The 132,318-nt window shown below is 46.6% G+C and overlaps 3 protein-coding genes and 1 long non-coding RNA gene across 6 annotated transcripts in view; 2 read left to right on the top strand and 2 right to left on the bottom strand.

The window, feature by feature from the left end:
• The window catches only part of LOC149355566 (uncharacterized), a 1,104-nt gene extending 144 nt beyond the window's left edge, over positions 1 to 960 (top strand). The window contains exons 1-2 of the long non-coding RNA XR_016289726.1: positions 1 to 199; positions 819 to 960. The exon at positions 1 to 199 is cut by the window's left edge and continues 144 nt beyond it. This is a non-coding gene — a long non-coding RNA (uncharacterized LOC149355566). The remainder of the gene's footprint in view (positions 200 to 818) is intronic.
• A 16,474-nt stretch (positions 961 to 17,434) lies between these two features.
• On the bottom strand, positions 17,435 to 31,865 carry LOC149355567 (large ribosomal subunit protein uL29-like). The gene is made up of 3 exons (XM_089583898.1): positions 31,797 to 31,865; positions 31,267 to 31,403; positions 17,435 to 17,733 (listed from the first exon to the last, which is right to left on the bottom strand). The coding sequence occupies exons 1-3, from the start codon at positions 31,797 to 31,799 to the stop codon at positions 17,502 to 17,504; spliced, it is 372 nt and encodes a 123-aa protein (XP_089440024.1). The 5' UTR covers positions 31,800 to 31,865; the 3' UTR covers positions 17,435 to 17,501.
• A 173-nt stretch (positions 31,866 to 32,038) lies between these two features.
• On the top strand, positions 32,039 to 34,900 carry Arpc5 (Actin-related protein 2/3 complex, subunit 5). Its single transcript, XM_089583899.1, has 4 exons — positions 32,039 to 32,308; positions 32,868 to 32,940; positions 33,857 to 34,033; positions 34,642 to 34,900. The coding sequence occupies exons 1-4, from the start codon at positions 32,163 to 32,165 to the stop codon at positions 34,702 to 34,704; spliced, it is 459 nt and encodes a 152-aa protein (XP_089440025.1). The 5' UTR covers positions 32,039 to 32,162; the 3' UTR covers positions 34,705 to 34,900.
• A 9,670-nt stretch (positions 34,901 to 44,570) lies between these two features.
• On the bottom strand, positions 44,571 to 121,123 carry LOC149355569 (golgin subfamily A member 1-like). Of its 3 annotated transcripts, none has more exons than XM_089583900.1 (19): positions 120,743 to 121,121; positions 120,466 to 120,612; positions 114,794 to 114,873; positions 111,704 to 111,737; positions 111,515 to 111,609; positions 107,504 to 107,632; positions 103,261 to 103,464; positions 97,601 to 97,696; positions 95,672 to 95,800; positions 88,827 to 88,922; positions 82,122 to 82,280; positions 79,142 to 79,294; positions 71,318 to 71,413; positions 67,802 to 67,891; positions 67,420 to 67,522; positions 63,749 to 63,909; positions 61,145 to 61,255; positions 57,569 to 57,898; positions 44,571 to 52,809 (listed from the first exon to the last, which is right to left on the bottom strand). In XM_089583900.1, the coding sequence occupies exons 2-19, from the start codon at positions 120,572 to 120,574 to the stop codon at positions 52,591 to 52,593; spliced, it is 2,394 nt and encodes a 797-aa protein (XP_089440026.1). In that variant the 5' UTR covers positions 120,575 to 120,612; positions 120,743 to 121,121; the 3' UTR covers positions 44,571 to 52,590. The 3 variants fall into 3 exon arrangements, with proteins under 3 accessions (XP_089440026.1, XP_089440027.1, XP_089440028.1); XM_089583902.1 differs by having other exon boundaries at positions 52,700 to 52,829; positions 120,743 to 121,123; XM_089583901.1 differs by lacking the exon at positions 71,318 to 71,413 and having other exon boundaries at positions 120,743 to 121,119.
• Between the last annotated feature and the right edge of the window lie 11,195 nt (positions 121,124 to 132,318).

A 132,318-nucleotide genomic window follows, 5' to 3' on the forward strand; every position in this document is an offset into this window, starting at 1 on the left:
CGTAGTGTTGTCGCGCAGATCTTTATAGCTCTGTTATTATAAAATGTGGCTTTGTTCGGTCTGTGGACGAAAGTTGCATGTAACTTAAGCAATTCGAAAGATACGGGAAGCGCCTGAAGCTCTTCTGGAACAGCGGAATCCCGTACTGCGTCGACCTTGGTGTTAAGAAGGCTTAGTGCGCATGTGATTGCCTACGAAGGTATGTATCCAGTACACTTCTTGGAACTTTGCTTCTAGGACAATGCAGCATGCTCATATAACATTCGTTCACAGGACAGTGGGAGCAGTAAGCGCTAGGAGATGGCTTCCCCAAGTGTGTGCTGTTCTCACACTTTCGGGAGCCTACATCACACAGCTGCGGGAGCCCTCAACTCGCGCGACTAATTCCCACTCCTCTTCGAAGTTGCGGGACGGAGTGTTTTCGCATCTTGTTAATTTTTAAGGCATCGCTATGTTCACTGTGCCTATATAAAGAGTGACAACGCGCGAAAGGCAGACCATAGGAAGCACGTGAGGTCGCAGTGGTTCGCAACGGAAGCTTTGCGGCTTTCTGTGCACAGTCGCGTACAGTGCTGCGCAGGTTAGTGCCCTAAGGCCCATGAAAATAAATAAAGAACAGATACATTGTCAAATATGGTGTGGAAAAGTGAGAGCTGTTATTGCCTTATATTTATTGAGGTGTTTGTTAAAGTGCATTGTCTGTTATACTTGCAGCATTAAACACTTCTATTAATTGGTTCCAATGTTTTTACTTGGGCTACTGCATTGTGCCATTTGTTTCACATGACTGATGTTTGCCGCGTTCTTTTTTATTTCAGAAATCCTGTGGGTGGGAAGATTACGGATGTGTGTCCCAAGCTTGCCACATTTGAAGAGTCAGATTTAAGAAATTTTCCGAATGTAACCCATTGCTCTGCTGATGTATCATCAACCACAATAAAATATGCGTGCTGCATCAAATTGTTTTTAGTTTTATTGCATTGCGCGGAGTGAAAAAAGCACGCATGCACCATATATGCGAATATTCGAGAAAGATCCGCCAATGGACGTACTCAACTGGACGTCCGTCGGCGGGCGAGCCGTATACACCTTTGGCCACCTTTCGGACGGCCGACGGACGTCTACCGGCTGTTTCCGGATGTTCAGCGGACGTACAGAACATCCGAAATAGACCTCTGTCGGCCGTCCGAAGGATATCGGTGGTTGCTTGGGTACCTACAAAAATTGCAGTAGCAACCGATGCCTCTTAGTGCAACGAAAAGGCAGGGGTGGGAATTTTCTGTCCGAGTTTAGACTGGTCCTTTTCGCTGCGCCTTCCGGATTTCACCCCTATTTTTCAAGCTGAGTTTCTGGCAGTAGTTCTTGCTCTGCGCAAGATTGATCCTTCTATTTCTGCAGTGGCAGTCATTACCGATTCTTTATCTTTGTGTTCGTCCCTCGCATCGCAATTTGAGCCTTGTTCACTTGGTATGGGTACCCGGCCACAGCAGCGTGACTGTTAATGAGATCGCGGATAACCTTGCAAAGCTTCCCTAGGCGGCCCTGTGTTGCCCTTCATCCCGCCTACAGCGTATATCACAGCATCTAGGTTCCGGCGACGAGCGTTATTAAGCGCGCAAAACACAGCACTTTTAACATCGGCGGAATATCAGCATCTGAAATATTCCTGGAGCAGGAAAATTTGTCCATCTCGGCAGCTAGAAGTATCTCTGACGAGGTTGCGCTGCCGCATCCCTCCTCTAAATTTCTATCTGCACAGATCTGGTTTGGCGTTATCTCCCCTCTGTGCATTTTGCCGTGAGCCTGAATCTATCGATCATTTTTGGCTCCATTGTCGTCGTTTCACCTCTTTGAGAAGAAGACTGCTGGAGTTGCCCTTACAGCAACTTTGCCTTAGTTTGAGCAGCCCACACTTGCTATCATTTGGTGACACCACGCTTGGGTTCAGCCACAGGTCTGTTTGTGACGCTGTTCAAAATTTCTTGCTGGAATCTCGACTACCTTGCTAAAGCTTTCAGTATTTTCTTTTTATGCTTCATTATTTTTCGAATTATTCTCTCTTTTCTCTCTTTCACTCTCTCCAATCCAAACTCCTTTATATATGTAATTATTATTTATAATTATTATTATTATTATTTGTTTTGTTTTCTTTTTAATTTTTATTTTTTCATCCTCTCCGTGCCCTTCTTGTGGTAGACTGCCCCGGTGTTCCTCTCCCGTGTGCTTTCCTTTTGCCTTTACTACGTACAGGTGAATACCAACCTTTACCTACCGATTCTTGGCCGATCCCCCAGAGTGGGAATGTGCCATTCTGTCATAGGCTACAACAACAACAACAACATCTTCTTTGTTTCACCGCTGGAATGACAGCAGCGAAAGACCAGAGAGCGGCGCTTTCAGTACTACGAAGCATCAGAGCAAACAATAAAAAGGATACGAAGATGACGTACTGAGGGCGCAATTTTTTTGTGAGGGAAATAAAGGCGCAGTAACCCGCATTTTCCGTGACCTACTCTGGTGTAGGCGCTGGGTAAAGATCCTTGCATATATCTCGTACTTCTTCGGATACCCTGGGCTCCAGTCCTTCGCTAGTCGACACCCCTGTGCACCGTGCTAGCCGGAGAAGCCAAGGCCTACCTCCCGAGCACGGGCCTTTAGAGTTTGCCAGGGCACCCACTCATCGACCTGTCATGCAAGTTGCGGCCTACTACACCTTACAGAATCCGCGACTGCCCAAACCATTCCAGGGCAGCTAGGTCGAAGACTGGCTTGTCGAGTCAGAAGGGGTAGCCCCGTTCAACCAGTGGGACGACGCCGCCAAACTTTGAAATATCTTCTTTAGTCTGGAGGATGGTGCACGCACCTTGTCCGAGAACCGTGAAGACGCCTTAACTTTATGGCGCGAGGCGTACATGACATAGATGACACCGATGCCAAAATGTCATAGATGCCAAATTAATCAGATGTAATGAAACCATGCAGTGAGCGAAAGAAAGCCAGCTGGAATGAAGAGGAAGCTGTTGCTCGTGGCTTCGACCATTCACGATGTCTGGCCGCATGTTGCGTCAGTAGTACTTGGTAAAACCGTGCGGCGGCGACTTCAAGTGTGAACAAACAGTACCAAGATCCGTGCCAGTATGCAGGGCATTCATAAAGAATGTGGGCTATCGCCATGGGCGTCCGGAGGGGGGGGGGGGGGGGGGGGCAAGGGGGGGCGGCTGCACCCCCCTGGAAAATCACTCCCTCGAACCGTGAGTGATGGCCGCACGCCAGGGGCCGTGGTGGGCTCAACCAAAAGGGTAAAAGCAGCTCCGCTTCCACGCTTTGGGTCACATCTGCGAAATGCCGCGTCCGGGCACGCGTCTTTATGCCGTTTTCAAACCACGCCATCGTTAGCTCTGTTGAAGGCCGACCTGTTGCAGACATACAGCGGCACCGGCGAGCATGTGTTTCAAGCCGTCTTGAAATGGGTGCCTGTTTCTTTGATCTCTAGACAGATAGCGACACGGAGGCAGACAGTGCACAGTGCATCTTGTTTTCGCCTTCGTTATGCCGGCCACCGATGAATTCTTCAGGAGGGAAAGACAAATCAGCCGTGTCCACCCCCGCTTTGTCGGGCTGCTCATGGGCAAGCGGGCGATCAGTTGGCGCCGCCGCCGCTCGCTGTGCCTCCGATCCACGGGAGAGCGCAGTGCGGTAGAAGCGCCGCTATCAGAATCTTCGGCAAAGGAGATTAGCATCTTTTGTTCACGGCGACGCAGTCTCCAGAGGCGCCCCCACACCAGCGTCCCTTGCGTCTTCTCCGAAAACCAGCGCCTTTGGTCAACGCAGCCCGATGGCGCCTGCCTGGCTCGCCTGTCACCTCTGGCTGGGCCTCAAATGACAACAGCGCCCGTGTACTGTGCGAGGTCAGTGCCCGGTAAAGAGACCCAGGTGGTCGACATTATCCGGAGCTCTGTACTACTCCGTTCCTCATAACCTGAGTCGTTTTGGGGCTCTGAACCCCATAAAAACACACAAAATAAATTTTCCTACCGGAGTGGCGAGTGTCCCTTCCCCTTGGAAGTCGCACGGAAGTAAGCCCTTGCACGTGTGCGCGCCTCTGTATTTGTGCTTCGGTGTTTTTAGTGGCCGTTTGTCAACGAGGCTGAGAACAACCAAGACAGTGGACGAGAAAACTACGAGCGGCGAGCAGTGTGCGTGCGGTTGCTCGACTGTGCGGATGCGCGAGCAAGATGGAGCGAGGTGTATGAAGCTGCGAGCGTGCATTTATCTTGTAAATAAGTTTTCGTTGTATGTATAGACATCTTTTGTTTTCAACGTGCGCGTTCAACCGTTTTTCCAATCAATGTGTGTGACGAGTGTGCACCGAGAGCGTGTAATGAAGCACAGAAATGAATTTATCACCCGTGTAATCACGCAATTCGCCCAGAAAAATCCGTGGAGTCTACAGTTGCTGTTCAAGGAAGACTGACTGAGTGACTGTAGTTGCGTGTTTGTGACCATATTGTGCTGTGTGCTGGTCATCAATCCGGGTGAGTCGAGAACCCGTATGCAGCAATACTGAGCACTCTTCTCCACGAAGTGACAGTATATTTTGGATTTTTTATTAATTTTAATTGTTTCTTCGTTGATAAACTGCAATGTATCTCTCCCAGCCACACTTTAATTTGCTGTTTGTAATTTTTATTTCATGTGTGTATTTCACTTATTTTTTATTTATATATAAATAAATAAATTCATACCGCAAATAGTGCCTTTTTGCTACGAACATGCCCCCCCCCCCCTCCGGCGCCAACAACCAATGGGCCCCCCCCCTGCAAAAAATTCTGCGGACGCCCTTGGCTATCGCCTCGTTGGACACGGAGTTGGCACATGAGGGGTCACTAGTAGGTGTTAATGGTTGTGTTAGTTCGGGGCGTCGGAGCCCCGCATGCGAGGAACCTCTCAACACAGTCGAAAACCATTCTTTCGGCTTGCCCATTAGTGGCTGGATGATAGGGCGCACTCGTAATGTGCGTCACTCCGTTCTTCTTTAGGAAATTTTCCATTTCCGTAGAAACGAAGGACGGGCCGTTGTCCGTTACCAGCCTTTCGGGAAGGCCGAACGTCGCGAACAGGTTTCGTAGTTCCTCGATCAAAGTCGGTGACTGTATGTTTCGCATGCAGCGCACTTCGAGCCACTTGCTGCGCGCGTCGACAACAATTAGTAGCAACCTTCCCTCCACGGGGCCCGCGAAGTCAGCGTGGATTGTGTGCCATGGTGCTGTCGCGCGCTTCCAATCGGGAGGTGATGCCTTGGGTGGCGCTCTTTGATGCTGGCAGCAAGCCGCACACCTTCTGACCAGGTTCTCGATGTCTTTGTCGACACGGGGCCACCAGAAATAGCTTCGAGCGCATGCCTTCATAGCAACTATGCCCCTGTGACCACAGTGTGCAGCGCCGAGCACGTCTTTCCTCGCTTTCGCCGGAACGACCAGTCTGATACCTCTAAGAAGGCAACCTTCTTGTAGCGAAAGCTCAGGTCCAAGCTTAGTGAACGCCGAAAATTCGTGTCTTGGCAACCTGTGCAGCTCTCCAATAGCGACAGCTCTCACTACGCGGGTTAGTAACGGGTCTTCCTGGGTCATTTCCGCGAGTTGACGTGGGGACAATTCGAAGCTTGGCGTGGAAGCCAGCATGAGTACATCCCCAGGTGGGCATGGTTCATCTACCTGGGCGGGCAGAGGCAGCCTGCTGAGTGCGTCAGCATTTTGGTGCAGGCGTCCAGGCCTGTACACCAAATCGTAGTCGTACGTGGCTAGCTTTAAACACCATCGGGTCATCCTAGGTGAGAGCACCTGAGGTAACTGTTTCTTTTCTCCCATGATGCCAAGAAGCGGTTGGTGATTCGTTAATACGGTCACGTGCCGGCCAGCGATATACTGGTGAAAGTGGCTCACTCCATAAACCACCGCGAGACCCTCCTTGTCCAGCTGGGAGTAGTTTTTCTCTGCGCTTCCCAAAGTTCTCGACGCGAAAGCAATGGGAGCCTCTCTGCCGGACGCATCTTTCTGAGCGAGAATTGCGCCGACGCCATATGGTGACGCATCCACGGACAGAAGGAGAGGCTTTGTCTCGTCATAATGCGCAAGCACTGTTGAAGATCGGATCAACCTCTTAAGCGCATCGAACGTAGCCTGGTGCTTTTTCTCCCACGCCCAGGGCCTGTTCTTCTCGAGGATCTTGTATAGATCTGCGGCAACCGTAGCTCTGTTCTCTAAAAACCGATCATAAAATGCTAGGAGCCCTAGGAAGGCCTGCAGCGAGGTCTTGTCAGTCGGTTTCGGCGCGTGAAGGATTGCCTGGACCTTTTCCTCGGTCGTGTGGACACCCTTAGCGTCAATCTTGTGTCCTAGAAACTCGACTGAGCTTATGCCGAAGCGGCATTTCTCTTGCTTGAGGCGCAACCCTTTCTCGCTTAGCCTCGACAGGACTTGGTCCAGACGTTGCGCATGCTCTGTAGTGTCTTTCCCACTGACAATAATATCGTCGAGGTAAACACTCACCCCTGGAATTCCTGCTAGTGCTGTCTCCATCATACGCTGGAAGATGGCTGGCGCAGCAGATATTCCGAAAGGCAGCCGGTTCACCCTGAACAATCCCTTGGTGGTGTTGGCGGTGAGCAACGTGGCTGTCTCGTCGTCGATCTTTAGCTGCTTATAGGCCTGGTAGAGGTCAAGCGTTGAGAATATAGTGCCGCCACGCAACTTTGCGAATACCTCTGCGGTTGTCGGTAGCGGGTACGCCGTCTTCTTGACCACTGCGTTTACCGTGCTCCTGTAGTCGCCGCAAACGCAAAATGTGCCGTCCCTTTTGCGCACCCACACTAAAGGTGTGGCCATCACGGCATGTTGCGTCGGCTCCAGGATGCCTTGCTTTTGCAGACGGTCGAGCTCTTCCTCCATTGGCTCTTGGTAGGCTAGAGGTACTGGACGTGCCTTACAGAACTTCGGCTTTGCGCCTTCTTCCAAGTCCAAATGAACCAAAGGTCCCACGTAGCCATCGATGTCTTGCTTGAATACATCAGGATGGCATGCGAGAACCTCCCGGAGCTCTTGACTTGGCTCAGCTACCTGGTTAATTCCCTGCACGCAGATGTGCAGCGCCGAAAACCAGTCACGTCCTAGTAAGTTGCAGCCAGTTCCTTTCATCACCAGCAGGGGTAGCACACATTCCTTTGATTTAAATCGCACACGAACTTGTGCGGATCCGAGGGTAAGAAGTTCCTCTCCCGACCAAGTGCGTAAGTCAAGGGGTTCTCTCGAAAGCTTCGGGGCGTTCGTTGGCCATGTTTGGTGGTAAGCAGCCTCGCTGATCAGAGAACATGATGCACCCGTGTCGACTTCGAACGTTAGGTGCCTTCCCTCGACTTCAACGACAACAAGGTATTTGGGGCAGGGTTTTCGCCCACTTACTACGTGAAGCTCGTAGCATGGATCGCTGTGCGTAGTGTCGTTGCTCGTGGACTGAGCGTTCACACTGTGCGTTCCTTGCCTGGTGTTGGACTTGTCTCCCTTGCTTTTTTTCTTCCGAGTGATGCAAGCGCTCTCGATGTGACCCTTCTTGGAACAAAAGCGGCATTGCGCCGTCCTGAACTTGCAGGTAGCAGCCTCGTGCCAGCCGTCACATCGATAGCAATGCCGTTGCTGCGCTGCGTTTTTGCATTCATTTGTGGGTGAGAAGTCTTGTGCACTTCTGCGGAGCTCGTCGCTCCCTAGAGTCCTCGCTGCTGCCTTGACGCACTTTCTGATGACAGTGCCAGGTCCAAAGCACGTTGAAACGTCAAATCTTTCTCCGCGAACAGTCTCTGTTGGAGGTGCTCGTCGCGGATCCCACACACGAACCTGTCGCGAAGCATGACGTCCTGGGGCAGCATGGTAGGGTTCGTTACGACGGCTGTATGGCTTTCTGTCGGAGGCGTCGATGTTGCAGACGTTGTCGTTAGCACCCCAAAGTTGCAATCGGCTGTCAAACCTCTGAGGGCTGCGACGTAGCTGCTGATCGATTCCTCCGGCAGTTGGTCACGTCGCTGGAAAACGTACCGGCTGTACAGCTCAGATGGTCTGGGATCGAAGTGCTTCTGGAGAAGTGTGACCAGATCTTCATAGCTGACTTCTCCAGGAGTCTTCGGTGCGACCAGCGCGCAGGCAGTCTCGAAGGTGTCGGCTCCGCATAGCGTCAGGAGGAGCGCGCGCTTCTTTGCTTCGGCGGAGGCGTCATTTGCCACGAAGTAGAAGGTGAGGCGCTGTATCCACGATGACCAATTCTTGCCGTTAAAGGTGCCCTGCGACGTAGATAAAGCATGGGGTCTTTATTCTTTGTATGCAGAGTAAGGGACATTGTGAGTCTTGAACGCGCAATGAGATCACCGAAATCATAATATTTGATATTTTAATCTTCGCTAGAAATGCTTGTTTCGAGCCGATGGTGTCGCAACGCGGCGGCCATTTGCGGCAGCGGAAATCAGGTGGCATCTAGATAGGGCGCTGCCTTTCTCATTGGTTGGGCGTCCAGTTTGCATATTGTTCCTTCATACTTGTGAAATGGATCCAAAATATTATGTCTCTGAGTACTGAAAGCTTTTCGAATACCACAAAAACTGGAAAAAAGCAGGAAAAGCGAACGAAAACTAACAAGAATACAGCTAGGGGCGACACTTTCCATTCCGCTTCAAACCTTCGTGGCGGCCAGCGCTGTTCAAAAAACGTTGGCTCAAACCAGAAAGCGCGCGCGTCGAGACCGGCCGTGACCTTACCAGGACGACAGCGAAAAAAAAAGCCACTCGAAACACCTTGCCCAAAATTGTGAAGAGAAAGGCCGGACAGGAGGGAGTCGAGTTTGGGGAGGACGGGGGCTACTGCCGACAGCCTTCCAGTCCGACTAAAAAAGAAACTTCGGGGAGCTTCCTTTGTTATTAGTCACCCCTGCCCTGACTACTGCGCCGCGTACACGGGGGGAAGACGCCGCCAAAATGCGCGGCTGTCTACAGCCCCGACAAAGCAACAACTGCATGCACGCTTCCGCTGCGTGTGCGCTAGGCGGGGTTCTGATTGGTAGCGCCCAATCTCAGTACTGGGTGAGTGAAATGGGCGAGTGAAATGCGTTTTCGCCTGAGCTTTTCATTTTGAATTTTCAGAGTGGAATAACTTTCGCTTGCGTGCTCCGATTTCAATAATTCTTTTTGCTCTGGTCTCTGGAAAGCATGGCGAATCTATTTAATGATATTAACTGGTACCGAGGAAATCATCGCGGTGCCCCTTTAAAAGGCTCGATGCCACCGTGTAGTCCTCCAGTAGCCATCGGTGAGACTTCGAATACTGCGTGCGTTCTAAATCCTGCTTCTCGTCGCCAGTGTTAATGGTTGTGTTAGTTCGGGGCGTAGGAGCCCCGCATGCGAGGAACCTCTCAACACAGTTGCTGGGTGGAGACTGGAGGTTTATTGCAGCAGAGGGAGAGAGAGAGAGAGGGCGAGTGTACAAGAAAACACTTCCGCTGCTGTGGGAGCGCGGATGGTCACAGCATGGTGCCAGTCAGGGGGATCAGATCAGTCAGGGGGCTGTAGGGATCAGATGTCGTCGGGGAAGACGCCTGCTAGCTTTTGTGGGAGCGGCCGGCCCGCGCTTGTTTCTTGGAAGCGGGCGGCGAGTATGCGCGGAGGAGGCAAGGGCTGCTAGAGCGGCCTTGCGTCGCTTGGTCGACGAATACGACAGTAGGGGCGTGCGAATATCAGATTTTTCGAATACGAATCGAATACTTCGAATATCGAAACAGAATATCGAACAATCAAGGACAGATCCATTTAACCACTACAAAACATTTACTTGTGCGTCCAAGGATATCAGTGTTAAACTATCAATGACTGGGTGTGGCAGCACAGAAAGTAAGAAAGTCTAGAGTATTATTCTTAGAAGAATGGAATTATCACAGAAAATGGCTAGTACACAGCATTGATTAAGGCTAGCTTGCGGTAAGCACAAAAGCGCGTTGCACAAAAGGTTGTCGTGTAGGAAAACCAGCTGCTCCGCATGGTCAGGCAGAAGTCGTTCCCTTCTAGCTGAAACGACTTCTCTGCCCACAGAAAATGCCCCCTCACTTTGCACTGAAGTGGTAGGCATTGCGAGGTACTGCGTGCACAGCTTCGACAGACTAGGGCATCTGAAAGAACCCACGGTCCGCCACCAGCCGCATGGGTGACTGTCTCGTTTCAACAATGCTTCCTCTGAGTAAGCAGTAAACGCCCATTCTGCAGCAGAAACTGCTTCAATTTCCACAGCATTCCTCACTAAACTGTCAAATGCATTCCAGACATTAGAAGACTGCTGTGCACAGAGTTCTCTGCTCTGCTTCTTAGCTTCTGGGTCAGGAGCGCACAGGGACAGCTGTTGAAGCACTAAATTTTTTAGCCGCATCATCTTTTCTTTCTCGGCTCTGGAAATGGTGGATTTGAAGCGTGAGTCCAAAAACATCGCCAAGCATGCCTCCTTGTCATCTGCATACAGGGTGAACCTTGATTTGACCGAGCATTGCAGGGCTGTATGAAATCCAGTAGTGCCAGTAAAGTTGACAAGGTAATGCAGCATTCCAAAAATGAGTGGTATTTGAGCTGAAAGTGATGGATATGTTTCTGTACTAGCGATAACAGTTGCTTCAAAAAATGGCTTGAGCGTTTCTACATATTCACAAGCTGCTTTCTATTCCTGTGAACTCAGTCCATCAATGCTGTTGCCCGAAGTGGCAAGGTCCACAGTGACTGCCTCCTCTAGTTCCAAGAGACAAGACAGCATTAGGTACTGGCTGTTCCATCTGGTTTCTACATCCTGCGCCAGACGGAGAGGATCTTTGACGGTTTTTTTATATTCCTCAAGTTTTCTTGTGCTTATGAACTGCGCTTATAATGACCAAAATTTTTTCTGGCCTTCTTGCACAGACGATCAATGGTCGACGTACGAGATCTCGCGTTGTTAAGGGCTAGCAGCAGGGTTTGGGCGAAACACGATCGCTCAGTCTACGGGAGCCTCCTGACAGCGGCACGGATGTTGCGCCCATTATCTGTCAAGATGTACAGTCTTTGTCAAAAGTAACCAGGCTGCATGGTTTGCTTCTAGCTCGTACAGTGGAACCCTTTACAGCTTCCCTGAGGCTGAAATGGGCGTTAAAGGTAAGGACTGGGGTACTTCTCACCTTCCAACAACTTTTGATGTTTAGGAAAGCCACAAGGGCTCCACTGTACTAGCTGGAAGCAAACCATGCAGCCTGGTTACTTTTGACAAAGACGGTACTTTTCAGTTGTCGGGTATCCCCCACTCGCTGCACATCTCGTCCAGCATAGCTGCGATGTTTTCAGAACGGTGACTCTAAGCATGAACCGCTGTATTTGAAAATTAGGATTTAGGAGATGGCAAGTGAAGCTCATGTAGCTTTCGTTCGCTCGCGATGTGCACATGTCGCTGGTAGAGGCAACAGCTGCACTTCCGCCTTCAAAAGCATTGCTGAGCTACATTTCCACCTTTTTCCGCGTATCGTCAAACATGTAACTTGGCTCGAACTTGACTTGCGCTGGTCTCAAGACAGCTTCACCATGTGCCATAAACCTCACTCGGGCGGCGCCCTTCAAAGCGGGACCCCTTGCTTCAGACAGATGTTGTCATTGTTACCGTCTTTTCAGTCCGTTCACTAGCCATAAATGAAGAACAGCGTCTTTCGCTTCGTCTATAAGAAAACGTATATGATTAATAAATTTGCTTATTTGATCACTTACAGTGACGATTCCGCCGCTTACTTTTCTAGGCTTAAGACGTGCATGCGTCACACTTTGCACCAAAAGGTGCAAAGTATGATTGTCACCCCGTACAGTTTGTGATCGTTACAGTTGCACTCTTCCCGGTTGATTCACAGTTTCGTAGGTTTTGATGGCTTTAAAAAACGCTGGTCATTTTTTGCACTCTTTAAAGGCTCTGCGCAAGAGTTAAGGCATCCTCAACAATAATTACGATGCCGAGATGTATCTTTCATGTCATATCTTTCATGTTTGCTGTGGAGACATTGTGATCACTGCACGATGTTCAGGGCGTGATTTTTGAATATATTAAAAAAAAAAAGCTCCCTAAGGGAGGTCAACCTTCAGCAAACCTGCTCGTACAGTAACACGTTGCTAGTCTGTGCCACGTACGTATTTGTACCAAAGTGACGTATGTCACTTTCATCGACCTGCCATGCAAGCTGCGGCCTACTACGCCTTACAGAATCCGCGACTGCCAAACTATTCCATGGCAGCTAGCTCGAAGACTGGCTTATCGAGTTAGAAGGTATGGGGTTTAAAAGGGGGAGATAAACACGTTCTCCCCGTTTAACCGCGGCTGACTCAGTTCAAAACCGCGCGGACCCCACCCCGTGGTCGCGTACGCTACTGAGCGCACGCCGACCACGGCGGGCCGTGCTCTACGGGAACAAAGGAACGACACACTGGCTGACACAAACAAGGCATTTATTGCTATAGCAACAATAACGCCAGCTAGCAACAAAATACACTGAGGAATCTAGGATGTCCGACTCACCAGCACGGCTACGAGCGAACGTCCGCCCACGGTAGGGCAAAGGGATAAACTTCGAGGTCGAGCGGGACGGGCTTGGCGGGAGTAAGTTCCGGCCAAGAGGCGCCCGTCGACGAAGAGCGAAGCCGCGAGCGAAACGTCCGCTTGCTTCCCGGTGCCGAGGGAGAAGAGACCCCGTCGCTCCCCGCGAGCGCGCAGCAAAACGCCATCCGTGGCGCTGGTGTCGCTGCGACGCGAGCGCCCTCCCTTGTTAGTTACAGTAACCGAACCGAGAGGAGTGCTTTTCGGGGGGGCAGCTAACAACAGTGGGGTGCGTTGAGGGAAAGCGAACGCAGGGGACGAAGGCGTCCCCACATCCCCCCAACCTTAAATAGACCCACGCGCCTGCAAGTTACATGCTATGGAGGAGTCTCCTGGTCTTCATGCACTTGAGGCAGGTCGTGCAGCGGAGGTCACGCCGACAGGGTGCACGCAGTCTTCCGCGGTATTCCGAAGGCGGCGTGAAGGTCTCCGCTGGGACGACTCGCATGGCCCGCGGGCCCGCGAAGAGGAGGGCCGGTTGACCACTGCAGGCCAAGATTCCGCAGTAGTCGCCAGGGCAGCAGCAGCCGGAGGTGGCTGCTGTCTGGTCTCGCCACGGCTGCCCCGGATGGATGCGGCGAACAGGATACAGGCCGCTCCGTCGCAGCAGGCGGCGGCGAGACGATGTGCACAGGACAGCAAGCCGCAGTGGCTCCAGATCTGTAAAATTTCCGAAACACACTCCGCATGCCTTTAACGTAGGTCACGGGAGGGGGAACGGCGTACACAAGGGCCTCGTGGCTCAAATGCTCAACTCGCTAGCAAAACGTGTCGGGCGGCTGTGCAATGCAAAGTTCGAGTGAACAAAGACCTTTCTTGAGTTGAACGAGAATGCTCGGTTCATGCGAGGTTAAAAAAAACGGGTGGCCAGCAAAGTGCGCCCCCTCTCAATACCACGGTCCGGTGGTCGTGTCACTTTTGACAAGGTGCAGGCGGCTATGAATAGCCTTAGGCCTCACTGCCACAGTGAAGGTCGACGACCCCCAACAAAAGAAAGACCCGAAACGGGTTTCGTGCGCGCAGCCGCGAGGAGACATCAGCGTTGTGGGGTGGTCCTCCCCGCTCACTGCACAAAGCAGCTTATGAGCGATCGGCGCCCACCGTATCGGACGGTGTCGGAACGCCCGGTGCCGAGCTGCAATACCAGCGAGCTCGTAATGGCACCCGTGGCCCCAGGCCACCCGGCTCCCAGAGCCGCGACTCCCAGAGTCGAAAAAGAGACAGCGAGAAAATATATACAGAAAACTCGGACCACCCACGCGGCTTCCGTACTCACTCGCTTCGGGCTCGGCAACTCCGCGGGCGCTAGGCCTCGCGCTCCCTCGATGCGGACCAAGTGGTTCTTGAAGAAACTCCAGGAAGAAAACTTCACAAAAAAAAAACATGCTGAGCATGTCGAAAAGTTCAAACATGCTGCAGCGCAATACACCTCGCACTCAAGAAAGCATGCCGCAGGTCCTAGCGATCAAAATTCACTCTAGGCCTAGCACTTGTCAAGTCCGGACAAAGAGCGTTCCTCGAACCGAACAGACTGTCGTCCAATGTTCCAAGAGCAGGCCCCACGTTGGGCGCCAGATATGGGGTTTAAAACTGGGGAGATAAACACGTATTCCCCGTTTAAGCGCGGCTGACTCAGTTCAAAACCGCGCTGACCCCACCCCGTGGTCGCGTACGCTACTGAGCGCACGCCGACCACGGCGGGCCTTGCTCTGCGGGAACAAAGGAACGACACACTGGCTGACACAAACAAGGCATTTATTGCTATAGCAACAATAACGCCAGCTAGCAACAAAATACACTGAGGAATCTAGGATGTCCGACTCACCAGCACGGCTACGAGCGAACGTCCGCCCACGGTAGGGCAAAGGGATAAACTTCGAGGTCGAGCGGGACGGGCTTGGCGGGAGTAAGTTCCGGCCAAGAGGCGCCCGTCGACGAAGAGCGAAGCCGCGAGCGAAACGTCCGCTTGCTTCCCGGTGCCGAGGGAGAAGAGACCCCGTCGCTCCCCGCGAGCGCGCAGCAAAACGCCATCCGTGGCGCTGGTGTCGCTGCGACGCGAGCGCCCTCCCTTGTTAGTTACAGTAACCGAACCGAGAGGAGTGCTTTTCGGGGGGGCAGCTAACAACAGTGGGGTGCGTTGAGGGAAAGCGAACGCAGGGGACGAAGGCGTCCCCACAAAGGCGTACTTAAAAGACAAGAGTTCAACACAAAAGACACCACTGCAGCGAGCAATACTTACTAGCCCATAACGCGCACACTTTCTCCATCTTTATATATGCCTTTCAAGCGAGCCGCTGTTTGACGTCAGTGATGCTTAGCACTTCAGCTAGAATATTTGTTAATTTCCACATTATGGGGACGTAAATCGGTCATAGCTGTATGCACGAAAGCTGCAGGTACAGTTGAATGGAATGCTCGAATAACTCGCAGCATTTTAAAAACACACTTGATCGAAGTACTCTAAAGTTGTTCAAAAACGTCAAAGAACACCCGTACTCCCTTACGCACCCGAAGGAGCTGCAACACCCTTGCACCTTTGAAGGGTGCATAAAAGGTGCTAACGTGCTCAGCTCACCCTTAAAGAAAAAACAAGAAAAAATGATTTGAAAAGGGTGCAGTCATTAGTGTTATGCCTTTAAGTGTGCAATTTTTTTTCCTGTGGCATGCCTTGGTCGATTTCTTCCTTTCATCGCGAGCGGTGCTGACTCGCCACCAGTCTTTGTGTGTGCTCCGAAACTGTTCATTACCTATTCTGTGTGTATTTTTATTTCTGTACCCATATATCCAGGGCACAGCTGATCATACTGGTGTTCAAAATAAAATTAAACTGACTACAAGGCGAGTTAGGATTTCACAAGTTCCTTGCAGCGCTACGGAAGCTGTAGACCTCCTCAGCCTATCAGGAAAGTGTGTCAAACGTGTTCCTCCGCTACTTGCTGTTCAACACAAAAGACGCCACTGCTGCAAGCAATACTTGTTCATAACATGCAGCGTCGGAACGTCGCTCGTGCCTGATCGGAGCTTATGGGGGTTTAACGTCCCAAAGCGACTCAGGCTACGAGGGATGCCGTAGTGAAGGGCTCTGGAAATTTCGACCACCTGGGGTTCATTAACGTGCATCAACATCGCACGGTACATGGGCCTGAATTTTGACAGCCGCGGCCGGGATCAAAGCCGTGTCTTTCGGGTCAGCAGTCGAGCGCCATATTCAGAGCCACTGCTGCGGCGGTTTCTGTAAAGTATAGTATTTATTCACGAACCGGTTATGCAGTGTATCCCACTATAGATTCAAGTAATATTGCATTAGAATGTGCTTGAATCCAGCCTGGTAGTAGATGTGCCCTTTCATTCAGAAAATGCTCCCCAATCTGGTCTTCAGGCAAGCCGCATATGAGCATTAGGATCCATAACGTAGTCATAGCGTAGCGGGCCCGGGTCGAGTCTGTGCTTCGATCCCGCCCGCGGCTGTCGAATTTCGATAGAGGCGAAATTCAGGCCCATGTACTGTGCGATGTCGGTGCACGTTAATGAACCCCAGGTGGTCTAAATTTCTGGAGACCTTCACTATGGCATCCCTCATAGCCAGAGTTGCTTTGGGACGTTAAACCCCCATAAACAATAAAATTAACTGAGGAAGTCAGGATAATCAGATTTCTGCTTCTCCACGAGAAGAAATACTATGTGCCCAACAGATGTGCACTTTTCAAAGTGACACAGAAACGATTCCAGCGTAAATTGATGGGCTGCCATCTGATCACAAAATCACCACACTGCAGAGAAATTGTCAATTACTTTTTGCATACGCATTTCTATACACCAATAGCCAGAACTCTCCTTTTACCTCTCTTCAGTTACCACGTTCAGTCATGTAATGCGCGCACCCCTACTTTGTTACCAGAGTTTGTAAAAGAAAGTTTTACTGGCTCATTTTACGCTGCATGCAGGTGCACACAGGGCAGGCTTGGGAAGATCGGCGCCGCTGTGAAAGGTGCGAGTGGAGAGGGGATGCCACCAGACAGATGTCACTGCCAACGCCAAGCCACAGTGGAGTCGGGCATCAATGCAAGGGACGAGCACGACCAGCATTTTTGGGAGTGTGTGACTAGGGTGCCAGAACCAGCTTGCCTTGATAACCCCTTCCCCACACACAATATAGTACATATAGAAATGAGTCAGCACCAGCTACCTAAATAGCCACAGAGAAGACAATATAATAGAAAGTAATACTAGCAGCAACTGGTGCACCGATCCTTCCCCGACTACGGAACAATTTGCTGCTTGTCAGCCAGGCTGCAAATGAGGGTGACCTTTCATCTGTAATTGCCTACGACTGCTGGCTTTGCGATTGTATTTTTGAGAGTTTATAGCTTTCAGCTGCACGTCACTATGCCATCCTGCGTGGCAGTGCGGGAGGGCTTATACTTGAAGTCAACTTTTTTTTGCCCAGCAAGGAGCGAGAGTTGAACAACGGGCGACAACACATGGTGTATATAATATGCATATCATGACCTTTGCAGTTTTTGAGGACATGTTTGCGAAATCTATGAGCAATCTGTGCACCCACTTTTTGAAGCCCCAAAGAAAAAGTGTGTTATACAAGTAAATGCATTTCACCCTGCACAATCTTGGTATTTTTTTCCTTTGCCACTGCATTCCGTAAGAACACTCTTGAAGGTGCAGCAGTCAAGACAGGCATCCTTGCCTGCCTTTACAAATATCAGCACTGTGCAACTCTGCAAAGGCAATAATCACATCCCACATACAGCTGGATGGGACGATGACCCCTTTTATTTCCTGTGTTGGTTGTCACTGTACATTGGGCAGCATTCACAGCTTGAGGGCAAATTTGCGGGGTGGGTAGGCAGCCTGCTTGCGGGTCAGCTTGCGTGTGCGCAGCCGCTTCTCATGAGGGGTCAGCTCACGGCGCTTGGCACGGGTCAGCTTAGGCCGCAGGTCCCTGGGCTTGTACTTCTTGCCCCGGTAAAACTTCCGCAGGTTCTCCTTTTGCGTTTGATGGATGACTGTCAGCACCCGTGCAATTGACTTTCGCACCACCCGGCTGCAATAGATCAGGCACACGATCAACCACATTACATACACAAGGCCTCTCATTTAATCGAGATGTGTTTCTCTCTTAAACCAAGCAAGAAATATAAAGTGCAAAGGCTTCAATGGCGACCAAGAACGAAACTGCTTGACAAATGAGAAGCCATTCAGTAAACTGTCAATCATTTTAAGCAGTTTTGTTATATGCTCTGTACCAGAAAGATGCTACACTTAAAAGGTCAACAAAAAAAAAAAATCCCTCGCCAACACTGCCTTAGTGTTTGACTTAAATCGTTAGCTACAGGAGCTTCAAGTATTTACATCGGTGTGCTCAGCAAACGTGAAGAAGACCAAATCTAAAATTCGCGGATGTTCCCTTTCCAGAAACATCCCTTCTAGACACAAGCAGCATCATCTACCTCATGGATTTTGCACTATTGCAATTTACAGCCACCTTCACTATATCCAGTATATTTCCTCACTATATCAATTGGGGGCGGAAAGGACTCAGTTGCAAATCCCCACACATATTTTGGGCTTCACCTCCATTACCGATTTTATCCAGGAACACGCCAAGTGATTTGAAACCACTTGGAACATGCTGTGTGAAACGGGTGGCCCCCAAATTTTATGCAAATAGTGGTCCCAGGGGGGGGGCCCACTTCGATAGCCGCTATACTGACACATATAAGTACCGATTCAGGCGCTACATGCTCACTGTTCCTAGTGATATAGTAGTGTGGTCACGTGGTTACTGTTTTAGTCAATTTGACCTTCATTGTAGGGAGACACATCCTTGAACGAAATATACAGCTAACGCTCCTGAGCATAACGCCACATGCAAAGGTAAAGCCCTGAGGAGCGGCGATAATCAGATTAGACATGGGCACAGCCTTTCCCCCTACCTGGGCCATGTGCGAGCATCACGGAACAGAAGTGGAACGTTATGTGATGCCTGGTCTGCAAGCAAACTGCCTGTTGTGTCGATCGGCCTTTACCCACATGAACATATGCCCACTGCAGTACTTCAACAGAAAATTTTCGAACGACTAATATTGAAGCACTCCACCAAGAGGGTGGCAGTCAACACAGCAAGTCCCAAAGCTGCAGTTTGAAGCCCTAATACAAGACCAGCGATACCTATCACAAATACAGCAACTGCACTTTGCCAGTATTGTGTGCCAGACCCCAGTAGCAGTGTTATGTATGCCCTTTCAAACCATTTTAAGCAACAAACAAGAAAACATAACTAATTAAACCTATGAGACACTGTGACTAACTGCACAAAAAGGCCCTGAAAATTTATTCCAACAAAACTCTATAAAAGTGACTGTAGACCAGAACATTTCGCATCCCTCGTTTCCAAAACGTTTCGTAACATCCGCAACTCACTTGTGTGAACGCACAAAGCACTTTGATGCGAGGAGCCACATTGTTTAATGAACTCAAATTAATCAGTCCCATATGAGCAGGTTATCCAAATCAATTATATCTCACCACCATTTATGTGCACATGACTATTTAAAAATTTGTCCTGAAGTGGCTAGTGCTGTTTTTCCGATGTCAGCGATGCCAGCTACGTTTGAAACCCCTACAGGTCAGAATGGCACGGCCATTTCGTGTAGAAAAAAAAGGACATCGCAAAGTTCTACGGGGCACTTCTCTCTGGTACTGTCACTTTCTTCGATGTGGTGGAATGTTTTACTCAAAAACACTATGCTTCATCTCACAAATAGTTTGCAGAGGCCGCCAAGCTATTTTAATACTACCCAATCATCGGAGCGCATCCAAAAAAATGCCGCCATGCATGAACTACATCTAAAACAATTTGGTTTGTCTAATTACAAGCCAGATGACGCAGCATGCTGTAAGCAACGCGGAAGGCTCCTAAATCAATGGTTTGGTTTATCGGGTTTAACGTCCCAAAGCGACTAAGGCTATGGCTCCGGAAATTTCCACCACCTGGGGTTCCTTAGCGTGCACTGACATCGCACAGCACACGGGCCTCTAGAATTTCTCCTCCAAAGAAATTCAACCGCAGCGGCCGGGATCGAACCCGCGTCTTTCGGGTCAGCAGCCGAGCACCATAACCACTGAGCCACCGCGGCGGCGCTCCTAAATCGAGTAGCGAAGTCGTTAGTAGGCAATGAGTCTACAGTGTCTCTGGAGCGTGTTAAACAATGCGGGAAAAAAAGAAAACTACACCAGAAAAGAAACTTGTTCTTTGACTACAAGCTGGACAAGCAGAGCAGCCGTAAGCAATGCGGAAGGTTCCAATATTGGAGTGCGAAGTCATTGTTTGCAGGCTAACAATGCTCAATGGACGTGGTAAGGAAATGGTGAGACAGTCAAACCTCGATATAACGAACACAGATATTACGAATTATTGGCTATATCGAACTTTTCGTAAATATCTTTGACAAACACGGTTGGCCTTAAAACCCCCCAGCGCCAAACGGTGCTCGTTCAGATGACAGGCGGCAGGCTTCGCCACATGACACGTGCAGGGGTGGAAGCAGGCTCCAGCTTTTTGGAGCAGGCATGGGAGCAGCAAAAGTCTTATTTTGGAGCAGCTTTGGAGCAGCAAAGGTCCCATTTTGGAGCAGGTTTGGAGCAATTTGTAGGCTATTTCGGAGCAGTTTTGAGCAGATTGGCGACATTTAAATGCGACCGAGAGCAATTTTGTTTGCAACTAGTCCAAAAACAGCATAAATATTGATCACGGATCCCACAGGCCAGAATTAATTAAAAGCACTGCAACTGTTCTGAAGATGTTTGCTAGAGTTCATAAAAAGAAATAGACATGTGGCAGCTACTACAAACAGTAGTTGCAGTACATTAGCTGCTATTAATTTCAGTTCAGAAAAAAAGGAAACAACATAATGGGGACAGCTCATCAAAACTGTCAAAAGAGTGCAGCAGAATCTCGAATATACTATGTCAGGACTGAAAAAAAAATCAATACCCGCCAACCGGTGGATTTTGAAAATACGGAATATTACCACAGCCAAACCAACAAGGAGGTACTCGCATAATTTGCGCCCTCGAGTAAATTTGTACCCAGAATTTATTACCCAAGCATATATGAAAAAAAAAATGCACCACTGTGCACGCGGGTGCATGCAAGGCAGGCTGTGGAAGATTGGCGCAAACATGTTGCGGTGTACGGCTGTGAAAGGTGAGAGTAGCGAGGGGACGCCGGCCGCATCACTGTGAAGATGTAACCACGTAACTGGCCAGGCCAAGCCAAAGCAATGTCAACGGCGTGCGAGGTGCTAGCACGACAGGTAGTTAGTCCGGTGTCCATTCCCTGGCAGCTCCACGTATACGAGGTCTGTTAGAAAAGTATCCGACCTTTGCCCGAAGAAAAAAAACTGGCATAACTGGAGCGTTAAAAACCTAATAACCTTCAAAGTAGTCTCCTTGGGGCTCCATATACATCTCCCAGCGGTGCTGCCATTGTTGGAAGTATTCCGAAAAAGCCCTTTTCGGAATGGAATTTAGCTCTGCTGTCGTTGCAGCCATAATGTCCATTCTTTTCTGAAATCGCGCTCCTTTCAATGGCATATTGATTTTAGGAAACAGCCAGAAGTCGTAGGGGGACATATCAGGAGAGTAAGGAGCCTGTTGAACTACAGGAGTCAGGTTTTTCGTCATAAAAGTCTGAATCAAATGCAAGGAATGTGCAGGAGCAATGCCGCGAGGGATGCGCCAATTTTTTGTTGACCTCAATTCCGGTCTCTTGCGCCGCACAGCACCACGTAGGCAATGGAGCACATTCCTGTAGTACTCTTTAGTCATTCTTTGACCCTGTGGGGTGCGTACTCGTGGTGTGCCACACAGAGGGAGTCAAAAAAGCAGTCAGCATCACTTTGACATTGCTGCGCACTTGGCGGGCCTTCTTTGGTCTTGGTGACGTGGAATGCGTCCTCTGTGACTGGGATTTGGTTTCCGGGTCGTACCCGGACACCCAAGACTCGTCACTAGTGATTACGGCGTCGGTAAAGTCAAGGTAACTGTTTGTGGAATCCAGCATCTCCTGTGAGACTTCAACACGAAGCTGCTTTTTCTCCACCGTCAGCAGCTTCGGCACGAACTTCGCCGCAACTCTCTCCATGGCCAAATCTTCGGTGATAATGGAATGTGCAGAAAAATTGCTGATGTCCACCTCTTCCGCAATTTCTCGGATAGTCACACAACAGTCCCGCATCACCACAGCGTTCACTTCGGCAATTACCTGGTAATTTGGGCATGTTATTGGCCGACCGGAGCATGGCTCTCTCCACGGATGTGCGGCCGTCTTTAAACCAGTTGCACCACTGCTTAATCTGTGTGCTGCTCATAGCATCATCACCGAAAGCCGCCTGAACATTTCGAATGGTTTCCACTTGGCTATCGCCAAGTTTCTGGCCAAATTTGAGGTAGTAGCGCTGCTCCTCTCGCGCCGCCATTTTCCTTGCAACAAAAAACCGACGAGAGCACTGCGCATTGCCTCACTCAAACGCTGCTTCCCAGCGAGTGACGCTATCGGCAGGCGGGAAAAAATTCGTGCATGCGCACGAGGGTTCAAGGTCGGCTGCTGTAAGCGCGCTTGTTTCATATCCATCAGGTGTTCGCAAAAAAAATAAAGTCGGATACTTTTCTAACAGACCTCGTAAGACGTTCATAATTCGTTTGTTAAATTAGCTCTGGTAAAGAAAATTATATTCGCGCGCTGTTTACCTGGCCCAGAGCCGTGTATTACGGCTCTGACCCGCCCACTCGCGCTGGTGGCTGTTTTCCACGACAAGGTGTCCGAAATCCTTAACAACAGCGGTTCGGTTTACAGTTCGTCAGCTGGGCCCATCGCGAGGACGCCGTTTTAGCGTCGTTTATCGCCACTGGCTCCTGACTCTGATTGTATCATTGCGCATTTATTGCTTAGAGCTGCGCACGCGGCATCATGTCATCCCGCGGGGACAGAGGTTGGGGTGCAACTGGGGGGTCGACGTACACGCGATAATGTAGGGCATATATGCACGTTATGACCTTTGTAGAGTTTTTTTAGAACGTGTTTCGCGAAATCTCCACATCTCTTTTAGCAGCCCTAAATTATTGAAAAAAGTGCACAAATTATGCGAGTGAACCTGGTACCTCGTCCGCACAATAATTACAGCTTGCTATGTGAGGTCATTTCACAATACCGGCCGCACTAGTGTTATATTACCGATAATAGTTAACAGTACTTTTACTCATGCTTGCACAAGCCTTTGGTGAAAGCCGCGCCGACCGCCACGAGCAGGGACCACACCACGAGCGAACCCAACTGTCGATGCGAATACGGTTGCGTCCATTTCGTCACGAGCACCCAGTGTTGTCCAGCCGACAATAACACTTGGCTAACTTTGACTCTGTATACTTGCAATGGGAGTAAATTGCAGTTTGGGCGCAGCTTGGCGCAGGAGATCAAATTGGCACAGCATGGCGCAATTGGCACAGCACTTCCACCCCTGCACGTGTCTGGTGGCAATGCGGCAAGTGTTGCATCACTGCATTGCATTGTAAAACATTTATTTCCCCGTTTAGAGAAGGTTGCAGTAGATATGTACTAGATGGCCGCCAGGCAGCGACCTCATTAACTCGTTCGATCACCGGTACTTGAATCTTCGGGTCTGAGCTGACCAGCACGGCATCCTACCGCTCAGGAGCTGTATTAATTCCGTCGGGGGCACATCTTTTGCGCAGTTCCAGAGAATGCGGTCAAATGTGGCTCTTTCGCCACATTTACTGCTGTTAGTAATGTATTGGATGGGGTACAGGAGGGCAAGCACTGTCGGATTCAGAAGGGAGCGTCCATCCCTCGCTATATTCGGAACGTAGGGCAAGCTCACGGCTCGGTTGACGAAACCTCGGGCTTGCGCATGAGCCACCTTGGAAGAGGGCCGGGTGTTCTAGAGGATACAGAGGGAGGTAGACGTGATGCGGCCCCCCTCATAAAATTGCAAACGGCCATTTTGGAATCGTTGAATATAATATGAGCAGGCATGTTTGCTATAGCTACAAGTAAGCCTTTATCTTCCACTTGTCAACGGCGGCGTGGCAGTCAGAACGTGTTCACGCTTCTGATATCCGTCGACAGCGCATTGAAAGCAGCAGCACAAGCGGTTGTAAGCTAGCAGTGACAACCCTGCGCTCATGTCAGCGGTCGTGGAGGTAGTGAAAACAGCGACAGTTTTCGCTCTGGCATACTGCCCTCCACGCGACACAACTGTGATGCAGGGAAGCCACCACAGCTGGTGCTTAAAGGGCCACGGACCACCCCAGCTCAGCAGACACTCTCTACCTCTCTTTCAGCGAGCCTCCTCTCCTTCCATTCCCTCCTCGAAATTCTTCTCTCCCGCTCCTCGTCGAGTAGGCTCGGCAAGGCAAAATCACCCCTTCCTTCTCCGACGTAAGCCGGAGGCGTGGTGTCTGTGGAGTGCTTCACGGGGCTACGTCATGGCCCCGCCTTCAATAGAATTCTTTTCTTGGTTTTTGCTGCTGGGGCTGAAACAGCGTCGTCGCATTTTCTCCGCACACTGAACGATCGAGAGGCGCGATCGGCTCGACCACCTAGACTTGTTAGCGAGCGCACCCTTTCATACATCTGTTTGTCATTCCCAGTTAGCGAGCCACCTTTTCATTTTTTTTTTTAGGCCTCCCCACCGTTTCACGAGCGGATGGGCGGAAGTCGTTTCTGTTCGAAACACACGGCGAAGTGCGGACCCGGCAACCGCCCGTTTGCTTTTCTTCATGTGTGTTTGTGTTCTGTGTGTTTGTGTCTTTTCTCCGCTCCGAAGCCCATGTCGTTCATTGGAGTCAGGGCGTACGCAAGATGCATGGAGGATAAGCGGTGTCTATGCGGAGCGCTCAAGTGGACGAGCGAGGGAAAGGCTCTGCTGCACTACTAATTAAAACCTTGTTTTGGGGGGCTCGCATAGAAGAAAAGAAACTGAGAAGGGAGCGCGCACGCAGAGCTTCTCGTGACGTGATCACGGCGGGGGGGGAGGGGGGGGGGGCGAACCAACTCCCTCAGTTTTACTATTTTTTACTTTTTATGGCAAGGGTTCAAGGCTGTCGCCGCACGCTCCCTCCGCAGTTTTTTTTTTTTTTTCCTTCATGCGGGTTTGGAGGCATGAGCCAGAACAGAAGGCGCTGCGGAAAGCCTTGTGCAGACGACGCGACGCCAAGGCTACGCCCAACCTTCTCCCGTCAGTCAGAACGATGCACCAATGGAGTGCCTTTAGCGAAAGTAGCCACCCTTGACGTCAGCGGGGTGCAGAGTAGTGGGCGGGGCCCGTTTTTGAAGGAAGGAAAGAACGAACGGGCTTTGATTTGAATTTTCGCAGCTTTTCGGGGCGCGCATGGCTCTAATATTTTGCAGAGGTTATCTTCGATGCCTCATCTATGCAGTGGGCTTGTTTTTCAAAAATGTCCGGACCCTGGTCAGTGGCCCTTTAATCTGCACTTGCAGTGCTGTGCGGGAAAGCGAACCTAATGCGCTCGGTTTTTTGCGGACTCCAGAATTACTGCGTCTCCAAAACGCCGCTGAAACCTGTGATAACGTCTTTCTCTAGCAAGGATCACCTGAATTGCCATCCCTTCACCAACTGAATTTTGCCGCTAGTGCGTGCATTTCTGGCAAAATTTTATATTACAAATTTCCGCTACCTGTTCACTATAACAAGGTCTCGCCATATTCAGCATTATGGCTATATGACAAAGCAAAAATGCTTGCAATCAAAAGGTAACTATCAAGAACAAATTGCACCAACCTGCATCACATTTTCAACAGCTGCCACCAGTGTTAAGTGAAACAAGACATAGGAGACAAGCACAGCATCAGCACACATATGCAATACACCTGTCAAGTGCACAAGCCAAAAGCACTTAGAGGGTATGTGACTTGCCATAAGTGCACTGTGGCAAAGCTAAACAGCGTAGGTGGAGTGTCATGCACAGTCCCACAGAAGACTGGTGTCCAGCTGGAGTTTGCTCACGGAACACATTTTTCTGAATGGGTGCGTCGACTTCAAAGGCACAAAAAGTAAATGTATGAAAAGCACCTACAGCTTTATTTAACTTAGGATTTTTGCTATCGCAACAAGCAAAACACAACAAAAGAGCGAGATTACATGCAACTTCTCTTTGCGCTACCATCTTGTTTGCTGTCAAAATTATGGATAGGCTAGAAACTTTTTGTCTGGTCTTGGCTTTTTATTATTTTTTTTTCAGCTAGAAAGTCGTTTTATTTGCACTATTGCATCAAACAATCAATTTTTAGAAGTTTCTGCTTTTCTATCTACTTTCCTGAAAATTCCGCTCACTGTGTCGCCATATTTGTTACGAGTGACACTCAGCTGCCCCATTCAGCACTGCGTAGTGTCACTCAAGATGCCGGAATGCACTCTCCCCTATGTGCACTTGAGCGCTTGACAGGGGTACTACAAGCCGAACAAACACCATGCACCAGACATAACCACAGCACACATTACCACTGAATAATTACTTCCGTTACTTCATGGAGACCATGGCATATAAGCATGGTCTTTTTTCCAATGGAGTCAGTACCGTTTCGGGTGCTGACATTTTAAGAGGCAATATGCAAACATGACGTCGCATTGTGACATTTCTTGTAGTGCCAGATTGGCAGATAGGGTTCGTAATGTGTCACACCCCATCAAACACACACAGAGCAGAGGTGTGCATGCGAGCCTTGTTTGGAGCCCTGCCACACAATGAACAATCTTTTCCCAGCCTATGCCATCAGTGCACCTTTCTGGTCTGCAGGGCAAAACACAAGGTGAACCAAGGATCGCCAGTGACAAGCAAAACCCACTCACAAAAACAGAGGATAATTCTGCCCATCTGGACACGCCTCTTCTATGGCACGCTTTTTGCGCTACGGAGGGGTCCTTGACCAAACTAGTTATTCAACCTCCCCAGTCAGTTGACCGTGGTGAATATGCCTTATAGTTAAAACTGAAGGCACAGCGCACGAAGGACAGGACTAAGGTAGGGACAAACAAAGCGCTGTGTTTGTCCCTACCTTAGTCCTGTCCTTCCGTGCGCTGTGCCTTCAGTTTTAACAATGTACCGACTAGCCCAAACTAACACCTTAATGCCTTATAGGATTACAGACGCCAAATTTTCTATTGCATTTCCTTAGGAACGGCAGGTAGGATGTTAGTATAGGTAGTATGCACTGGTACACAGCTGTGCCATGGAGGGCGTGCCATGGCGCTGTGGTGCAATGGTGCAGTCCGCCATGCTTGAAGTGCACGCAGAAGACCAACTCCTGCTCCACAGGCATATTTTCATCGCATGTCACACACTTGGAATCCGCGCACATCAGGCTCGGCCGGTAGTCGCCGGGCGAAATAACTGCACGAAACTACTTCGTAAATAAATACCACTTTTACTGGACAACTGCGCATGTTAGCGCTGCTCAAGAGAGCCAAGAAAACAGGCACAGTGATGAAAGTTCGGTCATAGGTTTGGTTCCTCCTCTCGATTCTGGGATTGAAGCTTGGATAGGGGTCAATGACAGCAGCTCTTCCATGAACCAAGAGAGCCACATGTAGTTCACACACATTTGTGGGGGAGTGATCAGTGATCCGGCATCTATGGTGCATGAGCACACTGGATAAATCTCAGAGAATAGGTGCCGATTCTGTCTTGTGTGGGACTGCTCTGCACACAACGCATACACATGACCAGACTTGGGAAGCCTTGTTACAACATTGGAGCAGTTTTTTTTTTTGCACAAAGGTGGTCAGATTGTCACAACGGTCACTCGTAAAACAGCAAACTGGGCTATGGGTAGTTCACTTTTGCACTGTGCGCGCAAAGTTGACGAACCTTGACACGAGAGCACATGGTAGCTGACACTTGATAGTCTACGCTGTGTAGTGTCGTGTTTCTCTTTCGTCTCAGCTTCTGACAACAGTGCATGCTGTAGAAATCGGTGTGCTGTTTTGGTAGGAATCGAGGTTGCCGAGCCAGCTCACAAGCCATGCAGTATCACCCTGACATAAGCGCAGATTTCACATTAGGGAGTTTTAGAATAGGGGGCCCCAAGCTTTGGGGGCCCCAAGAAGTTTGGGACGTCGAAGTGCGCATGCGCAGAACGCAAGCCCCGCCCTGCGTCTTGGGTTAACGTTAGCGGAGAACGCTATTTCGGCAAAATAGCGTGCGCCCCAACGCTGCTCTACGTTCAGGCAACATGGCGGCGCCCGCCGAAGCGGAGTCTCTCACTGCACCACAGATTCGGTGTTGTCGCTGCGCTGTGCCCCACGTTCATGGCAAACGAAAGGCACACGAAGCTATCGCTTTGTATGATAATGCCCCCACCACAAAGTTTTAGCGATAAAACAGCCCAGATTTTCAGATTGCTTCTGTGTTTACATTGCTGCTAGGCTTAGCGAGTATGCGTCGTTTGACGTCAGAGAGCGCGCGAGGTTCAAACGGGCGTGAGCCCCAACGCCGCTCTACGTACAGGCAACATGGCGGCGCCCGTCGAAGCGGGGCCTCCCGCTTCACGACCGATTCATTGTCGCCGCTACTCTGTGTATTAAGTTAACGGCAAACAAAAGGCACACGAAGCTATCGCTTTGTCTGATGATGCCCTCACCACAAAATTTTAGCGATAAAACGCCCTATATTTTCAGATTGCTTCTGTTTACAAAGCTGCTAGGCTAAGCGAGTACGCATCGTTTGGTTGCCGTAGAGATGACTTGGTGGGACGTTCGAATGGAGTTTCTCGACTCAGTAAAAACACACACTTATAATTTTTACTCTTAAATCGTATGTCTGCACTAATAACAGTTTCTGACGATGAAATGAACGCATATTTTAAAATCTTTTTTAAGAGTATCTTTTTGGTTTGCCGTAGTGGCGCTGCAGTCGATAAACGCAAGCCTGGCTCTGCTGCGTAGGGGAGACCCCTATTCTAAAGCTGACCGGCGCACTCGTACGTAGCGCTGGGGCCCGCTATTTCCTTGGTTCCCCCAAGCGTTGGGGCCCCCTATTATAAAACTCCCTATTGTCCACGACAAAAAGACGCTGCACAGGTAGCCACGACTCCACTGGAAAACGAAGCGCATGCCCCGAGCATCCATCTCAAGATCCAAGAAAGCACGAGGCCACATCCTTTCATCCTACTTTTAAGCAAACTTTAGTGACCGTCCTGCCCTTGTTTAGGATGCACTTGGTCCAAATATTTTGCACGTCAACCTAAGGATTGAAATCTGAAGCATATCAAAGTTAGATATGTAGTAGAGCTAGAAAATCAAGGACTCTGTGCAGAAACGCAGTTCACAGTTATGCAAGGAGCATCGTAGCTTTTGAGTTGTGCCGGGTCACCAATCTCTTCTACACGAATGTGCCTGAGCTACATGCGGCTCTCCGGATTCATGGAAGTGGTGCTGCTGTCATTGACCACTACGCGAGCTTCAATCCCAGAATCGAGGGGAACCAAATCCGCGACCAACTTTTGTTGCTGCGCCTGTTTTCTTGCCTAATAAGCTCGAACAGCGCTAACAAGCGCAGCTGCCAAATGGAAGCGGTGTTTATGACGTAGCTTCGTCAGTTATCGTGCCCAGCCGAATCTCTGATACACGCTGATTCCAAGTGGCACTGCGACACGCGATGAAAACATGCCTGTCGAGCAGGAGTTTGTCTTCTACGTGCACCCCAAGCATGGCAGCTGGTGGCGGCGCACCACAGTACGGTTGTGCATACCGCCAATACAGAGAATACCCTATGGAATCCGCCTACACCAGGTACATGAAACATAACTGAATGTCTTCGCACAAGAAGTTAACAGCTGTAATAACTGACGTTCAAATTAGACCAGGTCAAGTAAGGCATAAAAATAACTGCAATACTAAACACCCACTTTTTTTATATATACTTCTAGTTTGTGAGGTTGGCTGGCACAGAATTTGAATGAAAACACTGAAATAGAGATGTTTTCTTTTCACACCTTACATGACCTCAACTCCATTTTACATCATGGCCACAGTTAAATTAGCGTGTGGTGATCCCAGTTTACAGTCTTGTGCAGCATTTCAAGGAACCCATAACAATAATTTGGTTTCTGCGAGACTTTAATAGCTACAGTATTCTACATCTTTCACCTCTGCTTTAACTGATGGCTACTGGACAATGACTGCAGCAGAAACTATGCAAGAGGCGCAAGCTCGAATATGTAGCACTTGTATTCCTGAAGGCCTCACGACGACACATGGAAGGTTAAAAATAAGTGTAAAATATTGCAATATATTGGTACCTAACACAGCAACTGCACAACTTGCTTTTAGGTTAAAACAAGCTCAATTATTGCCTGGCTTAATGCAGCAGTTGAGTTTACTCCAAACCAGTGGCACACTTTGCAATGAGTTCAAACAGCCAGTACGCTCAGGCATAGCTACCTGAGTATGGTAGTATGGCATCCCCTCACGCACGCAAGGTGCTTCTGTGAATGAAGGCCACGCCATGTATTCGAACCTCACTGCCAGCAGAAACCAGAGTTCTTTTGTCCACGCCTGAGTGCTTCAATTTCCATTACATGAAAATCCTAAAAAATGCGCCGCGATCTCGGGGACCAAAGCAATCAGCATGAGTGGCATGGTGCTTGCCATACAAAGAGTAGAATGAGCAAGAAAAAACTGCCCAGCCCGCACTACATACAGCAAGACAGCACTCTTCAGTCTTCCAAAGAGCTTAGACAAGCATTAACTCAGAACTTTGCTCACAGACGCTTCCCTCGCAGTCATTTTGTGCCGCATAAGCGCCAAATCCAATCGAAGCAGCCTACAGATGCCTAGCACTGACATCACAGTGGCTTCGGTGTTCGACCGCCGCGGCCACGTGGGAGGGCAACGAGTACTTTGTGCACCTGCCAAATCTACTCGGCACGTAGACATTGAAAGCTTGGCGAGAACGGCCACCTACTCTTAGCACGAACGGTAAGCTGACATTCTTAAACAGTAGCATGGCTCATCAAAAGCATTTCTGCTTAGGCATAACTTTGGAGCTGCATGAAATAGCATGCTTTCTGGGACCACTGCACTCGCGAAACGCAAAACTTGCACACGTGTTGGGCATGTTCGAGACGATTGCAAAGATAACATTAAAATCACCGGGCAGCTCCGCGAACGCATCGAATAAATTCTACATTCGTACAGCAGCATGCGACATTCGATGCCCAGTGCTACCTGACACTTAAAAACGCTCCAAATGGGCGCTCACTGCAACGCTACCATCCCTTATACTGGAAAGCACCGTAGACAACACGCACTATTAACCTCTGCCCTACAAAGTGAGGCCTAGGAAGAGCGATTGGTCCCACGAAGCAGAATCGCGATACGCTCACTCGGGATGTGCATCAATCACCAACTCAGCTGCATGCACAGAGCAAAGAAACACTGCAGCGCCGTCGAAGCGTGGCCTGGGCCAGACTCGAGCCACGCTACGAGGCACAGCAACAGCGTTCCCCTCCTGCTGCCAACGAACGCCCGCTTACATTTTAGACAGCTTGGACGCGGCCCCGCCGGTGACTTTGGCGACTCGCAGAGCGGCCAGCTCCTGCTTGAGGTCCTCCAGCTGCTTCACCAGCTCCTCCTTCTTCTTCCCCCGCAACTCGCGTGCTTTTACTTTAGCCTGCGAAATCACCCATTCACGTCACTCGGCAGCAAGCGCCATGCGGCTCGACGACAGCCATCACACAGCACGAGACTGCAGTCTTCCAAGACGGCAATCTCGCGAGCACAAATTTATACGCGGCGGTTAAAAGAAGTGCAAAAACTCTTGTCACTCAAACATCTCAAAACTACACTGTTAGCCACGTTAAACCACTGATCGAGACAACGAAGCTGCTTCTATGCGGCACCCGGCCGGTCGCCAAACAGGCGCTAACATAACTTACACAAGGCACACCGAGTAGTAATAACACATTAAATGAGTAAATAAGGAATTGAATTCATGTCTAAAATATGTTACCATTAATACGATTGCTCAGTTATTATGATTACTTCAGATTCCTGCAGCACTCACCATCACGGTGTCTGCGACTCTCAGCGACTCGAAAAGAGGAGGAAAACCTGGAAAAGGTGGAGCAGAATAATCCCCGAGACCTTTCCACTTTGCTGTTTTGAAAATAAAATATTAAAATGAACACTTAAAGTTAAAAATAATATATTTACTAGCTTTAATGTATTTTTTTATGTGTAAATTTTGACTAAAACTAAAATATTTATTTTATGTGTTATCTTGGTCACTTCAGGTTCTCGGTTTACTTGTCCGTTTTGCGGCGATCGTAGGTTCGTGGGTGTGTGATGTGAGGTGCCAATTGCCGCTATTTTTCGTTCGTCTAGCTTGTTTGTGCGTTCTTTTGTTCGGCTGCTGTGATCTCCTCTAGCGATGTCCAAGAACACGGAGAGCTCGGCTTTTCGCAAAATAGACATCGATCAGTACAACGAGGACAACTACAAGGAGGAAGAAGGCTTGGACGCACAGTCACCGCCGGCGGGGCCGGACGAGCAAGAAGTGAATCATCTGCTCAATCAATATCCTTTCTTCGTTAGTTTCGCCGATATTTTCCCGCAGGAGCTGCCCGTTTCGAGGAGTGCCCCGGCGAAACCTTTCTGAGTAGCGCGGACAGGAAGCCGGTCAACCGTAGCCCACCGTTTGTCGGTTCATGATTCCTTAACCGCGACTCAGCAGTTTCACCGCTTCTCACGCATGACTGAGCTGTAAAGTGGGCTTTCGCGATGAGCTGAGGCGCTGTGCTTTGCCTCGATTCTAGTGTTGGTCTTGGTCTGCTCAAATTCGCGCATGTAAGTACGAATGGAATACCGCAGGAGAGTACAGGGCGGGACTCGCGAACCAGAGGAAACGGTACTAGTGGGGCGCCCGTCACGAGTGACTTTGTCTGTCGTCGCGCGTGGTACTGATTTGGTCCCGCGTGCCGTCATATGCTGACCGATAACACAGGGGAATTGCATAAACGCGGTTAGGGGCTGGTAGGAAGCTGTTCACTTTGGTCAGAGGGTTGCTGCTGACGGGTGCAGAGCAAACTGTATCGCTTTCATCCTTCCAAAGGCCACCGCCCTTAACTTATGTCACGGGAAAAACCGTGGACGCCCTGAAGATCATTCTGAAGACGGCGCCTATTGGCTCGAAGTGCCAAAATGTAAAGGTGAGTGGAGCTTGTCCTGCGTTGTTAAACGTTCCAACCGCCAAGCTTGTGTTTCGTTTCATCGGAGGCAGGGCTTCCATCATTGCCCACTGTGTTATTAAAAAGGACATCAAAGAATTATTGTCTGTTCAGAATTGTTAATTGTGTTAAATATCCAAGTGTAACTTTATTTGCTAGGATTTCCTGTACGGTGGCTTGGGATTCGATACCAATGAGGTAGGCGTGGAGCATGTGTGCAGATCTGTTGACAGGCTCTCAAAGCTATGGAGGGCATGTTTCGATCTGCTACCGCGAACCATTGCATATATCGCAGCGGCATATATCTTAGCACTGGCTGATTCCAAGGTCGCGTGGTCTATCCCGTCCGCGGCGGTCGTATATCTATAGAGGCGAAATACAAAAACGCCCGTGTTCTGGCGCTGCACAGCACACATTAAAGAACCCCCAAGTGATCTAAAAGCCTGCCACTATGACGTCCTCATGGCCCATTAGCCGCTTCGGGATAATAAACCCCACAATTTACAATTCTTGTTATGACAAAACAGCATGATTGCATGTGTGCATTCAGTTTGGCATTGTGCTGCCGGCAGCTGTATTAAGTTTGCAAAAACTGAAATTCCCTTGTGCAGAAAATATTCAGTGTTTGTGTTGTTTTTTTTGTTTTTTTCCTGGGTATTCATAATGGGCAGTTGTGTCAGGAGCAGAAAGTGGCACACGCGAGCTTCATCGCAGTGTCTTGTTTTTGGTAACAGAAGCGTGACAAATCGAAAAGTGTAAATTGACATGCCTGCAGAGAGAAAAGGGTCCCCCCTTTCAGCTGTCTCAACACCAAGTGCAGTTATGGCAGCCGCCACTTGACTGCCTTTGTGAAGCTGTGTGTATCCCAGTGCATTTCAGGGGTTCACCTCTGCTCCAGGATGCCGCCAGTGCCCTGGCCATGCGTGTGCTGCTGGCGGTAAAGGCCAGCGAGATGGAGCAGGCGGTCGGCAGCCTGGACCGTGAATCAGTGGACGTGCTCATGAAGTACATCTACCGTGGCTTTGAGAGCCCCTCAGAGGGCAGCTCAGGCCACTTACTGGCTTGGCACGAGAAGGTGGGCATCCTGTGCCTTGGCTGATGCCATCCATTTGGCACTCGCCAATAAACCGCAACTTAGTTACGTCACTGAACCTTATTGACTCTCATCTTGTTAGGCATCCTTTTGTATTGTGAGTTTTGTTTCTGAGTAGTTAGAAGGTGACCAAGGTATTTTTTATTGCACAAAATTTCGCACTGTGAAAGTATGCTCAGTCAAGGGTGCTAGTCTGAGCTTCAGTGTCATAACATCAGTTATGGGCTTTCCAGTGATGTCGTCACTGTCCTCATTCAAAGTCGAGCAGATCTTTAAATCAGGAGGTACACTATTTCATTTGTGGTAGTACTAACCACTGGAAGCGGTTCAGTACCTAAAAAGCACTTGTGGCAACATAAAGGGAAACCTAGAAGGTGCACAACATGGGAGCAGTGACAGCACTGAAATTGTGTTAATGTTTTGGTATAGAGTACTGTGGTCTTCCAACTTGGCTCTAGGGGCCACTCATTGCATTGAAGAATTCCTGTGTTACAGAAAAAGTGAAACATGATCGTCACTTTTCAGAAAGGAAACATGGCATTTCAGGAGGTGTTGAAGATAGCTCCTGATTTCGTGTGTTGTATTTGCAGGCCTATGCTGCTGGTGGCATCGGATCCATAGTGCGTGTCATGACTGACCGCAAGAGAGTATGAAGACCTCTCCGCACAGCGCCCTGCTGCTAATAGCGTTGAACCTGCTGGGGTCACCGGTGCCAACCTCTTGCTTTTCCATTGGGTTCTGGGAGCACACAAGGACCAACCACATGACGAGTGCTGTACATAGGCATGGCTGTTGCAGCATAAGTGATACGCATAAACACGGGATTAGTAAACATCTGTTTCAGTCTTATTTGGCCGTCCTTTTTTTTAATTGGGCAAACGGGCGCCGTGAAATGCACATCTCTTGCGACCTGCTGCCCTGTTCTTAAGATCATTTGCAAGCACAGCTGGTGAAGCTCCTGTGTCAGCGGCTGTGTGGTGCACTAGAAATCATGTGGTTTGTAGAGCCTCATTACATGCAACTGGAAGGGACCCTGAAACCTTACTTTAAGCGAAAGCACACTGTGAAAGCACATGTGAAAGCACACTGCCCCACCAGATCACATGGCAGTCTGTTTCCACCTGTGACCAAATGTGAAAAACAACAGAGGCACATCTTAGGATTAATGCACGAAATCAATAGACATTACAGGTATCTTGTCCCATCCTCTGCGCTCTTTAAGAGTTTATTTCAGAAATAGCTCAACTTCACATACTTGGGCAATCGCACAAATGGGAGTGCCTTTCATCTGGGCTAAAACTGGGACTATTGGTTAATCATCTTGAATATACACACTACTTAAGTTACAGAATACAAGGAAAGAAAAGAACAGACAACACAAGGCAAGCCCCAGTACTTGTAAGCACGTATGCATGACATTTGCCCTGTGATCATGATGGGTAACGAGTGCAGAAAAGTCCTCTCGAAATGGTTGAAATGAAATGTTTGCAAGTCAAATAAGCCTTGTGTTGTCTGTTGCTCTTTTCTGTCCTTAAGTTTTGCAATTATGAGTAGCGCGTATGTTCGAGATTTCATCTGACCATTCTTTTTTGAGGCTTGGGAATCGCATAGACTTGAAAAGGCAATGATTTTGTGAGTTGCCCCGTGTGTTGCTTGCAGAGAAGCCACCCTCTTGTCTCTCATTAGCTGCGCTGGTTGCAGCACAAGGGCCCATTCTGCTTGTCCGTGTGGGACTAGTATCATGTTTGAGGCAAGGGTATTATGCCTGAGATAGTCAAAAAGGAACAGTGATCACAAAGAAACGGCCCCTTGTGGCAAAGGTTGCGCTTCCATTTTCACTGGAGCCTGAATTACAAGCCAATGTCATGGAAGGAACATTCTTGAGACTAGGGCCACAGTTGCATGATGAAGTGGTTAAGTGGAGCACCAAAGAGATTTTTGCAGTTATATTAACATTCAAAGCCATAGAATAGCACTCTTCATGATCCTTAAACAACACATTTTTGTTCATATTTATTCATATCCCTAGATATATTTTGCCCTGAAAGCATTATTGAAAAGTGGTACGTTGCAGAAATAAGAGTGGCAGGTGAACAAAACATTAAGTAGGAAAAGAAAAAAAAAAGGGAGTGGCAATTTTTGAACAGAAGCAACAAAAGCTAATACAAAAATTGGAGGGGACACTTAACCTCCACCTTGAAGGGCAACTGCAGCACTTTTTTGAGAATTTCGCGATATTCGAGCATTCAAATCTGTATAGGCCGTAGGTAAAGCATGCCAAGTGTTTTTACACTGGCATAAAAATAGTGACGTAATCAATGATTGAATTTTGCGCTTCTCCTCAATGCACCGGAGGAGTGCAGGGAAACTCAACGTGATGTCGCAGAAGGTATGATTTCAAATTAGCGCTGTCATCAGCCACACCCTGCCCTGACTCGTTAGACGCTGCAAAACAACTCTCGGCAGGGTTTGCCTTCGGTGACGTTGGTTTTTTTCCTTCAAAGCAGGCGTTTGTGTGTTGGAAATGTACCGATACCTTTGATGCACTGCGGAGAAGCTTGAAGGGTGTCCAGATTTTAATACGCGATTACTTCGCTATTTCAAGTGCTAGCCCAAAAAGACTTTGCATGCTTTACCTGCAAGTTTCACACATTTGACCCTCTTAAGCTCGTTGATTTCTAAAACCTATGCAGTTTCCCTTTAAGGATATGACGCGATAGTGTAATGGGTTAATGCCCATATATGCGGAATTGGTCATTCTCAGCTTTACATTCACAGACTCCTGGAAGTCCTTATGCAACTCCTTGGGCAATGGCGCAATGGTTAAGGGATGCACCCCTGCCCTGCGATGGCAGGTGCTGCCATCGGTGGGTCTTGTGCGACCCAAGTTGCTCTTCCTGAGCAGCGTCTCGCAATCAACCATTAATTTAACTGCCACCTGCCAGGATGATTAGTTTGCTCACGATCTGGCGGGTTGGTTGTGATGACCCCACAAGGTCACGTGACATAGGTGGCTCCTCCGGAGGTGGAATGTCACCGCGTTAAGATTGACTTCAGTTGTTGCATTGTGCTTCACTAGAACTGCAGTAGTGCCATCAATGGCTGAAACATTTTTAGCCGGCCTGTTCCACTGGCTTGTTGCATAAGGATGACTGGAATTTAGATGTGCAGGGAGGAATTTTGCGCATTTTGCAACTATGGTCTTTCTTAGTGGAAATAAACTTGGGCTGCTTTAGGTAAAAATCCTGATCAGCAAAAATCTGCCCATCCGTTATTTGCTTCAACAATGTTAGCCTAGGTAAGGAGGAGCAGATCTAAAGGGGCTGCCATGTTATTTTCATCGCAGTCGCACTGGTGTTGCATGTGTACGCAGACGTGAATGCAGAGCATACAGCAGTTTGCCCGGTGTGACACCTTTACAAAAAGGAAGTGGTGGCTGGGACCACATTCCACCACCCATTCTTTGCTTTGTGGCCGCTCCTCTTTGATGTTATGCTAAGTGGCTGCACTTCCTTTTAGCCAATGCTGTCGCTGAGCCTGTAGCCTAATTGACACAATGCTCACCTTGGGAACCTGCATTAGCAAGACCATTTGCTTGTGTAGTCCTGTAACAGTGCCAGCCCTGTGTTTCGTGTTTTTGCACTGCCAAGACTCTTAAGGTGGATTCACACTATCCACCACACGTTGCATGGACTGGATCATGCGTCGCGCAACGTCTCACTTCTGCTCCGAGGTCCATGCATGGCCCGCGTATGGAGAAGAGCCACGCACATGTCTAATGCAATTATCGCCCCCTCCACTGATATTCACCTTTGCAGGTGGCGATAAGTGGGTCAGGCATGCACGCAGTCTTTCGCCACGCTACGGACATTGCGGGTCAAGCAAGAACCGCACACAGCCAAGTGAGACATCACGAGACACTTGGTCTGCGGTGGTCGGCAGGCAAATGGTCTTTGATGTGAATCCTTTTTTAATGACATCAGCTCACTAGCCCAAATGAGTGTTCTGTTTCAACATTCCCTCATGACGAATGCTACAGCCTCACACTTTCTGCACGTTCACAAGCAGATGAAAAGCACTGGAAAAGTGCCATTAGGCAAATGCATTTAATACATGACTCACCTGTCTGGCTTAACACTTGATGAGCAGTACAATTGGTTGCTCTGCTAGTGGTCATTATGCTGTTGTCATGGCACGTAAATAAGGACATGGCAGTTTGTTACTCAAAATTTTGGATTGGGCAGTCGTGCAATGCAAGCATGCCTAGTTATTTTTTCAGTGGCTTTTAACAAAAAAAATTTGCCGTCTGGTTCACTCCAGTGAAATATATCTGCTGCTGAATGCATTTGTGCATTCCTTTTTTTTATTTTGAGGACTTTCCATGTAGCGCAAGATGGGGTAGTCAGTACACTATAGAAGGTCATGGAGGCTGTTTTTATCCAGAAACCCGAGCAGGCTCTGGCTCTTGTGTTGCCCATCAGCTGCTTGTGACGGAGGAACCCATTAGTGAGTACCCGTCACCCATGACAGGCAAGCTATTGTGCTGTGGGGCTCACAATGCTTATTTTCGCTTTTACCACCTCGTCCCATTACGGCACTGGCTCCCACACTGACTTGGACCACATCACCATAAGTGGCACAATACTGTGAGCATCCACAGCTCGGTTTACACATCCCTTTCAGTTGAGGCCCGCCTGGGCAAAAGTGCCGCCGGGCAATGGGTGAAAGTGGTAGTTGCAGGCACTTTTGCAATTTCTGATGATGCACTAACTGCAGCTGCAAACTTTAGCAGCGAGAAACAAAGACATTTTGCTCACCTCTGTAGCAATATGACAACAGTGCTATGGGCACAGCTACTCTTAGGCCCATGTTGACCATGTCCTCCACACTCACCCATCCATGGTGCACATTCCCAAGAACCACTCACTCCGCATCCTATTTTCATTGGCCAGCAGACAAACGCAAGGCATGCTGACAGCAACAATTTACCCAGGATAGAACCCCTTGCACAGCCATCGCTGTGAAAGAAAACACTGTCAGGTTACTCATTTTTCATGGCCTGCTCAGAGCAAAAGGACTGAAGAACCAGTGGCTCAAGCCAAAAGTCATGCCTATCCTCAACAGAGTAAGTTGGGGCAACGACCATAACTGAAAACTTGACATTTTGGATTCCACAAGGTGGAAACGGATAAGCCACCACTTAATGGCGCAGTAAGTGGCACTATTGCTGCAATCAAAGGTGTGCTTGATGGTTTGGATAACCACACTCTAGACATAGCCAGCATTGCAGGTTCTTTTCTTTGCTCAACGCGTGTGTGTTTCTTCAGTCTGTATCGTACCCTTGGGCTTCAGTGTGTTGAGCTAGCACATTTCAAGATTTCTCAGTTTTTTTCCCGACATCGTAACAGTGCTGCTTCAGCTCCGCACAAAGTTTCAAGTTTTTCCATGCATGGTCACAATCCCACATGGTACACAGCAGATTATGCCCGGAAATTCTACTGTTAATAGGCTACCTTTTATGTTTTGAGGGCATGCCTTAACTTTTTCACCAGCACATGCAATACCTGGGTGTCATAAGCACATAAGACGACTGGACTACCTGGGACTAAATTACTTGCTTTCATTAACCCCCAAGCGGACTTGCACGAGCTGGGCTCGTCAGAAGCCGATTGTCATTTCTAGCTCGTGATGAGTCCAGCTTGTTGTGTGTTTTCTGGCACTCTGTGTCCAGTCCAAGGCAAATAGGGCTCATCCGAAGCATTTGTTTGGATTGCCGACAAATGACAGCATGGTTATTAAATGGCCATTTTGGTACCGTTTAAAAAAATGCATCTGGTAGGGGTTTAATGGTCTGTGTTTTTGACTGCTAATCTTCATTAACACTGCATGTAGCAGTAGTGGACTGGAAAGGGGTAATCAGAGGTGCACTGAAATTCAGGAAAATTTGAGAGGTTTGCTGGAATGGGAGGCAAGTTCCACACGCAGGCCAGCATAGGTTAGTGGGTATAGTACCTGACTGTGGTACGAAGGAGAAAGCTGCTTCCAGTTGCTTTGGGCATGCTATTCATAAAGCATATACTATAACAACAGGGGGACCATATGCTAGAAAATGTCAGCTTACACTGTGTGTGGCTTGGGGTACACTATCGAAGAATACAGTTTGCAGACCACATGGGTGCCAATGAAATAGCGCTGGCGGTAGGTGGTAGCACTCCGCTTCCAAGGTTACTAATTTAGCCCCTTTATTTGACGCTTGCTGCAGTTCTCATTCCGCTTCTTCAGTTTCGTGCGAGAAGCAACACCTGTGATCAGTCGAGAAGCTCTCAATGCATGCCATTTTGATGTCTCCCCGTGTAGATGAGCCATCGTGTGGCATGACCTATCAAGAAAAACCCAGGGAATGCAGATGAACGGTGCTCTTTTTAACGAGCTCCCTTGCAGGTATGCCAATAGTAGGCAGAATAGTACAGTGATGCAGTTCAGTCAGAAATGCTTGTCATGTAGCTTTTACTGTTGGCTAAGGTTAAAGAAATGTCAACAGCAAAATACAAGTTACAACCCCCTCACTGAAGCAGCCTGCTCTATGCAGGCACAACAAGGTTCTGTAAAATATTCACACCTTGGTTTGAGCCATGCAGATTGTGCAAGAAGTATTAAAGGAAATAGAGAAAGAATTTTGCCACATGACAGCCACATGCTTTAGTTTTTAATGTTCTGAAACTTAAGGTATTGGTTGCAACCGTAAGAGTGACGGACAGGAAATTTGGGATGACTGCAGCATTTCATCACAGCTGTTACTACTGCCAGGGTGTCTCAAATTCTCATTTTCCCTAGTGGGCAGCCAAACAGTTTTGCTTGGCGCCTTGATTCAGTTTCACCTTGATTTACAGACAGAAATTTGGTGATGCTGTCATGTGTAATGCTCTGAAGGGCTGTGCAAGGGTGTGATAATCATAAAAAAGAACTTGTTAATTTCCAAAATAGTCAAGCTGGTTCACACCGAGATTTTCCCATTTTCTGTTGACAGCCATGCAGTTGTACTTAACTTCTTGATGCACTTCCACTTTGATGCTCTGCTGCACTGCTTGCATCTACCCAAACCGTCAAAAGTGAATGCTCTATACGGACATTTTGCCAATCTTTTCTGAACTGCTTCTGCTGCACACTACAAAATGTACCACTACTTTTTCCAATATCTGGGGGCTCAGTTTTTCACAAGCAGTCATATTACTGCCATCCATTCCAGCAATTAAGGACGTTACATGAAGAATTGAAAACATTAACGACACTAACACTACTAATAACTGACGGTCTCCTGGAAACATTCATTCAAAAGCTTGCAGCACATCTTAGCATACACTCTTGGGGTGCGAGAGCTGAAAAATCACTACAGAATTGGTGTTAGTGTTAATTCAAACAACAAAATGGGTACTCAGCTTAAACTGAACTTGGCCAAGATTGATGGATTACTACTTTTTCTGATCACAAGGAGTTTAAATTCACAGAAAATAACTATAAAAGAGTGAAAAAATGACAGACACGTATCACCACCACTGTATTTTCCGCAGTGCACTGAAGTGACATTAGAACAAATTTTTTTTTTTGTTGTTGAACAGAATTGAAAATGAATTACATGCCTCATTATTATGTGGTGTTTCTGTTGCTGCCAATAGTGCACTTTTATTTCACAATGAAGGTAAAACCAAAAATAAATGTGGAAAGCTAAATGAAAGAAACTGATGCTATAGATGTCATCGCCATCACAAGTTTAGATCAGAGAGGCCCTAGAAAATGTGATTTGAATTATGTGAAAGGCTGAGCAATGAAATTTGACTAAAAACAAAGTTTGCAGAAACAGTTTAACAGGTACCTGCAGAGACTCATCCACACAAAGTTTTGTCATTCGATTGGCCTTGTCCAGGTGACTCTCGTGAAGCACCCGCAGTAGTTTGCCAAATGTACTTCCCCCTTTATTTTTTCAGTGAAGACCTGTGTCCTTATCTGTCCACTTGCCCTGCCTGAGCTACATTGCACTACAAAATCAACTGCTTAAAGAAAAGTAGATTTTGGTTAGAGCTGTACGAGACAACACTGGACCATTCGGCTGTGCTTCAAAGCTAATTAATTTATAACATAGAAAAAACTCTCACAGCTCCATGGAGGCCTGCACAAACTAGTATGTGTGAAAATGCCTATCACATCGTTTTGGTTACCTTGGCTTGAGCATGGAGGCTTAAACAGCTGCCATCAGGTAAGCCAACATGCCCAAGCTGAGCCTAACAACTTACTTGGAGCTTCAACACTTCAAACAACAATGGATGCTTCCTGATGTCACTGATGATGTGATAAGGTGTGCTTGAGCACAAAAAATGCAATGAATAGTATACTAATTAGAAGCACTTTCCTTGGTGAGGAGATGCCCAAACATAACAAAAACCTGTGAATGATGTCTAGAGACCCCGTTTGCGAGCTGATGGAAAATGTAAAAAATCATCCTTACAGACCATGCGACAAAATTGCAAGTGCAATGGTTTCCATTGCAGCTGTTACTGCAACTACTTTCACCTACATTTGCTTTTGTAGAAATTTCTTGCTGCACTTGCACCAGCTTACAAAGTGCTGAAAAAGAACTTGCTTCACATTGTGTTCTCTCTTTTTCAGCCTAGGCAGTGACACATTTTTATTTATTTATTTATCATCAGCATCAGGCATCAAAAGCATCCAGCATTCTCACAAAAACTGAGGCAGAAGCCTCAGCTTCATGTTTGTATGTACTACTGTTTTGTTGTGCATTGCCCAGGACACGTATTGCGAGCTTTCTGTATAAACACAGACCGGTTAAAAATAAGCCATTTGTTACGAATGTTCAGTCTTGCGCACTATGAGAAGTTTGTATTTGCCAGCTTTCTGGCCCGTTTGAAAGAAAACAGAGGCTTCGTAACTGAGCTTTGATGTGGTGCTCAACATTGCTTGCTAGTTGGTGCTTTTGATTCACTGGCTGCTAGTAATGTGTCGCAGTCAGCGGAACATTGCTTGCTTAGCAGTGTAAGCAACAAAGCATAAGAGAAAGGGATGACTAAGCCCCTAACCTTCTATGGTGGAAAATTTAAACTCTGTGGATGCAGAATAAAAAAATCTATGAAATTCCGCAAATGCACAACTAACACTGTGAAATTTTGCGAGAAGCTTAAGGCACTTGAAAGCTTTATTGTCTGAGCACACATCACATGCTGCAGTGGTCAGTCTTCTAAAATTGATGGTGGCTGCTACTTGTAGCATTTTCCCACATTTTTATTTCTTGCCTGCGGGTGCAAAAGGATCAGTTGCCCTTGGACGGAGTCTTTTATGTTTCGATTGGATTAAGCCTGTTGCGTTTTTGTGATGCAGGCTGGGGCCTATTATTTTATCATTTTTTTACGGCAGCCCCAAATTACTGGATGTAGCTCAACATCAAGTAATGGTTTGTGTTATCTTCATTCAAAGAATGGCACTTGTTTGATACACAATATCTCCATATTGACTGCAGTGGATGACTATGTTGGGATCACTTCTTTCATTCCAGCCCAGAAAGGTGGGACATTGAAATCTTCATCTTGTTTGCCTTGCTTAGAAACTGTGCAAGGTTGCCATCAGTGGACTTCAGTTCCGAAGCAGGTTTCGAGTAAACTTGCCACTCAGCAGCCTGTACAACCGATCCTTGGCTAAGTCCAGGCATGCTTGCAAACTTCCAACCTTTTTTCAGGCAGAAACCCGACCTGTGGATCCTCCTTCGTCTATGACTGGCCCGAACAGTTTGGGATCTGATTGTAATAACATTTTTTTAAACATTTTCCCGGGGTTTCAAACTCCCCCTCGTATTGCATTAATGAAAATGAGGCAAATTAGTCATTTTCCCATTGTCCTGTTGTTCCAAAAGATTTTCATAACAACAATTGTATAAAAAAAGAATGAGAATTTGGCTGCTGACACAAAATTCTGCGAAAAATGCTTAAATCCATGCTTTTTCGTGGAAGTGAGGAAATCTAGGGGCTTTAGGTATGACACACAGTAGCACTGGTAAATTTCTGAATGCGTGCCACTGCATTTCAGTGATGCTGTGTGTCGTCACTGTCATTCATGTCCCTTGTTGCTTTACACGGTTACAGAAATAATGATCAACCAACTCGTCCAGCAGCATACATATTTAAGAAGCTAACATTCACCAAAACCTAGGAAATCGCAAGGGAATGTTTCTTTTTCTTTTTTTACGATCATATCTTTTGGCCATAGATAATTACACTTAATTTCCCAATAATCAGGACCCCAAAACTACAAAAAAAGAAACATTTCCCCTATGCTTCCTTTGGTTTGAGTGACTGCTGGCTTCTTTCGTCTGTGCTTCATAACAAGCCCCTCATTTCCCTATCCTTGTCTGCTCAACAGCCCAGTAGTGTGTGGCTTTTGAAATTACAGGTTATTCTTGATAAGCATACAAGTTTAAGGCCTGCCAGAGAATAAAATTTGACAGTCATCACGTAACAACATTTTTGTGGAGAAATTTATTAAAAATAACATCCATAAACTTAAACGAGCGATGCAAGCACGGCCTTTGTCTACACCTTCACCAAGACAAGACACTCTTGTGCGATTTTTTTGGAGAGGGTGTGAAAAGCAGCGTGGAATGTAAAAAAAAGTGTCACTTTGCGAAGTACCCCAGAATAATATTTTTCTCAGCTCTCGAGAGAGGCCACCGGCTTGCAAAAAGAAAAATATGCAGTGCACTGAATGCTGAGACGCGTAAAATGGTGCATTTTCCCACAACCCATTCCAACTAATAATGCAATGTGGGCTTCACTTCTGGGCAGTGAAACCACTCACAGAGGCTCACTGGGTGAGGTAAGTATGACAGCTAGTGTCATGAAGACACTGTTTGTGGAACATAAGATGCTGCTGCAGACATATGGATAGCTGGAAAAACTAGAAAATGTAATGTTTCGGTTTGACAGAGGTCAAGTAATGGCACTGTTAGCTTTCATTCACAGGAAATGGTAACTGACAGTTTCAAGCAAAAAGTTGAAAACCAATTGTGCCACCACTGAATTTAACCCCATCAATTGAAACCTACATGTTTTACACACTTATCTGCAATGCCCCATTTGAGTTTAGTCTGCGATAGAACATGATGATGGCAAAAGACTCACAGCATGCTTCAACTTCACGTGCGTAGAGCAAGTTTGCTTATCTCTGCACTTCACTTGCACCATGACATTATTTGCCCTCATGCTTAATCCATTCAGCAATTTGAAGAGGAGTCAGCATGCACGTTTTGTTTCTGCAATCTGTGCTTATCAAGTATTTAACTTTGCTAATGAGAAATCCTTTCCTGTGGTCCTGTATGAAGCTTCAGCTGGTGCTCAGCATGCTAATTATGGTGTGCAGCTATGCTCAGTTTCACATCACTGAGGTTCACCCTTGACAGCTTTGCACTTGACATTCCCTCGGGCGCACGCACATCATTCGTTTTTCGCACTGCTATTGGACATGCTGCTAATTAAGAGCACTGTGGCAAGAAAGAAAGGCATGAGCACAGTGCAATGCAATATCAGAAGCACACATCCTGCCCTCTTGCATTTACAACTCTCCACCCCCTCCCCCTAGTGAGCCAAAGTAAGAGTGCCAGCCCCAGTCGTGCAAGTCAAATTTTTGCACAAAATGTTTCGATAAGGAGAGAAAGCGAATGAAAACATAATTCAGAGTGCACCACAACATTAGCACTAAGGATGCAACACTTTAAGGCCTTGTTCGCGCTTCTTGTGCACAGCGTGAATAAAGACACGCAAGTTTGAAAATGGTCGCAAATTGCTTTGCTTCCTGGAAAACAAGCAGCAAATATGATGCAAAGATTTGCTGCTTTACACTGGTGGCTCCGGAGAGAGAGAGTATCAAAAATATTGCTTGTAACACAGTTTAGTACATTGTTTATGGAGCACACCAGGAAACTAGTTGTTCATTCCAGCACCACAGTAAATCGGCCAACCCTTTTAGTCAGCACCAGATGAGCCAATTACACATCCTCCGTCATTTCAGTGAAAAGCAAGCAGCTACTAACTCTACAAGCTCTCATTTTTTTGCTGACTAAAGCAGCATGCTGTGCCAAAGGCTAGCTGTAAAAGCTTTGCATTGCATGAACAACACCTGCTTGCGGCAAACTTCACCATCCAGCCCACAAAAGAAAAAAGCCACTGTTGACACCTGCAAATTCTAAAAATTCCCTGCTGCACCATTTAAAACCGCCAGAAAGCTATAACACTGTGTAGAATGCCGCGAGTTTCTCAGCCTGCCTGGCAGCAAGAAAAAGGCGGTGCAGAACTGCATATCTATGCAGCAAGGCAAAAGCGTGCACTTTTTTTCTGCTTTCTCAGGTGCTCTTTTGGCACAGCTAGCACTGCACTCATAGTTGCAAACGTGCATCTGGGCGCTGACCACTCGAGAACGATGGCATACCTCACAGGCATGACAGAAAACGCAACAGGATTCCTTTCGACACATGACCCCTGCAGGCAGACATCTAGTCCTTACAGTAGCAGCTGGTTTCCAGTCTCTCACAGGCCTCTGCCCAATGGCTCTGCCCACAGCACTTGTTTCACAAATGCCGTTTCCAATAGACGAGTCCAGTTCAAAGATTGCCAAGTCGCTGGCAGATAATAAGGTGTGGCTGACAAACGCAATATTCAGCTGCATCATTCTTTGGATTACATGCCAGCAAAACAGCAGGGGCTTCTCTTTGTGTGCCTCTTCTACAGTGCTGGAAGCAATTGCTTTTGGAATAAGAAGTAGCCCTGCCATACAGCAACACACTGTACTCAAAGCATTACTAAACAGCTGACTTCAGCAATGCATGCCTATAAACTCTGACAGCAGCATAAGACCATTACACTGGTTATCCCACACTTTGGCAGATTTATGGGTCACTTTTGGAAGGGGCAGTCGGGTCGGGGCGGAGGGGTGAAACCATGTATTTCGGCAGAAAAATGGGGTTCAGCATCGGCAGCTGTACGCAAGAGCACTTTAGGATTCTTAAAAACCCTTTTACACAAACTTACACAGCATTTTGGTACAGCACTGTTCTTCATTATTAGTTACAATGCCAGTCTGGTGAGCTGCACAAGAAGTGAACATGAACATTAGCAATGTACAATGGGGGGGGGGGGGGGGGGGGGGCAGTTGGTCAGACATTTTTGGAACAAAGAATGTCGCTTTAAAACGTCACATAGAAAAGGCGACGACAGGACGGACAAGCAGGAAGGCAAGTATGAAGGTAGGTACGAAGTACTAGCCTCAGTTCACAGAGTAGCACAGAAGGCGAGTCACAAGGGGAATGCGCATTGTATTTCTGAATGTGTCGACTCCGTAACAAGGCTTGCAAGTCATGCGTAAAAAGTGGTCGCCCTACTATCAGCAGCATCATTCAGCATTTTCAAGAACCGCAGTTGTCTCTTGTGCAAGCAGTTAAGGAGGGAGGCTTTACTGTTCTATCTCGGGAGCTTTTCGAAAGGCTTTCAAAGCAGTTCAGAAGAAATTCAGGCCTTTAGTCCTCAAGCCAGCCAAGGATAATGCGAAAGCACTGAGGCTGCTTGAAGATTGCAAGTTGGATAAGCTGCAGAGGGAAGTAGGAAACTGCAATGAAAATGCATTGAAGATATTTTTCAACGGGAAAACAGGCAAGCCTGAATGTCCCTTCAGAGCCATCATTATGGAGAGAGACAGCTGGCAAGCGCTCCTAAGCAAGTTTTTCCAACGCCATCTGAAAACACTAGTTACTTGGACCCCTCCGAGATGGGGAGTTCGGATGCCTTGGTTGACATTCTTTCCTTTTGCTTTGCTTTTATGGGGTTTAATGTCTCAAGACGGCTCAGGTTTATTGGTTTATTAGGGTCCAACGTCCCAAAGCGACTCAGGCTATTAGGGACGCCGTAGTGAAGGGCTCCGGAAGTTTCGACCACCTGGGGTTCTTTAACGTGCACTGACATCGCACAGTACACGGGCCTCTAGAATTTCGCCTCCTTCGAAATTCGACTGCCGTGGCTGGAATCGAACCCGTGTCTTTTGAGTCATCAGCCAAGCACCGTAACCACTGAGCCACCGCGGCGGGTCCAAGGCGGCTCAGGCTATGAAGGACGCCACAGTGGAGGACTCCGGATAATTTCGACCACCTGGGGTTCTTCTAAAGTGCGCCGCTGACATCACACAGGACACGGGCCTCTAGAATTTCGCCTCCATTGAAATGAAACTGACGCAGCCGGGATCAAAGCCACGTCATTTGGGTCAGCAGCCGAGCACCATGCATAACCACTGAGTCACTGCGGCGGATGGTGACATTCTGCACCAGGACTTGTGCAGTGCAAATTCTGTGTCCTCAGTGAACATAGAAGAACTATACTTGGTGCCACACGATGAACTGTTCCTTTGCAGTGAAGGTTTGGTTTGGTTTATTGGGGTTTAACGTCCCAAAGCGACTCAGGCTACGAGGGACGCCGTAGTGAAGGACTGTACCAAAGAGATGGGACGTGTGTCATTTTAGAATACTTGTGGTGTAACTGTTGAGACCTTTTTAGAACTGTTGGCATTGTATTGAAATTCCACAATAATTAGACATACAGGTAATTTCTGTATTCAGAAATGTGAAATTTGCACTGGTGCAAGTGTAGCTCCTGTCCTCTGCGGAAATTTTTGGCAAATGTTGGTAGCCTGCTTGAGCTGCATTTGAGCAACGAGCACATTGTCCGCATTTTCAGATATGTCAATGACTTCTTTGTTATTCTTAAACTTAATCCGGCAGCTAAGTTGGTTTTAGCTGCTGACTTGATCCTGGACCAATTCAAAGGGATCATGAATTCATTGAACTTTCCCGTAGAACTACCAGCTCAGGATTTCATACAGTTTTCAGCTATTCACCCATACTTTATTCATGAAGGCAAATTACGCTGAGTGTATCTACTATAGGTCTCTTCGATTTGGCAGCACCAGCTGCACCAGTTCAAGGGGTGCAGCACCGTCGTCCTCGTTTTTCCGGTGCCGCGCGCGCCCTCTGCACTTTTCTCCTCGTTTTGTCAAGGTGCAGGCCTGGTTCTGCACGAGTTCTTCGCCGCCTTGCACTCGGTCTGAAGGTAGTGCTGGAAGTAGTGCAGCATGGCGCGGCTGCACTTGCGCCTTCGTTTTGCCAATGGCCGGTGCGCGCTAGTGTACGGGCTGTATCTGCACTTGATGAACTGGCGCTGCACGCTCACGTGACCGCTTGGCACCGCTGCAGAACTAGCACAGCCAGTGCAAGCCAAATCGAAGAGACCTTATGGTTCAAGAAAGGGCTACTGCCGTACGACTCTTCACATTCGAAGCTAATCGAGAGAGGAATAGCAACTTCAGGTTTTAGGTCGACACTACTCAAGACCTGCCCTCACAGAGTAGAAACTAGTTTTAGCCATCAGGTTGAGAGACCAAACAAGACTCGTTTTCCTGCTGATGGAATAGTAGAATATGCAGAGGCTCTCAAGAAAAAGCTACGGTAAGAAAAATTCCAGCATTCCCCTCCAAATTCACCTTCAGAGAAACAGAAAAGAAAGTTTTAAGTACTGCCTTATTTACACAAACTCTTGGACAACTTGAAGACAGTGGCCATGAAATTTGGAGTCCTAGATGTATTTTCTGCCCCCCTCAAGCTATCGAGGCTCTGTGCTAAGAGGGCTAAGAAGCCAGTCTATGGAAAAAAAAACACAGGAAGCCGTATGTCTCCCGCACAATTGGTCTTCTGTATCAGATTCCTCTCCATTGTGGCAGCGTGTACATAGGGCAGACTCGCAGATGCCTGAACGAAAGCCTGAAAGAACATGTCTCGTCATTTTGCATCAATACTGGCGAGTATTTGCCTGAACATTGCAAGAGTTATAAGGACTGCTTCCCCTTTCTAAATCGTAGACAGCTTTTAATAAAATTAGTAAATATCAGTAAAAATTTTAGTAGCTGGTAAAAATCAGTTGGCCAGAGAAATCTTGGAAGCACATTAAATCTGGAAATGCCGTAGTGACATGCTTATTAGTGCAACTCCGATTTCCTGCTGGATAAGGAACATAAATGTTGGAAAGATACCCAAGTTCAACCAACAACCTTCTCGCCCATACATTCTTTTCAATATCCGACAGGCTTACCTTTAGGCTTTGTTTTCATGGTTGTTTCTGCAATCTTTTCACATTTGCACGCACGTGAATTTTTTGCTCATTGAAGAGACGCATTCTCATTGATTCACTTGCAAGTGTAGCGTCCATCCTGCCCTCGCCTTTTCTAAGTGATGTTTTACAGCTACATTCTTTGTTCCAAAAAAAAGTGCACAAGAAGCCATGCAGGTGTAGCGTCGAATGTAGAAAGCATGCCTCATGAAAAATGGACAGCTGCACTCTGTCCACGGAAATTGAAACGAAAATATAGCTCCCAAAGAAGCAATGAAATGCCAGACAACCTGGCACTCAACCCACTTGTACCTGAATGCAGTGGCAAGCGTAGGGCAAAGCTCACCAATGCAGACACAATTGCACATACAATTTTGATAGTGTTACAGAGAAAAAAAAAAATAGTCTACCGGAGGGACAGCATGAAATTTGCACTCGATTCACATCTTAATGATAATAGTGATTAATGCTGCCATTCCAATCACCTCCCTCACATGGGCATAAAACACTCAACGAAAGACGAGGCTGCCAATGCATCTCGACACCAAAAATGCATAGCACTTGTAAAAAGACGAGAGAATACCGTGACAGAGAACTGCTTTGATCAGTGCTACACCATTACTGCGCCACAACAAGTGCAATTTTGGCAGCCAGCAGGCAAGTGCAACAATGCAGGTGCTAAGTGCACAGTGTGCATCACAAGCAAATGGACTGCAAGAACAGTGGCTGAGCTATGCTGCTGCATGTTACTCCAGGGTGTTCCACCTATGTGCAAGTGAGTCCTTTTAAGCCTGGCTTTGTCTTTCTTTTTTCTTCAGTGGCTCAAGTGTCATGGCAGTTGCATGGTTTCCAGCTGATAGCACCCTCTTCAGCTGCCCTTGCATGATGGGGTTTCCGCAAGTCACCGGTAACAAACTGAGCAAGAATGCAACCAGCTTAGATGCTGGCATGCAGACTTACATCAGAGCAGAGTGCAAAGGGCAGCAGCACTAGCAGTTAAAAACCCAGAGCAGAAAATCCAATGCTTCTGTGGACATGCTCTTTTCCATTGTTGACGCTGCTACGAGCATCAGCAGCCATGTGCAACGAGATTACTCTCACAAGTGAGACCAACTGCTTTTTCATTCATAGAAAACACAGGAAACATGCAATTTAAAAGAAGTGACGACAGATGAAGAGTGCTCTCACTGAGACAGCTGCCAAAAAGTGATGCCTAAGTGTGCAAAGATGCGACACGATCAAAAAGCACGTGGCACAGTCAAAAATATGTTGCCACCAGTGCCGAGTCAGCCTTGCATAAATGTCATGACACTGGAGCCAGCAAAAAAAGTCAGGCTCAGAAGGACTCTGTAGTCACAGCTAAATTTAAGCATACTGGCACAGTTGTTGCTTAAAAGTAGCAGCTAGCACTGCTAAGATGCTACGAAATTTCGCCACCACTCCAGCATTCCACTTACTTCTGATGTTATCTGTATAGAGCTTTTCATCAGGCTACTGTGCGTATGATTTAGGCAGTCCCACCTTGAACCATCACCATCGAAAGTTTGCTGATCACAGCAGGAGCTCTGACTCAAGGTAACATTGCTGGAAGTCTTAGAAAAGCACTGTGCCCACGTTTCTAGGTAATCTAATGCAGCAGTGTGTAGAAACCTTTATATGCTTTCATTTCATTTACAAAAAAAGTGGCATCACCGGGAAGTGTTGCTTTATGGCCCAATTTAGCATCTATTTGAGCTGCAACTGCTTGAGGACTTTGGAGTATTAAAGATCTATGAAAGCGAAAGTCTGCTGATGCATACAAATTGTATCATATCTTGCTGTACAAAATCACTCCACCTTTCACATACGCATCAACAAAAGGTCCACACAGCTGAGCAGCACCACTGCACAACAAATTCATACCGGTGACAACCGATCCTCCTGGTGATTGCATGAGGTCCCAGCTGTACAGTGCTGCCATACAAAGCCAAAAAAGGAAGGTCCCAAGAATGCCACGAGAAAGCAATACTTGTTCCAGCCACTGTTGCCTTGCCATCAGCACAGTGGTTTGCGCCTACACATTCTCAGTGTGCCTGGCAATTCAAAACAGGAACGTTTCCATGATGCAGCACCTGTCCACTGATGCATCATGAGCCTTGCACTTTGAGATGCCACTGTTGTGTCCACTGCGGCCAGAGGTTTTATAGGGGACGATGTCTGCATGCCCACGACACACAGGCGCCCCCTGACAAGTAGCCTCCTACACCGTGGGGCACATGACATGGGTCCGTGCTCTCGGCACACATCAGAGCAAAAGTCTGTGGTGTCTAGCTCTGCACCCCTGCCTGGACAGGAAAGCAGCTAGGTGGTCTTCGCGTTGCCCTTGGTGTGACTCGTGAGTGCAGAGCGGTTGTGCGTTGCACCATGCCCGTGATGGGGCAACGGGTGGTGTGGCGCGTGATGCAGCTGCGGCCGTGTCCCGAACCACGAGTTCTTCCAGTCCAGGTGCTCGCGAATCAGCTGCTCCTCATCAGGCGTGAATCGAAGCAGCACAGAGACGGCACGGATCAGGTGCTGTGCCTGCATCAAGGGCAGCATTTCTGTAAATGCAAGAAATCTACAATAATGGCAGAAAAAAAAAAAAATTGATAGGGGCTTAACGTAGTTAAACCGAGTAGACCTGCGAAAGCAGGTGTTCATTCTTCAATTGGAGGGGGCACTTAAACTCAGCCTTGGGGGTGTGGCATGATATCTTTAGTGGGTTATTGCCCTCTCTATGCTGAATTGGTAACTCCTACTTACGATTCATAGATGGCGGCGAGTCCTCATGTACCACTACCAGCGCAGTGGCGCAGCGGTTGAGCGGTGTGCCACTGCACTGGCAGGTGGCTGTTCCTATCCCAGCCACCCGTCGGGATTTTGCGACCTGTGTTGCTCTTACCGAGCAACCTTCTGCGCAGATGGCACGACGCTCGTCCGAACTTACCCGAGTAACTCGTGTAAGCTCGGGTAGTAACTCAGGTTGCTAGGCGCCATCTATTAGAGCGCAGCAGAAGCGGTTGCTAGGCAACGGCGACTCAAGGTCGTTTGGTAGCTGCCCCGCCACGAGCATACGCGACAAGCCGAGCCTGGCTCCAGTAGTGTTGCTTTCGCAACAAAACGGAGGCTGGCTGAGTTAGAGCTGGTTCAAGACTGTGGTATATATATATCACCATCGTGAAGATAGCAGTCACAACAGAACAGTGTCTTTGCAAACCGTACAGCATAAAGAGCACCACAGAAACGTTTACTGCTGTGCTCACACAGCAGCACACAGCAGCACGTAACTGGAGCAGTCACTGCACTGCAGTGCTCCAGCAACAGGTTCGTGCTACACTCCTAGCTGACATAAAGAGAAGCAAGATTCACTCTCTACAGCTTCGAAGCTCAAGCAGCAACTACTTTATGGTCATGAGCAATGTACAAAGTCAGTGTAAATAAACCACTACACTGCTCATAATACAGTAGAACCCCGTTCATACGTTTTTCACCGGACCGGGAAAAAAAAACGTAACAGCCGGGAAAACGCAACAGTGAGGAAAGCACCGAAAATTAATGAAAACAGTGCAGCTTTGACTTGAAACAATTAATTTCCGCAAATTGACCCTAGGACTTTAAAAAATTGAGAATGGTGGATTGCAGTTTCTTCCGCTCGCTGGAAAGAACAACGCGTTTCTCAATAGCAAAGGCCGCATTGCTGTCAGCGTCGCTTTACGGTGCGGCCACACCGCACGCACGCAGCAGTGCTGTGCAGTTCACGCGCTCACTGCAGTCCACGCTGAAGCGACGTTGTGCACAGCGTCAAGCACTGAAATGTTCGTAGGCTGCTCGCCGCGCTGCTCCGCGTAGGCCGCCCTGGCTGCCTGTCGACTGCGTTTAGTACGTCCAGCTTTTCCTCAAGGGAAAGCCCCTTCTGCTTACTCAACGCTATATCACGCCATCAAAGCACAATAAAGATGTTGTTGCGACTGAGAAGGATGAAAAGGAAATTGCACGGGCCCTGCCGACTGGCTCCAGCCGAGCCACCACCGCTGTCACTTGCAGATAGAGGAGAGTTAAAAGATAAAAAGAAAGAGTGAAAGAAAAGACGCGCTGATAAGCGACCGCAGCCGCACGCCTCCTCCTCACCACCTCCCACGATAAAGATCGCGGCGTTCGGCGTGCGAGGCAGATAGCCATCTAGTGGCGGCCTCCCCAACTCGCGTGCGGCTTCTTGCAGCCAGTTCCGTAGCCAAGCCGGGCCAAGACTCGTCAAAAATCAAAATGGCGGTTGGCGCGCATTGCCCGGGCGGGTTCGGGGAGCCCGGTTGCGACGTATCATGCAGGATCGTTTCCTCGGCTACGACGTAACAGCGGGGTTCCCAATACATTGGATCCTATGGAAGCTATGCCGGGACCCGAAGAAAACGACGTAATAGCCGGGAAAACGCAGCAGTGAGGAACGTAACAGCGGGGTTCTACTGTAGTACTAATGAGCAAAAATGGCCTAAAGCTACTAGCAATTGCCTGCGAGAGCACCGCAGCCTGTAAACATCGAATGTGAACCTGCAACATGCTGTCACATGTTAGTGATTGTGAGAACGCAAAAGGGGATGCTCTTTCTCCAACTCATGCCATTGGCAATTGTCACACACTTAACGGAAACACCTTTGTGATTCCGCTGCAGTTTTCAGAAAAAAAAAAATCTAACCATATCACCCCTCTGGCAACGAACTACAAGGCCAGCAGCTCTGAGAAACAAGCCTTCGGAATATGTAGTTGAAGGCACAATGAGCCACTTTCTGTGGCAGCTGCAACAATGTGTGTGCCAGCACGGGGCAACACACTCTCTCCACAACCACCACACAGCAAGTGATCTGTTGGCGCACACGATGGCACATGTCATTATTCATGGCAAAATCTTCAACCGGGTTGACCAGCTGTCTCACTTGGGCCAATGGTTTGAACTCCGCTACACCATGTTGCCTATCTGACTCAAGAAACAGGGCAAGAAGTTAGGCGTGTATGTACTGGTTCATGATGGGTGCTGTCTGAGAGCCTGTTGTAAAGATGGGTGCCTGCCGTGTATGGCTTTCTTATGCGTCTCATCCTTTTTGTGCACTACAGTACCCATCGTGATTCAAGAAAGCTGAGTTTCCTCTCTGTTAGAACCGATCCCATGACATTCTATCTCTGCAAGCAGCATCTAATCATTCCTGCAAACTAGCAGGATCAGTAATAAGATAGAAGAAAGCCACAGGCATTGGCAGCAAGGACGAGGGACAGATAAGCTCTGCAAATTTTGCCAGACAGTTGAAAGTTGGTCATGTCTAAGGCCACTAATATTCACAGGGTGTCCATTTCTGAGTGTGTCTGTGTCCGTTTGCCAGCTTTTTTTCTCTTCCCTACTCCTCATGTCTCCTTGACAGCCTTCCCTTCTTTCTCAACGGCCCGTGCCACATTCTTTTCATGTTTGCAGAAATTCACCAGCCCGTGCGACATACTTCGCCTCAATGATTCAAGGTCGTCGAGCCCACGAGCCTTGTGGGTGAGCTCACTGTAGGTGTCTCAAAAAACAGCAAAAAAATGGCACTATTTGTGCAGCTTGGTTCAAAGTACAATGCGAGGTACTTGCTGAAGCTGACTTTAAGAAAAAAAAACTTGTGTTATATTTGTGCAAATGCGGTAGTATTACTTTTGTCAGGCGCCAGTCTCATGACTCTTCCCACACAACCGCGTGAGCACATTGTTGCCAGAGCAGCAGCACTTGATGCGCTAGCTTGCTTGAGCAGATGGGGAAACAATAATGTCTAGGTGTCAGCGGAACTTTGTTCATCGCTACATTCTAACCTTTCAAGAGAATTCAGATGGACAAATTAACCATATTCCCATCACTCTATCTTTCCTACTGATGTCCACCATCCACCTGTTTCACAAGATGTGGCGCCCTCTGGGGGGGAGTGCACAAAAATTCGTCTGCTACCCAGAAAACTGGCTGAAAACAAATGCACGTGGGCAACGCAGGTGCAATCCAGTACCAGGAGGTGCTAACTACACCTGCAAAGTGGCAAGTGTGTGCTTGAAAGCTACCACCATCTGCCACTTGCACATGTCACTGACATAAACTGCGCATGTGCACCACAGAAGCTGGCTGTGTGTATTCAGCCAGTGGAGCTCGAGGAGGAGTGGCACGCATACACACAGTGGCCATGTGAAAAAGGCAGATATCATCAAAAAAGGGGAATGTCATGTCATGACCCTAGTCATGTCTATGAAGCATATTTTGGCCCTTGAGAGCCAAATTCTCACTGCACTGCCACTTCGTGCATGGAAAGCACTTGGCAAATTTCACGTTGCCAAGCTCGCTAGCAGAGTCTTACAGCTAAAGGTACATCAGTCAAGTAATTCTAATGCACACGTGTGCATGTACACATGCACGCGCACGCACACACACACACACACACATGCCCCCCCCCCCACACACACACACAAACACACCGACACAAAATGACAAGTAATTTGGCCAACAGTTTCAAGAAAAATGGTGCACTGCACTGACAAGGTAAAGCCAGTATTGTAAGCAATGGTCACCTGGGGAATTATTTTAAATGACTAGTTCCTGCAAGAGTATAGTTTACTTCTGGACTCATCACTTCATTATAATTGAATAACAAACTTTCAAACTGCTAGAGACGCATGAAGGGCTTTCATGAGAAAAGAGGAATGAGCTGTATGGTCTTTGCCAAAAGTAACCAAGCAATGGGTTGGTTTCTATAACAGAGTCCCTAAAGCATTGATTTAAGGTGAGTACTAACATTAAGGTGAAAGGTGAGTACTAACTTCTAAGGTTCTTATTGCCTTACACAGATTTAGAGCTTAAAGGGCGTCACAAGTGTTCCGTTAAACAGCTGAGGAACAAACCTCGTTGCCTGGTTACTTGTGGTAAAGGCAGTACACAATAAAACGTGGCTGGACGTACGCTCTACAAGGAGTGCATCATCACCAGATTTCCAGACAAACTTTATGCTTTATGGATTTAGGCATCAGGCAAACTATACATGAAACAATGTCAGTTCAAGTGCACAAACGTGCTCCAACAGTCTCATCTCGACGCAGCAAATCTACACCACAAAAAAACATTTTTTCTCACTTAATACTGGATTCTTTTTTTCCCTAAATACCCTTCTGCACCAACAATGTGCGTATTTCACATGCCACCTAGGACATGAGGCAACTTTGGCAGGGTACAAATAAGTAAGGTGACAGGCGACAAGCAAGTACAGCATTGCTAGCAAGCCCATTTCATCGCTGGCCTTCCTACCTCGTACTCTTTGCTCGTCATGAACTTGAAGACCACGTGCTTTAGGTATTTGAAGTTGATGTCGTCTTCTAGCCTGTTGTCGAGACCCCTTGGCTGTGCTGTTGCCGTGTCCAGGGCTCCAGTCTTCGACACGCTATTGCCCGCTGGACCCGGAGCACTGCCAAGGTCGACAGAGGGCGGTGCCTCATTGACTAGGCTGGCTATCTTCTCGTTGTTGAGAGTGGCGCCAGTGCTGGAGGCACCACTGCTGGAAGCCCCGTGGTGGTTTTTCAGTTCCCTCTGCAGCGTCTTCTTCATGTCACTGATCCTCTGCTGCTGCAACTTCAGCATCTGCGGGTAGGAACGTTCCAAGCTGAAGCAGCCAGTGGGACAAAATGACCACTGGCCATTAATCGATTCACCACACCCTCCTCTGCAATGCACCCTCAGTGTGTTTCCAGAGAGCCATGCTTAACACAAAGTAACCGAAATCTTTCCAGGCAAATAAACAACTACCAAGTACTGGGACATATAAGTCAACGACCACTGGATATTCGGGGGGTCAACCTATATGCAGAGGCATGGAGGAAGAAAAGGCTAGGAGAGGCCCACACTATCCAAGGGGCAGCATGACAAAAAAAATTCATTTTCTACTTCATAGCTCATAGCAAGGTCATTCTCTACATAACATTCATAGATCCCTGGGAGTCCTCATACCACTCCTAGCACAGTAATGCAGCGGTTAAGCGATGCACCACTGCCCTGCGATGGCAGGTGCCGCCACCGGTGGGACTTGTGCGACTCAGGTTGCCCTTCCCGAACAACCTGTCGTGTTCAATCATTAATTGAACAGCCACCTGCCACGGTGCGCAGTTTGCTCACAATTTGGTGGGCAGAATGTGATGACGCCACGAGGTCGTGTCACCTAGATGGCCCACCTAGGCTGCTTCTCTGGGGATTTTTCACGGATTTTTCGCTCACAGTCAATCACGGCGACAACGGACATTGGTGACGACATTGGCTTCCCTGAAACACAAGCTCCTTAATGCTATTGCGTTAAAAGTGTGCCAGGAGATCCTTGCTTTCTTAAGAATGATTGAAATTATTTGGCTCATCACAAAGCAGTGGCTGCATCACCCGTCTGTTAGCTGCTGGCAGCCCAGTGCAATGTGCCTTGGTCATCAGGGCACACGCACACCGAGACGACAATGCCAACTGGCATGGCGGAGCCCTTAATTCTGTCTTCAAAACACGTGCCACAATGGCCTCTCCTAATTCTTCCTTTCCTCCATGTGTCAAGCCAACCCATTTGCAGGGTCTAAGGTAGTTATGGCCAAGACATGGGTAGTACATGGCTCATGCTGGTACCCGTTCCTGGCAGAATGCGTGGAGCTCTGTGCCCAAAAATAATCCTTAATTCATGCGCATATCAGTTCCGCTAGGAATATTCAAATTGTTTGCCATTTACCCTGCTCGCTCACGCCAGCCGTTCCTTTCCCTGATGAGTGGTAGACAGTGTGAGAGCAAACTTCCGGTAACCTCCGGAGCGTAAGTTAAGCGAGAATTGAGAACTACAAGAACGTTTGCAGTCTGATTAGCTGCTAGTCAGCTGGCCACGCGTAGGTATGGAAGGCAGAGTGGAGTGCCATTTCATCGTGTTTCACCTTCATTTGCCTCTGAGTGCTGTTCCTGAGATTGCATCATTACCTGTTCTTTGCTTTGAGCTGGCACGCACTGCAATGCCATCCTGCAGAGGGGGAGGGGTATCTTTGACTTTTTTTTGGTCAGCAAGGGCTACGGGTTGTGGGGTCGACTTACAGTATTCAGAGTCTACTGATATGTCACAATATGGGGTAACACTATGCTCGACGTTAGCATATTCATGCAATGCAGCCAAAGTTACGCATGTATGCATCTTTTCAACCAATCAGAGAAGCAAACAAGTGCTCACAAACTCTCTACAGCATGACTGAAAATAATGTGTTTTTCATCTCCATTCAGGATGACTTCTTACAACTAGCCATGTAGGACTAATATATCACTACTTAACTGCACAAAAGCAATGTGTCTGCAACATGGCCAGAGATACAGCAAGAAACTACATTTTGCTATGCACTACGTGGAGCTGGTGATTTCCTGGGGTTTGTCATTCGATTTGAGCCGAAACTTTACTGAAAACGTTTTTGAAGACTGAAACGTATAGATCAAGTGATGCATTTTTAGCAAAATAATAACATCCAACCTGAAATCCTGCAACAGGAAAACTGTTAAATGGCTAGTGGCTACCATTAGCTAAATGCACCTCAAACAACAGTTTTTACAGAAAGCAAAACTTCTTTCACCATTAACATTTCGCCATTAACATAAATATGAAAATATTTACAATAAAAAATGTAAATACTGATGATTCATAGCACCTGCCATTTACACAGATGGCACTGTTCACCAGTACTAATATGCCATGCTACGAATGCTAATGAAATCAAGGCAGTGTAAAAGTGTCAATAATGTCTGCAAACTGGATAATACAACTTGAGGAGTTTTTCCCTCAAGGAAAGGTCCTTGAAGAGCAGGGAATTGATCAGTACAGTTTCAGCATAGCTGCTACCTAACTTTTGCATTGCAACTGGAGCTCTAACACAACCTGAGAGCAGGTGATGAAATTTTTCCAGCCAAAGGTTTTTGGAATGCAACATTTTATATAGCATAATGTTAGTTCGGGAAATATTAGCGAAAAAATTGAACTTTACCACTGTCTTTGCCTGCAGCCTAGAATTGATGCATGCAACCCAATTCAGAGTATGAAAATTACACAGCACACCATTAGCTGTCAAAACATACGCACTGGATGCAAAGTAATTTCTTTGCCGCTAGGGTGATGTTTGGTTTGGTTTATGGGGTTTAACGTCCCAAAGCGACTGAGGCTATGGGAGACGCCGTAGTGGAGGGCTCCGGAAGTTTCGACCACCTGGGGTTCTTTAACGTGCACTGACATCGCACAGTACACGGGCCTCTAGAATTTCTCCTCCAAAGAAATTCCAGCCGCCGCGGCCGGGATCGAACCCGCGTCTTTTGGGTCAGCAGCCGAGCGCCATAACCACTGAGCCACCGCGGCGGCCAATAGTGTTCCACCAACTCATCATGGTGGGATGTTTGGTTTGGTTTATGGGGTTTAACGTCCCAAAGCGACCAAGGCTATGAGAGACGCCGTAGTGGAGGGCTCCGGGAATTTCGACCCCCTGGGGTTCTTCAACGTGCACTGACATCGCAGAGCACACGGCCCTCTAGAATTGCACCTCGATCGAAATTCAGCTGCCGTGGCCGGGATCGCACCCGCGTCCTTCGGGTCAGCAGCCGAGCGCCATAGCCACTGAGCCACCGCGGCGGCATCATGGTGGGATGTGGTGAAGCAGCAAAACATGAACAGAGTTAACGAAGCACCCAGATAAGAGCAATTCCAGGCAAGAGCACTGTAGATTTAAACCCTAGACAAGTAACTGACAGGTGTCGCTTTCTGCCAACGCCCAATGCACGGATTCATGGGTGCCCGATAGCCATGCAGCAAGGGTGTCACAAACCCCTCTAGCAGGCGCACACCTTGTTTTTCTCAGACACCTGGTCCTCGAGACCAGCCACCTTGCTCTGCAGGTCAGCAAGGCTGGTGCTGTTGGTTTCGTTGGTGGCTGCTTCTTCCTCCAGCTGCTCCACCTGCAACAGAAACCCTCCTTGTTAGGCACAAGCGGACAGCAACTTTGCAAGGGATAGCAAGGCCAGACAACATTTTAAAAGCTCGCTATTTATATGACCATGTGATTTTCACTCAGTTATGCTGACTTTACCACGGCTGCAACGTCTTGCACCTTAGGCAGTAGCAGGGATAAACGAATCAAACAAAATAGTGGCCATCTCTTTGGCCCACCCCTAAAGAACTTCAAGGTTGGACATGGCTTCCAGCAAAAAGTTTTTGTATTTCTTACTGCATTTACATGAATTTTATTGAGGACATCACAAATAATTTTATGACTGCTCTCACAAAATTTCACTGTTGTATCTCAAAAAAAAAAAAAAAAACTGTCTTCCAATAGATATTTTTCCTCTGAATCTTGTGAAAAAGCTGCATAGTAAAGAAAATGTGGCAGAAGGCTGGTTCAGCAATTGCTTTCCTACTGACGTGCTACAGGTAAAGACATTCTAATAATTTTCTTTTTTTTTTTCACAAAGCACAAACTCTGGTTTTGAATTTTTGCAATGCAGTGTCTGTTGCCGTATCTAGAGTGAGAAGAATTTTCGTACAAGAAATTTAAAATTCGAAAATTTGAAAAGCACGAAATGTCTTGACCTGCATTATGGTCCTTCGAGTGAAACAAAGCAAACTGGGTCATAGCAGATAAAAGAGAAAAGAGTCGGGAAGAAGTCTGCTCCGCAAGGTGAGTTTCTAGACAGAAAGCCATAGCAGAGAAGAACACCCATCGTCTGAGTGTTTCCCTGCAGTGCAGAGCTGCCGCGGTTAATGAAACAATTTTTTTTAGAGTACTTCCAGGTTGATTTCAGCAGTGAAACTTTGGGACAACATAAAAAACGAGGCATACAAATGGAGAAAAATATTTAAAAAAAAAAAATCACTTTTTTTGGTTCAAAGCTACGTCTTCTCGGGGCTGCGCCAAGAAGTGAAACCGTAGGATGGGCACTGATGTAAACCAGAGAACTGTTCTGAGCAGGCACAAGGGTAGGAGCTGGCTTCAGCCCATGCTGTCTACGATGTCACCTTCTAATACTACCCCAAAGCACTGGGAGTTCCTCCAGATCCATTCCGATTCTTCTTTCTCTTTCTGGGCCGCAGTGATGTTAGTAGTGGACATGAACGCACACAGAGACCTCGCATACTGCATGCAGAGTGATGGTGGTGGTGAGATTTTAATGCCTGGCAGGCCTAGTGCTCTGTCCCACACAACTGCCTGTGTGGGCATGTTCTGTCCTGTAACATTACTCCAGGGCAATGAGTGATCATCCTGAGAACTTCCATTTCTCCTTGTGGGAAACCACCTAGGTAACGCTAGTTTAAAGTATAAAAACTGCGCAGGAGACAAGACAGAGAGGAAGGGTGGACAGAACGAGCGCAGATTTCCAACTTGACTTTGCGTCTTGTCTCCTGTGCAGTTTTCATGTTTTAAAGCATGCTGTACCAGCTGGCCCCTCATCACACACTCCTTTTCATCCTCTGTGCTCACCTGGACAATATTACGTATTCTAAGCAGGCTCTGCTCACCATCACAAGATGATTTGCATTTAATAACTTTTCGTTAGGGGTGTGCGAATATCAAATTCTTCAAATACGAATCGAATGCAAATACTTGGCTCCGAATATCGAATCGAATATCGAATAATCAAGGACAGGCGCATTTAACCACTACAAAACATTTATTTGAGCACCGAAGAACATCACAGTTCAACTATCGATGATTAAATGAACACAAAAGGTGTGTGTGGCTGCACAAAAAGTATCAGTCTCGAACATTATTCTTAGAAGAGTGGAAATATCAGAGAAGATGGCTGGTACACAGCATTGATTAAGTCTAGCTTGCCATCAGCACGAACGCGTGTTGCTGGGATGAACATGAAAGGTTGTCGTGAAGGAAAACCCGCTGCTCCACATGGTCAGGCAGAAGTAGTTCCCTTCTGGCTGAAACGACTCCTCCATCCACAGAAAATGCCCTCTCACTTGGCACTGAACTGGCACGTATTGCGAGGTACTTCGTGCACAGCTCTGACTATACCAGCTTCGCAGGTATAGCCACAAAGGAGCTCACCAGCGCAGTCAGTTACAGCATGGCCCTTGGAGGAAGGAATGCGCATTGCTCTGGGCGCCGCCTTGTTGTTATGTCTGTCAATAGGGCTTGCGGACCGAAATGAACGGCGGTGCTCACATTGAATATTCGGCTAGATACGAATATTCGCGTCGGGTCGAATATTCGAGACAACACGAATACTTGGATTTCGAATCGAATTCGAATACTAAAAATATAATATTCGAATTATATTCGAAAATTTCGAATATTCGCACACCCCTACTTTTCGTATCTCTTCTCGGAGTAGCTGGCATGTGGAAACCCCTTCATGCTGTGTGTGCACTCCACTCTCTTCCCATGCATTGCTGCCTGCACTCTGCCCAGCTGTCTCAAAGGGAGTGTCCCCACTGCTCACCTTCTGGGCTGCAGCATGCAGGGACTCGCGCAGCTGTGCCATCTCCTCCTGCAGCTGGGCCCGCTCCTCGTCTGCCTGCTGCCGCACAGCCTCCAGCTCTTCCTTCAGTCGCTTGTTCTCCGCCTCCAGGGAGGACAGTTCCTGTTTCAGCTTCGTCATCTCTGCGCATTTTGTGAGCCACCATGATGCCCCGACAGTCCAGCAGCATGAAGTGGGGGAAATGGGACTTCATCTCTTGGCACATCCAAAACGTCAATTCAGTGCAGCCTCAAACTGTTGCAGCGCAAATACCCAAGGAATACCGTTAATTCAAACTCACTATTTGGCCCTATCCACACCGCACATATTTGAATGAGAGAAAACTGCCAAGAAAAAATGAAGGACGACTTAGCATGGTTAGGCTAAATGTGAATTAGGTGCACAGAACTTTGGCTTTCACTTTGGTTTCGGTTTTGTGTCGAGGCTCGGTTTTCAAAGCCAACAGGCGTCAGACAAAGATAGGTAGCAACAAGCTTTCGTGCACCAATAACTAAGGCAACTGATTCTGTCACGGTTATTGCAGTGCTCCCAGTGTCGCTTGCATGTGCAGCTGGCCATCAAATGCCCGAGGATATCTGCCGTCAGTACATACCACTTGTTACTACGAGGTTTTGCACTGCATGCGTTTGTCACCTCCATGGCAATTTATGGCAAGTGATGACTAACAAATGATCCATAGATAAAGGTCCAGGTGCTGCATGAAGTCAAACTGAGACACTGGTGTGGAAGTCTCGACATATCAGCATCCCTGACATGAAATGGTTTGTACAGCCCCTGTCAATGAATTCATCACTCCAACCCCTTTAACTCCCCATTCCTTTTCTGTGCACCTGTCATGGCATAATGAGACCAGTTTATTTTGGTGGCTGAGGAAAACCATCGGTCAAGTGGCACCAACATGGTGCCAGCCCATCTCATACACCACTACAGAGCCATCGCTTGCCCTCAGTGCTGAGCCGCTGCAATGTGTGGAAAAGCATACAGTGTACTGACATCTCTAGTGCAGTTACCCGTGCAACGCAGTGCATCCACTCCTCCTTTAAGCCTAAACATCATCACCGCCACCCATGTAAAATCCTCGGTAGGACAAGCATGTCTCCCAGAGACTTTCAATCAGCCCTGCCTACAGCCACCATTATCCATTTCCTAACCTGCATCTGGTTCCCTGCTTCTCTTGCCTAACCTTAACCTGGGCTTGCCATCCACTCTGCCACTCTATTTGACCACAGGTTCGGTACCCGGTCTAGGCACAACATGTGCACACCTTAATTATAGCTTCAACTTGCTTTTGTCACCCTTTGTAGATGTATTTTTCCCTCTCAACATGCTGCGCAATGATCAGCTTTACACTATGGGGCACTGGCAGGACACATGTCACATAGTACTTTTCTTCTGAGGTATCCACCATAAGTATGCTGCTGTCCGCTGGTCATAACAACGCAACGCATACGAAATACACTCCAACCCCTCCTTCTGTTAGTCTTTTTCTCACTGTTTGGATCTTTCATGAATAATTTCCCTAGACCACTACTCCGCTACTAGTAGTACCTCACTACCAACCATAAGCTGGCATTCCTCTACCATACTGTCAAGAGTTGCTTTGGCTTTCTCCATACTAACTTTAAGCCTACCATTGTAATTTATCTGGATAAAGTTATTAACTGCTCTGGTCTGGTTAGGTTTATACAGTCTAATGTCTCGAAGCGACTCAGGCTGTAAGGGACACCACAGTGAAGGGCTCTGGATAATTCGACCCCCTGGGGTTCTTTAATGTGCACTGACATCGCACAGTACCTCCGTCTCTAGCATTTTACCTCCACTGGAATGTGACCGCTGTGGCTGGGATCGAACTCACATCTTTCTGGTCAACAGCCGAGCACCATAACCACTGAGCCACCGTGGTGGCTATTAAGTGCTCTTGTATGTAAGGCTAGTGCAGCTGGCATATATGCATTGTCATACCCACGATATATTCAATAAAATGGCTTTTAAGAAGTATGCCCAATACATCAAGGCAACTTGTACAGGTATGCTAGCAGCTTGGAACCTCCAAGACAACAAAAGCCCCAACGCGCCATAGTGACCACAAGGCTGTATTCCACAGGCAGTCATTTGTGGTCACAATGAAGTTGTTTTTAAGCTTTTTCCATTCACACGTCCAACAACCCAAACGGTGCCAGCATGTAACACATCGTTTTCCTCATGGAATGCATCAAGCACAGGTGCACAAGTGGCATGAGAATTTCATTTCATTTTCTGCATTGCACTGTCACTTTCTGTAAACTCCACGCCACTTTAGTGAAACAAAACAAAACATGAAAGACAAAACCTGAATGTGGCATTGAAGTGCACCGGCATGCGATCTTGTGTAATTTAACCAGCACATTATACCCGTGCAGTGTTCCAACCCCGCATATGCAAACCAGCATACTACACCCTTGAATCTCCAATACCTGGAAGGCCAGCACTTTTACATCATGAGGCCGTGCTCCAGCTAATCCTCACGCAATTAGTACACATTCGTCATTGTCACAAGCATGTGGTGATGACCAGTGCAAGCAAAAACCCTATGCAGCAGGTGGCAGTGGCTGCGTGCGAACACCCAACCTGAAGGCTCTTCTGTTGATGTGAACACCCAAAGCACTTGCACCACCAACCTGCAATACTGCTAGGACTTGCAACACATACATGTTAGCCAATACTCCCAGTTCAGAATTTACTTTATCTCTCCCATTGTTGTCGCTAGATAGCAATGGGGGAACAGCTTCACCACTATCACATCAGTCAGGCCCCCTTATGTGCCCATGTTTCACTTGCTCAATTTCGCCCCTGCCATGCCTTTATGCAGCAACTGCAGGGATGCACATGATTTTTATGCATACTGTTCAGGTGGCGAGCAAATAGAAAAGACAGCAAGCCCTGAGCAGCAAAGAAACACTGACACCTGCTACCTACCACTGCGAAGTGTGGCACTGATCAGGTTGGCAGTCCAATATGGCACTGCGTTCACAAACTGAACATGAGCTCATGGGTTTAGGTTACACTGAACACAATAGCACATCGGTTTGGTTTACAGGGTTTAACGTCCCAAGGCGACTCAGGCTATGAGGGACGCCGTAGTGGAGGGCTCTGGATCATTTCGACCACCTGGGGTTCTTTAACGTGCACTCACACTGCACAGCACAAGACTTTAGCATTTCACCTCAATCGAAATGCAACCGCCGTGGCCGGGATAGAACCCGCGTCTTTCACATCAGCAGCTGAGCAACATAACCACTGAGCCACAGCGGTGGCTACAATGCACATCAATACACAGTACTACTGTTCTGCTGGACAAATGGTGTTAACTGGCACCCATATCGTAAAAGCTTTCAGCCAAAATTTTCAAAGGCCCTTTTGTGGATGCATGCTGCATAACAGTAGGGCCACGGAAGAAAGAGGAGGTGCTAGTCAGGGGTAAGTAGTTCTTCTGAAACCACGTCCTTAAACTTAAACTGAGATTGGTCACGGTAAACTTGACACATCTGTGGCTTTATATCCGTAGCCAAGCTCCATTATTGAAGTTACCTGACTATTTCTCTGACCCCAAGAAAAAACCACTTGCTGCTGCTGATTCGATTGTTGAGGCTCACCTTCTTTCATAGCCTTCAGCTCTGCTTCACTCTTCCTGACGCTGTGCTTTAAGGTAGTTTCAGAGTGCGACACAAAACTGAGCTGTTTCTCCAGCTTGGCAACCTAGAAAAAAAGAGAGCCATAATTTGATGGTTACACATCGAACACACATGGTTACATATCACTGAAAAATTTAAAACCAACTTGGGCAAAAAAAAAATTTAGAACATGTCTCTCTACTCATGAGGAAGCCTTCTTTTTCTTTTTTTTTTATTTGAACGGTACAACCAATGCAAACTTGGATCACATCATTGAATATTCTGGCATGGATAGGACAATCATCAGACATGACGCAATACTACACATGGCTGCTCCAGTTACAGGTCAGTTATGCAGTACTACCTTCTCTGACGACATCTGCTGACTGGTCTCCAGACCTTGGATCAATTCCTGGCTTTTCCTGCATTCAACCTCCTTCTTCTGAAGTTCTGCCTACAGCAAGAGATGAACATAAGCACACGAGGTCATTACAGTGACTGGTAGATTCCGGGTCTTCATCTGTAGCAAAAACCAGTGAAGCCAAACAAATGGGACAAGATCTGACCTCTTATTATAAAGCGGCTTGAAATGTAAAGAACCTGAGTTTCAAAATGTGCTCAGAAGCCAAAGTTTACATGTGCACTGGGCACTCTTTTTTTTGCATCTTAAGCATTCCTGAGAGCATTGCTTCAGGCAACAGTGACTGCTCATTACACAATTTTCAAGAAAGAGAAAAATAGGCATGCGATTTTTTATAAATGCATTTACTGTCAGTATGCTGCCGATTTTCACAAGAATATAGCCACTGGAGTGCGTTCATCTTACCAGCAATTATTACATGAAAAAAAAGACCCGAGCAGCAATGGCACTTGCAAAACAATGCAAAAAAACAGCTGCATATAATGGCTACAGGTAAGCACTGGCAGAAAAACAAACACTCGCAGTACACTAAAACTTGCCGCTTATGCACAACAGGGCTGAACAACTGCACTGCACCCACTTCCTCATGTGATGTGGCTGACTTGGCCTGCTCAGCCTTCCCCACGCCCTGTAACCTGAAGCAATGCGACGTGTGCGCACAGAAGCAGTGAGGAGGCAACAAAGGCTCTGGCAAAAGATGGAAAAGGATGATGCCACCACTCAGACCTGAACCCAATTTTGAAACTACAAAGGCTGAGTCTCACCGCGGCTCCTCGCATTGCTACCTGGCACTCCAAGTGGAATGCCAGGAGAACATGCACCAAACAACGCCTCGGGGGCATCAACGCTGCTTCAGATAAACTGGTCCACTTATTGCTCCATGTACAGTTAAAGGTACACTGAAGAGGAATCTGAACGTGTCTTTTTGCAGCGGGAACTCTATCTACATGTTATGAGCATTCTTAGAAACTTCGAATTACTGCCCTGTGCGGCCGATTTCCTTAATTTAAATTGGATTAACGTCCGACTCCCACCTTTTTTTCTTTAATTCCCCGCAGACGATGGGAGCAGTCAACCAATGCATGGAGTGTCTTTCAGGCAGTCGCGTGGCGGCTTTTCTTTTGCTTTTATTTTGTTTTTTAGGTTTCTGTGAATAAATAATCTAGTCAGAGACTACATGGCTGCAAATTATGCCCACGAAAATAAAAATATGCGCGGACTCTTTGCTTTCGCCGATCGCTACGTATCACTCCGCCGCTGGCAGAGCGGCAAGCCACCACGGCACTGGGTAAAAGGTTGGTCGACTCCTCCCACCACCTGCGGGCAATTTGAAAAAAAAAAAAAAAAAAAGGAGGGAGCTGGGACGTTTAATTGGATTTAAATTTAGGAAACCGGCTGCACAGGGCAATAATTCGAAGTTCCTAAGAAGGCTCAGAATGTGTAGACTGAGTTCCCGTGGTAAAAATACGAATTCAGATTCCTCTTCAGTGCACCTTTAAGTGGTCGCAACAAGAGGCCACTTAGGAAAGGCACTCGGCGTGCTTAAACACTCAACATGTGCCACGACATCCCAGCAACCTGCATTTGCTACTCGGACAATGACAGAGGGCAGCGGCGGCTACAGCCCAAGCTTTTTACAGATTGCACTACCTGGAGCCAGTACTGCAACTTCGTTGTGATAACGAGGAAGTGCTTCCTCTTCTTTAATTACAGCAGGCAAACAAAGTAACCAATTCTCTATTCGCTACCACATCTGCGCATGGCATAGTCCTGCAATGCAGCCACCGGTGTGCAAGATAATGCTAAAGCACCTTGCTATGGCTATGAAACTTAATCTCATATATTTCTGCAGACAGCAAACAGCAATTTCACTGCACATGGAGCCTAGTGCCAAATCACTGATTCCTTCATTTGGTGACAACACTTGCACTTAAGCATATGAAGGCTTAAAGGGAAACTGAGGACTAATAGACGTTCGCCTGTATCAACAGGGTAGAGCCTTTTAATCACAAAGAGACCACTCCCGCGGAAAATGAAGCTGCTATAAGCTTGAAAACAAACTGGCAGATTTCACAAGTAAAACGTGTACATCGCAACCATTTTTTTGGCGCTGATCCCAGAGGCTACGCTACAGCGCTATTCACTTCAAAACGGTGGCACCCCGTTCTTTTCAGTTAGGACATCCCGAGTTTGAATTGACTACTCGAAAGATTCTCAAATTAAACTTTCTCGGTGATAAATACGTCTTCTGCTACCGGACAAACGTCAAAATACCCAGAAAGAGCCAGAGAATAAATTTTTACCTAGGACAATGGTTGCATGGAGTTGCCGTCAGTATCCCTTTAATTGTGCTTGAAGCAAAAAAATACACACTCTAAGCGCCACCTCATTGCCACTGCTTGCGACACACCGAATTATCTGTTGTGAACGAACCAAGCAGTTACCGCCCTAAGCTAGGCAGTACAACGGTGTTCTTATCTCGAAATTGAAAACTCAAGTCCCCTATGAAAGACCCATACAAGGCCGCATATGGCTTGCGATGTCCCCAGCGAGAACAGCTCTTCAAAAGGTGTCTACAGAGTATTGTGCAGATTTGTTTATAAAACTGAAAACACTGCTAACCCACACCACAGCAGGCACTCATATTCCTATGCCCATTGTTAGTGAAGCATCATCCAACATGCTGTTGCGCCAAAACATGCTCAAGATCATGCAAGGTCTTCCAAGATGCCCTTTCAAAAAAACCCACATTAGACACCTTAGATGCTTTGATGTGTCACTTTGTTCTTTCAGGCAGAGGCTCGATTAAGATATGAGGCCATTTCCCGAACCTATGATACGCTATGTTGGCTAATAGCACTAGATTAATTTTGCTGGCTGCCTCAAAGTACATACTACTCCTATCAAAATGTTTGGTCTATTTGGATGCCAAAGCACAACTGTGGCATGTTGTAGTGCAGAGCTCCAGATTAAATCTCTCTCCAAACAATGTGGCTAGTTAGCAAACAGAAGCCAGTGTATTGTGCCAGTGGTAAGTTTCACAAAGGCACCACTCATCTTCTATGAAGATTTATATTTCTTGTTACGCAGTTTGTTACTGGCCTTGAAAATGCTAAGCAATTGGCATAAAATGCATTACAACAATGCATTATTATACGTTCACAGTGATAGCGGCAATAAACTTGTAAACAGAGTCAGCAGCAAATGAGAGTTCACTGAATACAGCACACGGCAGCTGCCCACCATTTCCATGCCCACGCATCTACAGCCAAGACAGACTGCACACGCAAGCACCTCCACGCCACAGCACAAAGCCACACATCAAAGCACCTCCCTGTCAAAGGGTGGCCCTCACTTCACGGGCCAAGTGTGCATCCTGCATTTCTTTTTTCCTCTCAGTGCACTGATCCGAGAGTGTGGGGGGTGGGGGGGAAAGAGGGGACGCTCGCACTCACTCACCTTGAGCCGCCTGCCCGTGTTTTCGAGAGCAGTCACCTGCTTCTCGGCCTCAATTTCCCTCTCGACAAATTCCGTCTGAGAGGTCTCTAGAGCGCTCTGCGAATCGACGGATGGGACACATACCACCCAGAATTGGCACACAAGGTTGGCAGGGGGGAGGGGGGGGGGGGTGGGGGAGGAGAAGCAAGCACAGTGCACCACTAGCAAGATGAGCATGCATCCCGGCAATGGCAAAAGCAGTGCGCCACAACCCCTCTCAGCTTTGTGACCGCAGAGAGACCAAAGCAGCTGAGTGAGAAAGTAGAGCTCGCCACCACCACACATCCTGCACGCCAAGCTGCAGTCTGAGAAGGTGAACAGTGCGGGAGAATGTATCTATGAGCAAACCAGGAAAGCTGCAGTCGGAGACCGCGGAGCAAAAAGCAAGTGTGTGCATGAAAATGTGTGGAGCTAATGGGCAAGAAAGCACATGGCCAAGTGTCACTGCACAAACTGTGTACTGCAAACCAGCACCATCCCAGGTCTCACTGCCCACACAACGCACTCAATGAGACAGAACAAGTCATTCTGAAAAAATTGATGCCTTAAATATGCATCCATGAACAAGAGGTTATGCGGTCAGTCAAACCATTAACCACGAGTGATCACAGTTATTGACCATTGAAAAACACACCTTACTCTTTTCATATGTCAATACACGCATACCCAGATATTATGTCAATACACGCATACCCAGATAGGATGCTTCAGCAAAGCCTGCCAGTAATACTGAAAAATGCTTTTTCAGGGACAAAGTTGGCTTTTGTGGCACAGCAGTAGCAATAGCAAATCAGAGAACAGGCGAATTGCATTAACTAGTCAAGGTGGTTAACTCAATTATAATAGTTAATTTGTTATATACAGTGGATTCTCTTTAGGATGAACTTGAAGAGACCATGAAAATGTGTTTATCTAAACAGAATTGTCCCAAAAAGGATATGTGAGCATGCTAGGTGTGTCCAAATGTATGCTACATAAAAACTATACAAAATGGCTTTGTAGCGAGAGGATAACCGCATATATAGAGCATTTACTGCACTATGCATGAAGGAGGCTGAAGAGTGAGGGCATGAAGCAAGCTCATGTTACACTACCTGAAAACGGCACTGGTCTAATTTTCTTTCTTTCACCCTCTATTTTTCTCTCTCTCTCATGCAGTCACTGCCATTTGTGTTCTTTCTTTCCTGATTTTTGTTTTCCTCCAACACTGAACGCTTCGAAGGTGTCCAGCTGGGTAGCCATGAGCCTCTTTCTCTTATCTTGATCCTCCCTCAGCACAGTTGTTACCAACTCCAAGAGCAGGTGCACTACGAGCTTTCTGTCCGCCACAGGACATGCGCACGTCACACGGTGCCGATGTCTGGCTGTCTCTACGTGGCAATAATGCATGTTGTGACGCCACATCAGATGAAAATTCAGCCCACAAGCGCTGAGGCCCTAAGGCAACCACGGGTGCACTACGCGCCTACGCACTTTTTAGTCTGCCTGAGGCAACTTGCGGTACATGACACACACGCAATGCCGAGATCCTGTCCCGCCAGATTTCTGTGCGGAAGTGCTCTGCCTCTTCCACACCAGCAAGAGAGCTACCCTCCCAAGACAGCGTGCTCCCGCAAGACAGCTTCTCCGCAGTTTTGAGTGACGGTGCGCAGAAGCTATCTTGTGGGGGGTGCGCTTTCTTGAATATGACTGCTGTGTCTCGTGTTTTTTCTTTCAACAGTGCCGCAAGGAAGCCTTGGGGTCACCAGGGTTAGAGGTCGCAGTGAAAGTTGTCCTCAACAGAAGGACACTCAAAGCAGTTCGTCTTTGCACAGAATCTTCTGAAAAACCAACCAAATAGTCTCGCACTGCTGCATCTTATCAGAGAATTTGTCTTAACTGGGCTCATGTTAACGGGAGTCCACTACAGTTAGGCACCTGCTTGGAATTACAGACATGTAGCTGAGCGTTCGTAATATCCATCCCAGGTGAAAAACCTAACTGGCCAAACTGGGCTAAGGAACAAGCTTGGATGGTTATAATTTACAGCTGAAAAATTTTTAAAAGATGATCCTGCTCATCACTGCACCAAAACAAATTGTGGCCCACCCTGTACACCAAACTGAAATTCGTGCAACTGCCAAGTTTTCTAAATTCTAAAAACTGGTGTGGCTTACGATGAACTGTCAGCTAGAAGTCTACAACTACAACCTGCCACCTAACAGTAATAGCTAAAAAGCTGGCTGTAGTAGAATACAACTTAAAGAAAAAAACAGCACTAGGTAACCATGGGCCAAGGTCCATGGTGTCCTGTATTACTCTGCTGACCAACCACAACAGTGAACACTATCAGTTTTTTAATGTTTGACTGCATCAAACCAGCCAGAGGTGTCAAAAATCTTGAGCTTGTAATTTTGTCTCGTGACTAGCATTTTGTTCAGGTAACAAGAAAAGCTTTAACAATGGTCCACTTTCTGTCATGGAGGAATTCAGTTCAGCAGTCCTGAAAGTGGGCGGAGCTTCACTGTAGACTTCAGTTGTATCCGAATATAAAAAAATTTATCTTGCCAGCTTACTAAATAATGCAATTTAATTGTTTACCAATGTCCACTTAAATTGGTACTAGTACTATGCCACAAAAGCCCTTTAGTTTTTAAAACTTACTGGTGGGCTTCGATGAAAAAACCTGTACATGTGCAGTAAATCTGTTAACTGGATGATGTAAAAAAGAAGAAAAAAACGGAGGTAAGTGATGTGATAATTAAATTTTCAGCGTACCGTGCACTGAAAATCTAGGCCTGCTGCCTGCAGCTTTACATTGCAACACACAAACTGCACTACACAAACAATGCAAAGTAAGCACTTAGGTATATAAAACGAAAGCAATCCTGTGTGCCAGCATGGCAACACAGGAAATGCACCGAACAAAGAGTGCACACTGCAGCTTAGACAATGCCAGTGTTCATGAGGCTGGGGTGGTAAGGGGGGGGGGGGGGGGGGGGGGGGGGGCAGGGAAGAGCCACCTGTTCCTTCCTGCAAGTCTCTCTCTTGAACCCGGTGGTCATGCACTAACATAGACTTACTCACTGGATTGCAGCACGACCGGTGCGCCATATAAACCACTGGCTCGTGGCCCTTTGTTTCGAGTTTTCAGAGGAGATACTTTCAGATATCTGAATTCTGTCATGAAAACCCTCCGAGATAAGTAGCCTGAACTCTTTCAGGCGCGATTTTTTGTTTCGACTGAAATCAATTATTTTTTTCACCTAAGTAGTATATTCAGGCCTCAAGAAAGAGGATTCGTTAGTTTTCGAACGCGAAAGACCAGCAGGTACGTTTTTACAACGATGTAGAGAATTCCGTACAAAGTGTCAGATTTGTTAGAAATAATAACATCGAAATGTTCTCGCATGTCAGGTACACACCCTAGAGATCGTGGAATCACTTAGTGCTGCGAAGATTCACATTACGCTCGAAATTGAGCAAAAACAAGAGATGTTTTCACTCGTGGCAAAATCTGTCTCCACAAAAACGGCGGACAAAGTGCTACTTAGCTCACTCTTATGTGAAATATTATTTACTGCATTCGCTACATGGTACAAAAACGCAATTTATTTGCAACAAGAAGGGTGCTCAATTCAACTGAAATAATGAGATCACTGTTAAGTGCTCCAGTTTCTCAGAAAAAGCTGTAAGTTTGCCACTTACGCAATTGTGTACAAAGCGCCTGCAAGGGTTAAAGAGTACCTCGTGAAGTATACTGTGTCACATTAAAAACAAGTACTACAAGCTAACGAGGCTTTACTGTTTATGCTTCGTTCTACCTGGCACTTGAGGTCAAACAGGGCACACCACCATGCCTAGAGCCACGAATCGGTGTGAAGGTGATAAACACTCTCATGGCTGGCCTGCAGGGTACCTCAGAAGGCAAGACAGGTGCCACTGCAGCTCAACTGGTATAGCAGCACATGTGTGGAGGTTGTGGGTTTGATTCCCATGAGTTAAGGGGGAAGAGGGTCTTAGAAAACTTTGAAAATTTTTATTAACGAAGTCTCAATCGTGAAATTTTCAGGGAACACATACTTTTGCACTCTGAATGAAACTGTGTCATTTAGTTTCATGCAAAAAAAAACATTGTCATGCACCTGTGTAGCATGTTATGTAATGTTTTTGTCTTGAGCTTTTAAGAAATTTTGTAGCAGGGAACATGCTAAAATGCCTGCCACTCATTTTTCCTGATATCAAGGAATGTCATCCTGCCTTTCATAGGATGGGAGTTATCAGGTTTTGAAGCTGCCACTTCAGAAACGGGGAAAAAAAAAACAACCTTCTTTCCTGTTTCTGAAGTGGCAACTTCAAAAACCTGATAACTCCCATACTATGAAAGGCAGGATGATAATTTTACCCCTATTGCATTCCTTGATAGCCGGGAAAAACCATCAGCAGGCATTTTACCAAGTTCCCCACAGAAAATTTTCTTGAAAGCTGATGACAAAAACAGTACATAACATATTTGGAGTCAGCATACAAAAGTACATACTCTCTGAAGATTTGATGATTATGACATCCTTAACAAAAAATAAAAAAGTTTAAGGCCCTCTTCCCTCTAAATTTAAACCTCATCAATACGTTCCCAGCTCCTTGCGATTTTTGGTTCAAAAGCACGAATTCATGAGCAATAAAAATGAACAATAGAGAGACTGTATTACAACCAGTTAACATGTTCCCTGATTATACTTTTTTTTTTTTCCTGGGAGCACTGGCCAGAAAAAGAACAGAAATTCGCATTGCGTTGCGAGCCATGAGTAAAAGTTCATCTGTTGTGCAATGCAAGCTGAGAATTGTATTTTTTTAGCCAGTAAAACTAAACTTTTTAGAACACTGTCATCCTTGGGCATGGGAAAACAAAGGACTAGCGTGGAATTCTAGAGGCACACCATACTATCAAGAGACCCGATGCCTCATGCATCAGTGACGCATCAGTGAGTCTTCTGGATAGAGAAATTAGTTTGACTTTTTTTGAGTAGTGCCTTTCCTTATTTTGATCTTTTTCATGCTTAATTACGTCATTTGTGTGCATATCTGGAATCACCGCTGAGGGGCTTGTGCATGTGATCTTCACTGAAGTACCACAGTCAGCTGAAAGTCTAGCATTGTCCTCTGGTCTTCTTTGTTTACGCATCCCTTCCATCGGTTACTGTCGCATGTGAACATGAACCAGATGGCACAGCTCTCTACTTTTCTAAATCACAACATGCTTTGTTGCCCAATTTATTCTCAACTGACCGAGGGGCCAGTTGGTCAGACATGATGTCTGAATAAAGTGTGCATCATTAAAACAACGCGCACAAAATGCGAGGACCGGAGCAGCACCTGTCCTGTCCTTGCCTTTTCTACATGTTGTTTTAACACTACATTCTTCATTCCCATTTGTATTCTCCCTACTTGCCCCATCAGCTGCTACACACCAAAGAAACAATTCCTGCTGCGGCACTTTACAAATCAGATACGAAAAACTGGAAAACTGCATAACCCTTTGCCCACCGCAAACGGGTGGGTGCATTTTGGACGCTAAGGCATAAATGCCCGTGTTCTGGCCAAGCCCACTGGTTTCTGAGGGTTTAGGAAATAAACCTGTCTCGCTAGTTTGGGAAAGCACCCAAAACAAAAAGAGGCCTTTCATCGTTTCATCGAAAGGGCATACATTTGAAGACTTCATGGGTGGTGTTCAAGGTCCCTTGCACACTGTGAAAAACGTGGCACTTACTTGTGTTTGACCAAGGGCAGGAAACCACTTCACATTATTTCATGCTAAAGTCAATGTTACCTGCAACCAGACATGTCCGTGATCTCTACTGTGATGGCAGTTTCATCAATGAAAGTCCAACCAGCACACATATTTAGGCCCCTTCTAGCAATTAGGGATTTAACCTTTTGGTGTTTTGGTGCAAGATATTATGCCAAATGACCTTTTAAAGAGCAATAAGTGCACAAAGAAATTTACAGCTCGGTAAGTGTGTTTACTAACGAAGTACTACTGCATCAGTAATGCCAACAGATATAAATGCTTCCCCAGCCTAAGCAGCCCACATTTTTGCACTAAAATCTCCGAGATGACGTGCTTTGCATCGAGATTTGCCAAATGCCACCTCTGGGTACAGTACTTGGCTGCTTTGTCCAGTGTAGTAAATAAAATTCACCACGGCCCGAGAGAAAGGCATGGCCAGAAACGTACAATTCCACCGCATAGGAAAACAGCAGCACAGCATGTGTCACTGGGAAGGCAAAGTACTTGCTATCTCTCTCATCTCGTTTACTCAGCAAAGAGTGTGGTGCCAGTACTCCTTGCTCTGCGAGACTGCACATTTTTTGGGACATTCTGATTTGCAGTCTAACACTGCAATATTCTGTCTTTGTATCCCACTCTTGCTTGGGCTTCACGGCCTGCAGTATGCAATAAATAAATAACAAAATAGCACCACTGTTTCAAAGCCAGTTCAGTGGCAGCATAAAATTTTTTTTCCAGACAAGTCTAAGTGAAAACCCAGTTCCCGTAAAGTATAGTACTTTAAGCAGGACAAAAAAATTACCCGTGTCGCTATTATGAATGCAAGCACATTTCATCACCTGACCAACACAGATAAACAGATATCACAGAGAAATAATAAAAAAAAAAAACACCGTGGCAAACCCTTTTGTTGTGAACTAAACTGAGAGTGTAAAGAGGAGAGCTCAATGCATCTGCTGCTCTGACGCAGCCATTTCATGGCAAGCAGGTTAGTGGTGAAAGTGGAAGCAAACGTGGGACAGCTGGCAGCAGCAGCAGCAGGGTGAGGCACGCAATCATATAAGCACGTGTGTGTGAGCAACAAGGGGCCCTCTCTGTTCCTGCTATCACTCTGCCCCGGCTAACCACCCGGGCAAATTGCACAAACTGTGGGCCCACTCAGAGACCCTGCACAAACCCTGCCACCTGGGAGAACAGAGAGAGCCGGTGCTAACGAGATGCACGTGGGTGCAAACAATGCAAGGGATGCCCGTGGCTCTCGCCCTGGAAATTCATCACAAAGACATTGAAAGAGCACTGGCACAGCATCTGACTTGCGGCACACTACGTTTTCAATGTCTCTGTGCCCTCTGACAGCGCCTGTCGAAATAGGCTCAAAATAAGGCACACAGTGATACTCCTGGTAAGCTGCAATAGTGCAAAATTATGGTGGAGACACAGTGGATGCTGCACAAGCAACCAAAAGCCACAAACCCGGAGAGTCGAGAAGGCATGTTGTGCATCCGGCTCATCATGAGCACTGAGCCCTAGCTCAGAAGCACAATTTTCCACAAGAACCACATGATAACAACCACTCGGAAAAAGGATTTTGCTAATCATGTGCTCAGAATGAAGCACAGGTACGTCACTTTCTCAACAATCGACCATTAGCTGACAAATTCCAATGCATTCAATTGTTGACTTTCAACTGAAATGAGTTACAATCCACTACAGACAGACACTAGACCTAATGAAACCAAGGCACTTGAATGCTTGAGCGCTTGTGTGTGTTGTAAGTGCTCCTTCACTGTCCCAGTCCCATTCATGCTGCAGTTACTTAGTGTCAAAATAATGAACCAACTTAGCCTAACAAGTTCTACTTAGATATTTGAAACAGTTTCTCGCGGGCCTCCTCGCCCTTCTGCTAAAATACTGCGGATAAATTCTCAGACAACAGCACACTGCCGGTCAGCCACTGCCTGTGCTCGCACAATCCCAGGCCCCAAAATGAGGAATCCCCTTGGAGCACCGCCACTCACAATGCGTGCCTGTGCCTGGCTGGCCTCCCGGTCCCGCTCCCGTTGGGCCTGGCTCAGCTGAGCCCGCAGGTCGGCCGCCTGCAGCCGCAGCTCATCCAGCTGCGCATCCTGGAGCGACCGCTGGCGCTCCAGCTCCTCGGCATGACTGCGTCGCTGCACACAGAGAGCAGAAGACCAGCACTACAGTGAAACCCGTGCACAATAAAACGCAGAAAACACAAGGATTCATCGAAGGTACTGAGCAGTTTGATACAGTCAAATCGGCATGCAGCATTTTCATTAGCAGTCTGTTCCACAAGGGTCCACGGAAGACGACAGCAAATGAAAAAAAATCTGTCACTCTGCATTGATCATTACTGCGGAAGGAATGGCTGCTGTTCACAATGAATGATTACCAAGGCCAAAGTTTCGGGCCTCATGCTGCCTAGAAGAGGAGTGCCCTCAACACGACAGCGCTCACGTGCACACACGCATGCATGAAAAAATGCCTCAGCGCCCAGAGTCTGCCATTCAACAAAATAAATCGGCAAATTACGTTTCGATGCGAATTGCTTTCCTTAGCCACCAGCACTAAGGTGTTAGACTCATGCACGTGTACATGATGAGGACTTCTGCAAGAAATCATGAGCTGCTAGGGACAGTGTTAGCAGAGACCGCAAAGCCAGAAAGGGCTCATCCTTTACTCAGGTAGTTAAAGGGCCACTGACCAGGTTTGGACATTTCATATAAAAAAGCAGATTGCACAGATCGGGCCGTTGCGATCCTTCAGAAGAGCGAGTTGATGAGCTACTTGGGACTGGATTGTGAATCCACAGCACGAGGCACAAGGACAATGAGTGCACAAAGGGTACGAGACCAGCTACAGCCTCCACGTATGTCTTGTCACCTTCTGTGTCACTCTTTGTCCTTGTGCCTTGCACTGTGTTTTCACAAGCTGTCATGATAATTCCTGCAAAACATTAGGGCTGTGTGTGCTCGGTGAGACAGGAAAAATTCAAATCAAAGCCCACTTGCATGCTCTTTTGACAAATCCAACCTCCTCGTCCTCTAAACTGGCACCCAAGGCTTTGCTGCGACAGCTCAGTGAACAGCACCTCATTGGTGCACTATTCTGATTCAGAGGCGAATATTGGATGATGTCTGGTTGTCTCCTAGTTGGCCCTGCTCTTTATCGTTGTGCCCTTCGCTTCGGTACAAAACAAACAAACATACAAACATACATTTAATTTTCTTCTCTGGTCCAATTATGCCTCTGTGAGGTAGAGGGTACCACTCTGCCCTTCCTTTATTGCTCACCTAGCTTTTTTTCTTTCTGTTTCACCACACATGCTGACGCACCATCCTGGCAGAAGCAGCTCACACACTTTCGAGATCCCGCCCTCCAATCCCGATAAACGTGCTTCACACATAGCGCAATGCGCCATGAAGTGCTCTCTGAAGACAATACGCTCACATCGAAAAGCGCAACAGATGTACTGCGATACACCAGGAAACAAAAAAAGCAAAAAGAAACACTTGGAGAAGCAGGGCTACGATCTGATATACTCTGCTAAGGGCAAGGGAGAAAGGGAAATTCAGCTTGCGAAGGCTTGTTGACCGGACATGTAACAACCATTCGCATGGCCCCAAGTGCATACAAAGAATTTACCTGCTGTATCTGACCCACTTTGTCTGAGGTCTCTCACCTGCTGCGGCTCTAGGCAAGCCACTCACGCTGCGGACCTGAGTGGCTTGCCTAGAGCCGCAGCTGCAGCAGGTCAGACATGACGCAAATGCAAAGTGGTGGCGACATCAGCAACACAAAAGCACCACTCACACAAGCATCGCATGAACAGCGCTGTGTTCTCCCTGCACCCAGTCGCGGAATAACAGCGGGGAAAGGAACAAAGCTGCTGACAAACACTACAGCGCTAGCTGCATGGCCTGCAGCAGGAATCTCAAACTACCATCATGTGAGCAGCACTAACAAACTTTTGTCTCCCATGGCCCAGTGGTCAGAATGGGGAGAGGAGTTTGAAAATAAAAGGGTCTCCTCTTTCCCACAAATGAAGCGTAGTTGTTGACTTACAAGTACGACACAGTGCACAGCTGGCCACACTGAAACCACGAACAGTGATGATGATGATGACAGAGAGATGCAACATGAAGGAAGGAGAAACCAAGATGCTGCTGCAATTGCACGTGTTTCCAGAACAGGGGCTCCAATGCTTAGGGACAGTGAACCACAGCGCAAGACCGCAACGCAAGGCCCTCTGGCCAAAAAGTTCGGAGCCCCCGCAGTAGAACATCTCATGCAGCACATATGAGGTTCATAGTTTTTTTTTTGGAGAATGACTCGATTTTTTACGGTCATATAAACTGTGTTAGCCTGCAGAGGAACCACCTTAGAAATTCAAGTTTCAACGCTGGCTTTAAAGTAATTAGGAGAGTTAATAACCAACTTTCATTCAAAGGCTGTGATGGTTACTGAGCCCTTGAATGTCTGCCAGGACTAAAAAAACATTCGGCGAAGAGAGGATCATTGCAGTAGTCGAGCTCTTTTTAAAAAAAACCTTTTTTCTCTGAGCAAGTCACTTCGCATACATGTACTATCGCAATCAAAATATTACGAAATGCATGTTCATGGAAAAATGCACACTGTAGCTCTGCCTTGCCACCCAGTGGCGTGGTATTGTTACCAGCGGATAGAGCATTCACGTCCTCTCCTACTTTGTCACATTTCAGGCGAGTGGATATCGTGACTATGCTGAAATAAATTTTTCTACGCACACTCGCATCCCGTAAACTTTTGATCACAATAGTAGTGCCTATATGCACCTGCACAGAAGTAGCACATGGCAAAGCATGTAGATCACCACGCAGATGAAGCGTGTCTGTCAGTGAGCCCTTTGTTAAGGCCTACACTGCAAAAAATAATCGCGCAAAATGATGAGCCTAGCCCCTCTGCCGACTTCAAGAGAGCTGCGAGCGCTTTCCCCACCATGCTGGCTAGCTGGGCATCGCTGGTGGACAGCTGTGCCTCCAGCTGGATGCACAGCTGCTGCTGGTCCCTGAGCCGCTGCAGGGCGTCCGCCAGCAGCTTCTCCATGCGGCTGCACTCCTGCGAGTCCTCGGCCATCTTCTGGTTCAGGTTGAAGATCTGCACAGGGAATGCCGCCAATTCCAGAGATAAAAGTCCCTCACAAAACGCGAATGCGCACAGTCATGTGGCCACATGGCACAAGGTGCAGAGCAATGCAATGACACACACAAATTCTTTTATCCCCCTCTGAGAGCCACGGCCGGACTAAAAAAACTACACTGAGTACAACAAATTTTTAGAGCATAACTCAACAGACCTACCCCTCGCATTTAGCTGCACTCCACAACAAAGTTCAGAACATCCTGAAGGCCAGATTCAAGAAAGACTTAGAAAAGAGAGAGTAAGCATTCTAGCATGCTCGGTTTATTGGTTTATTAGGGTTTAACATCCCAAAGTGACTCAGGCTATGAGGCATGCCGTAGTGAAGGGCTCCAGAAATTTCGACCACCTGGGGTTCTTTACTGCACACTGACATCGCACAGCACACGGGCCTCTAGAATTCCGCCTCCACCGAAACTCAGCCGCCATAACCACTGAGCCACTGCAGCGGGTGCATTCTTGCATGTGCGCTGCCATGCGTATAATTACCCGTGACCATCCACCATTTCATTTCATAGCAGATGACAAAGAACCAAGCAAGATCAGGTGGCTTGATTAGGTTTTACGGGGTTTTAATGTCCCAAACCGACTCTGGCTATGAGGGACACCGTGGTGGAGGCCTCTGGATAATTTCGACCACCTGGGGTTCTTTAACGTGCACTGACATTGCACAGTACATGGGCCTCTAGCATTTCACCTCCATCGAAATGCGACCGCCGTGATCAGGAAACCTGTGCCTTATGGGTCAGCAGTTGAGACCATAACCACTGAGCCACCACGACAGCACCCAAGAAAGATCTTACAGTAGTGCAGTTTTATTGCAAAGGAGCTAAGTAAGAAGTAGAGACAAATATCATTGTAATGGCAGGAAGTTTTGCCATCAAAAAAAGAAAGTTTCCACTTCTACAAGACAGCACAACAAAAAGGCTGCATGTCTAAAGAGTTACCTGAGAGAAAAAAAAAAGCCAGGAATATAAATAAATAAATAACAAATAATAATGCCTCATTTGTGCCATATAAATACATGACGCAGGAGGCCAGAATAAAAACTGTCACAATCGACAGCTTGACAAAGCCGCAGGCCCCCATATACACTTGACAGCATCACAAAAGCAAGTACTACACGGCATGTCTCTTAATTGACAAAAAACAAAAGAAGAAATAACATGAATGCATTATTATCTTCAATTACTATAAAAATATACAGAACTGTGATCAAATGAAGCTAGAAGCACTACAAAAGCAGCTGCACTCATAAGAATGCATAACAAAATGTACATGTGCAATGATAATGAGTCAAGCAAAAATACCTGATAAATGAATCACATTTGCTGCTTCAAAACAAATTACAGATAAAAGCTGAACACAGACAAGTAATACAATCAGGATGAAAAAAAATGTGAAAAAGAAAACAGAAATGGCAAAAGAAGCGGCCCAGTAGGTATTGAAGTACTGGCAGCGTCCTTAAAACGGCATCTTTTCAAGCTGAAAATGTTTATGCACTCTTCACACACTTTTTGCTTGCACATTTTTTTCAAGTGAGATATGGAGGTGGCATGAGTGTGCAGATGTATTCTACCCAGTGGAATTGTGCAAAGTTACTTTTAGTCACCAAGATTGCACCAAGGTTTGCCTTAGAAAATAAGCTGAAAATTTTGCAATGTTACAAATTATTCAAGACTTTTATGCTTAACGCCATTAGTAGTATCATGTAAGTACAGCTAAACATGGATATAAAATTTGGAAGGAAAAGGCAAAACTGCGCAATTTATTGACAGTCTGATATGTTGTTGTGTATCTAGTGTGAGGATTCTCCCCGCTTCATCTCTTTGGGTTTCTTTCTCCGCGATGTTGTCTTGTCTTCCCTAGTTACCTTAAAGGCGTACATACTGCCAAATTTTTTATCTCACGCTGTTTCGGTTTAGGTTTGAACAGCCGAACGGTGGCCATGACGTCAAAGTTGTGTATAGGTAGCACGAGGCATGAAAAACTACAATAGAATCGCTGCTTTGTCATTTTAATTTACTATAACGATAAATCCAGCCTGCTTCAATAGCTGGAATGACAACGAATTAAGAAGCAGCAATTACATTGCAATTTTTGCATCCATCACATGACCTAAACACAACTTTGACACCACAGTGTTGTTGAAACCGAAACTGAAACAGCATGTGAGAAAAACTAGATGACAAACTATTCAGAAGTTGTAGACAAGTACCACATGGTGATCCATGAATAGTAATGTCTTGCTATTCACTGCAAAGTAGAAAACATGCCACCAAAATTAGGTATCTAAACTCCTTTAACTAACAAAGGAGGGTGCCTGCGTTGCAGCGACGCTAGAGCCAACAGATGATGCGACTGCTGCAGCCGCAGGGAAAAACAGCTCTCACTCCCTTTGGCCTTGGAAATCAGACTCTCGCAGACATTCCGGTACGGCGATCCACTCTCCACTAGCGAGGCGAGGTCTTCCCGTGAGCTAGTCCCGACTGGCCTCAGAGCTTCTCCCCTGCCCTAGCGTGGGCAAAGATGTGTTCATAACTTTGCTGGTGAATCGAACGACCTCTAATCTATAGCCTATTTTGTTGCTAGCTGGAGTTATTGTTGCAACAGCAATGAATGCCTTTCTGTGTCCGCCCGTGTACTTCCTTTGTCCCTTCAAGCAAGGCCCGCCGCAGTCAGCTTGTGCTCAGTGGTGTATGTGATCACTGGGTGGGGTCGGCGGTTTGAACTGTCAGCCACGAATATGCGGGGAAAACGTATCTATTCCCCTATTTCAGCCCCACACTGGTTACATTCATTTTTTAACAGTTTTATTTATCCCTGCCAGTGCACAGCCTTGTCATTTTGTTCCTAGCGTATAGCTATTAGACATGACCAGAGTTCTCTCAGGTAAGCTCTGGCAGATTAGACACTAACAGAAGAATCAATGCAGATGATTATGCGCTGCTGAGGTCTTTCGACAAAAATGTGTGCCAGTCATCCTGAACATTCCGAGTGGCAGCTGACAGGCTTGGCCATTCCAATTCCAACAGACACCACATGCACATGTCGCTCTCATCGCTGCCGAGCTCCTTTAGTTTGCGGGCACAAGTTCGCCTGCCTGCCTGTCCATCTCATCCAATCTGCCTGCTGTCGCCACTGCATGACATGAGGTGCAGGGTGACCATTTATGGCTGCACAGCTCTGGCGAGCCGCCATGACACCAGACCTGCTAATCAGGCTCCAGAAAATGTTACACCCGTCTGCTTAGCCAGCTATAAATTACTAGACCTTAAACTCAATGCAGAGCTCCTGCCAAAGGTGGCCTGCCAAATGAATAAAGCTTCAACAGCAACAAGGAACCTGTGACCATGCTCCACAGGCAATGCAGCCACGTTCAGTGGTCAACTGCTGGAAGACGCCGAGGAATGGTTGGACTGGTATGACAGTGAGGCACAGTAGAAAGGATCTTTGGTCACTGACCATGTCAAAACATTAGCCCACACTTTGGAATCAGTACAGGTTTCATAGTGCACAAGAGACCTGTATGGGTTTCAAAATGTCAACTACCGGACATACTCGCATAATGAACCCACTCGCATAATAAACCAATCCCTGCTTTTGTCCTTGACAATTTACTTTTTTTTTTTTTAAGTTTTAACTTCTCGTAGTGTGTTCCTCAGTTTTCACACCGTTTGCAATGCAGACTTTGGCAGCATGCCGAAAACATCACAGCATGCTTGTTTATCTTTTGGTAAGAGATATTGCAGGGCTGCTCAGCGTGCTGCTGCATGCCCTGCTGTGTCACTGTATAGTTAGAAAGACAGCGTGTGTTTGAGCATCAGACAGGGGTGTAGCAGTTTAAACCAAAACACTATAAAACATCCTCTGCACTGAAATGCTATGAAGGAAGCAGGACCCTCAGACCCCCAAGCAATTAGGCAAGCTCGAAGTAAGAAACGAAAATGCCTAACGCCTAACACTTTACCACAGCTATGGCTTAAACATTCGCATTACACACTCGTAACCGTCCTGGAAGTTTTTTTAACCTAGCATAAAAAACGCGTGTCTGACCTTCAGAAATGGCACCAGCATATTTGCTTTATCTCGTTGCGATTGGCCAGCACCGCAGGCTTTCACAAAACTGTCTGATCATGCTGTGAATACAGCAAACACCTTTCAAAGTGAACAATGCTAAACACTGGAGACAAAAACTTGTCTGATGCGTGCTTTTGTAGATGACGAATGGACAGACGGACGGACGGACGGACAGACGGACGGACAGACGGACAGACAGACAGACGGGCAGATGGATGGATGGGCGGGTGATCCGGGTAGGCGGACGTACTATATGAACTTTCGACTCTCCCCAGAAAATCTGTTCAAACTTTTTTCCAACGCACTAAACCCTCCGCCCTAATTGATGTCAACTTTTCTGGAAAAAAAAAAAGTGGGTTCATTATGAGAGCATATGTGGTAACACTTTGACATGGACAGCAATCGAAGATTGTCTGTGCTGTGCTACTACCTGATTAAACGAAGTTCTGTCAAACCCTAGACAACTGTGTGGCACTTCTCAAGAGATAACACAACCACACAGTGTTATGATAAGCTTTCTTTGCCCTGAATGGACTGGCAAGATCCCAGTGTGAGAACCACGAAGCTTCTGCATTGCCTTGCGATACTGAAGAGGGAGCTCTTGAAGACATTTACAAGTACAAGCCTTTTTTAGAGAGTGAGCTGAGCTACATTTGTAGCCATGAATCCAGCACCTTAAAGACAGATTAGCCAGCACCTTAATGAGATTGTGAAAATTTGCGCAGAACAAATGAGCTTCCTGATGAAGCAGCCACTTTTCACAGATCTGGTGCAAAACAATGTGTCCACCGTTGAAAGGCCCTGTACATACAAGCTGACCACAGAATCACCAGCCACATGCCCTTTCAACAAGAAGCATACAAGCCACAGTTGCAAGCAGTAACAAACTATGCAGGTCATCTGTGAGATTGTCCACGAGGAACCATGCAGACTTCTTCACAGCAGTTGCTGCCACCATTATCACGCACAGGTTTCACGCTCCCCTTCTTTTTCAAGAAAGCAGCGAAAAAGATTATCAGATAAGACTGATACGATAAGCAAGGAGTCCCGTCACACTGTCACCGCATTGACCGTACGCTTAGAGGCCTCACTGTAAAAACGAAACTTCTCCCAGTCACTCAACCATGCGGCAAGTCACGTCTCCTGAATGTCGGTGATCGTTCTCGGCAACATTTCAAAGACACAATGACGACAACTCCATCCAATTATTGCTCCAAGTAAAATATGGTTCTCTGGCCCCTTTCTGGCTATGCTGACATTTGTTTGACAGCAAAAGATGCATTTAGTGGTGAGAAAACTGGATGTAAAAATCTTCCCCCAGTCGATTCAACTCCTGACGTTCTTGCCAAAAAAGGAGAAAGAATGGGTTGGTTGCCACTAGTCTCAAGTAAATGGTGGTGCAGGGTAGCCCTTGAGATCCACACCAAAACTCAGTTCTGAAGCATGCATTTTACTCGCAAAACTGGCCTATGATGGCAACACCTGTATATTTCATTTCTTGGTTTTTTTTTAGCTTATAAAAGCCACATTTCCACTGACAGTGGTCTCACTGTGATTAGAACACGGTACTGCATCGATACAAGATAACTTCCAACTTGACCTCAGCGTCCCTTTGCCATGGAGCCACTGGAAGATTGCGCGGCAGCACACGTGCAACAAAAGCAGTGAAAGCACCTTTTCGCATGCAATAGCAACGTCAAGCTTTCCGTGCACCAGAAGTGAACTATACTGACACTAGCATTTAGACATTAGCATATGTTTGGGGTGTCGTCTGCCACACTTTAATGCAGTAGAAGCTCATTAATACGAACCTGATGATCATGATGAATTTTCATGGCTCAAGGGATGCATTTATGGCCAAAAAGCGCTGTGGCAACAGGTTTTTATACTCAAGGTGGGGTCCAAGTCCCATTCTCCAAGCATTTCACCCTATAGAAGCCGATCACCAGGCAGGGAAAAGCTTGTATTTATTGTATCACCGGTGGGTACCCTACTCAACCTTGAACTGCACACTGCAGAGTTCCACGCACTTTTTACACGCAAACAGCGGCGGGCATAATGCAAAACGGACGGCCCCGTTTCCAGTTCGACCGCTTAATTTCAATATGGTTCCACAGTTTCGGTTATGCTATCCTGAGCTTTACGTCAGCCAGTGGCAACGGTAGCAGCTATCGGCCACGCATCAGCCAACCAACGGAGAACCGTTGCATGCCGTTTTCTTTTTTGCCCTTTTTTTCATTTCCCTAAGTTCAGGGTCGACCTACACAACACAACAACCAATATGCAAGTGAGTACGGCACAGTGTGCTTTTGTCTCCACATAATACCCGATTTTAATGCGAGGGGTCACTTTTCATTTCTATTTTTAGGAAAAAAAAAACTCCTGTTACATTCGAGTAAAAGTGGAAATACACATGCCCCTTACCTGGGCTTCAAGGTTGTTGATTTTGTCACTCCACGATGTCTTGACCTCAGATAGATGCTGGCGTGACTCATCGAGCTTCTTCTCTAGTGCCTGGCGCTGTAACACAAGCAAGAGAGGAGGAAACCCTGGAGTCAGTGGCTGAAAAAAATGGACTGTCAACAAAGCACACGCCATGGGGACACGATTCCCCACTTTACCCCTCAAAAATTCCTCACCCTTGGCTGAACTTTAGATGAGCCCAGCATAGTTTACACAGTAATACACCAAAAAGGCAGGATTTTTCACTCCTGTCTTCACTGGGTGGCTTCACACTACTTTTCATTCCTCATTCAGGCTTTACAAATAGCGCTTTGCAAAGACTGATTTGTATATGAACAAAGTAGGTGAGCTGCTAAATTTTTTTTTGCTTCTGACAAGCAAATGAACTGCAAAACAATCAAATCTAACACAAACTGAAAAGTAAACAAAATAAACTGAATGTGAATAAAACATGAGGCAAATAACATTCTAATTGTGTGTACGGTGCTTATAAATGACAGCATTTTGTGAACAGCGCCTTGTGTGTGGCCGTTTTATGAATGGCTGACAAGAGTGTGCTGCTATATGAAACTTGACTAACAGCAAGCCTGTCACATGCCTGCTAGTTTGGTTTGGTTTATGGGGTTTAACGTCCCAAAGCGACTAAGGCTATGAGAGACGCCGTAGTGGAGGGCTCTGGAAATTTCGACCACCTGGGGTTCTATAACGTGCACTGACATCGCACAGTACACCGGCCTCGAATTTCTCCTCCAAAGAAATGCGACCGCCGCGGCCGGGATCGAACCCGCGTCTTTCGGGTCAGCAGCCGAGCACCATAACCACTGAGCCACCGCGGCGGCCATGCCTGTTAGCATGTGACAGGCAGCACACTGGCACCAAAACAACGCAATGCTAAGTGATGTTCAAGAACAATTCACAGGGGAAAAGAAGTATAAACGCACATTTGTTCTACTCAAGCTGTTGAATGATAGACTCCGGATGCATTCGCGCAGACACTTCCAAATCAATCCTAAAATGCTTTGTAATCTGCTCTGTGCACCTTTGTGGTGTGTAATTGCCTTTTGTGTAAGTTTTATTGCCATGCAACCACTTCTCCACTTGTGCTGCAGTTGTAGTACAGCTTTGTGTATTCAAACGTGCATATTGTTCAAGGCTGATTCCTTTTTCTGATAGCTTGTTTGTCTTCAGATAGCTGTTATTTTGTCATCTATTGACGCAAGAAAAGTTGGTTCTACTCAAGCTGTGCCTGATCCACTATTTTATTTGACAGTGCTTTTTAGAAGGTCCCAAATTAAAAAAAAAAAGGGTAGCTTGCTTTAGATTTATTTTAGATCCGGAGTCGTATTGGTGGCTACAGCGGGCACCAGGTATAAGAGAGAACGCTTTAATTATTTCAGAAAATACCTAAATACGATAATCAACTTTTCTCATTTTTATTTTAAGGAGCATGTCAAATTTGCAGAATTGCAGCTCTTCCTCCAAACAGTCTAGCCAAGAAAAAAAATTTAATCAACAAATTTTTTGCATGTTACAAGGCAAAAAAGTCACCCTGGTAGCAGGCTTCACATCGTAACACAGAGGCAGCGAGATTGCTCTCTCCTGTGCTCTGCGTCACACTCCTAATGTCAGCCGAGGCCCAGATGGGTGGGTCAGTGGTATCACTGTTAGTTTTGCTTTTTAACACATTTTTTACAAATTTTCTTCTACAGGTTACGTGGCATCAAGGAGGAGGCTTAACACACATGTTCTGGACAAAGAGTTTGAAACAGGCATGCTTGCATTCGTAAGGATATAGTCAGAAGCCAGCACTCGACAAATTGCACAGTGTGCAGGTGCAAGCATGATGTCAGTGTGGACAGCGCTTGTCACGTACTGCACGTACCCTTATTATGCAAGTCTGGAGCAAAATCGTGGTTTGAGCTAGTTGGTACATCTTCACAACTTCACCAGCGCTGCGACGAGGAACAAAGACAAAGAAGGAAGGACAGGGACAAGCGCCACTAACAACTGAAAGTTTATTTGAAAAAACACAGATTATATGCTCACAACTGACAACCCAAAGCGCCTGCGCTTCCCACAAAAAGCATGCAAAAGAAAGTTATGAATCTAGATACGAAATTTCACACTCATGTATGGTTACAGAAGGTGTGCTAACGCACGTGTCGCTGTTCTTGTGAATGTGATAGGCTTCACACAACTCCCTAGTCAGCTGATCTTGATGTCTAATCTTAGCCCTGTTTAGCAGTGGAAAGCATGCTTGTTTATTAGACACCTTGGACACACCGGGTTTGTTCACATGGCAATCTCTGTAATGAAGGGACAGATTTGATGAAGGAGCACCATTCAAAGACGTTTTATGCTGGCGTAAGCGTGTATTTATGCATTTCCCGGTTTGCCCAATGTAATTCTTGCCGCATTTAAAAGGTGTGTCATAGACCACTCCCTTTGCACATGGCACAAAAGGTGATTCATGATCCACTTGGCATGCATTTTTCCTTTCTGGTGCTCCTTCATCAAATCTGTTTCTTCATTACAGAGATTGCCATCTGAACAAACCTGGTGTGTCCAAGGTGTCTAATAAAAAAGCATGCTTTCCACTGCTAAACAGGGCTAAGATTAAATTTAGACATCAAGATCAGCTGACTAGGGAGTTGTGTGAAGCCTATCACATTCACAAGAACAGCAACACGTGCGTTAGCACACCTTCTGTAACCATACATGAGCGTGAATTTTCGTATCTAGATTCGTAACTTTCTTTTGCGTGCTTTTTGCGGGAAGCGCAGGCACTTCAGATTGTCAGCTGTGAGCATATAATCTGTTTTTTTTTCAAATAAACTTTCAGTTGTTAGTAGCGCTTGTCCCTGTCCTTCCTTCTCTGTCTTTGTTCCTCGTCGCAGCGCTGGTGAAGTTGTGATTATGCAAGTCTGCGCCAGCAGCTGAGTGAGAGAAACTTTGAACGGAGGCTGGATTTTTGTAGTAACTGGGCCCAAATTGACATCGACAGAAATTCTGACTTGTCACACACGGTGACCTGGATGGATGAAGCTCAGTTCTGCTGAACTCTTCTGTGAACCTGTGCAACACCCATTACTGGAATGAAGTGAATCCCCACTAGACAATGTTTGGTGTGGCAACAAACAAATCGTTAGCTCATATATATGTGTATATATATATATATATATATATATTCTGGAAGGAGAAGTGGAAGACTTCAATGGAGACCTCCCTCTCAAAGTATGCAGGGAAGCATAGTACAAGCACAATGGAGCACCAACGCACTCTTCTGCCTGTGCTGTCCACCATCTCGATGCAAGATTTCTACTGCAATGTACAGGATGCAATGGCCCTGTCCCATAACCCCCAAGGTCTCCAGATTTGACCCCCTTCGTTCTGTGGAGCTACTTAAAAAACGTGGTTTACATTGCTGAGCCTGCCAGTGCAGAGGTTTCAAGTTTTATTTTGTTCTTGCAGAAACTCAATGGCAGAAGGGTGCCACTGACTATCTGCAAGAACAAAATAAAACTCAGAACTCATCAATCAACCATAATAGGGACATTTGCTTTTAAAAAAAGTTGCACTAAGTAGGTTTTTCACATAGGCAAGTTTACTGTAGCAAGTGATTAAAAAAAATTATTCCAGTAGCAAAATGTGTCAGGCACTGAACGTCAGATGTGCTGTCACAAAGCTAGTCACTAGCCCCCTAAAGGATCACTTTGAATTTCATCCAGTCTGTAAAGGGAGTCTATTGTAAATCACAAGAGCTGCGCATTATCTGAGAATAAATTCCAACAGAGTACTATGAAAACTTACTTGTTTCAAAGGTTTTATCTGCTTTATTAAACCAAGCTATATAATCTACACTAACTGTTAGCTCTGGGGTGCCACAGGGGAGTATCTTAGGGCCACTTTTATATTCTATAATATATCACTGATACAGTCCACTACAACAGCAACGTGCAGTTTGTATCTTACGCAGATGGTACATCTGTTTTTGTCACAAGTTGTTCCGTTCCGAAAGAGACACACTGAATATAGCACTAATAAAGTGTTGGCCAACACTGGGCAACTAAAAAATGGGTTGATGCAAATCATCTAAGAATAAATACAAATAAAATAAAGACAGTACTACACCTGCAGACGAAAGAATGCATTTCGCAGCAACTCATTATATGCCTAGGCATAGTCCTCTCAGAAATATAGCAGACTCTCTAAAAACCATTTGTGCTGTCTTTTTCAATACATTCAACATGAAGTACAGTATCTTTGTTCTAAAGTAGCCTCAGCTGTTGGTGTCATATCTACATTAAAATCTATCCTTACCTGTAAAACTTAAAATTATGCTCTATAATTCTTTGTGTCATCTTTTCTGCAATACTGCAGTGTCGTTGGGGCACACCAGGTGTCGCCAGCTTGTCGAATCTGCCCTTGCTCCAGAAAAACGCCTTGCGATATACGGCTAATGTTCGATACCGTGATCTTTCTCATGGCTTATTTTTACCCTATGACATTTCTCCTATTTTCGAAATGCATAATTGCAGGCTATTGTTATGCTACAGGTTTTTTGTTAAATCCAGTAAGAACCACATAGCACAACTTGCCAAGCTGAAAAAGAATGAATCCATTTGTCATGCCAATATGATGAAACATGGAATGCGACCAAACCACAGGCAAACTATGGCAAGCCATCATTACCGTACACCCTTTTTTCTTTATTAATTCGGTTGGAGAAAGCACGCTTTGATCTGTTTTGTATATCAAATTCTGAGATTAAGTTATTTCATCGTGTTCGCGTAATAAGCTTTAATGTCCATGTGCTGCTTAAGGTTCGGTGACTTTTGTTCATTTGTTCATTTATTTCCGTGCGTTTGATTTCAATAACTGTAGTATGCTCGACTATTGTTCTAACATGTACTTGCAATACTAGTGCTTTTCTAACCTACGAAACAATTTAATGGTAGTTGTATCTCTGTGAATGCCAACTCGTAACGAGCCAGTACCCATGTCAAGCTGTTGTCACAGCTTTTAGTCCCAAGCCCTCCTCTCAAAAAGGAGATAAATAATTGAATTGAATCATTCACGCGTGCTGACTAAAACTCAGTTGAATATCAGATACCACTAGACGAAAGCCAGAGGTTAAAAAAGCTCAGGACTAGGTTCGGAAAGATAACAACCATTTCAGAGTAACTGTATATGTCAAACACAAGTCCGGAACTGCCACCTTTAACGACCTGCCAGAGCTTGCTTATTAAAGGGACACTGAGGATGCCACCATCCAGCTTTTGTGCCAAGTAAAAATCAATCCTATGGCTCTTTCTCACTACCTGGATGTTCGCCCCGTAGCAAAAGGAACATTTATTGATAGAAAATTGGATTTAAAAATTATACCACCACTAGATTCAAATTCACAACGACAAGAAAGAAAAAGGAGTCCATGGTCACGGACACTGAGGACGCCACCATCCAGCTTTTGTGCCCAGTAAAAATCAATCCTATGGCTCTTTCTCACTACCTGGATGTTCGCCCCGTAGCAAAAGGAACATTTGTTGATAGAAAATTGGATTTAAAAATTATACCACCACTAGATTCAAATTCACAACGACAAGAAAAAGGAGTCCATGGTCACCATTTGAAAGACAGTAGCAGTAGCCTAGCCTTAAGAATCTACACAAAAAAGGCTGTCTTGGTACCCTGCAGTTTGCCTGAAAAAATGGCTGGAGATGGTGATGACACCTGCATTTCCGGGGGTTTTTTTGTTGTTTTTTTTTTGCCTTTTCTAGCTTATAAAAGCTTAGATTCCAGTCAAAGTTGCATGTTTGTAACCAGACTGCGGTAATCTATCCACACAGGTCAACTTAATTTGCTCTCAGCGTCCTTATAGTTATTATAGTCCTTATAGTTATAGTAATTTGCTCTCAGCGTCCTTTCGTTAGGGCCACATTTATTGCGTGCACCAATTATGTATGAATTCTGTGCTTTCACCTCTATAGTGTCCTACTACTGCCCTGTTTTGGTTGTGCCTCCTGGTCTGGCACATGGCCTCACCTGGTCTGCGTCGGGTAAAGTAAGCCACGCAGTCTGCGCACAGGAAACCACATAACTGCTGCTCTGTCACTGACACAGTCACCATGCTTTGGCACACTTACCTCCACTCTTTCTCAATTTACCAACGTTAACTTCAGTCGCATAAAGTGAAACACGACGAAAGGATCTGCATCAAAACCCACACGCCATTTATCAAATAGCAACTACAGAGACTGGCTGATGTGAAATCTTGTCACAATCATACCCGCTAGTTAATATAGCAGTTCTTTTTGTTGTTCATACTGACATACAATGCATGTCAGCTATGCTCTTCCGCTGTGGCATTGATCACATACTTAATTCATAAAATAAAAAAAATCATACCGACCTAAATGAGCTAAACACACCAACCAAGTTAAGCCAGCACAAGAATGCGGACTTTGAATGTTTGCAGGCAAGGCTGCAACTTTCTGCTGGGGTTCCTGGTGCACTTAACACATTAAAATGCACCACATGCAGAAGCATGCCACCACAAAAGAATGCACAAATGGGACAACTGCAGTCTCATTAGTGCGTTCTTTCATGGCAGTGCGCTCTGACGCCAAGTGCTTTTTCACATTCCAAATGAATTTGGTAAAACATCCATCTTTTGGCTGCACCGATTCCGACCACTGCCAGCTGACAGGATTCGGCAGTGCAGCACATTGGCCTATACGGGCACTGGGGGGGAAGGTCCCCCCTGCTGAAATGCCCACGGCCCAACAACCCCTCCCTGATGGCCGCACCTCTTCCACTAGTGACTGGATGTGCTCGTCACCCGTCAGCGTCGTGCCTTCCAGCCGCTTCTCCAGGGTGCGGATCTTGTCCTCCAAGTCTGAGATACAGCGGTCTTTCTCATCCATCACCGTCGTTGCCTGCACAGGCCCCCCACTCATGAGCAATGACATCATCACCCATCAGAGAGAGAGAGAGAGAGAAAAAAAAAAAAAAACATGCAGGCAAGTATATCCCCACTGGGCTCACTGCTGCATAGCACAAAACATGCAGGTGAAATCAGAGCCAATCTAGACCTGCGATGATCACGACAGTGCCTGATTTCTGGCTGACATGAAAAGGTGTCACAAACATTGTCTGGAAAAGCAAAAGCGTCTGGAACGAAATTTATAATTAGTGGTCTCACTAAGCACAGCAAAGCTGAATATGAGGATGCAGGAAAATTGCAAAAACAAGGTAAGGTACGACACTCCAAAGCTACACATGGGCAGCGAGGGACTCCACAGTGAAGGACTCCAGATTAATTTTGACCTAGAAGGAGACAGGACGAGCGCTATGTCTTTGTTCTAGTTTTATGCGCTTGTCTTTTAATAAACGATGAGCCACCAACTAGTCCAGCTTTCGGCCTTGATTAATTTTGACCGCCTGGGGTTCTTTAACGTCCACATCAAAATGCTATCGCCACGGCTGGGATTTAATCTTGCGACACTGGGTTCAGCAGTCAGACACCATAGCCACTAAGCCACTGCGGTGGGTCAAGTGAAAAACAAGAAAAAAAATGTGTAACGCAAGACATGCACAGGGGTTTCGCCATTAAGGGACTATGCTGGTCTTGAGATTGCTTAAAATCACAAGAAAGTCTATTTTTTGAAAAACAGTTTCCCGTACTAAATATACTTCAGACTATATCTCCACAAATCACCACAAATATATCCATGCTCAAAACAATCCCAAAGTAAAAAAAAAAAAAGATTATTTTGAGAGTCGCGCAGCTGAAAAACACAGAAGGAGCTTCAAAATGATGTTTTACTTCATGCGATCACAATTCCAAAACTACTCCCCAACTGGCACCATTTTGCTACCACTTGAAAGCTTGTCTCACGCCCTTTCGTTTGATACCTGCCAAGATGGCATCACTTCCTTCCATAATGTGCTTCATACTTTCTCACACCCTTGGCACCTGTCCTGTTGCCTTCACAACTCTTCTAGTGGAAGCTCCATCATCTCATTTTGGTTAATTGTGACATGCAGGAAAGCCCACCAGCGGGATTTGGCAAGGGCCCCCGAAGGCAGGCCGAGTTGAGGTGGGCCTCTGTCACTAGGCCAAGAAATAGCCTGGCTGCGCAGTTTCGCTTTCCAAGCTTCACAGTCAGCCCATAGAGACAGCTGCTATCGGCCACACATTCGCTTTTGGATTCTGACTGGTGCATTGCTATTCTTTTTTTTTTCTTTTTAGGAGCAGTCTTGCTGTTCCCCTGGCTTAAATCCGTGCTGTTCTTCCAACATGCGGAAACTGTGTGCTCGTCACAGGCTTTTCGCTGTTTGTCTGATGGAGCCTCCTTACAAGGCTTCGGCATATTTGCTTTTTTTTGTGCATTCTCAGCAGGTTATTTTTTCATTTTTCAGTAGAAGGGAAGGGGGGGAGGGGGGGGGGGGGGAATTCTCCAACTTTTATTTCACACTAAACAGATATTCGATCTAATACTTGAAGGCACTTTTTTGTTCATTATTCATATCAGAAAATTTCAACGCTCATACGCCCCCTACTTCCAATAAAACAAGCACAACATGCACCATTAAAAAAGCAGGTCACACTAAACATCGGAAGCATGCGCAAACGTACAGCAGACAACATCCAAGAAAACAGGGGCAATGGGGCTTAGCTAGCCACTAATTTCACACAACAGCCAAGCTGCTGCTGGTCGCTTGAGGGTACATACCTTGGATTTGTAGACGTCATGCGTGTGCTTGAGACCATCGTGCTCGTCCGTCAGGCTTCCCAGTTCACACTCCAGCTGGCTGATGCGGGTGGCACTCTGCACCACAGGGAAGCGGGTGCACAGTCAGACACATGGCTGAGCCACCACCACCACCACCACCAAGTGGGGGCACAAAGCAACAATGGGAGTGACAAGGACGACAGCCCTGCACTTGCACGGTGCCTCAGCGACAGCCTAAAGTTACGGGCAGGGCACTGCCTGTGCATGTCACCTGTTTTTGAGGGCAGCATATCACGAACAAGTTGCACATCACAGATTCTTCAAGTAAATTTTTAGGCTCTCACTTGGTCCACAAGGTACAGTTGAACCTGGGTGTAACGAACCTCCCAGATTCCTTGATATTACAAAGTTTCTCAACTCCCCAATGCTGCCCCCATAGAAATGTGTGTATTTGAGAACAACAAACGTGTTGCGGCGATTGCCCTTTGTACAATGAACTCGCTACACTGGCTATCTACTATTAGTTCGTGCTGAGTTACAGAAATTTGGGAGAAAATTTTTGTGACTATAAAGCACGAACTGACACAACAGGAACGTTTACGACCGCGACAACTGACTGCAGTTGACGCAATGCGCCGTGCTCCAGCGCTGTTGGCACATCTCCGCTGCTTTTGGTTTTGGAACACCACGCGGTACAACAGTTCATGCTCAAAAGCAGCAAAAAATAACAGGGCATAGCAAAAAAAAAGAATTATTATGAGCAGCGCTCCCATCTCCGCCGCGTGGTGGCTGGAGTAATTCCGGCGCTGATAACTCTCGCAAATCGGTAGGGGGGATGGAGGAGAGCGCTGGCGCCACAAGGTGAAGAGACCGCTTCCAGGGGCAACAGTGGCGGGCAGACCAAGAGGGGGAATATGAGAGAAGAAGCACGTGCCTCTGCGGCCGGTCTACGATGGCGGCATGACCACGCACGCTCTCTAGCTCAGCTGTGGTGCCCTCGCTTTCCTTACCCATAGCCGCATTGCACTTCAAGTAACGGGGTTTTCTGTAAACATTTTCAAGGTAATTTCACCTACATTTACTTCTCATTTTGCTTTCCGTTCTGCATTGTCCTTTTGAGTCTTCTTGTAAAAACTACATTGAAAGAAAACCTGCATGTAACGAAAAATCCCGTACTTTTTTTCAATTTCGTTATGTCCAAGTTTAACTGCAGTCCCAAACATACTAGTTCTCTCCCCAATCCAGTGCACTCAAGAAGCATTCATTACACTTCTTTACCAGTGTAGCAAGGTCCTTAACTACTGAAAGTGCACTAAAGATCTAATGATAACAGGGCAGCGGCTGAGGGGGAACACAGCCCACATTGTAAAACAAACACAATCCAATACAAGGAAACCCCATGAAAGCACATTAAAAAACATAAGCTAACAAACCAAGTAAGATGTTTTTGAAGGAAAAAAAACCGGTAGCTCCATTTACCTAAGTAAGACATGATGTTGGGCTAGTCGGTTCATGGTTAGAGCGAAACAAAACTGCGCGAAGAAGACGGGACAAAAGAAAGGCACGAATACGAATGCGCTTTGTGTGTGTGTATTCGTGCCTTTCTTTTGTCCCGTCTTCTTCGCGCAGTTTTGTTTCGCTCTATCCATTTACCTGGTTCAGGGGTGAAACGTTTGGGAAAGGAGGACTGCAACACTGGCCTAGCAGCAGCCACAATGTTCACTCCATAGGCACTGGATTTGTATTTCTGAACCACCAGGCAGCCGTCAGTTTTCCTTATCTGTACAAGCATCCCACCTGTGGCCTCACGAGGCCCAACTGTGATCCCCCAGTCTTTAAGACCAATGGTTTGGTGCAAGAGAAATGATCCCATCACAGAAAAGTTGAGCACAAGGACAGTGGTATGCATGTAGTGATAAAAAACAATTGGCAACTTCCTGAAGGTAGCGGTATTTGAACACAGACTCTTGAATAAGGAGTAGATGCTTTACTGCGAGGCCACTGCTGAGGTTTCAAAAGGTGTTATACGTACTACACAGGACCAATTTAAGTTAGCTGACAGAGGAACAATATCACTGACCAACTAACACAACAGTCTGGCTGCGGAGACTGGGTGGCACTTTTCCCAGGCACTTCTTGTAGGCAAACCGTGGCTCCACACCAGGGGACACTTGTACATATTACAAAAATTATGTGCTCCATATGGTACCAAGACTCGAACCCCCATATAAGGCAGATGCTCGACCACTAGACCTCTGCTACGGCACTTGATCTAGTATACACTACAAGTTTAACAGGAAAAAGCTATCTGTACAATTTCCAAGCAAAGAAATTGCCAGCTGCATAACATAATTAAGTGTATCAAGTGTATCATACACCGCTTGGACACAAGGTTTTTTTTGGTTTTTGTGGGGTTTAACGTCCCAAAGCGACTAAGGCTATGAGAGACGCCGTAGTGAAGGGCTCCGGAAATTTCGACCACCTGGGGATCTTTAACGTGCACTGACATCGCACAGTACACGGGCCTCCAGAATTTCTCCTCCAAAGACATTCTAGCCGCCGCGGCCGGGATCGAACCCGCGTCTTTTGGGACAGCAGCCGAGCACCATAGCCACTGAGCCACCGCGGCGGCGACTTGGCTTGGACACAAGGACCTCATCGTCGTTCACTGCTCGATTTCATTAGATCAGCGAACCTTTTCTCATATATTTAGGCATCCTCATCTATCATTACATACAGTTTTATGCCCTGAGGCAATGAACATCGCATTAAAAAAGAAAAGAAAATAAAGCATGAGGGGTTTTTTGTTTCTCTGATCCTTCCACAATGAGTTACATAGCTAACGCACCAACCCACGTCACTCGTCCTGTCACATTCACAACTTTTCTAGTGCAAGTCCTGCCACACTGTTTTGGTCAACTATGATGCACAAGAAAGCCCACCAGCAGAATTTTGCAGGGGGCCCCTAAAGGGCGTGCGAGTCAAGCGGCCACTGGCAGGGCCAGCGATCGTGCAATAATTCCACTTTTCTCAAGGCACATTGTAACCCGTACACTTCTGACTTGTGTGATGGGAAGGCCCCAGTCACTAGGCCAAAAAAATAGCCTGGCCGTGAAGTTCCGGTTTCTGCCAGCCTGCGGCATCGACGGCTATCGGCCGTGCATTCGCCAGTCATTCGAACCCAGCTGTGAACCACTTTCAGACACTGACTGCCGTGCTGCTGGTCTTTTTTTTTTTTACTTTTTAGAAGCAGCCTCCCCGTGCCAACATCAGTGTGCATTCCTCTTGCTTACATCCATGCTGTTTTTCCAGCCCACCGAAACTGTGCTATAGTCGGATTTAAGTCTGCAGTGAAGCTCTGCCCACATTCATGACTGCCGTGCAGAATTCCTCCACAACAAAAAAAGTAGTTTGTTGCTGAAATTTTTCTTGTTCCCTGAACAAGAAGCTAATCAAAAGGAAAAATTACAGGCTCTAGAATTTTGATAACTGGCTAGTTTAATGAAGTACTAAAGCATTAAAAAGCTTATTTCGTTTACCATAGTGATAACACAGAGTAATACAGGATGCCGTGGACTGTGGACTAATGTTATCAACTGCTATTTTTTTTAAGTTGTATCCTATCATAGTCACAGGTTTTTCGCTGTTTGTGCGATGGAGCCCTGTCACAAGAATTGATGCCATTTTTTAATTTTCGGCAGTTTCTTTTTCCAGTGGGCAGGGGGCATTCAGTAACTTGAACTTTTGATAACTGGGGCATTTCTGCCGATCCCCTGAAGTCAGAATTAATGAGGTTTTACCACCAATCATATTACTTTTAGTTGCCAGTCATGTGTTAATTACTCGCAAATTTCATTTTGTTACTCATTCTGCATGACCGACGAAATAACTGGTTGCATACTGTTATGCAGTTAAATGAAGCAGTATAAAATTCTGAGCACACATTTTTTTTAGTAGGGTGCTGAATCAACCAAGTTTTGTCTATTTCAACTGCAAAGCCCATATACTATTTGAAAAAAAAAAAAGAAAGGACAACCGCATTTATTTATCTTTTCTCGAAATTTTTTCTCATACTGAACAGATATTTGACGGTACTCAATTCGTATTTGAAAATTTCATACTCGCACACCCCTTATTATTGCACTTCAATAGCATGAACTATGTGGATGGCTCTTGAACGTGCTCTACATATCAAGCTGTTGCCGAACATGCATTTTTGTAGTATTGTTTTCATACTGTACCCGCCATGATGGCTGAGTGGTTAGTGTGCTCAGCTGCTGAGACTTACAAGAACAAATCCTGGCTGTTTTTGATGGAGGCTAAAACGCTCAAGATGACCGTGTGCTGTCAAGCTACTGTCAACCAATAACCTTCACATTGTCACTGCCAGAAGCTGCAGCTTGCTTTCGGACTTTCTTGCACATGCTTTCCTGCAAATTACAGGAAGAGCCTTTGATATTCACCCAAGCATTTTCGTGTCAACTACCAGATGGGCTGCCATATCACTGTTACAACTAAAAAAAGATCCTGCGAGCAGGTTTTAATGCAACCATTTTTGCTGCAAGTTCATAAATATGCATACATTCAGAAATTTTCACTTTATTCTCTTTTGGGATTCACACATGACATGCTCTTTTGGGACAAATGTTTAAGGGAAAGTGATGGTCATATATTTCTTTTTTACCGAAGGGATGCACCTTATAGTAACCTCAGTCCCTTGCCATTTTTATGCCATTCTGATCTTTGATAACGCAATATGAACTAGCAAAGTGTGTTTCCTGGCAAAATTCATCAGGGTGAAACTGAATGCCGATAATGGCTGGCTATGCTTTCCGCCTTGCATTACCTCAATACGCGACTAGTGCGATAAAAAAATTTCCGTGGGCCACAAATCACAACGTGCTTCTTTAGGGGTCTAAATTTTTGCGGCAATTCTCAGACAGACACATTTCCTTCCCAAAACTTGGAATCATCCACCTAGCATGACCAGTGACATAAAAGGACCATTTTGGACAAAAAACTGTGCAAAAGGAATGGCAGACAAGTAGTGCAAGGCAGTGAAGCGGTCCCACATCTCCTCGCATACAACATGTGCGGGGTTCGATCCCCAGTCCCGCCGGGTACCCACCGGCGATATAATGGGTGCAAGCTTTCCCCTAGCCTAGTGCTTGGCTTTTCTGGGGTGAAATGCTTGGGAAAATGGGTCTCTGACTCTGCCTTGTGCAAGGAAAAGTACCTGGTACCATGCTGCTCATTGGCCAACAAAATTCAAGATCATCACCACCACCTTAATTCATTCAAACAGGTTTTAAGCCCATAGCAGATTTAGACGCACCAAAGCTCCATCAAAAAGGGGTAGGCCAAAGACCCATTTCCCAAGCATTTCACCCTAGAGACACTGAGCATCAGGCCAAGGGAAAAGCTTGTACCGACTGTATCACTGGTGGGTACCCGGGTGGCTCTGGGGATTGAACCCCACATCTCCTACATATAAGGTGGATGCTCACACACCACTAAGTCGGTGCCACAGCTGCGGTGTATGGCGCCACCACTCTTCACCGAGGACGAGAGCAACCTGCTTCTGCAGCATTTCCTTCCCATGAAGGACGCATGACCCTGCTCCTGTCTGGTCCCCCCCGACTACAAAGCAATAAACTGACCTGCAGGGTGTCCTGCTTGAGCTTATCCACCTCGGCTTCCAGTGCTGCCTTGTCCTGCTCCAGGGCCCGGGCCCGAGCTTGCTCCCCACCCTCGGACAGGGCCCGCTCGAGCTCCGACACTCGGTCCTGGGCCTGCTGCAGCTCCTGCGACCGCTGGCGCAGCCGCTCGTCAGCCGCCCGCAGCTCCTGCTGGCTGCACAGCAGCTGCACGCGCGCAGCAGGGGGAGAAGGCATCACCTGGCAGCAAAGCTCAGTTCCACACGCAAAAACAGTGCTTCTAGCCTGCATTTCACTGCACCTGCTTTCTCCACACTGCGGTGCTAACTAGGCCAACAACCAACAGTCTGCACTTGACCTTTTTCTTACGTAACAAAAAACAACAGCAATTGAGTGGGGATTTTACATCACAGGATAACACCAGCCTCAAACCTTTGCAATGGTTCCAGCTGCAGCATTATTGCAGAGAGCAACGGCATAATAACTTCTTTCCCATTTCACCACAGCCCTTTTGTAGCCTGTATGGCGGCAGTTTTGCAGCCGAGATAAGATGGTCCAAGACTAAGTGAGCCAGGGAGTAAGCAGTGTAGAGAAGGCGCGACCTCCTTGCCCTCTCCGGACTGACAATGCCAGTGCCATGCAGCCCCCTCTGTTTGCGTAATGCAGACATCGGGATGAGCAACAGACTCAGATCGTACGAACTAATGCTACTACAGCACTGTCTCTCAACTAGGTTACATTATAGAAACCTAATCTCTCTCAAAGAGCTGCCAGAGAGTTGAGTCAACCATGGCTGGTGCATTCACAAGAACCATGAGAATGTCACTAGAAACGTGACCACGAAGCAAGCAAACTATGCCGAGCTCCGCATACAGTGCTAGATGTAAAAGAGAAGGTGGGCCTGTTTCATGATTTCTGGCACATGCTTACTCTGGCACCACAAGGTCACGTGACGTCGTTTAGTAGCTGTTCGTTTAACTCTTTCCTTACCACAGAAAAGCAGGCAGCTTCAGGGTGGTGTGCAGAAAATTTTTTTTCAACCATTAATTTAAAAATTGCTTTATTGCAGCATATCAGAGTGTGGCTAATAGAATTCTCTTTTCAATTATACAAGGAAAAACAATATAGTATGTCGCTTACGAAAGAAAAATGTCTAATTGGCAAAATTTAAGAGACTCACACAAAAGTCACAAAAAGTCACAAAAATATTACACAGCCAGTCGGAACAAAGGAGAATAAAAAATCTAGAATAACTTTTGTGCATTACTCTGCCAAAAATGAGTACTCAGAGTTACAGAACTCTTCATGCTAAACTTTCCGGTCAGCAGAAAAAAAATTTGTGGCAGTTTATCATTGCTAAGCATAAAATATTGTGCGAAAGCACAGTTTTGTGCAGGTGGACACCACTGCCATACACCCGAAAGCGCAACTGAGGTGTCCACTGACCCAGGGGGGCAGTTATGCGCCTTTCCTTTCCTCAGAACCAATGGAGTCTACAACGCTGTCAACACCAATGCCAATGAACCCAATGAATGACAGTGACCTACTGCTTCAGTGCCGCGTTTCTGTCAAAACGCTGTCAATGCAAATGCAAGCAGCGCACATCTCTCTGTCTCTACTGCCACACAGTTCAAAGTGCGACTGAGGTGTCCACTGGACGAGGGAGCCAGTTATGTGCACTTCCTTTCCTTTCACAACTTTTAGGCACAGATTGAAGTTGATGAAGACGACGACATGCCATGCACAGAGCAAGTGTGTGTTGCAATTTAACGCGAAGCGTGATCGGCTGCGGCGATAGCATAGTGCTCTCGTGCAGTGCCCAGCGAAGCTGATCTGTTCGCACCGCCACGGAGTGGAAACCCAGTTGTGGCAATATTTACATTATTTCTGAAGGCATCTGAGAGGCTTTAGACAGACCTTGCCTTTTTCAGGATTGCTAGTGAAATAGAGCTTTCACACTAAAAAAATCAGTTCCTTGCAAGCAGCACTCCGGGCTACCCCGCAGTGCAGATCATGTTATTTTCAAAGAAAAAATAAGTAGCATTTTCTTGTGAAGTGTGTTCTGTAGTGCGTTTTTCAATTTAGTTTTTCAATTTAGTTCTATTTTCTGGTTGGTTGCTTGTTCTTTGTATAACGATGTTAAAATAACCATGTTCTACTTGCTTCTTTTTCCCACCCCAGTTATGTAACCCCCCTCACATAATACTCCAGTCGGAGTTGAATAAATAAATAAATAAAGGTGGACACCAGGCTGTCTTGCAGATAAATGTGTCTACTACACTGCTGACGTAGCGGACACAGATTCACTGCTTTCAGGGGGGCCCTGAAAGCACCGAATCTGTTTCCGCTAGCCCTGAAAGCACTGAATCCCCTGGGCAACAGTGGAAACTAAAGATACAAATGGGCACCTGTCGACTGTCCGGGCTGGAAGAAGCAATCATCTCTCTCCGAGCTAAAATAAGAAAAATAGGCCCTACCTTTTCGCGCAAATCTATTGCTTGCACCTACAGAGTCAGGTGTCAATGCTGCAAAATCGTGAGAACACCATCGCTGCTGAGCAAGGTCAGTGCGAGAAGAGGACGCCCCCTTGGGTGCCACGCTTGTGTGATCGCTCTGTGCCGACAGGTTTCGTGCGAAATTTAACAATACTCCCTCATGCGGCTGACAAAAAAACTGATTTCGAAACTGAAGTGCAGTTTTTCTGAAACATACTGGATGGCACTACTTGTGTAGAAGCAGCCCGGATTGCTCAGAATAGGGCACTTCGCGCCACTGTTAAAACTGAATGCCTTGAATAGCCACGGTATGGAAAGAGTAAACCACTTCATTCGTCACTAACATCACAGTGAGGCAGGGTTAAGCGACCACCCAGCACTGAAACTCACAGTGTCTTTGATGGCCACCTGGCAATTTTTTATCTGTATGAACCACCTACCTGCAAAGATGGTTTATAACAAACATTTGTTTGCTGATGATTGTTTCTAGCCTACCAATAATAGCTCAGAGGTCCTAATTCTTCAGCATTACTTAAATACTGTGGAAGAATGGTGCAAAATATGATCATCACAAAATATTACAAAAAAAAAAACTTCATTACAGCTCTTCACCACTATCACTCTTACATAACTCCAAGCTTTGCTACCAGTTACATTGTAACATCCTGTCTCATCTAATAAATAGATCCCTAGACATTAACTTAACATACAACCTTTTGTGGTCATCTCACAGAATGATAATTAGTAATGAGGTTAATCATGTTCTCAGTAATGTTTGATGTTACCTGATGTCTCCCTCCCACTTCTGTACTTTGTAAAGGTTCATGCCTTCAGATCTCTTGTAAGGTTTAAGCTAGAATATGCATGCACAGTTCGGGACCCTCACCAGTCTAAGCTTGCTAAACTCACAACCACGCAGCTAGATTTATCTTCAGGGATTCTTTTAATTACACTGATATCAAAGCACTCAAATCTAAAGCCCATCTTCCCAACTAAGAAACTAGACGTAAAATAGTTTGGCTCTGTCTCCACTATGCTTTTATAATGCCTCAATTGATAATGCCATTGTTCACCACCACAATTCCAGCACAAATCACTCAAATCAGTTTACCCTCAGCATGCTCACACGTAGTCGTGTGTTCACTGTTAATTTCTGTGCAAAGAGCAAAAGAACAGAATGATCTACCCAAAGAAGTTGTGCACCACTCCAATGTTGTGCGTTTCAAGACCACAACTAAGCATGCCATCCCTCACTAAAGCCACTGACCTCTCATGCAAAAACTGTCCAGGCCATTTGGGGGAAATTAATAAATTTACATAGAAATGCTGGAGCAAGTAGAACTAGAAAAATAACAACAGCACTGCAATGGACTAGCTAAGCCTTCCAGCAAATGTGGACACGTGAGCATTTGAAGCTGCACTTAGAAACATCCAACACATCCAGTGAGCTTGGCGATAAAATTAATTTCCCAAACCCAGTCCACACAAGTGCAAGCCAACTCCTCTCTGAAGGTGCAAATTGGAACATCAGCACCCACACCCATCCTGCACTACTGCTTTTTATGAACGCATCCACTCATTACTCATTATGTGTCGACAGCAAGAGATTTCCTTACAATGAACACCGGCCCCTCATACCGCATCTCTGGCTATCACTTCGGGTCCACACACAACTGGTTCTTGAAGCAAGCTAAAACGCGCCAGCCCCACAGAGGTGAGCTCAGCGGGAGGGTCGCCAGTGGGGCTCTCACCAGGTGCTTGACCTTGGCCATCTCCTGGCTCTGGAAGCTCTCGATCTCCTCGCGGTTCTCGCACCGTCCGGCCAACAGCTCCACCCGCTGCTCACTCTCCCGCAGCTGCCGCTCCAGCTCCTGCTTCTCCTGCACACGCCACCACCCTCGCTCAGCACCACGTTCCTCCTTCACTGCAGTGTGTATCATCAGCCACCAAAAGCAGCACTCAGTACGTCATTACTATGTGCATCTTGTTGGGTGCCATACTGACACAGAAAGGGTGGCATGAAAAGAGGCCAGTTCTCATCCAAACATAAAACAATGCCCATGGAAGGGTAGGGTATCCTCGAGGTAGCTTCAATTGGGGATGATCACATGAGGATAACGCAATGACCAGACCGCAGTCCACGTAAAGAATAACAGGGACATCAAAAGAAGAGCAAAGCAGAGACAAACTGTCTTAGCGAGTCCTGCAATACAATTTTTCAGAGCTGCCATATTTGCTTCTGGCTGCTACTCCAGGTCACAAAGACATGAATGCAGCAACAATGTTTGTTCACATTATTTGGGACTGAGTGCACCAGGACCTCTGAGACTTCACCTGACTTTCAAATAACTACCATATTTACTCACGTAATGGGTGCACTTGTATAACAAGTGCACCTGTTATTGGGGCTGCCAGAATAAAACTTTTTGCTGATATATTATGCCCACAATGACTACACTCTTCCAATTTTCCGAAATAACTTTGGAAAAAAGTGTGCTCAATGTCCACACAAATACAGCAATAGGCGTACAACTATTGCGACAGTGGAATCAATACCAGACTGTTCGTTATTAGACACGAACAAGAAGTCTACAGGGGAAGAAAAAGATGAAAACACTGCGGTAAGACAGCACAAGGAAACAAAATACAGTGGGCCCCTATTATTTTAAGGTCGCTTAATTTCAGGATCCGGCTTATTCAAACTGACACTTGGGCCTCGTTTACACCAAGTGTATTTTCTTTGAAAAGGCTCCCCTTATTTCGAACTGCGCCTTATTCAAACAAACTTTCTGCCCCCTTCAAGTCAAAGTTACAAACAGTGAACTGCATAAACAGGGACAGTCCTAACAATGAAAGAAACAGCTAAGCACCCATGCAAGACAAAAAATAAACGAATTTCAGAGATAATGTTGATTTTACTGCAGTCTACTAAGCAAATTGACACACGAAAACATATGCTGCAAAAACATCACTATACAAGTGCTGCAAAAACATCACTATTAAATCACTTTGTCATCAGAAGCCTGCATGACCTATTGAATAGAGTAAAAATTACAGCAAGCCTCTGTTAATTCGACAACAGTTAAATTGCCTTTTCTCAGAATCTGACTGTGCTCAAAAGACCTGACAACTCGTGCTTTTTATAGGAAAAAAAGGGCCTGTTAATTTCACATTAACTTCACATAATTCAAGCTGGCGAATATACCCATCGGACAGATAACAAACTGATGGCTCTGACACACAAATGTTCTGGTCAAGTTGGGCCTATGCCAACCAACAGTCCGTGGGGACATTCTAAGTGTGTCATCTGCAGTGCCCATGGACAATGAGGACAAAAAATGTGGCCAGACTGTACAGCAGGATGCGTAGATGTATAGCATTATAAGCCACATATTTATCCAGCTTAGTAAGCGGCCATTTTGCAATGGAAGGCACTCCACAGCGCAGGTTTTACAGCGAAAGCTGTAACAGCTTTGCACAAGCCATTTAGTACAAGCCTATCAGAGGGTAAAATGGCAGCTGTGCGACACATTTTTTTATTTGCAGTATAAACCTCCGCTGGTTCTGAGAAAAAGAAAGGCGCATAACTGCCGTGCCCTTTGCCCGGCAGTGGGCGTAGTCAGGCTGATGATGATGATGACTACTGCCACTTCACAGAATGGCTAAGGTGTCCACTGACCCACTAAGCCAGTTGTGAATCTTTCCTTTCCTGGGTTTAGCCTGTGAACAAGACAACACTGGGAACTAGACTACTGCTGCGTGCAAGCAGGCCCTGGAGTACACGAAGTGTGCCTGGAATGCGGTCAAACCGAAGACCACAAGCGGAAGGAGGCTGAGCAAGCCCGTGAGTGTATATAGATGCCAAAATGGGCCTGTGAGATGCCTAACCGGCAGTCGCCCGTGGAACCTCAAAATGAGCCTGCCATTCCAGACCTCTCGGCCACTAATGCCAATCAGCTTTTGCTGATTGATGAGCTGAGCCAATAAGCTAGGATCTACTAATTTTTTTTTTTTTGTAAGGGAATGTGGTCATGTTTAGAAGACTTCCAGAATTTATTGTCCCACGGGAACCACTGAACACCTGCCAAACACACCAGTAAGTAAGCTTCCATAATGCAGCTGTGTTCTCAGGGCTAAGCGCACTACAGCTTGTTGAAAATGCAGGTGGATTCACATGCTGTAAGGGCAAGCAAAGGGGAGAGTGCAAGTGGTATTCAATCCGTGCTACAGCTGCGCACACCACTCCTGACCCATTTCGCGAGGCAATTCACTGGCAATGCGCCCCACCACACACCTTATTGGCAGCATTCCAGGCAGCATTCTTCCCTGCCTGATGGCACTGCTGTCACTTCCACAGTGCCAACCTTTCCCTCACCTCACCCCAAGATTGGTCTCCTCAGAAAATGCAGTCACCTCTGATGTTCACTGTCCCACTTGTGCGATTCTTCCTTCTCTGCCTTCTCTGAACTGAGAGAAAGAGAGGCACTTCAACGAGCACATGGCACGCTCTTTCTCTTGAGGGTTTCTCAGCCACAGCACCGCACCAAAAGCGCCCACAAAACAGTGCGGCACTGTGGAGATTATGCTCAGCCTCTGCTAATCACAAAATTGCCTGCACGTAGCAGGCTGGTGTGCCTTGCTTCACCAGTCATTCACCACTTTCATGTGACTATACCCCAGTCAACACTTAGCGTGCAACATTGCCAAAGCTAGTAGCGTGCCTGTTCACGCTGGCAGCATTCACACCCAAAAAGTAGTCCAACATGGCAGTTTGCCTTGCCAAAAGCAGGTACAGTCTGTTGCAATGTCTAGCAGGATGCTTTATGGCAGTCAACGTTTTCATCCAAACCCTCACTAAGGCCCCGAGATATGTTTTTATAATAAGGGAGTAATCACTCATTGACATCCACCCAAGCACACCCATATGGCTACAAAGGAAAGCTTCTAGTTACTGATCAATTCGCTCTCACCCTACCATAAGCTTGCCGTCCCGGTTAGCTCAGTTGGTAGAGCAACTGCTCCGGTGAAGTGGTGGTCCTGGGTTCGAACCCCGGACCAGGACGAATTTCTCTATAACTGTTAAGTTTCTGAGAAACATGTATAGCTTTCCTTTGTAGCCATATGGCTGCGCTCCGGTGGATGCCAATGAGTAATTACTCCCTTATTACAAATACACTCCACCTCGGGGGATTCCCCTGAACATTTGACCGAGGTATGTTTTTGTGGGCGCACTACTTGTGCAGTTTCCACATTGTTGCACACTAAGCGTGAAACGCAATCTAGTGAGCTCGGCCTCTGATTAATTGATAGATTCTCTAGTTTCTATGATGCTATATGGATATGGTGGCTTTTAGTGAGATAAGATAGCTGCAGTGATGACAACTATGTCCATAAGCCAATAGTACTAGCTCAAGTGGCTGCTGCACTTGAACTTGCAGAATGGCTCTTCGCAAGCAAAGATAACGCTGATAAAGCTTCACACTGGATACAGGTATAGTGACGTTAATTTCTGGGATGCCTACTTCAAGGTGCAAGAATAGAACAGCACCACGAGACATTTCAAGTAAATGCCAATTTAATTTGCCACGAATCTCCATCAGACAGATTTTTTTCTACCAGAACTTGCAGAACTCGGTTGAATGAACACAAACCAAGTGTATAATGACGATCAGCCAACACCAGTGACAGCAATTAAAGAAGTGTTAAGCACTAAGGCTTGCGTAACAAGTTTTCCGGGATCTGGAAGACAGAAGTGGACTTGCCCTCTTGATGAGCCGCAGCTTGTGGCAGACCTCCTCGTAGTCAGCACTGGTGGGCGCTGCCCTCTTGGGGGCGCCACCTTTCTGCTTGCCGGGCTCTGGGAGGCAAGGGAAAGAAGATGGCAGGCACAGGGCATCAAGGGTTGCTCAAGCTTGGCAAGGCAGGCAAGGCCATCAGACAGCAGGACTCACCATTTTCAGTCAAGCCACTGTTTGGCTGCAGTTTCTGAAAAGTGAAGCAGCACCACCAATTGTGAGAATTTAAAATTACAAAAACAGGTCTAATCGTCACAGCAAAATCGTGTCCACCCAAGTGTACAAACACCAATTTGGGTAGCCTGCATGCGGTCCTGACCTGCTCAGCTGAAGGAGACAGCACACAGTGAGCTAAGCACTCAAAACTGCTGCCCTTCCACACGCCAGAGCTACACCACGAGCCATGATGGACAGTGCAGAGAGGGTTTGGTTGGTTTGGTTTTATGGGGTTTAACGTCCCAAAGCGACTCAGGCTATGAGAGATGCCGTAGTGGAGGGCTCTGTAAATTTCGACCACCTGGGGTTCTTTAACGTGTGCTGACATCGCACTGTACACGGGCCTCTAGAATTTCTCCTCCAAAGAAATTCAACCGCCGCAGCCAGGATCGAACCCGCATCTTTCGGGCCAGCAGCCGAGCACCATAACCACTGAGCCACCGCGGCAGCAGTGCAGTGCAGAGAGGGATCGGTTTCCACGACCTCACTGAAATCCCATGGTCCCCTGTATGCTGCTTCTGACCTGACGTATGCACACAGCTGCATCCCCTTCTCTTCCTGTCACCGTGTGCTTGCTTATCTCTTATCATAAAGTGCTCTATGAGCATGAGCCACCGGTGACCCACAGATATTGCACGCTATCTTAATGCTACCATTCAACTTTCTGGCATGTTACTCTATCAGTTATATACCAGTCCAAGCAATCAACCTTCAGTTTCAAAGTAATCTGTAACTCAGCTGTGAAGCGGTTAATTTTGGTGCGGGACCGAACAGCATGGCGCACAAATTTTCTTACTGAGCACGAAAAACTCCCCAATACCTGGACCATCTAGCAAACCACTTTGGTTTTGTTGTTTTTTGGATGTTCACGATAATTTTTTTTAATGCCAGTAGTAGCAGTGAGCGTTAAGATGATGTCAGATAGTTTGGTTCTAGCAAACTAGCACAAACGTCAACTACTGTCCATCAGGGAGCATTGTTTTCTACCTGCTACCGGTTTACCAATTTTCCTAAGATGTAATAGGGGTGTTTGCAGTACTATGACCACCATTTTCCATCTGTCTACACTATGTGGCCAATGCCCAGCCCATCCCCCCCCCCCCCCCCCTCAAAAGAACCTGCCCCACTCATGGCGCTGTGCAGTGAAGCCAGTGCCATCCATGCGGTGCAGCAGATAGGTCATGAGATGAAACTAAGCTATTGTGCTCTTTCTCAAAAGTGGCAATAAGACTTCAGTCCATACGAATTAGTACGGATAGTGAACCTGAGCAAACAACCTTGAGCTGAATGCGATGACTTATCGCCGAGCTCCTAAGACAGCATCAATACTGGAGTAATGCCACCTTGTTTTCTGGTCTTTTTCTTCCCTACGAAGGCATTTTACTGCTCTTCTATTCTTGTTGGATGTCCGTAAGAGTCTTTCAACACTGAGGAGCTGTTTTGCACAGTGACACATGAGCCTTGGTTAATGAAGGTTTTCTTTCGTAGCTTAAAAGATTATCACGGTGCAACTACATTTTTTTTCCTCAACTTTTAGTCGCTTTAATTCGAAACATTTTTGTGCACAATTTACACATCACCCAAACTTTTTCTTTCTTGATAATATTCACATTTCTTTCTAAGTTCTGCTGTCATTTTCACTAGGTTTATCCATTTTACCAATTTTCTTGCGGATTAGAGTTATGCATTTGCTCTTTTAGTCTATCATTCAGAACAACACTGATGTTGATGTAGATGTACTTGTACTTCCCAGAAGCATCCAATAAAAATATCTGGAGAAAAAATAACTTTTATAACACCTCCAAAAAATAGCTGCTTTCTATGAGGCAGAAAACATTTTTTTGTACCTTAATGTATTTGTCAGTCAAACCACTGAAACATTCAGGTGTTTTTTTGGAATAAAGCAAAACTTTCTGTACATTTCAGAATTTCTGGAATATTTTTCTTTTTGCATTATAAGCCTAATATTTACTATAATTTTCAGCCAAGTTTGCATTAGACAAATAAATTTTCACACTACTACCTAATATTTCTACTTGAAATGCGTACTAACAGATAGTATATTTATTTAATTACATTTTGATGTGCTGCATGCTAATGTAAATTAACATAATTTTTTCAGTCAGAAGTAATAAAAAGAACCTGAAAAAAAATGGCCATTTTACCCTGGAACAGAAAGAGTTAAAAAGTTTCATCGTCAATATGCCATGCAGTGGCGTTCAGGGGACAATGCACGCTCGAAAACATGGTGTATAAGAGACAAATAAACAATTCAACCGTGCTTTCATTTGTTTATGGACTGCAGAAATAGAGGAACCTTCTGCTGACTCCATCGACATTCACATGAGCCACAATGTGTGAATACCTAGCATGCTGCAAACAGCAAAAAGCTTATGGAGGTCAGTCAGCAAAGACAAACTGTTGATGCCCTTGTTCACAACAGAGCAACCTGGGCGTGTAAACCACTTCATTTTCTTTTTTTCTTTTGCTTTCGTGAGTGACCATTATTAGATTTTTGTGGCAATATGCTTCATCCTGGCCAGACAGTATTCCATCAAAGGCTAGACTACATTAATATCTAATGACTGCCACCCCAGGCAAAATTGTAAGCGCTGTTTTGCTGGCTTTCACAGATATGCACCGATATGCCACAGCGGAAGTACCAATATGCGGGTAGAACAAATCACAACAGAAAGCAAAACTGACCATGAGAGACACTGGGTAAATATAAGCTAGCACACTCATTGTGAATACAGCTGGCAGCAAAAGTTTAAACTTGGTGTGTGTGGTTGGGAACAAATTTATTACAGCAGCGCCTTGCAGCTTAGTATTGATACCAGCAGATGGAGCATGCATGTCTCCTCATACTTGCAGCCATTCAGGTAAAAACTTGCATGACAGTGACAAAATAAATTTTTTTGTGCACCTGCACCCCGTACATTTTTTTTTTCTTTCTGACAACAGTACCAAGCCTACCCAACATTTTCCCACCCAGGCCAACAGCTTTCTTTCACCGGGCCCTGTACTGACCTTTGGTTTCTGCTCTCGATCACTGTCCGAGGCCTCACTACAGGTGCTCCGACCAGGCGTGCTGACACCACAGTCAGATGCTGCAACAGGTAACAAGTTTTTCTTCTCATGACAATGAAAAGCATACGCAAGGTCCAGCGGTGAAAAGCAACGCGAATGCTGCAATGGCAATTACAGTCTCCATTCACCTAATGCCAATCAAATAGTTGCACATGCAGAAGAATAAAATAACTGCGTGCCACAGCAAACAAACTCCATCAGTTATACCGAGCAGAGCACGTAAAGTTCCGCAGTGCAGACACCAAGAGCTTCGAACTGGTTTGAGCTGAAGCAACACAAACTTGAGACTGCAGAAGCGCCCCATCTATCATCGTCGGTTGCTGTAGCTGAGAGTATAAGCCCTTGAGTAATGAGTGTGAAGTTGAGGCACATCATCAAAAGCAGGTCTTGAGAGAAACTACAGATGCAGTGGAAACAGCAAGAATAGAAGCAGTGTATGTGAGCACAATATCCAATTACCAATAAAAAATGTACTAGGGTTTTATTTGGAGGCCAGGCAGTGTGTGCTGGTAATGACTGAATTTAGTCTCGATTGCTAACCTTTCTTCAATTTTTTCGTTTTTTCGGCTAGTGTAGAGAGAAGTACGTTTCATCTCTTGAAGACAAATCAAAATGCTCTCAGTAGGCATGTATATTACTTTGATATTGGGTACCCAAGAGAGGCGAACTTACTTCAGAATCTACACATTTTCATGTACATCACTTTGCAAATCTGCATAGTGTATAGTCACAGCAAGAAAAATACGAAGCATGCCTCTGCAATCAGACTCTCTGCTCATCAATTACCCAGCAAAAATTAAGGACTGTCTGATACTTATGCAAGCACCACTCGCGCATAAACATGGCGAACCTGCCTATTTTTTTTTCCACGAGATGAGGTAGGCGCGAGAGCACTGACGCACACTATGTATTGTTTTGGTCACAACTGTATACCACATGGGCATTTAACCTGTAATGCCCAGCGCATCACATAAGGTATGTAGAGATGTAAATATTTACATCAAATCATAACAGTATTGCACAAACCACTTTACCCGTGACATATTTATGAACGCAAAGACTGAGTTCTCTGTCTGATGTGCTGGAAGCCTGTGGAAAGATGAATCACTGCAAGAGGCAACGCTACCAGCAAAGCTTAAAATTTTAATGGGTGTACAACTCCATGAGCAGGTGATGGAATTATTTTGAATTTTACTTTATTATGAATTTTACTTCCGACCTTGCATGTATGTCCACGTATGCATACGCAGCTTTACTGTTCTAAGACATTCAAAAAATTAACCTAATGTGCTCATTTTATTTAATGTTAATCATATTTTTCTCAATAAATCCACCAGTTTTTTTTATATTTCTGCAATGCAGGGGCCTCAGACAACAAAATACTGCAAAATAAAAACTTACGCAGACATCTTCATTGCCTGAACATAACAGGGTTAAATTTTCTTGCCCTTCCCATCAAACACATTAATGACAGTGGAGCCCGCGGAGACCTAGTAGATACAGCAAACGCAAGTTTCACGACACTGGCCTAGCAGCTTAAACACACAACATTTTACAACACAAGGTGGGAAATGAAACAACAATGTAACATAGCTTCACAGCTAATGCAGCTCCGATTTAAGTAAACTAGGTCTTCGTTATACACCCTGAAATAATGATTTCATGCCTACATAGAAATGTCAAGGTGCAGTTCATTTACGTCGGATGCCTGATGCTCAAAATAGAGCTCAGTGTACGCAACTATACAGCTGGCCTTACAGGAACACTGGGGATTTCTTTTTTGGCTTTTTCTAGCCCATAAGAGCTCAGTCTTCGGTGAAAGTCCCGTTTCTGTCATTAGAATTCGGTAATCTATTGATACAGGCTGGCTCCAACTTGTCCTCAGGGTACCTTTAACTAGTCAAATCTACAACAAAAATGACCCATGAGTAGATGTTTTTAACAGCATTCATCATCACTGAAATAGGTGAGAACTGTGTACAGAAAAAAAATGGGACAACAGAGGTGACGACAGACTACGCTGGTCTTCATAAACGCAGTCTTTCTGTTGTACAATTTTTTCTATCCATGGTTTCCAGTCTATTTCCCAGAAAACACAGTCATCTGTCGCCTCCCTTACAGCCGTTTTTTTTTTTCTGAGCATTGTTTCCCACCTATTTCGCTGGCAATGAACCAACCAGCCCCTGTCAGCCCTGTTCTCAATGTTCCTATCAATGTTTCACCGAATACAAGTCCTTCACTGCAAGGCTCTGCGCACCACAGTAAACAATACATGTCGGACAGACCAGTTAGCTCTGCAGCACACAACAGCTGCAATCAACTAGTTCATCTGTGGCTGCTACAAGATAATGGAAGTTGTTGCAACTGCTTGCAAGGGTCAAAAGGGTGTTGGTTAAGAGAATAAAATGCTATACGCCAGCTCTTTCATGTATTTGCTTCACATTTGTAATATGTTCCTCGATGGCAGCACTGACATAGGTTCCTTGGACAGTTTTGGTTATGCACCTGTTTCTTGCTATTCCCCTGCATTGAGACAGTTCTGACAACACAAATACCACACAAAATGTCTACACACTGAAAAGTCAGCCAAAAAATCTCTAATGGTTTAAAATCTTTCATGCTCCTCTTATGTGAGTTAACTGAAATATTCAGTGAAATGACTATTAAATGGTTAGTTAACAAATTGTCAGCCAAAACTGCAGAATAAGAACCACATTCCCTTTCACCCTGAAGGCTTTTCTGAGCAGATGGTCAAGACCAATCCAGTCAGATTGTTCTCTGTTCTATTCTTAAAAAAGAGCCTCTCCCAAATGCAAAACGCTGGAGTTGTTCAAACACTGTGCATGCATAAAAGTGGGACTCATCTGTGTCACACAACCTTCCCACATGCTTTTGGACACAGTAGCTCGCTAATATGTGAAAAGAGCTCTCTCTGCTTTGTATGAAGTGTTGCGCTCATTACAACTTGCAAAGCACAAGTAGTGGCCGGACCACACTGAGAGACAACTTGCTGCACCACTATGCAGTGTGTTTGGGAACTAAAAAGGAGAGCATTTAATTCCAAAGATGGATACCAATCTTGGAGCTTTGTCTTGCAACTTGAATGAGCATAAAGTAAGAGGGACGACCTTCGTTAGTTACTATGATTACAGCAAGCCATAAAGGCCTGTTCAACAATTATTGTATGCTGCCAGTTTGTGCGCTACAAAACTGTGGGATTAAGTGAAAGTGCCATGAACAGCGAGCAGGTTCCATCTTTCCCACCCTTGCTTGGGAATCACCCAGTGTTCTTATCATACTGTCGAATTAACGTTTTATTCACTCTTTTTGTTGCTGTTGTCACTGAAAAGAAATGCAATATTAGTGACTGACAAAGACTGAAAAAACAGTAGCAGACCACCCCACCAAGTTAAATCGTGTTGGCCACGGCAGGTGCAACTGTCAGTGCACCTGTGCATGATCACTTGGCTGAATGGTGATCGAATCTCCAAAAGGCAAGGAGGCAATGAAAGAGAGAGCTCGGGGAGTGACGCACACCTCTGGACTAACAGAACCTTTTTCGTTCCCAGGCATGTCACACGGTGGCACTACGCTCTGAGCACTGCGGCCACCATCAGCACATTGCAGGCCACAGTGAGCCCAATAGCATATTATCGTTGGTACTAGCAAAGACTAAATCTCACAGCTTGTGCATGTGCGATAGCATCATCACACATGAACGCTCCATGAGATTTAGCTTCTGCCAGTAAAAGCATGAGTGCAGACAGAACTGTGCACAGTGCTTCAGCTACCTTAGTTTACGGCTTTACATGGCCATTAAAACAGTGATGACAAATGGGCACATTCATGACTGCTCACTGAAAAAGGTGCATTTAGATTAACAGCACACACACCTCGTGGTGTGACAAAGGATGACAATACAAACATCACACAGTATGCCCACAGCGTGGAAGCATGCTCAAAGACTGTCACTAAACAGGAAAGCATTAATAAAGTGAAGTGTTAGGTTGATGACTGATTAGACGAAAGCTTATTACCATCCTTTTCAAGAACCTTAGAAAAAAAAAAATCTCATGCCAAATGGCAGTCACTAGGCTGTAAAGCAATGCCACGAGCTAACGATACATAAAGTAATGATCAGTGACTATAAGGCATCCCCAGTTTGCTTTGAATTGTGATTAATGTGATCTCGGAACTTTTGTGCTCCCTTGCAGTGATATCAGGCTTTACAGTCAAGGTAGTGTTTAAAGAACGGTAAGACCATCTGCATGTGCATGCAAAATAAACTGCACATAAATGCACTACGCATGTTTAGCTAGAGCACCAAAAAAGAGCACCTAGATGAAATAGAAATTTACATCAAAACCTCAAGAAGCATCATTTTTATACCACGAAAACATGCACTTCTAAGGGAAACAACCATATATCACAGTCAATGGTTTCCTGCCACCGGGTATATGAAGAGAGACATTGTGTTGGCAGCTTAAGATGACCGAACAATGGTAAAAAGCCATTTAAACACTTTTACTCCTAATGTAAGCTGCAGTGACAGCTGCAGAGACAGTTACTGGTGACCATGCTCAGAGCACAGATTTATACTCTCCGCCTACCCAGCATTAAAGAAGCTTCAACATGATTGTTATGCTGAATTTTCTTCAAAGAGACGTTCACCATATAATTAAGTGTTATACTCAACTAATACAACCACTTAAAAGCAAAAAGCACATGAAACACTGACAAATGCAAGTAGTATAAAGTCCGAAAAGACAAAGCTAAACTATGGAAAAAGCATAAATGCACACGTGGATGAGAGGGTTCATGACCTCATGACAAAAACCTACAACAATTTTCCTCAATTGAGAAGGCTTAAGCTTTCCATATACACTTTTTCAATGAATTAAATGGTTTTACGCACGCTCACGGATCGTATGCACATTACAAAAATAAAGCAAGCAAAGCTAGGCAAGGTTTCAACAACTCCACTGTCACTGTTCTGTGGCCTGCTGGCTGAACAGCCTCTGATCTGTCTTGTACTGAGGTTAAATGTACAAACCACATGTGTGCCCAATTCTCGGCTCAATGCTTACAGAAGCCGAGAACACAGTGCAAAAGCAGGGCGGACGAGGAACCCACCGTGCTTCTGAGCTCTTTTTTGCTTTTCAGGCGTCAGCGAGCTGCAAGGTGACAGGATCACTTTTCAGCTCGCTATAAAACGCTTTATCTTTGGCATAATCAAGCTGACATCTCCTCACCTCACCTGCGTTACCCTTACCTTCGGGTGGACGCCGCAAAAGCTTATAAGACCTAACCATACGCGCTTCAGCGAAATAGGCTCTCTTGGGCGTCAGGAGCCTTTGCGGGTGGTAGCCCAACACCCACAGCGAGCTCTCGAGTTCAAAAGCGCCCGTAAAACCCGGGCCCGTCGCTGCTACGCGGCCGGAAGAGGTGCCTGCGAGAGCCTGCACACGCCTCGTTTGCTGTTTCGGGCATACTCCGCACAGCACGCGAGCCCAGACTCCGACCAACGTGCACGAGCAACTTTACGGCAGGTCTAAAACCCAGCGTGACGCAAGCGAAGTGAGGACAATTTCAAGCGAAATCTGGCAACGGACCTCTCCGGCTGTGAGTCGGTGTGGGCAGCTGGGGCGGCGGTGGAGGGATGCCGATGTTGAGCTCAGTCTGGTTTTCCTCTTCAATCTTCTTCTTCAACTTGGTGAACATTGCTTATCCGAAGCTCCTCCACGTCGGAGCGGTGCACACTACGCAAAAGAGAGCGAGCACCGGCACTCGGTGAACGGCATATCCACGCGGCCGAGCGAGGTCGGTCGAACGGCCAACCGAAACCAAAAGAGCAGACCGCCGATGTCACTACAGCTCTATGGGACTAACCTTCGACTTTACAGCTGAGGCAGAATTGCTACTCCTACGGCGAACCAACCCTTGGGAACGGACCTCAGTGAACAGTTGCCGTAGGGGTAGAATCGGGGGAGATGCAACGTCGCGTGCCACAAATTGACACTGCCGTCGTAATCTGTGCCACTCGCGGACAAGCCATAATGATAAAAGCTAAATTTCTCAAAGCGGGGGATAAATGGGTCACAGGAACGAAGATGACAGCGATTTTCGCTTGAGCTCAGCTGACGAAAGCGAGCGATAAAAACACAGCATCTTCGTCGTTTGATCCGTCCTGTTTACCGCGAACCGGAAGCCGATCGCGATCAGATGACGCAGACAGGAAAAGCCTTACTTCTTACATAGAGAGATTACAGTGAACTAGAAGTATTGGGTAGTGGAAAAAGCGGCGGCCGCGGCGCGAAGCATATTGTGTAGAAGCTCGCCAGGTGGCGCGCGCGCTCACTTCCCGAGCACAGCTGCGGCGAGCGGCTGACGCGGTTCGCGAGCAATACGCAGTGAGGAGATCGGCGGCGCGGGCTTTTATAACTCCGCTTTAAATTTTTCTTCAGGCAGAATATGTCAGTGTAACATTAATGTAAACATTATCAGGATTCGGAGCCCAGAGTATGCAGCGCTTTGCATTTACTTGTAACTTTTTTTTTCGTAATTATCGCCGTTCGTCCCGCATATTTTTTTGCAGCGGCAAACCGCGCTTTGAAATTAAATTGATGTTTTCTTTTTTACTCTGCTGAACCAGATCCGAGGCATGTTGGAAACAGAACAGGTCGATGGCCCAAAAGCATGCATAATGCTGTATTTCTCCAGCAACATGATTGAAGCACGCGATGAACATGCGCATTTTGGAAGGATGAGCCTCCTGCAGACAGATGTTTATTCAAAGTCTCAATAAAAATTTAAAAAAAATACTGCAAGAGAAGAGCTCCATGGCAAAGTGTACACAATACTATATGCATACTTATGTGCAGCGGCTCAACTTCAAATATTTTGAAGTATCCCGACTCTTATTTTTGGACCGGTTTAGGGACTTCACAAAGAAGTGAAGCCTTGTGGTAACATAAAAAGCTACAACCTGCGCTGTCAATGATTGTGCATGGCTGCCGCATCCTATCCTGTCTTGCTGATTGCTCTTAATAAGAGCGAGAACATCCATCACGCTCTCATGATGCAGCTCTTGTGTGCTGAATGTGGTGGTGAAAAGGTTTTCCAACCTTCGAATAAACCTAAAAAGCCATCCGGTTGGGTACAGCAGGCCACCATTGTCACGTAGCCTGGTGTATTGAGCTGCATCAAGACGACTCACATCCTCCTTCTGAGTAAGAAGCAATTTGTGACATTCATCACACTCTAACTTCGGCAGAAACTTTCTGGCCACATAACCACAAATGTAGAAAATTAGCCGATCGTCGCTTCTTGCAGACACATATGAAGTGTGGTCTAGTACAGGGATCTGCTCTTGATGTGTGCTAGGAATGTCCTGATCATTAAGAATGCACTCAACCATATCAGTCTTGCCTGTCTTGGAGCCTTCAATCATGTCTGGCTCAAGGAGGGCTGTGAGAATACCAGGCTCAGCATTTCCACTGCTAACTGATCTCGCAAGTCCGTAAAAACTTAAACAGGATACAGTAATTGCAAACTGCTGGGATGTCGGGTGGGTATTGCAGCCACTTGACTGCCTCACTATACCGAACAGATTTTCGATTGGGTCCTGACTCAGCTTTGAAGTCATCAGGTACTTGAACTTAACATTCTTTGTCAGATAAGTCAGCAAAGAGAGAGTGCTTGCGACCGTTACTCTCAAGCCAACTGCAGTAGAAGCAGAAAGGAAGCCGCCTCGACCCCCTGCATGGAGCTCCCATTCGGTGATGTACGTCAAAAACGAGAGCAGCTTTTCTTCTGAAGCTGAATCTGGCCGCAGGGCTTGGCTGGGGAATCTGGATGTCATTATTTCGATGACGTCTCGGATCATCCTGCAACAATAAAGCACAAAGAAGGCATTTATTTTCTTATATCTACTTTATACCCAAATAAACAGCGATGTAATTTTTACAGGTATGAGATGGTTCCGCCTAAGAAAAAGTTGCGAGCTTAAACTTACCCAAAGAAGATGAGCACTGCTTGAATGCTTCCACAGTAGCGTTCCAGCTCCGTCTCATAGAGTCGAAGGCCACTCAGCACCTTGTCACTGAACAGTTGGAACGCGTAAGTCACTCTCATCTTCTCAAAATTATTCGGGTTGGTATGGCGACTTGTTATTCCCGGCATGGCTTGGAGAGTGACATTGCAGCCGTCAAGCTCTAGTGCCTTACGCAGTGGACGGAGGGAGACCTGTAGCAGAAACATACAGACAAAATAATCGATGGTTTTACCTTACACTAATACAAACCTATGCATGTAAAGAAGAGCTGCTAGCAAAAGGTGAAATGCAAAGAAAAAGTTGAGCTATGTTACCTCGCCTGCTGGTGTGTTGAAGCTACTCTTCATGAGCCCATTTCTCAGACACTTGATGAGGTGCGGAAAGTCAGACACAAAATGAAGTGAGCGGCTTGCATCAACTGGATGCTGCACTTTGCACTTTGTGAGTGAAGGAGATGCTCCAATGCCCATCAAAGACCACATGTTTCTATTCCAGGTCGCCCCATCACTTGTGATGAAGTCGACAAATAATCCTGCATTTTCTGCCAGGATAACTGCCTCTGTCATAATTTTTGCAAGCAAGCTGCCTTTTACATTTCCATGAGTGGCAAATACAGCCAGGATCTGTGTCCACTTCCCAACAAATGGCACAAAACAAATGACCATCCCATGGTCACATATAACGTGCTTATCAGTTCTTGGTGTAAACTGGCCTAGGTCGACAAATCCTTCAATCAGTGCACCGGATGTAACTGTAAGGTTTTCTGAAAGCTTCATCTCATCAACAAGCAATCCACCATGCCTTTTAAAAGGATCCATCGTGCTTGTTTTTTCCTTGAGTACTCTGAAAATTTTGGTGTTAAATCCAAATCCGGTCCTATAAGATTTTAAGTAATTGGACAATGTTGTTCTTGTTGGGAGAGCAAGAATATTTTGCTTGCGCATGTGCTCATAGAGTTTGGGGCCTTTCATCTTCATAATTATGCATTCTAAGACCCAGCTCTTTGTATAGCTCATTCCCTGCATGCCTTTACGTTTAGCTGCTGCAAACATATGAATAGCAGCCTCTTTCTGTTTTGATGACAGTGTTTGAAGTTTGTTCTCAAGGGCTTCTTTACTGATTTTTGAGCTTTCAGTTTTCATCTTGGAAACCATCTGTTGAAGGGTGCTCACATGTGAGCCCAGACGCTTCGTCCTTTGCCGGGCAAGCTTCAAGTGCTTTGAAATATTCCTCTTCAGAGGCTTTCTTGCCTTGAGCCGGCACTGTCTTGATTGTAGGCTTTTCCTTAGATAGCGGCATGGCACACAGGTGGCACCTAAAACACAAAGAAAAAATTAGAAGGGGTTAGTCATTCTGTTTCAGAACAGTTACGCACCGTCCACTACAATACTCAAAAAATAAAATGACACAGCAGACAAGGCCACAAGCCAAGATTTTATATTTGCTTGTGGCATTGGAGCATCATTTTTACAATCCAAACATATATTTCACTTACAACCTTTAATAATGAAAATCACAGGCAACATTGTTGAAGTCGAATGGGCAGTTTCCTGTTAGTGCTGTAAACAGCTTGTGAGAGTAGTAGTAGTAAAAGACTTTTAATCAACCATAACTTACAGGCCGAGCATTTCGACCGCCTGGGCGACCAGAAGCCGCTGTTCTTCTTCCCCTTCAGCGCCAAGCCAGTCGAGCCAGGCGGTGATAGATAGAGAGGGTGGGGGGAAGGAACTCGACTGCTGAGCAGCCGGGCAATAGAATAGGCAATGGGCCAGGTCCGCATAGATACAGGGGCAGTTGGGACAGGAAGGGTCCGATCGATAGCGATAGAGGAAGAGGCGGGACGGGGTGATAACTGCATTCATCTGAATGTGCCGAAGAAGGCGAGACTCCGGCACCGTGAGTGATGGATGAGGGGGAGGGTAAAGGCGTTTGTCGAGGCGGAGCTCAAGGTAGACCTCTTTTATGGTGCGGCGAAGGGTGAGTCTCCCACCGTCCTCCGAGGGCTTGGGCCAGGGGATCAACGGTGCCCGGAAAAGTGTGTCGCGGGCGAGCTGATGGGCCAGCTCATTGCCGTCAATCCCTGAATGCCCAGGGACCCAGCGGAGGAAAACGATGGAAGGCTGCAGTGCGGAGACCGCTCGTTCGACCTCCTGTTGGAGAGAAGGGGTCAGGGTGCGTTTCTGTATGTGGTGTATAGCGGCTTGTGAGTCCGAATAGACTGTGTACTCTTGGAGAGAGGGAAGGAGGGAAAATGACTGGAGGGCATGCGCAATGGCGAGGACCTCGAGGGACAATGCGTCTGGAGGGTGTAGATACGGCCCGCTGGTGTGGGTTTCAGGAGCAGGGAGGTGTGGATGGTACAGGGCGTAGCCGCAGGAACCTCGAGGAGCCACGAAGGAGGCATCCGTGTAAGCTACACCCTGGGTATCAAAGAGAGGGGAATGGTGCTGTGCGGCCGCATGACGACGTCCGGCGTGCAGGACGGGGGACATGTTGGTCGGGAGGGGAAGGATACGAAGATTGGGGGCGGGGGTGGGAATAGGAGAGGTAAACGGGGAGATTGGAATGGGCGAGATACCCGCTTGAGTCAATAACCACTGACCCTGACGGGTAAGGGAAAGCCGGGCAAGCTGCGAGTCACGATGGAGACTGAGAAGAGAACGAAGAGGATGGAAGAGGCCTGTGGCAAAGAGCTTAGTGGTAGAGGTAGTGATAGGGAGGTTGAGAGCTGCCTTGTAGAGGCCCACAAGGGCAGTCTCGAGAGCGTTAAGTTGAGTGCAGTCTCGAGTTGAGGGCAGTCTCGAGAGCGTTAAGTTGAGTGAAGGAAGGGTAGGGTGCAAAGTACAAGACCTTGTTGAGGGCCAGCGCGTGGGCAACTCGGCACGCGTGAGCCTCGTGGAGACCTGAGCGTCGAGAGACCACGCGCCGCAGGAGATGAGTTACAGAGTGGCAGGTGGTGACAGCGCGGTGAAGGGATTGCACATTCTTAGCCGCATGCAAAGGGAAGCCAAGAACTTAGCACTGTGTGACGACAGGAATGGGAGAGCCAGAAAGGTGGAGAGAGACGAAGTGGTTGTGTGAGCGCTGGTAGGAGGAATGGCTGAGAAGGAGAAGCTCGGATTTCTCAGGAGCAGGAGAGAGGCCAGCGGTGGTGAGAAAGGAGTCGATGAGATCTAGGCCACGTTGCAGGGTGTCCTGTACGTGACCGGGAGAGCCAGATGAACACCAGAGAGTGATGTCATCGGCGTAAAATATATGATGCAGGTCGGGAATTTCAGCTAGCTGGGAGGCGAGAGGGGCCATAGCAAGATTGAAAAGGGTAGGAGAGAGAACAGCACCTTGAGGAGTGCCTCGGGTGAGGTTGTGGGGGTCGGACAGATAGGTGTCGACTCGAAAGCGAGCGACACGTTTAGAGAGGAATGAGCGGATATAACAGTACATGCGGGAGCCACAGTCTAGGGAGGCGAGTTGGGAAAGGATGTGGTCGTGGCAAACACCGTCGAAGGCCTTGCGAACATCGACGGTCACAAGTGCGTGAATTTGAGTGGGGGTAGGTGACAGAAACGTGTGCTGGAGAACCAGAAACATGTCCTGTGCACAGACGTGGCGTCGGAAGCCGATGAGAGAATGAGGGAAGAACTCCCTCGTCTCGAGAAAATTAGAGAGGCGAGTCAGGGCCATTCGCTCAAGGGTCTTACCAACACATGATGTCAGGGAGATTGGGCGGAGGTTAGAGAGAGAGGGAGGCTTGCCCGGCTTTGGAATCATAGAAATGAGGGAGGAGGTCCAGGAGCTGGGCAGGCAGCCGCTGTCCCATGCATCATTGTAGGTTTTAAGGAGGAATTCTTTGGCGCAGTCAGGAAGGTTGCGAAGTGTGGTGTATGTAATGGCATCCTCACCGGGAGCCGAGCGTGTAGCATTAGCAGCCAGAGCCGATTCGAGCTCCCGGAGAGTGAAGGATTGGTCCAGATCGGGGTTAGGTCCACCGCAGTACACCGGGTAGGAGGGTGCCAGAGGGGGCGGGAGATAGAGAGAGGCGAGCTGATCAAAAACATCGGAGGGAGTTCCTTGAGTGAGGGCTTTAGCTAGAGTGGGAGCAAGGGCAGGCTTAGTGCCAAGGAGGGATTTGAAGAGAGACCATGTGGATCGCGAGTGCAATGCAGAGTCAAGACGGTCACAAAGAGCACTCCAACGAGAGTGCTCGAGGGAGGCGCAGTGGGCGACGATCTCGGCCCGCAAAGCAGTGATCCGGGAGGAAAGTTGGGCATTGTGTGGTTGGGAGCGAAAGGAGCGTTGAAGACGTTTACGGCGACGCCATAAACGGAGAAGGTGAGGATCTGGGTCTTGGATTGGGTAACGAGAGCGAACGCGACGGCTACTGGACGTGAGCGCTGCAGAGATGCGCGACGTCCAGTCGTCGTAGGATTGAAAGGAGTCGGAGGCGAGATTAGTGCGAAAAGCATGCCAGTCAGTGTGAATAATCGGATGACAGCGAGGGATGTGGGAGAGAGAAGTGGTGATATGGATGAGAAAGTGGTCACTTAGAAGAGTTTCGGCTGTCACCTGCCAGTGAAAGGAAAGTGAACCCCGAGAGAAAGTGAGGTCGGGTGTCGTAGGGCGTTGTGAGGCAGTGCCCGCTCGAGTAGGAGAGCCAGGAGTATTAAGAAGGGTGAGGTGGCGTTCCTGGGCCAGAAAATGGAGGAGGCGGCCGGGTTTGAGGGTTTGTGGGTAGCCCCAGAGTGTGTGAGGGGCATTAAAGTCACCACCAAAGAGGAGATGGGAGGTAGAAGAAAGAGAGTGAAGGAATTTGCCCAGAGCAGAGAATAAAGAGGAAGTGACAGGGGGGTTGTAAAAAGACAAAAGGACGAGTGAGATGCGGGAAGAAGGGTGGTAATAAACCACACCAACTAAATATTTAAGGAGGGTGGAGGGGATGTCAATTTGTGAGAGTATATTCCTAGTTTGTACTTGGATAGGCAGAATGGCTTTATGATGTGATATTCATGGGAATTGCTGATATAAATGATGAGCCTTAAAGACAGGTAAAGTTTGGATATGAGTGGCAGCTGCCCTACAAGAAAGTTGAGAGTAGTTTTTTTCAAATGTTTCAAAGCATGCGTTATTCCACAGACGAAAAAGATCAATTGCACACTGTCACAGTGCTAATTGATTTCTTACTAGTGAACGAGTGCTTACCTTCTTTGCTTACTAGTCCCGAGCAAGATCGGCTGAAAACAGTGCCTTGTGCAATGTCAACAGATTGCTTGAGGTGGCATGTGATGTCCCTACTGTGGTTGTTCTCAAACTCTTCTCGGTCCATTGCACCCTTGCAGGGAATAGCAGTATCTGCGTCTTTAAACATCTCTTCCGCCTCCTTTACCGATCGTACAGTAACATCCTTGCTTTCTTTGCCACGTAAGTAAAAGCGGGCGGTAACAGCGTTTGCGCAGTCACTTGTGAACATCAACACTCTTTCGTGAAAAAGCGCAAATGGATTTCTGCTCACGCTTGTCGTGGCAAAGAGAACTCCATCGAAGTCCGCTGCGTCAATTCTTGACCACCTATTTGGGACGCTCACACTGTTTGCGATCGTTTGGAGATCAGCATGCTCGGCTACTGTCACATCGAGGCTGTCGTTGTCATCTGAAATAACACCTGCCGGCGTCGACTCGTGGACATCAGAACGAGACAACCGCGCCTTCTTTGTGCGTGCTGTTGGGCACACAGCAACGCGTTTTCTCTCCGGTCTTTTCTGGCGCATTTCCTTTGAGAGATAGGACGGCAAATCGGGCAGGAGCGTGGGCACCGCGTCGTCGGTTAGCGTAGGTTTACCACGAGGTATTCTTACCTCCTGACCATTAATAAAATGCACATAGTCGCGCAAAATAAAATGCGCTTCAAAGTGCCTCTCGCATACGGCTGACGTCTCGGAGAGTGGCTTATCTTTGCGGTGAAGGTTCCTCTCCCATTGTTTCCGCCGGTCATTGTCTTTAGGTACTCCAAAAAGCGACAATGTGCGCCCGTCTGATTCTCGAAAACCGGGATACCCGCTCTTGCATCCGGGCGCATAGCAATGCGTATCAACTTTCTTCCTCTTCTTTTCCATGATCCAAAATAGAAGAGAGAAATGGTCACACTCGGCGCTTTCGATAACTTCACTTGTGGAAATCTGCAAAGCACAACACGCTGACTCGTAGCACCAACCGCGAAGAACTATGCGACAAGGCACTATCGGCTATGCAGAAACGTCAGGATCTCGCGCGGTCTCCTCGGGCATGTCCTCGGGAAGAGCACGCCAGCGCCCCTAGCGGCAGTCTGCGCTCGCGGCTTCACGCGGCCAGTGCGCCCACCCCTCCGCTTTTTCCACTACCCAATACTTCTAGTTCACTGTAGAGAGATCATAACTTTCTACACTAGAGCGCTATTAATGAAGCCCTTTCATATGGATCAGATGACGCACACAGGAAAAGCCTTCAAGTTACAGCTTACATAGAGAGACCATGACCTTCTAAACTAGAGCGCTATTAATGAATCTGTTTAAAATAATGCATAGGCGCCGCCATGCTTGTTGTACTCGAGCGCCGCCTACCACCGACTTGAGACAAGCCAATCCAGAAATCCAATTCGGTGGTAGCGCGCGTTTAAGGCCGTTGTACGATCGCTTTTGAGCGGATCCGCCAGGCAGGCGGACTGGCGGACCGAACGACCAGACAATAGGCATTCGCCCCGTTCGGCAGGCGAAAGGAAAGTTGGTGAACTTCAACTTTGGGGCGGACGAGCGAACCGCCCGGCGACCGAATTGCAGCGATTGGCTGCTTTTTACGTGACGTAGGCATCCGCTCCTGCCGGGCAAGATGGCCGTCCGTCGACTGAACTGGGGAGCGAGGCATAGGTCGTGGCTGTAGTGGTGGCATCTATGCCGCGAGGCATACTATATTGGCCACATGTTGATATTACGAGTGTTCAGAGCGACTGCGAACTACTCCGCGTGCAGCAGCGGCGAGCAGCGACAGTGCTTTTACATCAAGGCAGTGAAATGTGCACCTTCGAGAGCTCACTACGCACGCCGTGCTTTCGGAATGCTGAAATGAACGTGGCGTTGTGCAGCTAGTCGCATTCGTTGCGATGGTTGCAGTGATCGCGACCGAAGCGTGCACACGACGTTGTTGCTGGCTACGCATTCGTTACCATTTTGTTCGCGATTCGTGTTGGCACTGTGCTTGAGAATTGCCGTGTGTGCGACGTGACGCGACGCGAGCTTGGCTGCACGGCCGTAGGATTGTTTTGCGGCGACAACAGCGATGTCGCCATCCTCTGCGCTTTGGTGCTCCATTCAGTACGTTTTGTGATGATGGGTGCTCGGGTTACGACTCGCCGGAGAAACTGTGTAACCTGTGTGAAAACATCGGTGCAGTGCAAATGTAACTTCGGGAGCGTCATTTCTTTTTATTTCCTGCCGGCTGTGCGCACATTTGCCTGCAATAAACATATCGGCGTGATGAATGGGTGACTGAAGACTTCCGCTTTCGGTTTAGGTTGTAACATGGAAACAAGAATCATTGCTGCTTTTGAATCACGACTGATTGACAGTGTACAAATCTCTAATATGTGCCAACTCATAAGTCTGTTTTCATGAGCATTTGAATTGATGTAGCGCAGAAAAAAAAAAGTGTGGCAGCAGCTTATGCAATCAAAACTGACCACAGAGCAAGTTGAGCATAACGAGTCTTGATGAAAAAGAAGAAAAAAATATTGAGAAAACCTTTGCCATTGCTTTTTTTCTCTTTTTGCTTAGCAGTGTAAAGTCAATATTGACAAATGCTTGGCAGTATTCAGTTTAAGTGGGATGTTGGTTTCCACTGCAATCAGAAAAATACAGTGGTCTTGAAGCACCTCATAGGCAATGACAGTGTCTGTTGTTGATTTTGCTCATGGTCCTTTTCGATCCGGGGATCAGTGGTACGAAACTGGATGTGTTCGCAATGCTATTGTTGCAGAGCTGCTTGCGAAATCGGCCTTATTGGTGTTAAGTGGTTGTTCAGCGGTGCTTCCTGGGTCAGCCGCAGCACTTTGTTTAACAAGCCATTCTCGAAGCTTTGAGAAGATCTTGTCGATGCACTTGCATATGTCTGTCTGCTTCCACCTTCATTTGCCTGTGACTGCTTGCTACAGACATGACTACTTGCAGACTGCAAAATAAGCCCTGTGGAGCTGGTAAAGCTACGCTAGGAACAAAGACGATGGTAACATCACTGCACAGCGTAGCAATTCTTGCTCTGTTGTCGTCCCTTAGCACAGTTTCGACATGCCAACTTGCCACCGGTGCACCCCACAGTACGCTATGATCAAGTTCTGTGAAATTTACGGAAAGCAACAACGGGAGAGGAAGTAGGTTGTATAGGCATATCTAGTGCATGCTGTACAGATAGCTTCCTGCCTTATTATAGCCTGGCCCCTCTGTTTTTAATCCTTCATCACCCAGCACCTATGGCCCTATTTGTGTTATTGGCATGTGCTGCAAATCACCAAACACATTTCATACTCTTGACCCTGCTAGATTGTTTTGGCCCATTAAGTTGTTTGATTCAAATCGGCAAGCTTTTAGAAGACATTTCTGCAATAGCCAACTTTTTCTTGTTCTTCACGACATGCACCTTGACTGCAACATCCCCCTATGATGCTTTTGTTCTTTGCTTTGAAAAAGCATGCATTTCCCCTATTTATGTGAGGCTGGTTTTCTCGTGCTTTAACTTGCATCCAATAGCTCTAAACTGGATCCAAGCTTAAACAGCCAGCCTTCGGCAGATTTCCCTTGCCAATTCTTATGTATCTTGCCTTTTCCTGCAATCTCGGACGTCCGCCAAGGCACTCCTTTGGGCCTCAGCTTTTCATTACTTGCATTATTACCGTCCCTTCAGTGTTTTGTCATATGCCTTCAATGACAGCCATATGGTGTGTGCCATATTGCAATCAATACCAGCATTTCAGTTGTTCAAAACAACAATTAGCATGCCCTAGATTGTCCTGTTTGCTAATGTTACTAAGAATGCAGTAATATTGTTTTTTATTGTCAGCATTACATTTTGCCAACTTATAAGGCCTTCCGATAAAGGTATATTCACTGTATACTGGTTCAAATACCTAATAATCCTCATACACCCACCCACAACCTAGGATATTTACACCATGACATGTTGTTAGTATCACCATCTTCCAAGTTACTTGCATTCAATTCCCCTGTGTGTCATCAACTTGGGTATTCTAATGGCACATGGCACAAATCTAACTTAACTAGAATCCTTGAATTAGTTCAGTCCTGAGCCGCCTGTTTTATTTTCTCAGGCCATTTTTGAAGGTCCAGTGTGACAGCACCAAAAGTGCATATTTGAATGTCTTCATCTTATGCAGGTTT

The sequence above is a fragment of the Amblyomma mixtum genome, chromosome 3, assembly GCF_055824585.1.
Source record: "Amblyomma mixtum isolate Tamu chromosome 3, ASM5582458v1, whole genome shotgun sequence".
In the NCBI taxonomy this organism is placed as follows: domain Eukaryota; kingdom Metazoa; phylum Arthropoda; class Arachnida; order Ixodida; family Ixodidae; genus Amblyomma; species Amblyomma mixtum.

Excerpts from the sequence above, each read along its gene's own strand:
- LOC149355567 (XM_089583898.1), bottom strand. Across the intron at positions 17,734-31,266 it reads GCGTCCAAGCTGTCTAAAAT|CCGGGTGGTGCGAAAGTCAA; the intron begins GTAAGCGGGCGT and ends GATCTATTGCAG.
- Arpc5 (XM_089583899.1), top strand. The coding sequence starts at position 32,163 with ATGTCCAAGAACACGGAGAGCTCGGCTTTTCGCAAAATAGACATCGAT. Across the intron at positions 32,309-32,867 it reads GTGAATCATCTGCTCAATCA|GGGAAAAACCGTGGACGCCC; the intron begins ATATCCTTTCTT and ends AACTTATGTCAC. Across the intron at positions 32,941-33,856 it reads CGAAGTGCCAAAATGTAAAG|GATGCCGCCAGTGCCCTGGC; the intron begins GTGAGTGGAGCT and ends CCTCTGCTCCAG.
- LOC149355569 (XM_089583900.1), bottom strand. The coding sequence starts at position 120,574 with ATGTTCACCAAGTTGAAGAAGAAGATTGAAGAGGAAAACCAGACTGAG. Across the intron at positions 88,923-95,671 it reads TCCAGTCACTAGTGGAAGAG|CGCCAGGCACTAGAGAAGAA; the intron begins GTGCGGCCATCA and ends CTTGTGTTACAG. Across the intron at positions 82,281-88,826 it reads TCAACAACCTTGAAGCCCAG|ATCTTCAACCTGAACCAGAA; the intron begins GTAAGGGGCATG and ends TTCCCTGTGCAG.